The sequence below is a fragment of the Folsomia candida genome, unplaced genomic scaffold, assembly GCF_002217175.1.
Source record: "Folsomia candida strain VU population unplaced genomic scaffold, ASM221717v1 Fcan01_Sc060, whole genome shotgun sequence".
In the NCBI taxonomy this organism is placed as follows: Eukaryota; Metazoa; Arthropoda; class Collembola; order Entomobryomorpha; family Isotomidae; genus Folsomia; species Folsomia candida.
This window is the reverse complement of record NW_019091252.1, coordinates 217,373-361,551: the sequence shown is the minus strand read 5'-3', so window position 1 is coordinate 361,551 and position 144,179 is coordinate 217,373. Positions and strand designations below refer to the sequence as shown.

General features: G+C 39.9%; 8 protein-coding genes across 19 annotated transcripts; 7 read left to right on the top strand and 1 right to left on the bottom strand.

Annotated features, from left to right (window-relative positions):
• The first annotated feature begins 34,016 nt into the window (after positions 1–34,016).
• On the top strand, positions 34,017–37,671 carry LOC110862515. 10 transcript variants are annotated; one of them, XM_035845634.1, is made up of 7 exons: positions 34,041–34,126; positions 35,182–35,185; positions 35,252–35,390; positions 35,462–35,676; positions 35,761–36,013; positions 36,110–36,232; positions 36,315–37,671. In XM_035845634.1, exons 1-7 carry the CDS (start codon positions 34,056–34,058, stop codon positions 36,335–36,337), a joined length of 828 nt encoding a protein of 275 aa, XP_035701527.1. In that variant the 5' UTR covers positions 34,041–34,055; the 3' UTR covers positions 36,338–37,671. The 10 variants fall into 10 exon arrangements, with proteins under 10 accessions (XP_021967399.2, XP_035701527.1, XP_035701523.1 ...); XM_022111707.2 differs by having other exon boundaries at positions 34,017–34,126; positions 36,110–37,671; XM_035845630.1 differs by having other exon boundaries at positions 34,072–34,398; positions 36,110–37,671.
• A 247-nt stretch (positions 37,672–37,918) lies between these two features.
• LOC110862514 (dnaJ homolog subfamily A member 1) lies at positions 37,919–41,504 on the top strand. Of its 3 annotated transcripts, none has more exons than XM_022111705.2 (8): positions 37,919–38,152; positions 38,509–38,692; positions 38,785–38,803; positions 39,074–39,173; positions 39,242–39,429; positions 39,528–39,870; positions 39,955–40,239; positions 40,332–41,504. In XM_022111705.2, the coding sequence occupies exons 2-8, from the start codon at positions 38,561–38,563 to the stop codon at positions 40,471–40,473; spliced, it is 1,209 nt and encodes a 402-aa protein (XP_021967397.1). In that variant the 5' UTR covers positions 37,919–38,152; positions 38,509–38,560; the 3' UTR covers positions 40,474–41,504. The 3 variants fall into 3 exon arrangements, with proteins under 3 accessions (XP_021967397.1, XP_021967396.1, XP_021967398.1); XM_022111704.2 differs by lacking the exon at positions 37,919–38,152 and adding an exon at positions 38,159–38,323; XM_022111706.2 differs by lacking the exon at positions 37,919–38,152 and adding an exon at positions 38,159–38,327.
• A 2,121-nt stretch (positions 41,505–43,625) lies between these two features.
• LOC110862513 (mucin-12) lies at positions 43,626–74,695 on the top strand. Its single transcript, XM_035845623.1, has 6 exons — positions 43,626–44,364; positions 44,458–47,482; positions 56,018–56,141; positions 57,606–57,807; positions 70,503–70,747; positions 70,827–74,695. Exons 2-6 carry the CDS (start codon positions 44,643–44,645, stop codon positions 73,626–73,628), a joined length of 6,213 nt encoding a protein of 2,070 aa, XP_035701516.1. The 5' UTR covers positions 43,626–44,364; positions 44,458–44,642; the 3' UTR covers positions 73,629–74,695.
• Positions 60,909–65,132, top strand: LOC118433588 (protein ANTAGONIST OF LIKE HETEROCHROMATIN PROTEIN 1-like). Its single transcript, XM_035845624.1, has 2 exons — positions 60,909–62,566; positions 62,631–65,132. Exons 1-2 carry the CDS (start codon positions 62,111–62,113, stop codon positions 63,357–63,359), a joined length of 1,185 nt encoding a protein of 394 aa, XP_035701517.1. The 5' UTR covers positions 60,909–62,110; the 3' UTR covers positions 63,360–65,132.
• A 5,128-nt stretch (positions 74,696–79,823) lies between the features above and the next one.
• LOC118433591 lies at positions 79,824–100,998 on the top strand. Its single transcript, XM_035845651.1, has 11 exons — positions 79,824–81,077; positions 90,751–90,894; positions 96,822–96,882; positions 96,953–97,050; positions 97,123–97,182; positions 97,296–97,364; positions 97,670–97,723; positions 98,784–98,900; positions 98,973–99,274; positions 99,627–99,783; positions 99,965–100,998. The coding sequence occupies exons 1-10, from the start codon at positions 81,008–81,010 to the stop codon at positions 99,663–99,665; spliced, it is 1,014 nt and encodes a 337-aa protein (XP_035701544.1). The 5' UTR covers positions 79,824–81,007; the 3' UTR covers positions 99,666–99,783; positions 99,965–100,998.
• A 59-nt stretch (positions 100,999–101,057) lies between these two features.
• Positions 101,058–104,482, top strand: LOC110862525 (meiosis-specific nuclear structural protein 1). Its single transcript, XM_035845650.1, has 8 exons — positions 101,058–101,478; positions 101,788–101,894; positions 102,173–102,296; positions 102,369–102,598; positions 103,247–103,363; positions 103,458–103,584; positions 103,662–104,050; positions 104,127–104,482. Exons 1-8 carry the CDS (start codon positions 101,200–101,202, stop codon positions 104,362–104,364), a joined length of 1,611 nt encoding a protein of 536 aa, XP_035701543.1. The 5' UTR covers positions 101,058–101,199; the 3' UTR covers positions 104,365–104,482.
• Positions 104,384–107,405, bottom strand: LOC110862524. The gene is made up of 7 exons (XM_022111725.2): positions 107,024–107,405; positions 106,535–106,770; positions 106,254–106,467; positions 106,045–106,186; positions 105,606–105,914; positions 105,455–105,529; positions 104,384–105,346 (listed from the first exon to the last, which is right to left on the bottom strand). Exons 1-7 carry the CDS (start codon positions 107,101–107,103, stop codon positions 105,281–105,283), a joined length of 1,122 nt encoding a protein of 373 aa, XP_021967417.1. The 5' UTR covers positions 107,104–107,405; the 3' UTR covers positions 104,384–105,280.
• Positions 107,406–131,652: 24,247 nt separating this feature from the next.
• On the top strand, positions 131,653–137,498 carry LOC110862523 (homeobox protein Hox-A1a-like). Its single transcript, XM_035845653.1, has 6 exons — positions 131,653–134,012; positions 134,099–134,133; positions 134,252–134,298; positions 136,523–136,719; positions 136,924–136,972; positions 137,049–137,498. The coding sequence occupies exons 1-6, from the start codon at positions 132,891–132,893 to the stop codon at positions 137,132–137,134; spliced, it is 1,536 nt and encodes a 511-aa protein (XP_035701546.1). The 5' UTR covers positions 131,653–132,890; the 3' UTR covers positions 137,135–137,498.
• Positions 137,499–144,179: the final 6,681 nt, after the last annotated feature.

Here is a 144,179-nt window from a genome sequence, read left to right as displayed (position 1 = left end):
ACCTTGGAACACGTGTTCCGGGTCGTGTTCCTCGATGTTCCTCATGTGTTCCTCGGTGTTCCTCATGTGTTCCTCAAGGAACAAGCTTGGAACACCTTGGAACACGTGTTCCGGGTCGTGTTCCTCGATGTTCCTCATGTGTTCCTCGGTGTTCCTCATGTGTTCCTCAAGGAACAAGCTTGGAACACCTTGGAACACGTGTTCCGGGTCGTGTTCCTCGATGTTCCTCATGTGTTCCTCGGTGTTCCTCATGTGTTCCTCAAGGAACAAGCTTGGAACACCTTGGAACACGTGTTCCGGGTCGTGTTCCTCGATGTTCCTCATGTGTTCCTCGGTGTTCCTCATGTGTTCCTCAAGGAACAAGCTTGGAACACCTTGGAACACGTGTTCCGGGTCGTGTTCCTCGATGTTCCTCATGTGTTCCTCGGTGTTCCTCATGTGTTCCTCAAGGAACAAGCTTGGAACACCTTGGAACACGTGTTCCGGGTCGTGTTCCTCGATGTTCCTCATGTGTTCCTCGGTGTTCCTCATGTGTTCCTCAAGGAACAAGCTTGGAACACCTTGGAACACGTGTTCCGGGTCGTGTTCCTCGATGTTCCTCATGTGTTCCTCGGTGTTCCTCATGTGTTCCTCAAGGAACAAGCTTGGAACACCTTGGAACACGTGTTCCGGGTCGTGTTCCTCGATGTTCCTCATGTGTTCCTCGGTGTTCCTCATGTGTTCCTCAAGGAACAAGCTTGGAACACCTTGGAACACGTGTTCCGGGTCGTGTTCCTCGATGTTCCTCATGTGTTCCTCGGTGTTCCTCATGTGTTCCTCAAGGAACAAGCTTGGAACACCTTGGAACACGTGTTCCGGGTCGTGTTCCTCGATGTTCCTCATGTGTTCCTCGGTGTTCCTCATGTGTTCCTCAAGGAACAAGCTTGGAACACCTTGGAACACGTGTTCCGGGTCGTGTTCCTCGATGTTCCTCATGTGTTCCTCGGTGTTCCTCATGTGTTCCTCAAGGAACAAGCTTGGAACACCTTGGAACACGTGTTCCGGGTCGTGTTCCTCGATGTTCCTCATGTGTTCCTCGGTGTTCCTCATGTGTTCCTCAAGGAACAAGCTTGGAACACCTTGGAACACGTGTTCCGGGTCGTGTTCCTCGATGTTCCTCATGTGTTCCTCGGTGTTCCTCATGTGTTCCTCAAGGAACAAGCTTGGAACACCTTGGAACACGTGTTCCGGGTCGTGTTCCTCGATGTTCCTCATGTGTTCCTCGGTGTTCCTCATGTGTTCCTCAAGGAACAAGCTTGGAACACCTTGGAACACGTGTTCCGGGTCGTGTTCCTCGTGTTCCTCATGTGTTCCTCAAGGAACAAGCTTGGAACACCTTGGAACACGTGTTCCGGGTCGTGTTCCTCGATGTTCCTCATGTGTTCCTCGGTGTTCCTCATGTGTTCCTCAAGGAACAAGCTTGGAACACCTTGGAACACGTGTTCCGGGTCGTGTTCCTCGATGTTCCTCATGTGTTCCTCGGTGTTCCTCATGTGTTCCTCAAGGAACAAGCTTGGAACACCTTGGAACACGTGTTCCGGGTCGTGTTCCTCGATGTTCCTCATGTGTTCCTCGGTGTTCCTCATGTGTTCCTCAAGGAACAAGCTTGGAACACCTTGGAACACGTGTTCCGGGTCGTGTTCCTCGATGTTCCTCATGTGTTCCTCGGTGTTCCTCATGTGTTCCTCAAGGAACAAGCTTGGAACACCTTGGAACACGTGTTCCGGGTCGTGTTCCTCGATGTTCCTCATGTGTTCCTCGGTGTTCCTCATGTGTTCCTCAAGGAACAAGCTTGGAACACCTTGGAACACGTGTTCCGGGTCGTGTTCCTCGATGTTCCTCATGTGTTCCTCGGTGTTCCTCATGTGTTCCTCAAGGAACAAGCTTGGAACACCTTGGAACACGTGTTCCGGGTCGTGTTCCTCGATGTTCCTCATGTGTTCCTCGGTGTTCCTCATGTGTTCCTCAAGGAACAAGCTTGGAACACCTTGGAACACGTGTTCCGGGTCGTGTTCCTCGATGTTCCTCATGTGTTCCTCGGTGTTCCTCATGTGTTCCTCAAGGAACAAGCTTGGAACACCTTGGAACACGTGTTCCGGGTCGTGTTCCTCGATGTTCCTCATGTGTTCCTCGGTGTTCCTCATGTGTTCCTCAAGGAACAAGCTTGGAACACCTTGGAACACGTGTTCCGGGTCGTGTTCCTCGATGTTCCTCATGTGTTCCTCGGTGTTCCTCATGTGTTCCTCAAGGAACAAGCTTGGAACACCTTGGAACACGTGTTCCGGGTCGTGTTCCTCGTGTTCCTCATGTGTTCCTCGTGTTCCTCATGTGTTCCTCAAGGAACAAGCTTGGAACACCTTGGAACACGTGTTCCGGGTCGTGTTCCTCGATGTTCCTCATGTGTTCCTCGGTGTTCCTCATGTGTTCCTCAAGGAACAAGCTTGGAACACCTTGGAACACGTGTTCCGGGTCGTGTTCCTCGATGTTCCTCATGTGTTCCTCGGTGTTCCTCATGTGTTCCTCAAGGAACAAGCTTGGAACACCTTGGAACACGTGTTCCGGGTCGTGTTCCTCGATGTTCCTCATGTGTTCCTCGGTGTTCCTCATGTGTTCCTCAAGGAACAAGCTTGGAACACCTTGGAACACGTGTTCCGGGTCGTGTTCCTCGATGTTCCTCATGTGTTCCTCGGTGTTCCTCATGTGTTCCTCAAGGAACAAGCTTGGAACACCTTGGAACACGTGTTCCGGGTCGTGTTCCTCGATGTTCCTCATGTGTTCCTCGTGTTCCTCATGTGTTCCTCAAGGAACAAGCTTGGAACACCTTGGAACACGTGTTCCGGGTCGTGTTCCTCGATGTTCCTCATGTGTTCCTCAAGGAACAAGCTTGGAACACCTTGGAACACGTGTTCCGGGTCGTGTTCCTCGATGTTCCTCATGTGTTCCTCGGTGTTCCTCATGTGTTCCTCAAGGAACAAGCTTGGAACACCTTGGAACACGTGTTCCGGGTCGTGTTCCTCGATGTTCCTCATGTGTTCCTCGGTGTTCCTCATGTGTTCCTCAAGGAACAAGCTTGGAACACCTTGGAACACGTGTTCCGGGTCGTGTTCCTCGATGTTCCTCATGTGTTCCTCGGTGTTCCTCATGTGTTCCTCAAGGAACAAGCTTGGAACACCTTGGAACACGTGTTCCGGGTCGTGTTCCTCGATGTTCCTCATGTGTTCCTCGGTGTTCCTCATGTGTTCCTCAAGGAACAAGCTTGGAACACCTTGGAACACGTGTTCCGGGTCGTGTTCCTCGATGTTCCTCATGTGTTCCTCGGTGTTCCTCATGTGTTCCTCAAGGAACAAGCTTGGAACACCTTGGAACACGTGTTCCGGGTCGTGTTCCTCGATGTTCCTCATGTGTTCCTCGGTGTTCCTCATGTGTTCCTCAAGGAACAAGCTTGGAACACCTTGGAACACGTGTTCCGGGTCGTGTTCCTCGATGTTCCTCATGTGTTCCTCGGTGTTCCTCATGTGTTCCTCAAGGAACAAGCTTGGAACACCTTGGAACACGTGTTCCGGGTCGTGTTCCTCGATGTTCCTCATGTGTTCCTCGGTGTTCCTCATGTGTTCCTCAAGGAACAAGCTTGGAACACCTTGGAACACGTGTTCCGGGTCGTGTTCCTCGATGTTCCTCATGTGTTCCTCGGTGTTCCTCATGTGTTCCTCAAGGAACAAGCTTGGAACACCTTGGAACACGTGTTCCGGGTCGTGTTCCTCGATGTTCCTCATGTGTTCCTCGGTGTTCCTCATGTGTTCCTCAAGGAACAAGCTTGGAACACCTTGGAACACGTGTTCCGGGTCGTGTTCCTCGATGTTCCTCATGTGTTCCTCGGTGTTCCTCATGTGTTCCTCAAGGAACAAGCTTGGAACACCTTGGAACACGTGTTCCGGGTCGTGTTCCTCGATGTTCCTCATGTGTTCCTCGGTGTTCCTCATGTGTTCCTCAAGGAACAAGCTTGGAACACCTTGGAACACGTGTTCCGGGTCGTGTTCCTCGATGTTCCTCATGTGTTCCTCGGTGTTCCTCATGTGTTCCTCAAGGAACAAGCTTGGAACACCTTGGAACACGTGTTCCGGGTCGTGTTCCTCGATGTTCCTCATGTGTTCCTCGGTGTTCCTCATGTGTTCCTCAAGGAACAAGCTTGGAACACCTTGGAACACGTGTTCCGGGTCGTGTTCCTCGATGTTCCTCATGTGTTCCTCGGTGTTCCTCATGTGTTCCTCAAGGAACAAGCTTGGAACACCTTGGAACACGTGTTCCGGGTCGTGTTCCTCGATGTTCCTCATGTGTTCCTCGGTGTTCCTCATGTGTTCCTCAAGGAACAAGCTTGGAACACCTTGGAACACGTGTTCCGGGTCGTGTTCCTCGATGTTCCTCATGTGTTCCTCGGTGTTCCTCATGTGTTCCTCAAGGAACAAGCTTGGAACACCTTGGAACACGTGTTCCGGGTCGTGTTCCTCGATGTTCCTCATGTGTTCCTCGGTGTTCCTCATGTGTTCCTCAAGGAACAAGCTTGGAACACCTTGGAACACGTGTTCCGGGTCGTGTTCCTCGATGTTCCTCATGTGTTCCTCGGTGTTCCTCATGTGTTCCTCAAGGAACAAGCTTGGAACACCTTGGAACACGTGTTCCGGGTCGTGTTCCTCGATGTTCCTCATGTGTTCCTCGGTGTTCCTCATGTGTTCCTCAAGGAACAAGCTTGGAACACCTTGGAACACGTGTTCCGGGTCGTGTTCCTCGATGTTCCTCATGTGTTCCTCGGTGTTCCTCATGTGTTCCTCAAGGAACAAGCTTGGAACACCTTGGAACACGTGTTCCGGGTCGTGTTCCTCGATGTTCCTCATGTGTTCCTCGGTGTTCCTCATGTGTTCCTCAAGGAACAAGCTTGGAACACCTTGGAACACGTGTTCCGGGTCGTGTTCCTCGATGTTCCTCATGTGTTCCTCGGTGTTCCTCATGTGTTCCTCAAGGAACAAGCTTGGAACACCTTGGAACACGTGTTCCGGGTCGTGTTCCTCGATGTTCCTCATGTGTTCCTCAAGGAACAAGCTTGGAACACCTTGGAACACGTGTTCCGGTCGTGTTCCTCATGTGTTCCTCAAGGAACAAGCTTGGAACACCTTGGAACACGTGTTCCGGGTCGTGTTCCTCGATGTTCCTCATGTGTTCCGTGTTCCTCAAGGAACAAGCTTGGAACACCTTGGAACACGTGTTCCGGGTCGTGTTCCTCGATGTTCCTCATGTGTTCCTCGGTGTTCCTCATGTGTTCCTCAAGGAACAAGCTTGGAACACCTTGGAACACGTGTTCCGGGTCGTGTTCCTCGATGTTCCTCATGTGTTCCTCGGTGTTCCTCATGTGTTCCTCAAGGAACAAGCTTGGAACACCTTGGAACACGTGTTCCGGGTCGTGTTCCTCGATGTTCCTCATGTGTTCCTCGGTGTTCCTCATGTGTTCCTCAAGGAACAAGCTTGGAACACCTTGGAACACGTGTTCCGGGTCGTGTTCCTCGATGTTCCTCATGTGTTCCTCGGTGTTCCTCATGTGTTCCTCAAGGAACAAGCTTGGAACACCTTGGAACACGTGTTCCGGGTCGTGTTCCTCGATGTTCCTCATGTGTTCCTCGGTGTTCCTCATGTGTTCCTCAAGGAACAAGCTTGGAACACCTTGGAACACGTGTTCCGGGTCGTGTTCCTCGATGTTCCTCATGTGTTCCTCGGTGTTCCTCATGTGTTCCTCAAGGAACAAGCTTGGAACACCTTGGAACACGTGTTCCGGGTCGTGTTCCTCGATGTTCCTCATGTGTTCCTCGGTGTTCCTCATGTGTTCCTCAAGGAACAAGCTTGGAACACCTTGGAACACGTGTTCCGGGTCGTGTTCCTCGATGTTCCTCATGTGTTCCTCGGTGTTCCTCATGTGTTCCTCAAGGAACAAGCTTGGAACACCTTGGAACACGTGTTCCGGGTCGTGTTCCTCGATGTTCCTCATGTGTTCCTCGGTGTTCCTCATGTGTTCCTCAAGGAACAAGCTTGGAACACCTTGGAACACGTGTTCCGGGTCGTGTTCCTCGATGTTCCTCGGTGTTCCTCATGTGTTCCTCAAGGAACAAGCTTGGAACACCTTGGAACACGTGTTCCGGGTCGTGTTCCTCGATGTTCCTCATGTGTTCCTCGGTGTTCCTCATGTGTTCCTCAAGGAACAAGCTTGGAACACCTTGGAACACGTGTTCCGGGTCGTGTTCCTCGATGTTCCTCATGTGTTCCTCGGTGTTCCTCATGTGTTCCTCAAGGAACAAGCTTGGAACACCTTGGAACACGTGTTCCGGGTCGTGTTCCTCGATGTTCCTCATGTGTTCCTCGGTGTTCCTCATGTGTTCCTCAAGGAACAAGCTTGGAACACCTTGGAACACGTGTTCCGGGTCGTGTTCCTCGATGTTCCTCATGTGTTCCTCGGTGTTCCTCATGTGTTCCTCAAGGAACAAGCTTGGAACACCTTGGAACACGTGTTCCGGGTCGTGTTCCTCGATGTTCCTCATGTGTTCCTCGGTGTTCCTCATGTGTTCCTCAAGGAACAAGCTTGGAACACCTTGGAACACGTGTTCCGGGTCGTGTTCCTCGATGTTCCTCATGTGTTCCTCGGTGTTCCTCATGTGTTCCTCAAGGAACAAGCTTGGAACACCTTGGAACACGTGTTCCGGGTCGTGTTCCTCGATGTTCCTCATGTGTTCCTCGGTGTTCCTCATGTGTTCCTCAAGGAACAAGCTTGGAACACCTTGGAACACGTGTTCCGGGTCGTGTTCCTCGATGTTCCTCATGTGTTCCTCGGTGTTCCTCATGTGTTCCTCAAGGAACAAGCTTGGAACACCTTGGAACACGTGTTCCGGGTCGTGTTCCTCGATGTTCCTCATGTGTTCCTCGGTGTTCCTCATGTGTTCCTCAAGGAACAAGCTTGGAACACCTTGGAACACGTGTTCCGGGTCGTGTTCCTCGATGTTCCTCATGTGTTCCTCGGTGTTCCTCATGTGTTCCTCAAGGAACAAGCTTGGAACACCTTGGAACACGTGTTCCGGGTCGTGTTCCTCGATGTTCCTCATGTGTTCCTCGGTGTTCCTCATGTGTTCCTCAAGGAACAAGCTTGGAACACCTTGGAACACGTGTTCCGGGTCGTGTTCCTCGATGTTCCTCATGTGTTCCTCGGTGTTCCTCATGTGTTCCTCAAGGAACAAGCTTGGAACACCTTGGAACACGTGTTCCGGGTCGTGTTCCTCGATGTTCCTCATGTGTTCCTCGGTGTTCCTCATGTGTTCCTCAAGGAACAAGCTTGGAACACCTTGGAACACGTGTTCCGGGTCGTGTTCCTCGATGTTCCTCATGTGTTCCTCGGTGTTCCTCATGTGTTCCTCAAGGAACAAGCTTGGAACACCTTGGAACACGTGTTCCGGGTCGTGTTCCTCGATGTTCCTCATGTGTTCCTCGGTGTTCCTCATGTGTTCCTCAAGGAACAAGCTTGGAACACCTTGGAACACGTGTTCCGGGTCGTGTTCCTCGATGTTCCTCATGTGTTCCTCGGTGTTCCTCATGTGTTCCTCAAGGAACAAGCTTGGAACACCTTGGAACACGTGTTCCGGGTCGTGTTCCTCGATGTTCCTCATGTGTTCCTCGGTGTTCCTCATGTGTTCCTCAAGGAACAAGCTTGGAACACCTTGGAACACGTGTTCCGGGTCGTGTTCCTCGATGTTCCTCATGTGTTCCTCGGTGTTCCTCATGTGTTCCTCAAGGAACAAGCTTGGAACACCTTGGAACACGTGTTCCGGGTCGTGTTCCTCGATGTTCCTCATGTGTTCCTCGGTGTTCCTCATGTGTTCCTCAAGGAACAAGCTTGGAACACCTTGGAACACGTGTTCCGGGTCGTGTTCCTCGATGTTCCTCATGTGTTCCTCGGTGTTCCTCATGTGTTCCTCAAGGAACAAGCTTGGAACACCTTGGAACACGTGTTCCGGGTCGTGTTCCTCGATGTTCCTCATGTGTTCCTCGGTGTTCCTCATGTGTTCCTCAAGGAACAAGCTTGGAACACCTTGGAACACGTGTTCCGGGTCGTGTTCCTCGATGTTCCTCATGTGTTCCTCGGTGTTCCTCATGTGTTCCTCAAGGAACAAGCTTGGAACACCTTGGAACACGTGTTCCGGGTCGTGTTCCTCGATGTTCCTCATGTGTTCCTCGGTGTTCCTCATGTGTTCCTCAAGGAACAAGCTTGGAACACCTTGGAACACGTGTTCCGGGTCGTGTTCCTCGATGTTCCTCATGTGTTCCTCGGTGTTCCTCATGTGTTCCTCAAGGAACAAGCTTGGAACACCTTGGAACACGTGTTCCGGGTCGTGTTCCTCGATGTTCCTCATGTGTTCCTCGGTGTTCCTCATGTGTTCCTCAAGGAACAAGCTTGGAACACCTTGGAACACGTGTTCCGGGTCGTGTTCCTCGATGTTCCTCATGTGTTCCTCGGTGTTCCTCATGTGTTCCTCAAGGAACAAGCTTGGAACACCTTGGAACACGTGTTCCGGGTCGTGTTCCTCGATGTTCCTCATGTGTTCCTCGGTGTTCCTCATGTGTTCCTCAAGGAACAAGCTTGGAACACCTTGGAACACGTGTTCCGGGTCGTGTTCCTCGATGTTCCTCATGTGTTCCTCGGTGTTCCTCATGTGTTCCTCAAGGAACAAGCTTGGAACACCTTGGAACACGTGTTCCGGGTCGTGTTCCTCGATGTTCCTCATGTGTTCCTCGGTGTTCCTCATGTGTTCCTCAAGGAACAAGCTTGGAACACCTTGGAACACGTGTTCCGGGTCGTGTTCCTCGATGTTCCTCATGTGTTCCTCGGTGTTCCTCATGTGTTCCTCAAGGAACAAGCTTGGAACACCTTGGAACACGTGTTCCGGGTCGTGTTCCTCGATGTTCCTCATGTGTTCCTCGGTGTTCCTCATGTGTTCCTCAAGGAACAAGCTTGGAACACCTTGGAACACGTGTTCCGGGTCGTGTTCCTCGATGTTCCTCATGTGTTCCTCGTGTTCCTCATGTGTTCCTCAAGGAACAAGCTTGGAACACCTTGGAACACGTGTTCCGGGTCGTGTTCCTCGATGTTCCTCATGTGTTCCTCGGTGTTCCTCATGTGTTCCTCAAGGAACAAGCTTGGAACACCTTGGAACACGTGTTCCGGGTCGTGTTCCTCGATGTTCCTCATGTGTTCCTCGGTGTTCCTCATGTGTTCCTCAAGGAACAAGCTTGGAACACCTTGGAACACGTGTTCCGGGTCGTGTTCCTCGATGTTCCTCATGTGTTCCTCGGTGTTCCTCATGTGTTCCTCAAGGAACAAGCTTGGAACACCTTGGAACACGTGTTCCGGGTCGTGTTCCTCGATGTTCCTCATGTGTTCCTCGGTGTTCCTCATGTGTTCCTCAAGGAACAAGCTTGGAACACCTTGGAACACGTGTTCCGGGTCGTGTTCCTCGATGTTCCTCATGTGTTCCTCGGTGTTCCTCATGTGTTCCTCAAGGAACAAGCTTGGAACACCTTGGAACACGTGTTCCGGGTCGTGTTCCTCATGTGTTCCTCGGTGTTCCTCATGTGTTCCTCAAGGAACAAGCTTGGAACACCTTGGAACACGTGTTCCGGGTCGTGTTCCTCGATGTTCCTCATGTGTTCCTCGGTGTTCCTCATGTGTTCCTCAAGGAACAAGCTTGGAACACCTTGGAACACGTGTTCCGGGTCGTGTTCCTCGATGTTCCTCATGTGTTCCTCGGTGTTCCTCATGTGTTCCTCAAGGAACAAGCTTGGAACACCTTGGAACACGTGTTCCGGGTCGTGTTCCTCGATGTTCCTCATGTGTTCCTCGGTGTTCCTCATGTGTTCCTCAAGGAACAAGCTTGGAACACCTTGGAACACGTGTTCCGGGTCGTGTTCCTCGATGTTCCTCATGTGTTCCTCGGTGTTCCTCATGTGTTCCTCAAGGAACAAGCTTGGAACACCTTGGAACACGTGTTCCGGGTCGTGTTCCTCGATGTTCCTCATGTGTTCCTCGGTGTTCCTCATGTGTTCCTCAAGGAACAAGCTTGGAACACCTTGGAACACGTGTTCCGGGTCGTGTTCCTCGATGTTCCTCATGTGTTCCTCGGTGTTCCTCATGTGTTCCTCAAGGAACAAGCTTGGAACACCTTGGAACACGTGTTCCGGGTCGTGTTCCTCGATGTTCCTCATGTGTTCCTCGGTGTTCCTCATGTGTTCCTCAAGGAACAAGCTTGGAACACCTTGGAACACGTGTTCCGGGTCGTGTTCCTCGATGTTCCTCATGTGTTCCTCGGTGTTCCTCATGTGTTCCTCAAGGAACAAGCTTGGAACACCTTGGAACACGTGTTCCGGGTCGTGTTCCTCGATGTTCCTCATGTGTTCCTCGGTGTTCCTCATGTGTTCCTCAAGGAACAAGCTTGGAACACCTTGGAACACGTGTTCCGGGTCGTGTTCCTCGATGTTCCTCATGTGTTCCTCGGTGTTCCTCATGTGTTCCTCAAGGAACAAGCTTGGAACACCTTGGAACACGTGTTCCGGGTCGTGTTCCTCGATGTTCCTCATGTGTTCCTCGGTGTTCCTCATGTGTTCCTCAAGGAACAAGCTTGGAACACCTTGGAACACGTGTTCCGGGTCGTGTTCCTCGATGTTCCTCATGTGTTCCTCGGTGTTCCTCATGTGTTCCTCAAGGAACAAGCTTGGAACACCTTGGAACACGTGTTCCGGGTCGTGTTCCTCGATGTTCCTCATGTGTTCCTCGGTGTTCCTCATGTGTTCCTCAAGGAACAAGCTTGGAACACCTTGGAACACGTGTTCCGGGTCGTGTTCCTCGATGTTCCTCATGTGTTCCTCGGTGTTCCTCATGTGTTCCTCAAGGAACAAGCTTGGAACACCTTGGAACACGTGTTCCGGGTCGTGTTCCTCGATGTTCCTCATGTGTTCCTCGGTGTTCCTCATGTGTTCCTCAAGGAACAAGCTTGGAACACCTTGGAACACGTGTTCCGGGTCGTGTTCCTCGATGTTCCTCATGTGTTCCTCGGTGTTCCTCATGTGTTCCTCAAGGAACAAGCTTGGAACACCTTGGAACACGTGTTCCGGGTCGTGTTCCTCGATGTTCCTCATGTGTTCCTCGGTGTTCCTCATGTGTTCCTCAAGGAACAAGCTTGGAACACCTTGGAACACGTGTTCCGGGTCGTGTTCCTCGATGTTCCTCATGTGTTCCTCGGTGTTCCTCATGTGTTCCTCAAGGAACAAGCTTGGAACACCTTGGAACACGTGTTCCGGGTCGTGTTCCTCGATGTTCCTCATGTGTTCCTCGGTGTTCCTCATGTGTTCCTCAAGGAACAAGCTTGGAACACCTTGGAACACGTGTTCCGGGTCGTGTTCCTCGATGTTCCTCATGTGTTCCTCGGTGTTCCTCATGTGTTCCTCAAGGAACAAGCTTGGAACACCTTGGAACACGTGTTCCGGGTCGTGTTCCTCGATGTTCCTCATGTGTTCCTCGGTGTTCCTCATGTGTTCCTCAAGGAACAAGCTTGGAACACCTTGGAACACGTGTTCCGGGTCGTGTTCCTCGATGTTCCTCATGTGTTCCTCGGTGTTCCTCATGTGTTCCTCAAGGAACAAGCTTGGAACACCTTGGAACACGTGTTCCGGGTCGTGTTCCTCGATGTTCCTCATGTGTTCCTCGGTGTTCCTCATGTGTTCCTCAAGGAACAAGCTTGGAACACCTTGGAACACGTGTTCCGGGTCGTGTTCCTCGATGTTCCTCATGTGTTCCTCGGTGTTCCTCATGTGTTCCTCAAGGAACAAGCTTGGAACACCTTGGAACACGTGTTCCGGGTCGTGTTCCTCGATGTTCCTCATGTGTTCCTCGGTGTTCCTCATGTGTTCCTCAAGGAACAAGCTTGGAACACCTTGGAACACGTGTTCCGGGTCGTGTTCCTCGATGTTCCTCATGTGTTCCTCCGTGTTCCTCAAGGAACAAGCTTGGAACACCTTGGAACACGTGTTCCGGGTCGTGTTCCTCGATGTTCCTCATGTGTTCCTCGGTGTTCCTCATGTGTTCCTCAAGGAACAAGCTTGGAACACCTTGGAACACGTGTTCCGGGTCGTGTTCCTCGATGTTCCTCATGTGTTCCTCGGTGTTCCTCATGTGTTCCTCAAGGAACAAGCTTGGAACACCTTGGAACACGTGTTCCGGGTCGTGTTCCTCGATGTTCCTCATGTGTTCCTCGGTGTTCCTCATGTGTTCCTCAAGGAACAAGCTTGGAACACCTTGGAACACGTGTTCCGGGTCGTGTTCCTCGATGTTCCTCATGTGTTCCTCGGTGTTCCTCATGTGTTCCTCAAGGAACAAGCTTGGAACACCTTGGAACACGTGTTCCGGGTCGTGTTCCTCGATGTTCCTCATGTGTTCCTCGGTGTTCCTCATGTGTTCCTCAAGGAACAAGCTTGGAACACCTTGGAACACGTGTTCCGGGTCGTGTTCCTCGATGTTCCTCATGTGTTCCTCATGTGTTCCTCAAGGAACAAGCTTGGAACACCTTGGAGCACGTGTTCCGGGTCGTGTTCCTCGATGTTCCTCATGTGTTCCTCGGTGTTCCTCATGTGTTCCTCAAGGAACAAGCTTGGAACACCTTGGAACACGTGTTCCGGGTCGTGTTCCTCGATGTTCCTCATGTGTTCCTCGGTGTTCCTCATGTGTTCCTCAAGGAACAAGCTTGGAACACCTTGGAACACGTGTTCCGGGTCGTGTTCCTCGATGTTCCTCATGTGTTCCTCGGTGTTCCTCATGTGTTCCTCAAGGAACAAGCTTGGAACACCTTGGAACACGTGTTCCGGGTCGTGTTCCTCGATGTTCCTCATGTGTTCCTCGGTGTTCCTCATGTGTTCCTCAAGGAACAAGCTTGGAACACCTTGGAACACGTGTTCCGGGTCGTGTTCCTCGATGTTCCTCATGTGTTCCTCGGTGTTCCTCATGTGTTCCTCAAGGAACAAGCTTGGAACACCTTGGAACACGTGTTCCGGGTCGTGTTCCTCGATGTTCCTCATGTGTTCCTCGGTGTTCCTCATGTGTTCCTCAAGGAACAAGCTTGGAACACCTTGGAACACGTGTTCCGGGTCGTGTTCCTCGATGTTCCTCATGTGTTCCTCGGTGTTCCTCATGTGTTCCTCAAGGAACAAGCTTGGAACACCTTGGAACACGTGTTCCGGGTCGTGTTCCTCGATGTTCCTCATGTGTTCCTCGGTGTTCCTCATGTGTTCCTCAAGGAACAAGCTTGGAACACCTTGGAACACGTGTTCCGGGTCGTGTTCCTCGATGTTCCTCATGTGTTCCTCGGTGTTCCTCATGTGTTCCTCAAGGAACAAGCTTGGAACACCTTGGAACACGTGTTCCGGGTCGTGTTCCTCGATGTTCCTCATGTGTTCCTCGGTGTTCCTCATGTGTTCCTCAAGGAACAAGCTTGGAACACCTTGGAACACGTGTTCCGGGTCGTGTTCCTCGATGTTCCTCATGTGTTCCTCGGTGTTCCTCATGTGTTCCTCAAGGAACAAGCTTGGAACACCTTGGAACACGTGTTCCGGGTCGTGTTCCTCGATGTTCCTCATGTGTTCCTCGGTGTTCCTCATGTGTTCCTCAAGGAACAAGCTTGGAACACCTTGGAACACGTGTTCCGGGTCGTGTTCCTCGATGTTCCTCATGTGTTCCTCGGTGTTCCTCATGTGTTCCTCAAGGAACAAGCTTGGAACACCTTGGAACACGTGTTCCGGGTCGTGTTCCTCGATGTTCCTCATGTGTTCCTCGGTGTTCCTCATGTGTTCCTCAAGGAACAAGCTTGGAACACCTTGGAACACGTGTTCCGGGTCGTGTTCCTCGATGTTCCTCATGTGTTCCTCGGTGTTCCTCATGTGTTCCTCAAGGAACAAGCTTGGAACACCTTGGAACACGTGTTCCGGGTCGTGTTCCTCGATGTTCCTCATGTGTTCCTCGGTGTTCCTCATGTGTTCCTCAAGGAACAAGCTTGGAACACCTTGGAACACGTGTTCCGGGTCGTGTTCCTCGATGTTCCTCATGTGTTCCTCGGTGTTCCTCATGTGTTCCTCAAGGAACAAGCTTGGAACACCTTGGAACACGTGTTCCGGGTCGTGTTCCTCGATGTTCCTCATGTGTTCCTCGGTGTTCCTCATGTGTTCCTCAAGGAACAAGCTTGGAACACCTTGGAACACGTGTTCCGGGTCGTGTTCCTCGATGTTCCTCATGTGTTCCTCGGTGTTCCTCATGTGTTCCTCAAGGAACAAGCTTGGAACACCTTGGAACACGTGTTCCGGGTCGTGTTCCTCGATGTTCCTCATGTGTTCCTCGGTGTTCCTCATGTGTTCCTCAAGGAACAAGCTTGGAACACCTTGGAACACGTGTTCCGGGTCGTGTTCCTCGATGTTCCTCATGTGTTCCTCGGTGTTCCTCATGTGTTCCTCAAGGAACAAGCTTGGAACACCTTGGAACACGTGTTCCGGGTCGTGTTCCTCGATGTTCCTCATGTGTTCCTCGGTGTTCCTCATGTGTTCCTCAAGGAACAAGCTTGGAACACCTTGGAACACGTGTTCCGGGTCGTGTTCCTCGATGTTCCTCATGTGTTCCTCGGTGTTCCTCATGTGTTCCTCAAGGAACAAGCTTGGAACACCTTGGAACACGTGTTCCGGGTCGTGTTCCTCGATGTTCCTCATGTGTTCCTCGGTGTTCCTCATGTGTTCCTCAAGGAACAAGCTTGGAACACCTTGGAACACGTGTTCCGGGTCGTGTTCCTCGATGTTCCTCATGTGTTCCTCGGTGTTCCTCATGTGTTCCTCAAGGAACAAGCTTGGAACACCTTGGAACACGTGTTCCGGGTCGTGTTCCTCGATGTTCCTCATGTGTTCCTCGGTGTTCCTCATGTGTTCCTCAAGGAACAAGCTTGGAACACCTTGGAACACGTGTTCCGGGTCGTGTTCCTCGATGTTCCTCATGTGTTCCTCGGTGTTCCTCATGTGTTCCTCAAGGAACAAGCTTGGAACACCTTGGAACACGTGTTCCGGGTCGTGTTCCTCGATGTTCCTCATGTGTTCCTCGGTGTTCCTCATGTGTTCCTCAAGGAACAAGCTTGGAACACCTTGGAACACGTGTTCCGGGTCGTGTTCCTCGATGTTCCTCATGTGTTCCTCGGTGTTCCTCATGTGTTCCTCAAGGAACAAGCTTGGAACACCTTGGAACACGTGTTCCGGGTCGTGTTCCTCGATGTTCCTCATGTGTTCCTCGGTGTTCCTCATGTGTTCCTCAAGGAACAAGCTTGGAACACCTTGGAACACGTGTTCCGGGTCGTGTTCCTCGATGTTCCTCATGTGTTCCTCGGTGTTCCTCATGTGTTCCTCAAGGAACAAGCTTGGAACACCTTGGAACACGTGTTCCGGGTCGTGTTCCTCGATGTTCCTCATGTGTTCCTCGGTGTTCCTCATGTGTTCCTCAAGGAACAAGCTTGGAACACCTTGGAACACGTGTTCCGGGTCGTGTTCCTCGATGTTCCTCATGTGTTCCTCGGTGTTCCTCATGTGTTCCTCAAGGAACAAGCTTGGAACACCTTGGAACACGTGTTCCGGGTCGTGTTCCTCGATGTTCCTCATGTGTTCCTCGGTGTTCCTCATGTGTTCCTCAAGGAACAAGCTTGGAACACCTTGGAACACGTGTTCCGGGTCGTGTTCCTCGATGTTCCTCATGTGTTCCTCGGTGTTCCTCATGTGTTCCTCAAGGAACAAGCTTGGAACACCTTGGAACACGTGTTCCGGGTCGTGTTCCTCGATGTTCCTCATGTGTTCCTCGGTGTTCCTCATGTGTTCCTCAAGGAACAAGCTTGGAACACCTTGGAACACGTGTTCCGGGTCGTGTTCCTCGATGTTCCTCATGTGTTCCTCGGTGTTCCTCATGTGTTCCTCAAGGAACAAGCTTGGAACACCTTGGAACACGTGTTCCGGGTCGTGTTCCTCGATGTTCCTCATGTGTTCCTCGGTGTTCCTCATGTGTTCCTCAAGGAACAAGCTTGGAACACCTTGGAACACGTGTTCCGGGTCGTGTTCCTCGATGTTCCTCATGTGTTCCTCGGTGTTCCTCATGTGTTCCTCAAGGAACAAGCTTGGAACACCTTGGAACACGTGTTCCGGGTCGTGTTCCTCGATGTTCCTCATGTGTTCCTCGGTGTTCCTCATGTGTTCCTCAAGGAACAAGCTTGGAACACCTTGGAACACGTGTTCCGGGTCGTGTTCCTCGATGTTCCTCATGTGTTCCTCGGTGTTCCTCATGTGTTCCTCAAGGAACAAGCTTGGAACACCTTGGAACACGTGTTCCGGGTCGTGTTCCTCGATGTTCCTCATGTGTTCCTCGGTGTTCCTCATGTGTTCCTCAAGGAACAAGCTTGGAACACCTTGGAACACGTGTTCCGGGTCGTGTTCCTCGATGTTCCTCATGTGTTCCTCGGTGTTCCTCATGTGTTCCTCAAGGAACAAGCTTGGAACACCTTGGAACACGTGTTCCTCGGTGTTCCTCATGTGTTCCTCAAGGAACAAGCTTGGAACACCTTGGAACACGTGTTCCTCGGTGTTCCTCATGTGTTCCTCAAGGAACAAGCTTGGAACACCTTGGAACACGTGTTCCTCGGTGTTCCTCATGTGTTCCTCAAGGAACAAGCTTGGAACACCTTGGAGCACGTGTTCCGGGTCGTGTTCCTCGATGTTCCTCATGTGTTGCTCGGTGTTCCTCATGTGTTCCTCAAGGAACAAGCTTGGAACACCTTGGAGCACGTGTTCCGGGTCGTGTTCCTCGATGTTCCTCATGTGTTCCTCGGTGTTTCTCAAGTGTTCCTCAAGGAACAAGCTTGGAACACCTTGGAACACGTGTTCCGGTTCGTGTTCCTCGATGTTCCTCATGTGTTCCTCGGTGTTGCTCATGTGTTCCTCAAGGAACAAGCTTGGAACACCTTGGAACACGTGTTCCTCGATGTTCCTCATGTGTTCCTCGGTGTTCCTCATGTGTTCCTCAAGGAGCAAGCTTAGAACATCTTGGAACCCCTTATATTGTTTTTCAAGTTGAGAGTAAGGTTTGTGTTTTTTGGTGTCGGCTAGTTTTGCTGCTGTGCCAGCATGTCTAAGTGTGTGAGTGAGATAAGAGGAGGCAAAAGTGTCATGTAAAGTCCCATATTAGTGAGCGTCCCTGTTTGTAAAGTATTAGTGTTAGACCATCCGGTCTTTTTCCATCTGTCCTACAACACCCTAATGGTTCCTAATGCTTGGAATATCTGCAGAGATTAAGGCTCTCTTAATAATTTCATTGGCTTGGGTATGTCTAGAGTGCCTACCAGCACTTTTTGGGCCTTTTAAGATGGCCTTATAGATTTGCCAAGATATCTGTCTGTCCGTCCGTCTGTGCGTCCGTCTGTGCGCACGATAACTCTCTTTAAACACAAGCTATCGACTTGAAATTTTACATACTTCTTCTTCGGGCAAAACGTAAGGTTGAGTTCGGAGATGGGCATGATCGGTCAAGTGGTTGACCGGTGGGGGTCATTGGAGTGCGTGGGGTATTGTGCACCAAAATTTCAAAATTGTCGTAGAAAGATGAAATTTGGTACAGAGGTTGATAATGGTTTCTAATGAAAGAATTGAAAGTAAGATTTCAAAAATTTTCATCTGGAGGGATCCTAGGGGGTGACCCATACCGATTTTTAAAACTCATTCAATCGAGTTGAAATTTGGTTTGGGGGTGGCTAATGGCTACTAACGGAAGAGTATGAATTGAAATTAGACACATTTTCATCTGGACAGACCCTATGGGGTGACCCATACCTATTTTTCAAAATGGTCATATAGAGGTGAAATTTGGCATGGAAGTTACTTATTGGTCCAAATTGAAGAATATGAATTGAAATTTGACAAATTTTTATCTGGAGTGACCCTATGGGGTGACCCATACCTATTTTTGAAATTCATTAAATCAAGCCGAAAATTGGTAGAGATGTTGGTGATGGATCCTAATTGAACAATATGAATTAAAATAGGAACAATTTTCATCTGGAGGACCTATTGGGTGACCCACACGGATTTATTAAATCATCGTATCAAGTGGAAATTTGCAACATATGTTGTTAATTGATACTAATTATAAGAATATCCCCAACTTGGCCTGACTTGGCTATATCAAGTCTTCCCTGTAGGTTTAAATTGTTTAACGTCCATTTACGATAAAATTTCATGCTAAAGAAATGAGAATGCGACGCCTTCTGAATCACAGACGCGAGCGGCGAAACAGCATAAAACTAGCGATAATTCGAACATGGAGGAGGATTGACTCCATGGCACTACTCATCATACGGGACCAGCGGAAAGGACACCTTTACGGATCGGACATTTAAACATTAACTCATGAAGATATAAAATTTTTAATTTATCAGACTTCTTGCATGTTAATAATGTTGATATATTTTGCATGACTGAAACTAAACTTGATCAAAATGTACAAATAATCTCCATTCCAGGTTATGCAATTATGAGACGAGATAGAACAGGAGGTGGTTTGGCCGTGCTATATAGGAATTGGTATAAGTTCAAGATAATGCAACTTTCGGATATGGACCTTGACAACTCAAAAATAGAGATACTGACTATAAAAGTCCAAATTGGTAACGTAAAATCCTTTATAGTTCCATGCCTTTATCGCCCCAAGTTTATACTAACAAATAATGACATTGACAAATTTGAAAGTATTTTTCATGCACACCTGAAGACAGGGTTATACTTTTACATATGTGGTGATTACAATATACACCTTGAGGATACACAAAAATCTCACATTAAAAAATTTAATAACGTAATGAACAGACTTTGCCTGCTGGAACTAATACAAACTCCAAAGAGAGGAAAGGCGCGACTAGACCTTATCATATCGAACGACGATAAGAATGTTATTGGTGCCAATGTGAATCAACCATTTCTATCTGACCACGAATCCACAATAATAGATAGGTTAGTAACTCGGGTACCAAAGAGCCAAAGGGTTATACAATTTAGGTCTTATCGTAAAATGGATAATAGGGGGTTGGCTGAGCAAGTTATTGAGATGGACTTGAAAGGATTACCTTGTTAACAGTGGACGATGCATGTAAGACTTTTACATACAAACACATACAACTTTTTGACAAATTCGCACCTATTTTGACCAAGTCTATTAGGGAAACGTCAAGACCTCGTTATATGTCAGATGACACCAAATTACTTACTATAAGCAGAAATAAGTTGTATGAACACCATAAAAAGTTTCCAACACATCTGACCAAGACTCGACTAAAAATACTGAATGCGCAGATAAACAAAATGTTTAAGCTTGACTGTAGGCGCAAAGTAGATGCGGATATTAACAAGAATGGGGTATGGAAAAGCAAAAAACAACTATTCATGAGGAGTCAAATTAATAATGTGATGACTTTTGATGACTCAATGACTTTTATGCAGGTGTCTCAAATGAGGACTTTGATTGCGTGCACCCTAACAAACCATCTGGACTTCATTATGACGCACAATTTAAATTTACAAAAATTAATACGCACGACTTAATACGTATATACAACAAACTGAAAACCAGAACGAGGACGGCGCATAATAGTACAGGCCTTGCACCGATTATGATTAATTATACGATAAGGTGTCCAAGCATAAGCAATGCTATTACTAAACTTGTGAACAGGTCATTAACGCAAGAGGAATTTCCGAACTGTCTGAAAACTGGGTCTATTACACCATTGCCGAAAATTGATTCACCAATTGAACAAGCGCATTATCGCCCTGTAGCTGTGCAACCCTTCTTGTCTCTAGTTATTGAAAAAGTGGTTCACTCACAGATTGTGAAACACTTTGATGACAACAATATGTTATATAGAGGGCAGTTTGGGTTCAGAAACAGGCACTCATGTGAAACAGCAATGATAGCTGTAACGGAATTCATATACGAACAGTTGAACAAGGGTAATATATGCATATTAGCAGCATTGGACCTGTCGCGTGCATTTGACGTTATTGTGAAGGAAATACTTTTTGAAAAGTTACAGTGGTATGGTGTGAATCCTAAGTGGTTTCGATCATATCTCAGTTATAGGGCGCAAGTTGTAAAGGGTCCCGACGGGAAGATATCAGGGGTACGTTACACGGTGCGTGGATGTCCCCAGGGTAGCGTTTTAGGAAGTTTTGTATTTTGTGTCTACATTAATCACCTCCCACATGTAGTACAACATTGTCTCATGATTTTATTTGCGGACGACAGTCAGCTCTGCATTAGTGGCAGCCCCAATAACCTGAATGAGATTATTGACAAACTGACGACTAATTTCACTGCTGTGGTGGACTGGATGGAGCGTAACAGCATGAAACTAAATTTGGGAAAGAGTCAATTAATTGTATTTGGTAGTGCCGCAAATCTTAGTAAAATAGGTCAGATTAGCATTGACATTGATGGGGCTAAAATAGTGAGCCAGGACCACATCAAAAGTCTGGGAATCCCTATGGACTCCAAGATGTCATGGTATAATCATATCAATGCTTTGTCCCGAAAGTTCCATTTTGTAGCACGGTCAATCTACCCTCTAAAACCTCTAATGACACAGAGGAACCTCATATTAATTGTTAATGAATGTTTAATTTCACTTATAAATTATATGATTACAATATGGGGGTCCTCATGTGCAAAAAACTTACATATAATAGAGAAAGGTGTGCGTCATGTTGCAAGGTTCATATTTGGTCGGAAAAGTTATGAACCTATATGTAACAAGATGCAAAATGAGCTAAAATGGATGTTACGTAAACGAAATTATTATTACAAATCTATATGTTTTTTATATTCACTGCAAAATAACGAAATTCCGTTTGTTAGTTTGTGGCTTATGAAATGTGTTGAGTTTTGTTTCTTGAGTTTGATGATGTCGAATAAGTTTATTAAAACGAGCACAGAGGATTTAATTTGAATTGAGCAGTCATAAAGGTTTTAATTGTCAGAAAATATTACTTAGTTTACAATTTTGGAATTTAGTTTAGATTTAAAAATGATTTTGAATTTAGGATAGCAAGAATAAGAAGTGGCTCGAATGGGTGACTGACTGAGAGTGAGTAAGTTGCTGAGAATACGGAAGAATAAGTAGCTGTTTGAGTGGAATGACCTTGAGCATTTACATATTAGGATATGAGTTTTAGTTACGATACAATTGCATGGAAAGAATCATATGAAATATTATACAAGCTACTTAACACCGTTCTTCGAAGGTTTCATTAAAAAATGCATGACTTTTTACAGATATCCAATAAGATCTGCCCTTAATCTGAGAGGTAACTTCTGTCCAGAAAACAAAATCGGCGAGAGAAGTATACATTTTCACCCTTTTAGTGCATGGAATACTCTCCCGATAGATATAAGAAATTGTACGGATAAGAAGACTTACAGCTAAACTAAGAAATCACATTTTAACTAAAGGCACGAATACATTTTAATTATACTTGTTGTACATAATTGCAAAACCTATATATGACACTAAACTATAAGTTCCTGATTATATTTTTATCATCTAAATTATTCAATTATTTGACAAATTTACACTAAACTTATGTGCTATGAAGTACAAATATGTCACGCATAACGAGCTTTGTAAAGAAGCAAGCTTGATTAATAAATAATAATAAGTGCAACCTACCGCTATTGGTCTAATACCACCTGATTTCTTTTTAAGAGCTGTGAGACTTGTACCATAAATGAAAGGACAAATATCTAAAGGAACTTTTCCTGCTAACATAAAATTGCAAAATTTTGTCATAGATTCTAACAATTGAGTTCCTACGTCACCAGTATGTTGTGAAACTAAATCCTTCAGAATTTGTGGTCGTAATGCATCTAAACCCCCTGCTGAACCACTAGGAAATGAGAATATTGCTGAGATAACCTGTTCTATCGTTGTAAAAGGTGGAATGTTAGGCTCAACTAAAACAGTAAAATTATCTAAAGGTTGTGGTGGGTGCTTTTCTACAAGTGTTTCCAGAGTTTCTGAAGAATTTGGGGCGATAATATCATCTAAAGTTAAAAGCCGAATTGCACCACGAATATTTCCTTCGGATACTTTAGATATAACTTTTGGCCCAATGTCCTTGATGGTGCTACCTAGTTTATCATGGGCTGAATTTTTGGAAGAGAGAGTAATGAGATAATCCTGATATGTATTTTTGTCCAAAGATTCAAAGATGGATAAGTTGTTTCGGATTTTGCTATTAAGGCTTTGACCATTCTTAATATTAGCCTTCGATTCGCATTGCAATGTAATATATGGAAAGGTCAAAAGAAGATTCCATGCCTCTGGAGTGTTTTCACTTATACATTTATCTACGGCAGATTTCAGAACTTTGGCTACAGGGATCCTACACGCCTTTGGACATTGTTTAAGAGTAGGACAATTTTGCCAAAGGGATGAAATGATAGTTTGGAAATCAAAAACCGAGTCAGCACTGATCTAAACTGAATCCCTACGTAATGATACTTCGAAGCGCCATGAAGTTCTGTCCTAAGTCGTTTGGTATTAATGTTTGAAAATGAATTTTTTATCAATTTACCCATTTCTGCATCACTAAAGGGTTTAAAAATGCCTAAGGAGTCCCGTCTATAAGCGTCGTGTAATATAGCTTTCTCAATGACCCCCCCGGGTACTATGTGGTTATTTAGCCAGTCTACCGTAAGTGTCATGCATATGTCCTTGTTAGTAAGAAAATTTGAAAGTGGTGTAGTTAATGTGGAAATTGGTTGTGATGCACGTGGATTTATAAAAGGGATTGACTGTGTCAGTTGAATATGTGTGCCTAGTTGATTTGCTGGCGACGGTGTGTTTGAGTTTACTTGGGGGCCTGTTTGTGTATCTATTTGGGCACAGTTTGCGCAGAACCAGTCATCATCAGGAATTGCAAAAGAAGACAAGAGGTGTGATACCAAAATAAACACGTAGAACATTGAATCCACTCATCTGTTCCAGTAGATGATGGTCCTGGGCAGCCCGACACCGGACAAAAATGGTCATAGGAAACGGGATTCAAACCCTCGGTGGCATGGGGGAGGATGTGGGAGGAGGACGTTTTCTTAGTCCTGTCCTTTTCTTTTGCCTCTTCTTCTTCTTTCCTGGTCCAGGATGTGGTAGTATAGGCGCTGATGGTGGTGGTGGGGCGGCCAGAGGCGACGATGGTGGTGGTGGGGTTGGCAGAGGGGATGGAGGTGGTGGGGCGGCCAGAGGTGACGATAATGGTGGTAGTGGAGGGGATGATGGCGATGGGGGAGGCCTCACATATTTCCATATCTGCAGAGATGTGAAGAGTGGCATCGTTGTTGAGATCGGTCACGAGTACAATGTTGCAGATGAGAAACTTGTGCTTTGATTTAAATTAGCAGCATTTATTTTAGTGACTCCCTAGCAAACTTGATCAAACTGCTCGATTCCAAATTCCAATCCAACAGACTCTCAGTATTCCTTGTGCTTTGATTTCAAGGTTGCTTGACAACTTTAGTAAAAACTTCAATTTTCGAAAACCCTGGTACCTTTTGGAACCAGTGTGCGCAGGCCATACATAAGCCACCTCGCTCAACCACTTTTTCTCTTTAGGGCTACTCAAAAACTGCTCCAAAACGTAAACAAAGTAAAATCGTGCGATCGACTTGTAAATTAAAATTTAAGCATCTAGTGACCTTAAAAGTTAATTCTATATAATTTTTATCGCCATGACCTTTATCGACACCATGTAACCTAACCTGGCTAAAATTGCGCGATCGACTTGAAATTCAAAATTTAAGCGTTTTGTGTCGTCAAAAGTGTATTTCTATTTTATGTTTATCGCCGTGACCCTTTTTCGACCTAATTCATAAACTGAACTTCTCAGTTTGCAACTTTACTCTATGAATTAGGTCGAAAAAGGGTCACGGCGATAAACATAAAAGAGAAATACATTTTTGAAGTCACAAAACGCTTAAATTTTGAATTTCAAGTCGATCACGCAATTTTAGCCAGGTTAGGTCACATGGTGTCGAAGAAGGTCATGGCGATAAAAATTATATAGAAATAAATTTTTAAGGTCACTAGATGCTTAAATTTTGATTTACAAGTCGATCGCACGATTTTACTTTGTTTACGTTTTGGATCAGCTTTTGAGTAGCCCTAAAGAGAAAAAGTGGTTGAGGGAGGTGGCTTATGCATGGCTAGTTGTTCTGCCTGAGTGTGCGTCGCGCAAACTGTCGCCCAGGAATAAACCACACAAAAATTGTCAACACTCACATTTCGTTCTCTCTATTCTCGAATTAATTTTTTAATCATGTATGTATTATGACAAATTGTCAAGCAATCTTCCACTCAAATTTAGTGAGGAGAAATGACCAAAATGTCTTTTCTCCTCACTGAAAGACTGCTGGAAGAAAATAAGAAAACTGCCTTCTCTAATTAAAAAAATGATTATCGAAGGGTTTTTACAAGCCTGTCGACAAAAAATTGAGGGAACATAAAACTTGATTTGTTAGGGAAGGAAGAAAATAATACGCGGTACGTGGGCCAAAAGGTTAAGTTGTCTTTGATAGTTTAACTTTAACACTTTATCATAATGCTAAAAAATAATTCTTCAGTTTGTAACTGGAGTTCAACATCACCATTTCTTTTCTTTCTTGTTTTAGGAACGACGACTGATTACTGAAATGTTGCTTGATAAGGATTTGAGCAGCCGGATTTGGTGCTATCCGGATCGTCCATTGATGATCAATAGGAAGTACTCGTACAAATTGCTTAATATGCACAGCCCGGACAATTTTTCAATCATCGTGGTGGATCAGACTTCACCGTGGTGATTCAAAGGCAGATTAAGGAGGCAATGAATCTTTATCTGAACAACATTGCCGGTTGTGCACCGGTTGTTCACCGGTTGACGTTGCTTGTCTGAAGGATAGGTACCTGTCAAATTTGAGGATAGGTATGATCATGAATGGGACCTTGCGACATGTCACAACACCAATAAGAAGCATTGTGCCAAATTTCCTGCAAATCTGATGTATAGGAAGTTAGCCCAGCCCAGCCCAGAATTTAAATTTTTTAATTTTTAAGCTTTCCCGCTGTCGCTGGGGATGATTTGACGACTGAAATGTGTTCCCTAACACTTCTAAATAATTCCCTAAAATTTTCAGCCAAATCGGTGGCGGGAAACTTTTGAAAAATACGAAAATGTCGTTTTTTGCCCCGCACCCTCGATTTTAATGAATTTTCATAATTTGTAAAGTGCGCGCGGGCGTGTTCTGATTGCTGAAATATCTTCAGGGATACTTGGAGAGTATTTCCTGAAAGTTTCAAGAAAATCGTACGTCGGGGACCCCTTCCAAAATGGACAAGTTTGCATTTTTCTCCTCTCCGCCCCAGTTTTCTCTTTTTTAATGAATTTTGACCATTTCAAAAGTGTGTGCGGGCGAGTTCTGATTTCTGAAGTATCTTCAGGGATACTTGGCGAGTATTTCATGAAAGTTTCAAGAAAATCGTACGTCGGGGACTCCTTCCAAAATAGACAAATGTCCTATTTTTATCCCCCCAAACCCTGCTTTCTCTTTTCTAATGAATTTTAACAATTTCAAAAGTGCGTGTGGCCGTGTTCGGATTTCTGAAATATCTTCAGGGATAACTGACGTGTATTTCCTCAAGGTTTCAAAAAAATCGTACGTCATGGACCCCTTCCAAAATCGACGAATGACATTTTTATCCTCTCTGTCCCAGCTTTCTCTTGTTTAATTTATTATGACAAAAACTATGCTAATAATTGTTTCCCATTTTTTGAAATAGTTACATCACGGGCAAATAACTTCAGAGCTAAGCCATATTTCTTTAAAAATGATGTTGTTAACGTAATTTATATAAATTTGTTCAAGCTGTAATATATAGTATTTTACGATTTTGGCAGTAATGTTATTTGAACCCTTTACCAACAGCAACGCAAAATTAAACAAGTGTTGCCCGAGTTGGAACTTGACAAGGTTCCCAATGGCAACGGTTCGTCATGTTTAGGCAATCTATTAATGCTCAACTCGGGTTTTTGACTTTACATATGCATGCACGTGTATGAAAAGTACATACGTAGTCCATTTACGTTGTCATGGAGACGGACTGACTTGGCTGTTTACCGTCTTGCTGTTATATTTATGGTAGATTTACATATAAACAGTCATCGTAGTATTATGCATGTTGTAATATTTCACCTACCGAATTGGCATTCTCTGGGTTCTGAGTGGTAAATTTTTTATTACCACGACATTTCTACACGGTAATGTTCGTTATTGTCCTGCGGATAGAGTCATACTGATAGGTAGTGCGGTGAGTAATGATTTATTGGTTCTTTTTTAACCTTTAGGATCCCAGTCCACGAATGTCATGGAATTTATTAAATTTTCACTTAAATCCCATGTACACGAGTGTCATGGAATTTGTAAAACATCCCACAAATCCCAAGTCCACGAATGTCATGGAATTTTGAAATTTGACCCTGTGTCCCAGATACATGAATATCATGGATACGCGACAAAATGCGTTGAATCCCGTATACACAAATACGTGTATTTTCAAAAAATTACAAATTTGGCGACCGTGGAAACATTGCATGAAATTGAAGGGTTTTGATATGGCGCCCGAGTTAGGGCTTATGGAATCGTGATGGTTGTCCGTCTGTCTGTCTGTCCGTGAACAGGCTAGAGCCAAAACGACTGACCCGATTCACATGAAATTTTTAGTATATGCAAATTGGACAAAGTTAGAAACGAGTTCGCAGATGGGGAAATTGGTCAAGTGGTTGACCGGTGGGGGTCGTCTGAGTGGATGGGGTACTATACACTAAAATTTCAAAATTGTCATAGAAAGCTGAAATTTGGTATAGAGCTTGCTAATGGCTTCTATTGAAAGAATATGAAGTAAAATTGCAAAATCTTACCGAGGGGACCCTATGTGTGACCCATGCCGGTTTTAAGACATTGTCGTAAAAATATAAAAATCGGCATAGGATACTGAATGGGTTCTCATGAAAGTATATGAAGTTCAAAGTGGTCAATGTGTAACCTTAGTGACTCTAGAGGGTGACCCATACTGGTTTTAAAAGTTGCTATTTTCAGCTGGAATTTGGGATAGGGGCTAAAAATGACTTCTGAATAGCAAATAAAACTTTGGAAGATTTGAAAATCGGTATGGGTCATCTCCTTCCTCCACCCCATATTGTCCCTCTGGTTAAATATTTTTAGATTTCCCCTCCGAGTCTTTCATTACACGCCATTAGCACTCAATGTGCTGAATTTCAGCTTTCTAGCGATATTTTCAAGTTTGGTGTCGATTCCACTCACCTATCTATATGACCTCACTCGACAGATTTGGCTCACTTGCGAACTCGATTATTTTTGGCACCTGCAAAATTTGAAGGCAAACCGTTTTGGGTGTATGGTATCGGTGGACCGAAAGACAGACATGGCAAATACATAAGGCCTCACTGGGATAAAAATTTCTGGTTCGGGCTATGCGAAGCTGTACTAATAGGTTTTTCACCACGGTAATAGTATATGTATATGGGAAGTAGTTTTTGTGGATTATCATTGCATGTGATAATACAAATATATTCCGTTGGTTTTTTCTTGAAAATAAAATTCGGGTCAGTGTGGTCGAAAAAGATTCAGCAGCTTGGGTGCGTGAGGCCAGATAGCTGACAATTATTTGGGCCTTAAAGGGCATTTAATTGAAGATTAATTAGGGACTTAGTGATACGATTTTTCGTGACAACAATTTTGAAATGGGATCCTAAAGGTTAATAGTGCGTTTAGGTGTGGGGCCTTACATTAGTCATGTGATCTATTGGGAAACTATGACCACTACCCCTTGTGTGTGACCTATGTGGAGGGGCCTAGACCCTTGGTTTCTCCACAGTACTCGGGAAGAGATATAATAACTATTTCTCGCACGTACAAGGATAACCACCCGGATATCCAAGCTCAAGATGGAAACACTTTTTACGTATTTTCCCAGCTTGCACGTTGATAATCACATCGCTGCTATTTTTTATAATTTTGAAAGTTGCTTGCCTATATGAATTACTTTGCCGTGCTTCAGAAATTATGCCTGCGTTTAACAGAATTAAAATACTTAATTAATTTACAACTTAGATAAATAGTTACATACATACATAGTTTATTATTATCAATAAAATTTTCTCATTTATTTAAGTATCATTTTGTCGTGTCAATTTTATTTGTTTAATATTCTGAATTTAATACATACACTATAAATACTATATAATATTTAGAATTCTTTCAGAATAACTGTAAATTAATAGAAGAATTTTGGCGAAGGAAACAAAATCACGGCAAGGATGCCTGAGCACTATGTATTTAATTTAGACAAAGCTGTAAAATTGAATACAAATAAAAAGTTTGTGACGATATCAAAAGATCCAATTTAAACTCTAAATTCTATTATTAAGTTTGGAGCATTTTAGAAGAAAATTCTTCAGTGTGACTAACTGAATTTAAAATGTAATTTACAAAATATAAAACTTCATGAAACGATTTTATAATGGCATAAATTAACAATATACATGTTCAATGTGTGAATAAAACGTTGACGTGAATAAAATGTTGTATAAAACTATTATCTGCATATGCACATATTCATATGTAATTTTTTTAAAGTGCAAAATCCTAAGTGAGCATTAATAGATTGCCTAAACATGACGAACCGTTGCCATTGGCAACCTTGTCAAGTTCCAACTCGGGCAACACTTGTTTAATTTTGCGTTGCTGTTGGTAAAGGGTCCAAATAACATTACTGCCAAAATCGTAAAATACTATATATTACAGCTTGAACAAATTTATATAAATTACGTTAACAACATCATTTTTAAAGAAATATGGCTTACCTCTTAAGTTATTTGCCCGTGATGTAACTATTTCAAAAAATGGGAAACAATTATTAGCATAGATTTTGTCATAATAAATTAAACAAGAGAAAGCTGGGACAGAGAGGATAAAAATGTCATTCGTCGATTTTGGAAGGGGTCCATGACGTACGATTTTTTTGAAACCTTGAGGAAATACACGTCAGTTATCCCTGAAGATATTTCAGAAATCCGAACACGGCCACACGCACTTTTGAAATTGTCAAAATTCATTAAAAAAGAGAAAGCTGAGACAGAGAGGATAAAAAATATAGAAACTTGTCAATTTTCAAAGGGGTCCCCGACGTACGATTTTTTTGAAACTTTGATGAAATACTCACCAAGTATCCCTGAAGATATTTCAGAAATCAGAACTCGCCCGCACGCACTTTTGAAATTGTTAAAATTCATTAGAAAAGAGAAAGCAGGGTTTGGGGGGATATAAATATAAACTTGTCAATTTTTGAATGGGTCCCCGACGTACGATTTTCTTGAAACTTACATAAAATACTCGCCAAGTATCCCTGAAGATACTTCAGAAATCCGAACACGCCCGCACGCACTTTTGAAATTGTTAAAATTCATCAAAGCTGAGAAAACTCGGACGGGAGGGATAAAAATAGACATTTGTCAATTTTGGAAGGGGTCCCCGACGTACGATTTTTTTGAAACTTTCAGGAAATACTCGCCAAGTATCCCTGAAGATATTTCAGAAATCAGAACTCGCCCGCACGCACTTTTGAAATTGTCAAAATTCATTAAAAAAGAGAAAACTGGGGCGGAGAGGAGAAAAATGCAAACTTGTCCAGTTTTGATGGGGTCCCCGACGTATGATTTTTTTGAAACTTTCAGGAAATACTCTCCAAGTATCCCTGAAGATATTTCAGCAATCAGAACACGCCCGCGCGCACTTTACAAATTATGAAAATTCATTAAAATCGAGGGTGCGGGGCAAAAAACGACATTTTCGTATTTTTCAAAAGTTTCCCGCCACCGATTTGGCTGAAAATTTTAGGGAATTATTTAGAAGTGTTAGGGAACACATTTCAGTCGTCAAATCATCCCCAGCGACAGCGGGAAAGCTTAAAAATTAAAAAATTTAAATTCTGGGCTGGGCTGAGCTAACTTCCTGTACATGCAAATCTGACGAGAAATTATGGCATGGCGACGAAGTTTGTCGAAAACAAGGTGGTGCCGGCGGGTGTGCCTTTGCGACATGTCCATAACAGCAAAAAGAAGTGCTGTGCCAAATTTCATGCAAATCGGACGAGGAATGGTGAAATTATGGCATGGCGACGAAGTTTGTCGAAAACAAGCTGGTGCCGGCGGGTGTGTCCTTGCGACATGTCGATATAACTAGGTAGGTAGGTGTGTGTTTATTCAAGATTGATGTAGCATTAGCTTTTACAATCATAATTCATTCATTTCATACAAAAACAGCATTCAGAGAGATATACATACATAATTTCATCCTATGCTACTCAAATCAAACAAATCTCTTAAAGTGTCTTTAGTTGTGGGCATTATCCACAAGTAGCACCCGGCATCCCAATACAGGCTAACTACACACCATGACAAACATGTATATGATAGGTTCATAATTAAATGATAATATGTATGCAGCAGTATGGGTGTAGAGGGAAAACCGGAGATGGTCTCGGAAAACCTCTACATGTATTGGGAATGTGGCCCAATACACCATTCGGCCCATTACTGCTGGACACCAGTTAGGAAAATGTATGGCAGTGATACATGGGCGGATTCCGTGGTGGTGGTGATATCCAAATGAGGGTGGCGTCTGCATGCGGAAGTAGACAGGTGAAGGTTGTTGGGCGGGGGCTGTCCACGGACCGCGGGATCTTGCCCACGTCCCCCATGGTAGCCGTAGCCGGGGCCGACGACACCCCCACTTGCCCCTTCCCCCATCACAATACAATCAGGTCATGGGACCCCCGTAGACCTGACCATGTCGCCCCCCGTCATGCACGACCCCCTCCGCCACTTTTCAAACAACCACTCCCCACGGTCACCACCCCGATATACCAAACAAAAACCTACCTGGGGAGTCCCTCCAAGGCGTAGATCCTCCTGTGCACTGGGTCCGGCGAATCCATCTTCGCCTGATGGCTCAGCTTGTCGTTGCTGGGACGGGTGTGGCAGGGGGTGTCACTAGGCACGCAGGTGGGGGGTGTGAGTGGACGAGGCTCACATGGCAAAAAGCCTTTAGGACACACTTTACTTGCCCTGGCACACCCGCGACCCAGATGGAAGAGGATCCAGATGCAGAGCGAGAGAGAGACACGTGGTGCACGGAGGAAGCCAAAGAGGAGACTTATGTCGATATAACTAAAAAGAAGTGTCGTGCCAAATTTCATGCAAATCGGACGAGGAATGGCCAAATTATGGCATGGCGACGAAGTTTGTAGAAAACAAGGTGGTGGTGGCGGGTGTGACCTTGCGACATGTCGATAACACCAAAAAGAAGGCTCTGTCAAAGTTTAATGGAAATCGGACGAGAAATGGCGAAGTTATGGCATGGCGACAAAATCTGGCGAAAACAAGGCGGTGGCGGCGGGTGGGACCTTGCGACATGTCGACCATACCAATTAGGAGCGTTGTGCAAATTTGATGCACATCGGACAAGGAATGGCGAAATTATGGCATGGCGACGAAGTTTGTAGAAAACAAGGTGGTGGTGGCGGGTGTGACCTTGCGACATGTCGATAACACCAAAAAGAAGGCTCTGTCAAAGTTTAATGGAAATCGGACGAGAAATGGCGAAGTTATGGCATGGCGACAAAATCTGTCGAAAACAAGGGGGTGGCGGCGGGTGGGACCTTGCGACATGTCGATAGCACCAAAAAGAAGTCTCTGTCGAAGTTTGATGGAAATCGGACGAGAAATGGCGAAGTTATGGCATGGCGACGAAGTTTGTCGAAAACAAGGAGGTGGCGGCGGGTGGGACCTTCCGACATGTCGACAACACCAATAAGAAGCATAGTGCCAAATTTCATGCAAATCGGCCGGGAAATGGCGAAATTATGGCATGGCGACGAAATTTGGCTAAAACAAGGAGGTGGCGGCGGGTGGGACCTTCCGACATGTCGACAACACCAATAAGAAGCATAGTGCCAAATTTCATGCAAATCGGACGAGAAATGGCGTAGTTATAGCATGGCGACAAAGGTTGTCGCCATGCCCTGCAGTTATAAGTGGGGAGCTGTTAGCCGCCCTTAAAAGGGCGTTTCCAGAGCACACGACGAGGACGTCGCTCCCTCGTGCTCCACGCGGGTCGGCCCCCACGGACGCCCGAATGCGTCCGCGGGGTTCTACCTCCACCGGCCGGGAAAGCCCTGCCCACGTCGCCGCCTCTGCAACCGCGTTCCCCGTGGGGGCCCGTCTGACCCTCGCCTTACGAGGTGGGAGCGCACCCGTAAATCGGCCCCCATTAAGGCTTCGAACTCGGGAACCCGGCCGGCCCCAAGGGGAGGTATCGCTAAAGAGCGGCGTCACCCAAGGGTTGGAGGTAGAGAGCCCCTCTCACTTGCCAAGCGCCACCCGCACTTTTGGCAAGCCCCGCCGGCTCCCCACCCGGTGAGCCTGCTTGGTGGGAGGAGCATTGGAGGGGGGACCTTCCCGTAAGGCTCTCCCCTTGCAGCGTTGCTCCCCCGGACCACCCCTCCAACGGGAAGAGAGTCGGGGCTGTGGGACAAACCACGGGTGGACCCGACTCCCCAGAGAGGCGGTCCGGGGGCGCAGCTGCAATGGGGAGCTCACCCAGGGACACATCCCCCACGAGCGCCTCCCGCAGACTGGCAAAAATTTCTGGTGCAGCTCCTTTTATACCCTCTGGAGGGCGGTGAAAGTTCTGCTATAAATAGCACCCAGTGCTATAGCCTATGTGTTAACATAGACTATAGCACCCAGTCATACTGGGTGCTATTAATAGCCTATGTATATTAATAGCACCTGAGATAAGCGGCCTCACATGTTCCGTGTTTACAATTGTTACAAATAATTCATCATTAATAATTAATTATTTCAACGTTGTTGAGGTTGGGTAAATGTCGATTCTATATTTGTATCAAACATTTTGTAACGGCCCACGGCGAGGCAAATGGTCCTAGACGTATATAATTTGCTGTTATATTTACCGAAAATTATAAATCGTGAGATGAACATTGACTTAGCATATTATTTTAGTACACGATGATAACAGCTTGTTTTTCCTTTTTAAGCAAGCCTCACCTAAGCTTTTTTTAAAGAATTTATTTATGAGGCTATCGAAGCAACTGTCGTAACCTTGTATTATGATAAATGATAAATTGTCAAGCAATCTTGCTTTGATTTAATTCCGCAAAACAAAATCGAGAAGAATAAAGTAAGTTATTTATTTACTCTTTAGATTTTTTTTTTATAAATAATTGGGTATTATTTATTATTAACATAAACATTGATAAACTATGAAATACACTTAGTTGGCTTGGGGAGTAGAGGAAAAACCCGATGTTGGTGGGTTGGGAAAACCTTTACTTGATCCGGATAGGCGTAAAGTAAAGTAAGTAAGTCATATTTTCCCATGGTGAGGAAAGTAGGGAGACTTTGTAAGTTCAGGGGTGAAAGTGGTGGATGAAAATGTTCTATTTTTTATGGCTTTAAGATACCTTAACGCATTCTCATAATTCATGAAAATTGTGATGAAGATTATTACGACTAATGACGAGTAGGCACGTAAGCACGGGTATGAATAATAACAAATGGCCAAAGATATGCACACCTTTTTTACAAAAGCATATTATATGGAACTCAAATGAATGAATATTATTGAATTTTTAAATTACTCTGAAGTTAAGTAATGTTGGAAGTTGGAACGTACGTTATGGCAAGTGACAATTGCTGGAATGAGAAATTGCCGAAATGGGAGGGAATTGCACGCGGGCTGGTGGCTGGACACTCGAGTTTCGCAATTCCGGTCATTTGTTATTTTTTTTTCATTTCACTTTTTATTTTTAGTTTGCTTTCTTTTCAAATTTCTGTAATTTTTTAAAGTGCTTAGTCCTTTTTACCAATTTTGAGTTAGTTGTTTATTTAGTAAATGGGGAGCGGGGCAGACAGAACACATGTAGAAAGTAGAAACGGTAGAATATTTATTTTTACGAAGGATGTACAAGAAATCTGAGGTCAAAGTTTGACCACAAAGTTTGACCGGGTCAAACACTTGTGGATCTCGAGTACCGACACTAAGTAATGTTATTTTTGAACTGAAAAAGTGGGGTGAGTTGCAGTTATGTTCTGACGATGGCTGGTGGCATGGTGGTGGTGGCAGGTGGCAGTGGCATGGTGGCATGTTTGTGCTATATTGGTATGGTTGGTGGCATGGGGTGGCACTTTGGTGGCATGGGGTGGCAGGGTCGCATGGGGTGGCAGTTTGGTGGCATGTTTTCAAAAATTCAAAATCTCCAATTTTTTCAAAATTTTTTGGTGGGGTATACTTCGTATTTATGCGAGCGGAGCGAGCAGGTTAGGTTAGGGGCGCGAGCCTAGATAAGCTGCAGAGGTTGATGTTTAGCCTTCTGGACCACTCGTTTTTCGCATTTTCGCAAATTTCTAGGACACACGGTACGCAAATTTCTAGGACACACGGTACGCAAATTTAACCTAACCTAACCTGCTCGCTTCGCTCGCTAAAAACGAACGATACCCCAATACGGAGAGTAGAATTTCGACGAAAAAAATTTTTTTCACTGAAAAATAAAAGTCTTAGAATGTTCTGATGAAAAAAAGAGTGGTCCAGAAGGCTAGAACCATACCTTCTAATCTAACCTCGCTTAAATACGAACATTATCTTACCAAAAAATTTTGAAAAAATTGGAGATTTTGAAAACATGCCACCAAACTGCCACCCCATGCCACCAACCATATCAATATAGTACAAACATGCCACCATGCCACTTCCACCTGCCACCACCACCATGCCACCAGCCATCGTCAGAACATAACTGCAACTCAACCAAAAAGTGAATTTAGACAGGTAAAGGTAACTTAACTATTGCTGGTAAATAAAGTTGACGATTAAAAAAAATGATTTTTGGAAAAGGACCCAAGGATCATCATGAAACCGGAGAATTGTGAATCCATCAAGGAGAATCTAGGTTCGACACAGTCTTCTGGTTACAACTCGAATACTTCGGATGAAGGGTTACAAATTATGTCCCCAAAAAATACCTCAAGATTGAGTATGTGGTCAAAAATAAATTACATAGGAATGGAATGTGATAATACTGACATACTGATTTGATTTTTTTAGAACTCGAGGATTCAGCTAATACTGCAGATGAAAAAGTAACAATGGAACAGATTGAAATAAACGAAAAACTAATTGGAAGCCCTGTTTTGGAACGAATCATCGAATCACAATATGAAATTGATACTGTTTTGTCATGTCGCGACGGTAAAGTTGGAGCACACCGAATTGTGTTAGCGTCAGCGTCGCCATTCCTAGAATGCTTGTTGGCAGACCATGTAAGTAGAAGATATTATGGATTATGGAGGGTTCACAAATGTTCATAATGTATGCGAACTAATCAGTTCTTTTATGTCGTGTAGGATTTGGGTGAATTGGCAACAATTGTACTTCCGGACATCCCTGTGAAAGTCATGACACTAATTCTACACTTCTGTTATAATGGCCAAGTTGTGTTTCCGCTAGAACTACAAAAGGAAATATATGATGACATGGAGTATCTGATGATTGGAACCGGGAAGGAACTTTACATAAAGAAAGTAATTACCCAACCACCATCTAATTCGAATCTTACTCTTCAAGCGAACCCTGCACAAGCCCTTGAGAAACTTGAAGGTACAATCCTAATTACATTTATGAATTTCTTTCTTCCTTTTAACTATGAATTAGCTATGACTGATAAAATGGAATTTATATTTATCCTCGTTTAAGAAAATACGGCTACTACCCCTCTCGTTCGTTTCCCATCACCAGATAGCGAAACAGAAATTGGAAGTGATTCAGAAACCGAATGTGAAACGGAAGTAGAAAAAGAAATCTCAATTTCAAATACAGGTTCATCAGTTTTTACAATTGGTCCAGACAGGAAAGATAGATTTTATCGTTGTATGTTTTGTGATTATAAAAATCAACTCAGGTCTAACCTGGTCATGCATATAAAAAATCAGCATAATAAGGAAACCAAATTGGAATTACCCACATCAGCAGACATGACAAGCTTATCCTTTTGTCCAGAGTGTAAAGTGCAACACCTGACCTTGTCAAATTGCGATGGCTGCTTGAAGAAACACCAAATGGCTCGATGCTACACATGCTTTGGAGTTTTCCTTTCTGACCAATTGATACCACATTATAAAGATGCTCACGGTATCAAGTCGAAGTATGGATTTGTCTCTCCGTGTCGCTGGTGTGATATCGCCATTGGCATAACTGACGATGGGAGCCTGCTTCGAAATCATGCAATAAATTCGCACACTGCAACGTTCGCTAGGGCGACAAAGAAAATTTCGTCTTCATCACCAGTGAAAAGACGGAAAGCACAGAAAAGTTCCACCTCCAACAGCAATACAAGAATGACTAGAGGTCTTTCAATGTCAACTTCTGTCAACCCTTCATCTTCAGTACTGCCATTTGTACGCATATTTCAACAAAATTTGTACAATTCTAATCGAGAATCTCAACAATATGCCACAGAGGTAAAAAAACGAAAGCATGATGAACACGGAAAACCACTACAAGTTGCAAAGAGAAGTAAAGGTCCTCCTACACAAAGGGAAGGGAAGATATTAAGGTCCACAACGAAGTATAATAAGGGCATATTAACCATCCATCCAAATTCAGCTACCAGAAAAATCCCAATTGATCAAGTACCAAAAGTCCATGTGCATCTTAATTTACAAGCCGATGATTCTGAAGAGGAAGTTGTGACCTGAAGTTTCAAGCCTCAGAGGCAATCAAATTAACGATGTCTTGGAGCAGAAGAATTTAAATTTAGAATACGAACATAACGATTGATTACAAAGCATAATTTTATATTGTTATATCATTAGCAAATCATACCTAACCTACGCCTGTACTCGTAATTGTAAACATATTGCTAAAAAATGGCTTTTGATTTACTTTTATAAAAGCGCTTTTATTAATTAGCTTTATTTGAGCCAAATCAACCATGATCTGTGTCAACAACCCGGTGGCCGGTACCTAGTAATCTCAAACTCAAAATTTTATAAATATAATGTTCGAGCTGGTCTTAAAAAGTGTAAATTAAAGTAACTGATTTTAATATATTGTCATTTTTCATCAAAACGTGCCCAAATCTTTCTTCCAGTGTGCTAAATTCTTCCAGATATATTCCCATAATTATAAAGAAGAGATATATTTATTTATTTAACATATTAGCATTTTTTTAACAAGTAAGTAGACGTTATAAATTATTGCATACAACGAATAATAATAAAAATATTGCAAAATGAAACTACCCCTCTTCATACAAATCCGCCTTTCTGTAAACTTGCACAATTTATTCCACTTATTACACGTTAATTAAGTAAGTAAACCTTTATTCTACTGTCAATAAATATTAAACTGGTTTCCAACCTTAATTTTACTTTTCCATAAAAGAATTAAAAAATTGCATGCATTTTTGCGAAAATCTCATGCTATTGGCTGCATGCGTTTGCGTGACGTCAGAGAAATAGAAGTTTCTCGAACCGAGGAGATGGAACAAAATGCCAGCCAAACTCAACTCAGCATTCGCCAGCCAGCAGCATCACTTCCCATGTGCATTGCCACTTCTTCCTTGCTCGCCAAAAGATTTTTGCAGAAAAATCCAGAAGATTGTTCTTCATTGTTCTTGTAGCCAGGGACACGAATTAGTAGCTAATACAGGACGACCCAGTGTACCGCTGGTGACGACGAGTTCTTCGAGAATCATCTGCTGAAGAAGGAAAGGAATCAGTAATTCTGCGCCGAGCTGTAAGTAAAGGTGGAGGATTAATTTTGGTGGCTATTTGATATTAAATTTAATTCAAAATACGGGAAATTAAATTGTTTCCGAGTTGTAAAGTGTGATCAATAGATAGACACGATTAACAGCATAGATTAGTAATTTTTTTGGACCGAGAAGGTAGAAGAAAGTATGAAATTGTAGGTAACAAATTTGAAATACGTTAAGAGTTAATTTTTTTGCTATCAATTTGGTCAATTTGAATTTGAGAATTGATTAACCTGAGAAAAACGATAGCAGATGAATACGTGGTTGATGGTGTGATGACTTGATGAATCATCTGCTGACGCAATAATTTTCATTTATTTTACCTTAACTCTTACAGTAATAATCTCTTTGGTGGTGACAAAAACGGTCAGGAAACTAGTACAAGTAACATGGTGAAGGAAACGCAGTACTACGACATTCTCGAAGTAAAACCGGGATGTACAACGGATGAGTTAAAGAAAGCCTATAGGAAACTTGCCCTCAAGTACCACCCAGACAAAAATCCCAATGAAGGGGAGCGAGTAAGTGGCAAAGATACTAGTAAAGTAAATCTAAATTTAAAAACATGATTATCAATTATTAATTACGGTATTTTGCAATTCTTTTACTTTAGTTCAAGTTGATCTCGCAAGGCAAGTGCAATAAGGATGGATTAAAACAATTGTTCAATTTTGAGGTGGCACTGGGGTGGAATTGATAGGAAAATTAGTTGCATATTCATGTTCCCTAAAACGTTAAAAATTCTTGATAAAATGTGTCTCTTGGTCAGTGACTTGATCTGCAGATTATAAATCGTCATCATATCAGTGACAACCCTTTGCCGACCTTAGACTTGAAGTTATTGTAAAAGATAACTTATAAGATTGCTAATAATCTCTCTCTCTCTTCTCTCTCTCTAAAAGCGTACGAAGTTTTGAGCGACCCCGATAAACGCCGCGTTTATGATGAAGGTGGCGAGGATGCTATCAAGGGTGGTGGTAACACCGGTCCTGGAGGATTCAGGTACTGAATTCATATTTTTGTTTTCAATTCGATGGAGAATTTACATTTTCAAATTGAAATATCACCAGCTCTCCTATGGACATATTCGACATGTTCTTTGGCGGCGGAGGTGGCTTTGGTGGGGGCAGAGGTCGTCGGCAAGAACGTAAAGCGAAAAACGTGGTTCATCAATTGTCTCTGCCCTTAGAAGACCTGTACAACGGCACGACTAGAAAACTCGCCGTCCACAAGAACGTTATATGTGAAAAATGTTCTGGTAAGAAAGGCTAATCCAAATATAATATAAAACTAGTAGATTGCAGATTACACATGATTACAATTTAATGAATGTTTCGTTTTGTTCGTGTTGTTCAGGTAGTGGCAGCAAGTCAGGAAAAGCTCCAGAGAAATGTCCAGGCTGTAAGGGCCAAGGGATGATCTTCCGTGTACAACAGCTTGGCCCAGGAATGATTCAACAAATCCAAACAGTGTGCCATGATTGTCAAGGTGCTGGAGAGCGTGTCAATCCTGCTGACCGTTGCAAAAACTGTCAAGGGAAGAAAATAATCAAAGATAAGAAAATCATCCAAATTCATGTCGACCGAGGCATGCAAGATGGAGAGAAAATAACTTTACACGGCGAAGGAGACCAAGAACCAGGAATTGCGCCTGGTGATATTATCATCGTTGTCGACGAAAAGCCTCACCCAGTGTTCAAGTAAGTTCAACCCAACATTTTTTGTTTCGCCAAAAATCAATTCTTATGAATGAATGTCTTATTTTTGTATTCTTATTCTAACAGACGTGCAAACCATGATTTGATCATGACCATTGATCTTGAGTTAGTTGAAGCTTTGTGCGGCTTCCAAAAGACAATTGAAACCCTTGACGGTCGACAATTGGTTATTACCATGATTCCAGGAGAAGTTATTAAACCTGGTGAAGTTAAATGTGTCATGAACGAAGGGATGCCAGTTTCTGGAGATTACACGCACAGAGGGAAACTCATTATCCAATTTAATGTCAACTTCCCCAAGGAAATTCCTCCAGAATTGGTAGCAACTCTAGAAAACTGTTTGCCTCCGAGGTATTTACATAATAAAAAGTGGTGTTATATAAGTATGCATTTTATTGTGCACCTTAACTGAAATATTAACAAACTTTCCTCATTTTATATAGAAATGAGTGCATCATTCCAGACGGCTCGGAGGAAGTCACCCTAATGGACTTTGACCCAAAGAATCATACTCGACGACGCCAATATGCGCACGAAGAGGATGACGAACCCCGTGGTCAAGGAGTTCAATGTCAGTCACATTAGAAAGTAATAATATCCACCTTGATTTCGCTCCTTTTGTCGTCTGGTCATCATTGAATATTAGTAGATCTTTACACTCAAAAATCTTATACTACTTCGTACTCACGTTTTCTCATTTACACTACACGACCCATCCTATACTCGTTCTCCTTCCGTCTCATTGTTAGATTCGCTTCCTCGTCCTAATCGGGATCATTTATTCGGTAATGTATGACAAGGTTCAAAGTTACTATTTGAAAATCCAAAAATAAACGATACATAAACTGCAGAATTGTGAGCAATTGAGTTAAATGTCAACTTTCTCATCTATGTATCTACATGACATGTTATTTATTATTATATTTCATCCTATATTTGAATATCACTTTTCAAGCAAAACATTTCAGTTAGTAATCATCCATAGATCAAAAAAAGTATCAATTTAACTATACCTCTACTAAAGACGAAGTATTAGTAAGCTTTGTTTTAGTCTTAGTTTAAAAAATTGTAAATGACGATAAAATATATATTATTGCCTCATTTTTTTGTGCGAGTGATGTGTGTCCGATTTTCAAAGAAATTATATATTACTTTTATTATTCGCTATGTATGTACTTATTCTTAGGGGTGCTTCTGTGATTTTGTTTTGTGTGGATTCTCCATAATAATTGTACTTGTAGGCATTGACATTAGTTATATGATTACTATGCACAAGTGCGATCATACATTTTACTTGTACCTTATGAATATATTTGTCGCTTGTAAAATATTGACCGTATTACAATTTTTTGTTACAATTACAGTTATTGAAATACTTATTGCAATACAAAGGCGTCTTAATAGAATTAGTCGACTATGATAAATAAGTAGAGTAAAATGTCAAAAATGATTTTGTGTTTGGAGAAATCACAACGCACAGCAGCAGCAGAATGATACACGTTCTCACTATTAAGTCTACCTATCTATGTACAATGATACAATAATAAGTGTAATTTTATGTACAACGCATTTATGCAGTAATAAAACGGGAGAAGTAATGTCCAATCTCAACTCGACTCACTGGGGAAACTTTATTTCAAAATATTCTGTACTTACAATTGAGGTCTCCGATTTTGACCAAACTAGTGTCAATGGCAAAAATTAATATGAAATTTTCAAAAGGCATGATCTGCCAGTGATATTTGGTTTGGCAGAGATATTTGCATGCACCCGACACCCGAAGAGAGGAAAACGGGGCCTAAAGTTGTCAAATGTTGCGCTTTCCAAATTTACTACACGTTTTCTCCTCTTTGAGCGCAAATGTCTCCGCTAAATTTTAGAATTCGCAGATAGTGCATTTTGCAAATTTCATATTCATTAAATTTGTGATCGATTTACGCTAAGTTGGTCAAAATTTGGAAACATACTCTGGGAGACCCCCAATGTTTGTAATTACAGTTATGTATGCAATTTAATGATATGCATCAACTTTCTTTTATTGCGTATTTGTCTCTCTATTTGTCCCAAGTTCCAATGACTTTGTAGAAAGCCTTCAAAAAGTGCAAACACCCGTGTCCAGTCCAGTCTGACTTGTGTTCCCGACAAACAAAAAATACGACGAAACCATAAAATGATTTACCCATGCATGCTTCCACAATTCATTCTGCCATTATGGCATTCACAACATATTTATCCACAAAATTTGAACGCACCTTGTTAATTTTAATACAAATTGAATCATTGACCATGTAAGTGCTCCATGCATGCATTCGTGTACATACATACATATGTATTCGTATCGTGTCATGTAAGCACTTTGGTGGAAGACATGTAGTCGTTGAGAAAGAAGAAATGTATTGAACAAATCCAATTATTTTCCTTAATGGTTGGGCTCGTCCGCGTCGGTGTCTCAAGTCCAGAATAAAAATAATATGCAGTCTTCTTTTACGTGATGGAATGGATTACAAAATCATACAGTATCGCATTACATGATTAAGAACGGAGTGAATTAGCCAACAAGGAGAAGTTTGTTACATATGTAGATATCTTACGTATTATACGCAGAGAGGAGAACAAGAAAGACTGGAATTCTGTTTGTGTGTGGGAATTGCATGCATGTCATGTTAACTTTTATAAATGATCAATTTTACCATCCAATCATCTAATAAGAAGATGATACCCATCCACTCCAAAGTCTCGTGAAACCGATTAAGTAGACATTGTATATTCTACTTTTGTAATGTCTCTGTAAAAATCTTGCTTGCTACTTTGTTGCCATTCCATTAAGCGAGAGAGATTCGCACGAGGTGGGAGGTGAGGTGAGGTGAGATTCACTCTCGGAGTATGCATATTCTATCCATCTTCTTGATATCATTATCTATATGCACAGATGAAGATAAGATTCACTGAAATCATATGCAAAAATTTTCATGGAAAAAGTTTGAAAATTTTGTGTGGGCATGACAAATATTTTAGGCTACCGAATGCATGAACTTTCCCCACTATGTACATACATACATGTACATAATATCTATGTATCAAAGTCATGTTATCACATTTGATCCTTCTTATTCGTTCGAGTGAGTAAGTCAGTTGTAAGTTCTTATGCGATTACTCGACTACATCATCACTTGATATGACTATATTACACCTTCTACATCCCAAGATTGTGTGTCTGTATTCGGTTCTTATTCTCTCTCAATTTTGTGTATCTGTCTCTGTATCCATCTGAAAAGCCAAGAACCGAACCGGTTTCACTTTTTACCAGCTTTTATCTCACCTCTCACTGTAATGTAACCAAGGAGCACGTCGAGCTCAAGACTTCCTCCAACTCGGCCAAGATGCATGTCCCCTTCCCCCAAAATGCTGGCATGCTGATGGAGAAATCCTCATATAGTGTCGCCTATTATTTGGACGTTATAGAGTGTGTTTTGTAAGCAAAAAGTATATGCGCACAGGCATCGTTTGGGGGAGAATTGGGCGAGAGGAGAAAGGTTTGAGGGGATCCAATCCAATGCAACTTTTACATGCCAAGCATAACATACCAACACTTAACCAAGTACAGCTTAAAAGATGTTGTTGTGGATGGAAGAAGAATCTTGGCATGATGATGTGCGCTATAATGTAATGCAATGCAATGTTATGTTATGTTGTGGCTATTTGCTTTTATTTGTATCACATCATATTATCCAATTCACTGGCGAGGAGGCAGTATGCGAGACGAGAGGAGTGAAGGTCGACTATAAAGAGAGAACAGAACAGAACCGAAATAACTAAAATGAGGTGGATTGAACTGTTGTAAAGAGTGTTTTATATATACGCGGAGAAGATATGTTTCATCAAGTGGTGGATGGTGATAGCAGAGGATTGCATACACATTTGTATATCATTCTTCCCAGCCAGTCAGTCTTGTTCCATTGCAGACCTCTTGTTGTTGGTGGATAAACAGCATCGTCGTCATATTGTTGTGGAGACCCTTTAAGACTGCTCTGCAAACAGTACTGGAAGGATCCCTTTTTCCACTCTCCCCGTTTGAAACCCATCTGCTCTTCCATGTAAAATGTGACCAGTGTTATGTTGTAGGCTGCCAGTTGGTAAAGGGCCGTCCGCGTGAGTGTACAGTACCACCAGCAGGAGTGCGTACAGAGCGAGTAAATGTGAGGGAGGGAGAGAGAGAGACTTATTGAGTACTTCAAAGTACACGTGCGTTTTCCATACATACGTTTTTCGTACGAGGGAAAAGGGATGGGACACTTTAAGACGTGGGTTGTAAGAAGAGGAGAAAGTTGGGGAATAAATGTTGGGCAGAAGAGAAAGCTAGATTTGTATTAAGTGGTTTAACACAAGGGAAATTTTGGTGAAAGGTTAAAATGAGAAAGTGTAATTATACGGGAAGAAAGGAGCTTTAAAAGAAGGAGAAAGTTATAGAGAAAGCAGGTAATATAAATATTTTGAGGGTTAAGATTTTTCGAAACGGCGTTAAAGTAATACTAATTTTATCTTTGGCACAATTCTCTTTTTGGTGTTTAGAGAGCGACACAAAACTTGGAAATGAAGACGACTTAATAGGAATTGGACATTACACGCATTTCGAATTTACCTACCATCTCAGCGAAACTGATCCCACTTTTTATCCGAAAGCTTTATAATTTTGAGATTAATGGCCCCAACTACTTCAATCTCGTCCGAATGTGATACCCAACAGGACCCACGAAATGAATCAAACGAGTCATCCGGGTATGTTGCAGCAGCCCCCAGGCGTGGCCGTGCAGCATACCGTCGTCAGCAACTACCTCCATCCACACCCACATCCAGGTGAGGACATGGAAATTTCCTCCTCCCATCAACACCACCAACAACAACTTCCCCCTCACCCGACATCCTGGGGGAAATGTGACCCTGATAATTCCTCGTCCTCGCCGTCTTCTAATTTTGGTGCTTCTACGACTCCTGGATATGGTGACTACCCGCAGCAGTGCTACTATCCCCCCAACAATTACCCCCACCATCACCAACAACATCACGACACGCCACGTCCCGATTCGACAGATTACCACCACACGCCTTCCGGATTTTACAACAACCATCAGCATCACAACCCGCATCACCAAGTGGACGAAGTGGGTGGGAGGGGAGATTGTCGAGGACAATATTATCCCAACCCTGCCGCCACTTCTGATCAATTTGTACCCTATGAACAGAGAAATAGTGGCAACAACACGACCCCCTCCTCCTCATGCGCTTTGGGAGGAGGTGGTGGTCACAATAATGCTGGAGCTGTTAATTTCTACGGCTATTATCAAAATAGTCACAATAACGGTCATTACGAAGGGTATTCTGGTGGGGAAGAGGGTGGAGAAAGTGGCTTCGTCCATAACAGAGGAATGGTTGGGACGCATCGTTACTTTGACCAAAATCATCACCACCAACAACACCACCCAGATGCCTACTTTCCCCCGTACGGACACAACCCGAGTAGTTCCAGATACCCGGTGTCTGCCTCTGTCCCCAATAATGCGAATTCAAATCCATCCCTCCCAAACAACCTGCCTCAGTACAACAATAGTCATCATCACCATCAGCATAATAATCATCACCATCCCGGCCATCACCACCACCCCCCGTTCAGAAGGAAGTCTATGGAGTCGTACGTTTCTGAAGGGTACACCAACACCAAGCTTGTCGTCGGTGCTGGTAGTAGTGCTCCTGGTTTTAATAACAATCAAGTCCAAACTTCCGGTTTTGTGGGAGGAGGAGGAAGCAGTTCACCTTCCCAACAGCAGCAACAAACTGCCTACTGTTCGCCAGCCCCATCCCCGTCTTCCTCCACCTCACCGGCCATGATGATCAAGAGGGAATGCTTATCCAACCCGCCTCCACCCACCCCACCGCCTCCAAGCACAAGCTGGGTGAGAAATTCGTCCAGCAACTCCAGTGCCAACTGTTCCAGTACGAGTGACCATTACAACCCGCATCACAACAACCTGTACCCCCACCAACAATCCGCCACCTATTCCGTCGACTTCCCCACCTTCAAGTCGTGTGCATTCGAACATAACAACGGTCCTGGAAGGGACGAGTGTGCTAATAGTGAAATGAAATTACAAAACAATTACGCCATGAAACCGGGTTCTGTGAAGCATCGGAGTTTGTCCATCCCTGCAGGGTTACCGTCTTCGTCAACCTCGTCCCTCCTATACGGCGGAGGACCAGGTCTTCATCATCACAATAATAGCAGTGACATTCAAATGGGTGGTGGTGAAAGCATGGAGAAGGTTGAAGACTCCTCGTTGTCATATCCGCTCTCATGTCATGGAGAAAGTGGGCTCCCTTCGTGCTCCTCGTATCATGAGGATCACGCCCAACAAAGTGATAATGAGCGCAACAATGCTTCCCCGTATCACACACAACAACAGCACCACTCCTCCTCGTCATCGTCTAATTCCTCCTCTTCGTCGTCCCAGTCTCCCTCGGGAGGAGGGAATGAAGACTTGTCGAATGGTGGACCCCCACCCCACCACATTATTCTCCAAGGTACTGACTCGACCACAGCAAACTGTGATGAAGATGAGGATGGAGAAGATGACGACGATGACGACAATGATGACACCAATCTTGACAACGAGGAAGGAGACGAAGACGACGAAGAGATGGAAACGTCCTCCCTCCTTCACGAATTCGACGTGGATGACATCCCCGAAAGCGATATGATTATTGCTGAAGACGATGAAGACGACGATGATCAAGATGTAGACAAAGCCTTTCCGGATGAAGATGACGATGAAGATTTGCCCGGACAAGGCGAAGACTCGGAAAGTAATCCAAATAACAATGTGATAAGTACTACCGGTAATGATAACAGTGGCGGCGGGGGCGAACTCGATGTGGACCCTCCACCACCCAGCAATTCAGCAGCTCCTGAAATTCACTCCAATTCGAATTCTAACACGTCCTTCACCTCTGCCCTCTTCTCCCTCAAGAGGTCGAACAGCATGTCGTACCCGTTCGGGGGAGGGAGTGGTGGGTCAAGTCGGAGCAGTTGTCAGCAAGATGACCAAAACCCGGCGAATACAACCACGACCTCGACGACGACTCATTGCGACTCTGGAATTTCAATGTCATTCTCATTCTCATTAAATAACAATAATAATACAAATTCGTCCTCTTCGAGTAGTCCGAGTCCGCACAAAATCTCGAAAAGGTCTTTAAGTGAGACGGACGTGGTGAACACGACGACAACGACGGCTCACTTCGCTCACTCGGTGGAAAGCAATTTGGCGACTGGAAGTGGGTGTGACGGTAGTGAAGCGTCCTGTAGTCCTCCAATAACAACGACGACCACGACGAGTGAAAGTACTGCAAGAACTACAAACAATTCGGTTACTTTTCATAGTTCTAGTGAACAAGAATCGAGTGCAGGTGAACCACCGCAGAGTGAGACAAGTACTAATATTCCCAAAAGTGGGGGTGGTGGCGGTGGTGGTGTGGTTGTGCCAAAAGGGTGGAAACGTGAGATTTATTTTGCCAAAGATGCTGTTACCGTGTTTTATATCAGGTAATGATTTTAAACTTCTTAATTAATTGGGTTTTTACCCGTTACATAAGCACATGCATACTTTCACTCGAAATAAATGAGTCATTATTCCGTATCATTCCCCGTAATTCGTCACCCTGCTAAATCAAACAAACAAACAATGCAAATAATGCATGCACATACTATCAGCACATCTTATCAATTTAACCGTTTCACAACTCGTTCACATTTCGCATTGCAATTTGCATGCATACAGAGTGTGCATTGTACTCATATTTAGATGGATATTAGAAGTCAATCCTAATTTCCACTCCCATTTCACGACACTCAATTCAAAGGGAGTACTAATAGATAGATAAATCGTATGCCTTGATATAATGGGTGGTTGTGGTGGTTTTATTTGTAAGTAAAATGTTAAGAAAAGATAAGCCATCACTTTGCAAAACTACCAACTACCGATTGGACTGGAATAGATGGATACATAGATCGTTATTTTATTGTGTCATGTGTGTGTCAATTATCTACCTGGTGGACGGACGGACGGCAGCAAGCAAGCAAGCCTGCCATGAATAATAGTTGATAGTCAAACTAACTAGTAAACCAAATAGATAAGAGAAACAAGGACATACAAACATACATATTCACGGTTGGCTGTTATGCATACGTATTAACGACGAGAGGGATTCGTGTCAGGATATTTCTCCCATTAAATATTTTGTCCCTAAACATAACATTTAGGGGAAAGTGGTGTTTCTCTCGCGAGCACACTTTCTCTCCTTCCTGTTTAGTTCTCGTATGTATCCTGCATAATATGGCGCAAACTGAACCTCGCTCATTTTCCATTTAGCTTCCTCATGCATAAATAATACGTTCCACACCTGGGACAATGAGACGTGGAAGACTTGACAAAAAGCAGGGTGCACCTTTTCCTCCTGCCAAGCCTTACCTGAGCCATTACTCATTTTCATTCGCACTGACGTAAACATGACACGAATTATTATTACGCGAATGAGTACCCACCACACGGCTGCTGGATAAGCTGGGGCTAAAGTACTCGACACACTTCTTCTTAATGGGGTGAGGGTGGATGTTTTAATATGGATTAATAAATTTATTTATTTCCCGTCGTCGTCGGTGCAAAAGGGTTGTGTAATGAGTGTCAACGCTGTTTGCTGGACTTGCTTGACATTACAAAATTGTTTTTAAATTGTTGGCAGGGCATGTTTTCTGTGCAAATTGGGTTTACTTTAACAGTTGGCACAGTTTGTAAATATAATTTTGATAGAATTATGCAGGGTTTTCCAAGCTAGGTATAAATAAGTCAGTCGACTTTCATTATCGGATATGACGCTGACAACGACAACAAAAAACAAGCACTATGCACTACGGCTTAACTAACTTCCCAATCTCCTTCGTATCATAATATTCATATTTCTGTCGAGTTTGGTGTGGTCATTAGCAGCCGAGTTGGGCATTGAAGGGGGAATGGATTCTGAAGAAAGAAAGAAATGCAATCCGATTCGACGGAAACGTTACTTTGACACGCCATTGTGTTCATACACTTGCTGATGTTTTACAGGGCTCACTTTGGGTTGCTAACACACACACCTTCGAGCATTAACAGGATTTTGGAAGGGAGTGCATTTTATTTTTTGAGGAAATTTATTATTACTCCCGTGCCGGGTGGGTCCGTGTCCGGTTTTGTGTATGTATGCTCGTACTACATACGACAGCGAGTGCCCTTTTGTAGATATGATTTGTTGATTTGCATAAAGGTAGTAAAAGTGTTGGGGGTTTCGTGCAATCGGACGTAATTTAAGGTTTCATTCAGCTACAATTTGGCCACATGGTTTATTGAATTTTTTTGGGGGATATTAATGGAGAAAGTGCTGTACGATTGTGATGATGGCCTTTGAACTAGATAAAAGTACAGCGTATAATGCATAATGTAATATGTGCTTCAATTTGTAATGAGACGATTTTTTGTGAAATAAATATTTCTCACGAAATTAAATGCGTATTTCCAGTAACAGGGCAATCCAATTAGTTAAACTGATTTAATGAAGTCTGTTCCTCTTGTATAACTTGTAATAGGATGCTTTTCTGCGAAATAAAATTGATATGTTTCCAGTAACAGGGCAATTAAACTTATTTAATGAAGTCTGATATAGAACTTTTAATTGGACATTTATACAAATTTGTTGCTATTTTCGGGTTACGCATACATATGTAAAGGTTGTATAGAATTTCATCTATAGCTCGAAATACATATATATTCCTCCAGGCGAAATTTATTTTGTGAAATAACCAGATAATTGCATACTATTGTCCATCATGATAAGAGAGAGTGAGGCATTATTGTGAGTGCACCTTTTATTTACTTTTTACCTTTCACCAAACTTTCACTTTGTTCCTTTTCTTTGCTTTGTTCTCTTTGCATTGTCTTCTTTGTAGCCATCCTTTCTTCACTAATTTGTTGTCATTCCCTTGGGTGGGTAGTTCCTCCTTTCCAGCTCCAGCCATTTTTGGCCCTCTCGTAAATATTGATTATCAATTTGTTATCAAAAAAGCTCCTCCTTTATCGTCTCGCTTGGCCGTAAACATTATTATCTTACAAACAATATTGAGTTCGTATATTTTTATTTATTAAAGGCAAGAATTGAAAATAATTTCATTTAATTACGGTGTTATTTTACGATTAGGACACTTGTCTAGACGATGTTGGTTATGTAATAATTGATAATTTATGTGTGCAACATAAAGTGAAAGCAGGCTATATTTTTTTGTATTTATACGATTACATCAGTCGGGTCTGTAATGTGACTTTTTGGTACATATAATATTTTCCCAGCTTCTCCTTGTATTATTTTTCCACAATAAAAATTTCTGCAGTTTTTTCCACATTTTTTTACCCATGTATTCATACTCACTCCCTCGCAGTCACACGGTTGAGTCCACTTGAAGTAGATTCAGGTTGTACATATGTACATACATATTTAGTTTATTTGGTGGAAGAAAGAAAGAAGGAACGGATAGAGATAATTACACCCTTGTTCGCCTTGTTTTGCGTTTGTTTGATGTTTTGATTTGGTGGAGCAGGGAGGAACATATCATAATGGAACCTTAATACGCACTCCCTCCTCGTCCTGGCAATATCTTACATTAATATCTTTCTTTCCTTCCTCCAGGTTTTGGTAACCTAACCGGAGTGAGTGATTTGAAAATTGATTATTTCCACCACACCACACAATACTAAATTCTTTCTGCTTCCCAAAGTGGACATGACTTGCATACTCATTTATGTTTCGCCTGCATTTTACCGACTTCTTATCCGGTTATTAAGTCAGTAAAGTAAGTGAGGGTGGATGGATGGATGGCTTTATGTTTGTGTGTTGTTTCGCCTTTTGGTCGGCCTGACGACTTGGTTCATTTTATTTTTGTAAATTTTATTTTGTTTTATGGCAAGTTTATACCAGTGTGAAGTTCTCTCATAATGTGTCATGAGTCGGTGGGTTTCAGAAACGGGAATTGTATTTTTTTAGAGCAGGTTGTATAATGTTGTTGTACCTGAAAAATTACGTATTTGGACTGTATGTATGTAGTTGGTGTTGTTGTTCTTAATTTTTATGAAGGAACGAGCTAATTAAAAATGACATATAACATGATGACTGTGTAGGTAATATACATAATTTCTAGTTTTATATCAATCTCATTTAATTCCACTCTGGTAATAGGCTAGTTTATATAGGCTGCATAATAACAATTAATTACGAGTAAAGTGACAGGGTAGCTTGCATGTGGTGGTGTTTGTATGTACGAATCTACAATAATAGTGACATGGGCAGGGTGAATATATAATAAATGATTAATTACACCTTTAATTGTGTATAATAAAGTTGGAAGGAATGGCTGGATTGAGTTGTTTGTAGATTAAGTGGCTTAGGTACGCACCACCTCATGCGCATATTTACGAGATATTTTTACATAATAAATCAACACTTTTATGCGTACATTTCAGTCAGATCTGACCATAATTGTGGCGTGGAAGATGACGACATCAGATTCTTTTTGGGTGTAGGTCGACTCATTATGTTTGCATTATGTGACAAAACTAAACCTTTCCTTGACAAAGTCGTCACATATTTTAATCGCACAGAAATGTGCAGCCCAGACTTGTTTATTGTTTGAAAGAATGGACAAAGAAGGCAACGCGTAAGTAGATATGAATCAAGAAGGAGACATTTTCATTAGAAAAAAGTTTGATAATCAGAGGACGGATATGTATTTATGAAAAATGGCTGAAATATTTATTTAACGAAGAAAACGCCAAAATGTGTACCAAAAGAACACATAAAATTATAAAATTTTTCGTCTCGTATCGTTGTAATATTAAAAAAAAATATACATATGTAGTATTGAAAAATATCAAACATATTGACGTATTTTCCAAATAATAGCGGAAATATTTATAAATATACTAATACTTTTGAAAACCTAGAAATATGTAACAATATGTCAAAATATTTTGAAATTTTAGTGATCCATTCGAGTTAGGGAACACACCCACAAAGTTTTACCGTCGGTCGTCATCAAATGAAAAAGTTGAAAGTATTCAAATACATATCCACCCTCTGCTGATAATAAAAAGCCACCCCTTTTTCTTTCCTCTTTCTTTAAGTGTTGATTAGTCGTGGTTCATTAGCTGCACACCGACTGCGACAAAATTATACTGCTCTCTTGTATTTTATTTAAGGGGAACTGATTTTATACGTCTTTTTAACTGGTAGTGAATCATAATAGTAATGATCGACGAATGAGCCTGAAGGAATTTGTGACTCTTTATGTAAAATAGTCCTCCTTCTCTCTTCCTGAAAAAGCGTTTTGTTTGAAACTCGGTAATAAAGTGACAGTGAGTCAGTCAGTCTCTGTTCTGTCATAAAACGGGGATGACGTAAACATGAAAGATCAAATGAAATGAACGTCAAGTAAAAGACATCAAAGGATGTTAAGCAACTAGGCGGAAGAAGAAGGGAAGATGAAATGAGGGGCATTGCACATCAGTTAATTTCACAGGAACGATGATGATGATGATGATGACGCTGGTAATAATGACGATAAAACAGCGAGACATCCTTCCTTCCTCTTTATTATGGAGATTCCATGCTAAATTTGGGATTAATTGAGCATTAAAAATTTAAACTGTTCAACTCCACCCTCAAAGTTACGAGTCAAAACTTTACAACCAAGTTACACATGATTGCATCTCTCTTTATCGAATCTTTGTTAGTATCGCGTTTGATCAAAGTTATTGCTTTTTCCGGACTACCTAATTTCGACTTGGCAATAATTTAGGAAATAATGTGTATAAAATGGAAAAGTAAGAGCCCGTTGTAAATAAATTGAATGATTGATACATGCTTACATCACACAGCAATAAAATAAAACCCTGGCCTCGGTGCGCATTCAATTCTGCGAGGCAAATTCCATTAACTCATCCATTGTGTAATCTTTCCGGGTTTAACTCTTGAACCGTAAATAAACAAAAAGTAATTTGAGCCAAGGCACGAGTTGGATTAAAAAGGAGGGGAGCGAGAAATCCGACGACGGTCTTAAATTGCGTCAAGTTTCTGCATTAGCATAACCCAGATTTAATTGGATTACGTAAAGAAAGGGATTCGAAGGGAAACGAATGGTGAGAAGTTCAACTCACTCTTTGCGCCTTCCAATTAAATGCCATGCAAATTTTAGACCTATTTTAGCACGGTATTAAATTTCTTGAAAATTATTACGTACTTTGAATCAACTTTATTCATCCCAGAAGAAAAGTGGTGGATGGAGAATATATAATTTAGGAATAAAGTTTATTAGAGTTTGTTGGATGGAGTTTGGCTTTGCTGGTACATTCATAATTGTGCAGGCATTGACTATTCGTTAAGGTCAAATATGTAAAATAAGTACATTCTTTTGTTCTTCTGAGAGGACTTGTTACGACGAGGACGACCAGTGGCCGCGGAAGCGTAGTGGGGACAGAGGGACAATGTCCCCACGGTTGTTCGATGTCCCCATGATCTGCACATGTTATATAAACCCCTCGCTCCCCTATCATAAAATGTTAATGTCCCCACGGCTTCCGCGGCCACTGACGAGGAAAGCAAAACTGGAGACTGCCTCGAGCAAAGATTACGCTTTAAAATTCAAGTGTATGCGCAACTTTGAATGGATGGCTTTGAGAGTGAGAGTTAAATTATCAAGTGTTCGATTTTGTCTTCTTTATTTTATGGCCTATTGTGCATTGCATAGCTTTGTGCACCTTGTAGATATTCACTCCTAATTCCTGTTATGTAAGGTTGTAACCTCATCTCTCGTCTAAAGTGGACTTTTTGACTTCGCCTACTTCAATCCACGTATAAAATAATGATGACGAGGAAATCGTGCTGGTGCTGTTCTGGGTAGCGTAATAACATTAATTTAATGCTCATTGTACACTTAATGTCCAGCAGGAGACCATTTTTGAGCTTGGGAATCATACATAAGCTTTAGTGATGTTGATGGAACAGTTTATCATAATGTTTTTTTTCTTATGAATACATTTATTTTGCGAATTTAACATTTGAAATGGAGCTTTCTTTGAAAAATTTAGCATGATTTAAATTTCGAATAAATATTATGACTGGTTAATAGCGTGTGTACGTAGTTGACGACGATGTTGGTTGTGTGAGATGGTGATCAAACTCGTTTCTTTCTCTCTCCAGCCAAACTTTATGTGGGAGACGGTGCCAAAGTATTAAATATTTTTTGCTGGCTAAATCGACTCGTCTTTTTAAACCGGGCTTATGTTCCGTCTTGACTCAAAGGTGAAAAAGGTTTCGTAGTTGTGGTGGTACTTGAATCTGTCATGTAGGAGGATTTTTTCACAAGAGACACGACGCAATTTAACCATCACACACATCACTTCGTACTCATCCACACCATCAAAAAAGCTAAACAACACTTTCTGGGAATGAAATTGAGAAACAGAACATGTGCACTTTTTTATTTAGATAATCTACTTATGAACTACTTGGTGGTGAATTTCTGCTTATTTTGATGCTTTGGTCAAGTGAAGTATTTACGAGTTAAAAATATTGAGTGCTATTCAGTTTATGAGATAATCTCGATCGGAAAACAGATCATGGAGATGATAAAGTTTGAATCAAGTCAAGCCTAATTTAGTCCATCTGTAATGCTTTGTTTGGCATTACGTACGTGCATAATCTGTCCACCCAAAAATGCACCATCGTACATCCATGCACTTTTAAATCTCCAAATTTAATTAGATTTTCTTGTTTGCATTTCAACCGCAATTTATCATCCGCTTCAAATAATAAGCCTTCTCCAAAATCGACAATGAGAAAAGAGAGAAATGTATGTACAATCAGTCAATGTTTGTATTGCATTTTGTTCGGAATGAATGCAACTGGTAGCTTTGATGAGATGTGATACACACTGCACAACAATACGTACAAACAGAAATACGGACGGGATAAGATCATCTTCTTCTTCTTGGTAGACCATCCCATCACCCAAGAAGATTCCAGATTAGAGATAAATGCGAGTAAAAAACATAATACGGTGGGTGGTCACTTCATCTTCAAAGAGCCCGTGGTTTGATCCTTCCTCCAAAAGTCTTACTTATTTTTAGTCGACGGGAATAAAACCATATTTCTTCTAAGTAATCTTCCCCACACAACTTTGGGATTTAAGAGAGAGATGACACTTTTTTAAACCTGGAATAAATCAGGTCGCAATTATTCATTCACGAAATTTATGCATGATGGGATTTATGCACCTTTTCATAGAACCCAAGCGTTCCTAATGATGCTTGTAATTCAATATTAAAGTGTCTCTTGCCTCCATGATCCAGCGTCATTGTCTTTATCGTCCGAATTGGTAGACGCCACGGACGGACGACTTGGTTACAAAAACCTTGAAACAAAGTCGTGAATGAATTTGTGGTTGGATTGGATTTACGTGGAAGGAATGTGGCTGCGGCTTTCATCTCATCGCATCATCGTCATCTCCTTAAGTTATTGTATCGGGCGAGCATATTTCATCTCGAGGAAATATTCGGGCTTATTATGTTATAAAACAAACGAAAAGGTTTCGTCCGTAATGATATCTGGTATACAATTCGAGATGGAGTGAAAATATGCATCATTTACATTCTGATTTAAAAATGTCTCGTGTATGTATTTATTTTTTACCACTCGAAAGAAATGTGTCCACAAAGTAAACTAACTAAATTCATTAATGACTCACGAACGAACCCCTGCAATTTAGGGAGATTAATGGGTTTGGACATTCGAGCATAATATAATTTGTCATTTTATTATTATTTCGAGCCCTGGTTCCTAAAACTACCTGAAGCAAGTTTTTTAAGTGACTAGCATAATCATGCTGGTTGGTTGGTACCTGTTGCTGAAATTGTTTGTGGTGGTGGTGGTGTGACTGTCACGGAATTTCGCAAATGAGCCAAAAAACCCTGTAGTCTAAAATGTCGTGTTTTATTTTTTGCAGTCCGAGTGAAACAAAGTTGAAGAGTTTGGACGAGTTGAAGAACTACATCTGCTCCGATGGGACATGCAAATGCGGACTCAGCTGCCCATTAAGACTCGATCATGCGTTCAGTTTTGATCCAAAGGTAACAATAATGATAAATTTAATGGAGACAGACATGCTACAAAATGGACAAGATAAATGCTTAAAAATTCGCAAATACTTAAACTAGTACAATAAAAATGCCAATAATACTTACATATGTACACCTGTTCTAAACCTAAGTACACATCAACATGGATAAGTAGACGTGTATCGTTGGTGGCTGTCAATATTCATCATTAAGTTTATTTAAATAGTCGCGAATCACTTTTGTCCAGTTTAATTAATCAAAGAAAACTTGTTGAAATGGAATATTGTTGTGGTAAGAGACGCCATAAAATAAGGAAACCGGCCGAGCCACTCGTAATAAAAAAGATTGATGGCTTTTGATCCAGCCGGTGCGTCCAGTCCACTTTCAGGCCAACAAATCTCAACAAATGAGATTCATGATGCGAAAAAATCCGTGTGGTTAATTTATTACAAAATTTGTCATAATTTAAGCTGAAAAACCAACTTATTTTATCAAACAAGTTGATTTTTGTGCAATATGGCAAATTGCAGACTCATGAAAATGATTATGAGTTTTATTTGTCGTATCGCGTATACCAGAGTTGAGTCGGTTTTCCAAATTTATGATAAAGTATCCGAATTTAGGATAAAGTATCCGAACTGAATGAAACATTCGGTTCGGGTTTGCATACTTTGTCAATCGAAAAACTCGGATTCGGTTTGGATGAATATTTTTTAACCAAAGTTTCGGAATTTTCGAATTCCATTCGAATGAATATTTGTCAGCCGAAAAATTCGGATTCGGTTCGGATGGATCAGAAAACGTGGTGAACCGACTCAACTCTGGCATTCAGACATGCCCAGCATAGGAGCAGAACTGCATAAAATTTATAAGTCTCAAGTCTGGTTTGTTAAACAAATAGGAAAAAATCCTGAAAGAAATGCAGGATAATAATTCATTGAAATTTCACATCATTTTAACTTTATCTCACTCACTTACCTATGTACATATTTTACGAGTGAGTGAGTATTATATAACTAGAGAGAAAAAAAACGTGGAAAAATCAACAAGTGACTTATGTTGTCGGACTGGAGAGTTGTTTAAACTTTTTGCTCATTCTCCATGCAATCAATGCACTTCGTATTGTTGAGAGTTTAAATTACTTTTGGTATGTTTTCTCATGCAAATTACAATGGAGATGAGATATGTGTGGAAAATTGAGAATGATTTATGAGATGTAGTACCACTAACAGGTTTGCTTTTGATTTAAATTTTTACATGCACATAGATTTAAAAAGTAGGGACGCGATTTATTTGTTTTATTTTAAAAATTTATCATTTTGTAACCACATTTTGAAAATTTGTAATGTGTATTAAGTGTAATTATAAAGTACTTTAGGCGTACGATAATTAACGAATTGGTCCAAATTGTAAAAAGTTTGATGAAGAATTGCGAAAATAATTTTCATAATATTTTTTGTTCTTACTTCTCCACAGGTGATAAGCGTATCTTGTGAGAAACGTCAAAAACGTACCAATTCTGAAGATGACTTAATGTACCTCACCGGCTTTAAGGAGCACACGGATGAAGAAGAAGTAGTCGAAGATGAACCCAAAACCACGTTGTGCAATCATTACAAAAGAAAAATCCCAAAATCTGAGGATTCACCTTTGATCTCTTCTACGAGAGAGGATTTAGGTAAGAAATTTTGCCTTTTTTTCTACCAAATCTGAACCTAAATTTTAAGGGATATTTAGAGAAGTGCGGTAAAAAAATAAGCGTATGCAAACATTTACTTTGCCTCTTCTGTTGAAGGGATCATTTTATGTAACATCTAATTTTTAGCACTTTAGCAGTTTTACGTACAAATAATTTTTCTCATTTTCTGCCCTCGATGATTTAAAAGATAAGAAAAATCGCATTTTTGAAGAAGTGGGGCAAAAAAATAAGCGTAGATAATATTAAATTTAATGTAATAATTTTTACCACTTTAGCCGTTTTACATATGCATGTATAAATATTTTGTTATCTTTCTCTGCTCTCAATGATTTCAAAGATAGTAAAAATCGCATTAGCAGGATAAACATAAATGATGAGCATATGGCAAGCGATTAATTTAATTTGTATCCTAAACACAACTCGTTCCACTTAAACATCCAGTTGCTCATCCTCTCCTCGTCTTCTTCCTTTCGCTTCATTTCCTCTTTGTTTTTACTATTTTTATTTACCTTTCCCGTTTTTTTGCTGGAACTAGAAACTAAATGGTATCATCATTTCGACGCAATTTCAATTTCCAACGTTTTTAAACGACATAATAATATTAACCCCATTTAAAATTTTCGGTGATCCCACCCAAAACTAAATTAGTAAGGTCAGGGCATATTTTACGAGCTAATTGGTGGCAGACGTCTCATTGTAAATGGTGGAGCATACATGCGTCATACATCAATTAGTATTTGCTTACATGGCTCAAGTCAAGTTTTAAAAACGTCGTAAAGTGAAGAATTAATGGAGAAGGAAGAAGAAGACGAGTCAGTCAAGTGGTATTCGTTGGGAGAAGGATATGCACATCATTTTGAAGAAAACGAGAACAGGACAAACTGTCATTACGTAATTTGTGCGAGAGATGAACCAAGAGATGCGATTTGCTTGGAAATGGATTCTTTTTCCTATTTCCTGCCCAAGTCAGAAACAGATCATAACATTTGTTTTTGTTTAAAAGTGACTCGACCCCTTTTTCTTCTCCTTCCTTATTAGTATTCAGTTACGTACTTGAGTTGAGACGAGGCAAAATGTGTTTTAGTTTCGTTTGATGTTACACAAGTCAATGGCCCATTTTTGCATTTAAACTACGCTTTTAAACCAACGAGCAGAGGGCATGTGCGACGTATGTAAGTAGCAAATTAAGGCGAGAACAAATTAGATTTTTGATGGGCATAATGGGGAGAGGATATTTTTGAAAATAATTTTGTTAATTTTGAAATTTTTTTTGTAAGAAAGTTAAACTAGGAAAATCTCTAGCTAAATCAATATTTAGCTTTGAGATTGATTATCAAGCCAAATAGATGGAAGGTGCAGGTTAGTTACACATATGTAGATAAGTACTTATGTACATACCCATGCACAATGGCTGATCAAATGATGACATTAACATGCAATTAACTGTTCATAATTTACGTGGACATATACACACAAGTCCAACCGCAACTTGTGTACATCATCCATCCTTTCATACCATTTCAACAAATCGGTTTTCACATGTTAAATTAAACCAAGTAATAATGTAACAAACACTTGAAAGAGAAGATTAATTTCTTCATCACCACTTTGAAATTTTGCATTTATTCACACTTCCAACTTTGTGAGCCTCATGAATTGAAAGAGTGTGCGATAAGTGCTGAATAATGCTGTTAAATAAATCAAGTTCAAACTCAAGCAAGTGAGCGAGTGAGCAAAAGCAATATTATTATTATGCAGTGATGTTATAATATAATGTGATGACTGTATGCACATACTTTTTTTCCCTGCCTTCAAATTGCCCAGAGAGGCCATCGATCTCTTCGTGTTGTTCAGAATAGAAGATCCCGTCGTCGTCGTGATGATGTAAATTTAAATATTTATAAGATTCATGAGCATTCATTCAACTCCATATTTACCACGACGGAGGATGGGATAGGAGGACAAAAAAAGCATAAAAAAGATGGTCAATCTCAATCACATAATTCTTAAAGCGTATAAATGTATCATTCCACTGTGTAAATAAGCACTGTCAAATGATGCAGAATTGGATGTGTCAAGATTATTTAAAGAGTCAGTCCCCTGCCATTTTTTGTAAGCACTTACTCCTCTCTCTAAACCCAATTTTAGCAAGGATTTCAAATTGAAAAGTGTGAAATATTGGTTAAAGACGGTCATAAAATAAAATATTATTATCATCATTCATCCCACCCACCAACCAACAAGCAACCAACCTACTCGGCTCCTCTCAACCCTTTTCTCTAGTGCGAGATTGAGATTTAAATTTAAATTCGAATCCACTCCGCGATGGTTGCGAGAGAGAGAGATGCGGGTTTCTTCAGGGTTTGAGAATGACAGGGAGGCATTTAGCATATTCATTCATCTCATCCTCCTCAGGAGTGTGTAGTGGATGCATTCCTTTATGCAGCTCTTCTTCCCTTCGTCGTCATAAAATAAAATAAACCGTTACAACGCATGTAACCAAGGGGTGAAAGGAGTGTGTCATACGTCAAAGTGAATATCAAATTGTTCGAAAATTTGTTAAGATTGACACTTCTGACGTGTTTTCGACGTTTGTGTCTTATTTGTGTCAAATTTAACAGTTGATAACCCTTATGTGACATATATATGACCTCTGAGGTCAAAATGGAGGTCACCATTGAATTCGACTTTGAAAACTAGTAAAAATGACGTGTCACATGTCAAAACTGACACGTGACACTTTTTCGTCACTTTTCGTCACTTTTCGTCACTGTGACGACGTCATCGTCACAGGTGACGTCCAAACGCAAAATGACATGAATTTTCGAATTCGTAATTGAAAAATAGTTATAAATGATGTGTCACATGTCAAAACTGACACGTGACACTTTTTCGTCACTTTTCGTCATTGTGACGACGTCATCGTCACGGGTGACGATGTCACAGTGTCCATCTTCGAACTCATCCTGTCCCTTGACGTTAGGAGTTTACGTTCAAAATTTCAAGTCTCTATGTCTTTCCGTTCAAAAGTTATCGGAGCTACGGACGGACAGACAGACAGACAGACAGACGGACGGACATAACGATCTTATAAAGGGCTTTCACCCCTTAATAAACTGCAAGCAAAGCAAGCATCCCCGACTTTGCTGGAAGGAAGGGTTGAAGTGATGGTGATGATGACGACAATCGGGGTGCCATAAGCACTTAGGTTTTGGGTCGGTCGGGTTTGTGAATATGATTATGAAACGAAATTGTTTTTGAGCTTTCCTGGTTTCGTGGGATGTGCAGGAAGTGGCCGGGACGGAAGACGGGGGGACATCTGAATTGTAGGATAAGGGGAGGGAAGAGTTTATATATCATGGGGACATAAAACAATCCTAGGGACATTGTCCCCACGCTTCCGCAGCCACTGTGCTTAGTTGTGCACAAGTCTTTATTAGAGTACACAAAAGCTGTAACAATGATAATAATAACGCCAACAACTTGAACTCTGGACGTAATATGGGAGAAAAGCAGGAACGGGTTTAGGTTATGTTATGTTCCGGTGTGACAGGGAAGTTTGATGGTTAATGTATTCAATTCTTTATTATCACACAATATCAGACAGACCTGCATTCGGGGTGAATCGCATTGGATGTGATGATGAGCACGGGACAAAGTTGAGGAAGGAAGAGGAGGAAATTTTCATGGAAGTGAATACGTACACACGAAGCATTTTGGATAGAATTTAGTCGACGGAGGAGGACGAGTCTTGTGTGTCATGTTATGGTGTGGTTGGTGACACTAATTGAACTTGACTCGCTTCCCCCGATATCCAATTTGGTTGGGAATTGTCAACATTTCCATCCTAATGGAAACACTCAACTTGTCACGGGTTGCTTGGTGGTGGTGCTGGAATGACGCGTTTCCTCCATCCCTCGCAAAGAACACGATTTAAAATTCTCCCAAAAATGGGGCTAAAACACGAGAATGACGACTTCCAGCAGGGATTTTTGGGATTTTAAACCATGAAATTAAATTGAATGCATGCAAATGATGTGATGTGACTCATTCAAGTGGATCGTTAGTTGGTTGGTGGATGTACACAATAAAATTTAATGCGCTTTTCACGGAAAAATACATACATAGAGATAAACATTGAGATGAACATTGCAATTCACGCACCCTTGGTAACTACGTAAACAGCGTAAAATCCGTAAACTTACGAACGTTTACAAACAGCTTCCCGTGAATTCACTTTTGTAATTATTTTCGTAAAAATTTATCTGATAATCGAAACAAAATGCCGATTATTTCCAGAAAACGGAAATTAATGGAAGAAATTTGTGAAGCTGCATTTATTGATATAATAAATAGTCCTACACAGGCAGATATCATTTTCGATAACGCGATAGATGATGTTCTGACCATTTCAACGTACCGTCTTTCTGTTCCACGATTATTTGTCCCGAAGTCAGATGATTGGTTCCGAAGAATCTTGCCAAACTACTCCGACCACTATTTCAAAAAATTTATGCGAGTCTCTCGAAAGGATTTCACTCTCATTCTGCGGATGATAGAAAACAGCAACGTCTTTAAGTCCAACAGTCGTCAACAACTAAAAGTCGACCAGCAACTCGCCATAACTTTTCATAAGTTAGGGCATGACGGAACCGGAAGCGGGGTATCTACTACGGCAGCGTTGTTTGGAGTTGGTGGGGGTGGTACCATATTGAAAGTGGTCACTCGAGTTCTAAAGGTACACAATAGACTTCACAAGTATGAAGTTGATAGGAGTGTCTAAAAAAATATGTATTTCTCAGGCAATTTTAGAATTAGAAAAAGATTGGATAAGATGGCCAGACGAAACCGAACGATTGGAAATTGCAAGGAATATGGTTGACCAACTTCCAAATTGTATTGGATATATTGACGGATCTCACATCAACCTTGAAGAAGCACCACTGGATGACCCCGAGTCATATTTTACGCGAAAGCAGCGGTACGCCATCCAACTGCAAGCCGTTTGTGACAACAATAAGATGATCAGGAGCATTTTTGTCGGATATCCGGGCTCGGTTCATGATGCTAGAGTTTTTGATAACTCAGAAATCGGGAAAAATCCAGAAAAATTTTTGGACAGAGGTCAGTGGATTGCCGGGGATTCAGCCTACAAAAATACGGACTACATGATAACACCGTTCAAAAATAATGCGTCAACTGGAACCACTGCGGAGAGACGGCGATTTAACAAGTATTTTTCGGGATTTCGTGTCAAGATAGAATGCTGCTTTGGAATTATTAAAGAAACTTTTGGGAGTTTAAAGGAATTGCGAATTCGTGTGGATAGGTCAAATGGACACACGCTGGCTTGTTCGTGGATCAGGGGGTGTATTATTTTGTACAACATTCTGAAGGACTCGTTTACTGAATCGGAGGAAATTAATATAGAAGTTGATGATGATGCCCAAGAAGGAAATCATGACCAAGGGGATGATTACAAACGCAACGCTTTATTTCAATTTGTTAATGGAAAACTCAACATGATGTGATTACCTCAGCATTTTAATAATTCAAAGCATTTTAATCATTAATAAACCTTAGATTTGTTCTGCTTTAATCTGTGCCAACTCCAATTTCAAACTGCATTCTTTATCGATTCGGTATCGCGATATTTCCATCTCATTTTGTAATTTCAATTCTTCCAAAGCTAATTTTCTCTCTTGCAATTTTTGTTCATCTTCATACTGCCTCAATTTCAGTTCATATTCCAAATTTTTTAGTCTTTTTTCTTCTTCCCATTTATCCCTGGCTAAAATTATCTCTTGCTTTTGAAGTTCAGTTCGAATTATGGACGCTTCAGCTAAAGCAGATATTCCGGAATCAGCGTGCTTTCGTTTTCCGAGGTCTTTTCTTGCTGAAGTAAGATTATTTGCGATCAATTTCCCTGGAGTTGATGGCTTCTGGGAGACAGTTTCAACATCCACATTAATTTCGGTTTCCGGTATTTCTTCATCTTCAGCATTCAGTTCATCATCTCGTCCAAAATCACTCCACGATTGTGCTTGAAGAGTTCCCGAGGAGGAATCGTGAAGATGTGGTGGGTCGAATGTAGCTTTTTCACCATAAATTTCATCGAGTTCGTCGAATAGTGGACACATATTGAGCAACGTCCCTGGGGAAAGCAAGAATGTCAAAGTATACATACATATGTATAGGAGCAAAAAATAGTTTAGTACTTTTAACAGATTGTTCCCCTTCTAATTCCAGCACGCCTTGACCAGTCCTATTTCGCCATTCCATTTGTAATGCAAGTATTTCTTGCTTTTATCCCATTAAAATTGCTAAACGTGTCTAGATTCTAGAAGTTACAAACTGACGATGAGATTATTGTTGTGTAAAAATCAAACATTTTTTTCCGATGATGTTTTTTTTTGTACGGGAAATATTTACAGCCTGAGGAAACAGGTCAAATCAAAATGTTTGATGTTTGATCCTTCCTTCGTGATGAACCAGTAATAACGATCCTCTCTCTGCCCAATTTATTTATGCATCCAGCAAAACCATTAACTAAACATTTACATACAAAAGCCATATGCATTTCATTCCATATTTTCAAACTGCTATATATTTCTCGCCATAAAAATATTTGGACTTTATTTCCACCCCTGTTTGAAACTTTGGGAGACAGTTTGTAAAATATTGTGGAATTCGTGTTCCAAACTCTGTGGCTGGCACTTACGCAAGAAGAAGAAGAAGAAAGAATGATGACACCAGGATTTATATAGAGTTGCAACTGCTCTTGCAACATTAAAATTGTAAAGTTGAAACCGTAAATGCATATTTAAATATATAAGCTGCTCGTGAAGAGGGGAAAGGTTAGCCAAGTGCAACTTTTAAGGTAAAAATAGCCACAACACCCAACATTCCCCGATTTGGAGGGTGGGTAACTTATCTTTTTCCTAATAAGGTGCACATGCACCACACATCAGACGCATTATACAACATGCATTCATGTTATTTTCTCCAAAATCTTCTCTGGAGAAGAGAGAGAAGATTTTTTTATGTTGTTGGTGCATCGTGTTAAAAGGATGATGTGATATGCATCGCGTGTTCTTATTCTCGTCATCATCGCCGAGAGAGAGTCCTCATCGACATGTCCTTATTTCAAAGGATTTACTTAGTTAGTTAGTAGACACACACACATTCTAAATTTAACGGGTGCAGCAGAAACAAAGTGAAACTTGGGAGCGATGCTTATCTCTTCTCTGCCCCCAAGTTCTGTTCTGGGGAAAATGCGTTGAATGTGTGAATTTCATGGAGCGGAACTCCCTCCTTTCTTCACAGGAGTAGATGCGAGAATATAAATATTTTTGGTGTGCTTAAAACCCAGTCGAGTCAGCACGACGACGACGAGTATCTGATTGTAGGATGGATGATGTTGAGTTGTTGAACCATTTCTCTAAAGTGTCGTCGTAAGTAAAGTTAGTTTGAGACAAGTTTTCGGTGTCAGATCTCGTTAGAGTTAGCGAGGAGGACATGGTGATGTTAATCCTTATCGGGTTTTCACTTGTCATTTATTAATTGATGCGAATTACTAACCACGTCTAATCAGTTGTTTTGGTAGCGTTGTTCCGTTCCTTTTTACCCTGCACTCTTAAAAAACTGGTATTAAATCAGGGCTGACCGGCACGGTAATAACGGACATTTACCGTTTGGTAACGTAAAAATTTACCACTCAGAACAAGCTACTACCAATTCGGTAGAAAGTTACTACCAAATCAATACAAGTACGGAGTATGTATGCGACTCTACCAGATTTTTACCAGAGTCCCGTTCTGCATGCGCGCACCTTGTCTGCCTAAAATTTCCAGAGTCCACAACAATAATTTATTTACAATTTATAACAATGATTTATTTCTGCGGCACGAAACATGACGAGGTCTCTCTCTCCTCTTTTTTAAGTGGCACAAAAGGTGTGTTGAATCATTCCCATCGCGTATAATCTCATGATTCGATATTATTACCGAGCTGCTGTTATTATCTGCTTCATTTCATTTCACTCGGTTGTGTGGATGGATACAAATTTCTAAAGCACTTTTCATGGAGGATGAGTCTGAATCATGTCGCTCGTCGTGGTGACTTTTTACTTTAATTGTATGTCTGTCGTATTGTGGTAGTTTTATGTTATTTTATTTTATTGGACATGCACAATACAGCATTTTCAAGTTTAATCTTCCAGTCGTGCATTAAATGACCAACTTCTTTTACGGGGGGAGACATGTGAAGTGAAAAGCATTTCTAGAGCCATGAATGGGAAATGTACAACTTATTTGGTTGGGCCCACTTTTTATTGCTTTATTGCTTCTGATAATCCTTTCTATAAAATGTCTTGGTCGTCGTAAGTACACACAATTTAAAGCCAACAACCATCTCGAGTACTTTTTATGCCTCGTCTCATTCCATATGTATGTACATACGCTAAAGACGTTATTAGACACAAATGCGGTTATAAATATATTCCCCTGATGATGATTCAGTTACATTTTATTGATAACAACAACCCGCATGATCTAAAATCACGTTCTCCGTCCTCCAGAAAAAGAAAAAAAACTACTCCGTTTTTAAGCCGGTGTACATTTCCAGGCACAAAGGAACCCAGTGTGTGTACCTTAATTTGAATTAGCGTTTCACTTATTGGCGTTTATCCTCTCGGGAGCAGGAGCAGTATGCAGATACGAATGTATTGATCACCCATTAGTCAGACAGATGTGGCTGGATGAGGAATAAAAGTCATATTTTATTCCATGCTCCGCAGCAGAGAGAGATTTTATTTCCAATTTTGTTGTGTTCGTCGGCGTCTTGGAAGGCAAGTTTTGTCGAGTTCCATGAAAATGAGACGACGAGTCTTTTATGGAAATAGTTTAGGTTGCGTGATGAAAAAACAGTGTGGTTAAATTACTTGACGCAGGCATGCCCTTATTTGTAAAGGAGAAGACCGACCTCAAGACCCATTTTTGAACCTGCCTGGAATAATATGCTGCCATGTATGTGTAGTACTTACCTTGAAGAAATATTCCCAACAGGAATTATATGCATGTACCTTTTTAATAAAAAAGTATCTCTAAACTACCACTAACAGTGGAGGTCTCCCAACGTATGCTCTCAGATTTTGATTTTAAACCAGTGTCGATTGATGGGAAATTTAATTCATATGAAATTTGAAAAAGACCCGATCTGCCAATGCTCATGTTTGGCAGAGATATGTATTTGCATCCGAAGGAGAGAAAATTCGCACTAAAGTTGACAAATTTTGCACTTACCAAATTTACTGCATATTTTCTCCTCTTTCTATACAAATACATATGTCTTCCAAACCTGAGCATTTGGGGATCATATCTTTTGCAAATTTCATACGAATTAAGTTTATGATCGACTGACACTGATTTAGTCACAATCTGTGAGCATTCCTTGGGAGACCCCCATTCTAAGCATGTCAGGTTGAGTTATCGTGAAATCCTGCAAAAACCAACGAATTTCAATCCTATCATCAAAATTGATTTGTTTACTCATTACATTTCAAAGGTATCGTTGTACACATCCCCACATTCAACCATTCTAAAGTCATTTACAAAGTTTTCCAATTTTTTGTTACACCCATTTCATTCTCTCCAATTCTCTTAACAATGGTGTCATTCCTCCCGAAAATAAAGGGACACCAACCAACCATTCCTCTCCCTTTCAACAAACTTTCCTTCCTTCCTTCCTTCCTTCCTCACCAAGCCAGCAAGCAACAAAGCGAGTAAAAAGAGTGAATTTGTCTTGTACATAAACTCACCAGCGAAATACAAACAACTCAACTCAATTTCAATGAGATCTTTTTACTCTGGAAAAATAAATGACACCAGCGACGCAAAGTGAGTGCAAGGGAGCCAGAGTAAATAAATTTTCTCACACTCGAACCAATTCAGGCCAATTTGATCATGCAGGGATGGGAATAAGAAGAAGATAAAGGAGACGAACGAAGGGTCGACATCTCTCTCTCAACTTCTAAATAGTATTTGTTATTCAGCCTGAGAGAATACTACTTACTGCACTTTCGAATGTATCCTTTTCTCTATTTTTACCCCGTCCCCACAGAATAATTGAAGACAAATAAAAAATTATGAGGATGAGGGAAGGCTGCTGGTGAGAGAGAGAGAAGGGCAGTCGTGGCAATGGGTCTTCTTAATCCAGATAAAATGGAATAAAAGTGATATCTACAACACCACCAGTTGCTTATTGCTTGTTCGTAATAACATGTATCCCATCACATTACGTTGCACCATTACGTAACACCAGGTATAGGTTTTGGTTATCATCATGCTTCGTGTCACTCCGTGGGTTGATGATAATCCGTCCAGTGGTGGTGGGTACATAGATAGGTTGGTGGCAGGGATGTTGAACATCCGGTTGGTTTCATTAGTTGGTAGTAATAATGTCACTATGGAAGAAGGGCCCTTATTTACGCCGTGTGGGTAAGTAAGCAAGCTCTCGGGTGAGTAATAAACATGCTCACTTTTTTACCAAAGAAGTAGAATAAAGCAATGGGCTACATTACATTGTTCCACTCCTCTCCTGATGCCGTGTGTGATGTAAAGTGATGATCTAGCCATCATCCATCCATCCATCTGCCTCTCTCTAAAGGAGATAAAGAAGGGAAGAAGGTAGGTTCGGGTTCCGGTGTGGTTTGTCCATCAAAAAAGGGATGATTTCACGATGAACAAACGGATGCAGGCTGAATTTTTACCTGCAACAATTCTCTCTCTTGCATAATACTTACAACTTGTTTAGTTGGGCTAAACGGTTGTAGGATTTGATACAAATTGTGACCAATTCTTGTTTCATTTTCAAAAGTAAAACGCTAACATGATTGGTGGCAATTCTTCAATTAGAATTTGATGATACGTATATTTTACCCCATTAAAAATGGACTACGCGTGGAGGTGACAGAATGATGTGAAATAAATTGAGAAATTTGTACTCATCCATCCATCCATCCAGGATTTGCTTCTTTTCCACTTTGTTCCGCTTTTCTCCCAGATTGAGACGGAAACTTCAATTATTTTCTGGACAGATGCATCCTTGCTCCTCTCCTCGTGTTGTTATTACGACACGGTTAAACGATGCTGGATTGTCTTGTCAGTCAGTCGGGTTATAAAATGCGGTGATTACTAGTGTAAAAAAACAGCGTTGAAATGTGTACGCATGATATTGATCGTAAATACCAAGGTTTTGGGATAAAGATGAACATTATTGCTGTTACAATTTTACATGCAATTTGTTACACAAAAGTTTTTCTGGTTGTTCTTATTTTTATTTTCAATCGTATTTTTACACTACTCACCGAACCTGAAATGAAAAGTGATTGTATTCACACTCCTCAATCATAAACCACGAACCATTAACTAAATATGTAACAAATAGTAAATAAATATGCATCAGCCCGAAAAGCGTAAGGTGATGAAAGTCGTGCAGATGTTTCTTTATCATTATGAACTCATGATGATGATTGTGATTTCCTCTTAAATAGATCCAACCCACCTTTTGTCACATTATTTTATTTTAGCCGAGTCCACAATGAACAAGCAAAGCACCTTTTTATCCGTCTAAATGAACCCACCATTCTGGATGGATGTGGATGGATCTCTTTTACTTCTGGCCAGTTCAAAATTCAATTGGTTTGTTGCAACTATTGCAATCTGGAACGGTGTGTTACATAATAATGAATAGCCAGCCAGCCAGTTTAGAATGAATGATACCACTCGAACCTAAATAAAAATTAATTCGCTTCACTGCACCGGTTTATTGCGTTACTCTACAAAAATACAAATGCCGTCGGTATATAATCTGGTAGTCATTCATCCCTTTTCGACAGGAAGGAAGGAAGCTCTTACATACAGGGTGGTTAAAATGTCACGCTACAATGGAAAATTTTTCGATGGGAAAAATTTATAAATTTCCATTAGTTACCGAAATTTTGTCTCTAAAATTCAATGTTTTAAGAATTTTGTCATCAGTTTTCCATCAGTTTTGATAATAATTATAAAAATCTTAATCCAAAATCTTGTAACTAATGGGGATTTAGGGATTTTTCCCATTGAAAAATTTTCCATTGTTGCGTGACATTTAAACCACCCTGTATGTACATTTGGATGATGATGAACCGTATTTTTTTACACATCACGACACGACAGAGTCGTCTGCAATTTTAGTTTAACAACGAACAAAGTAGTGGAATTACTCTGAGAGAGAGAGATTTAGTTGTTGTGTTGCATACGTAATAAATAAATATGAATTGGTATGCATTGAGCAGAGGCATTTATTTGATGTAAAGTTTGTAAAGAGGGATTAACAAGGTTTGAGTATTTACTCGTTTGACATGGATAAGACCACACCCGACTCAACAATGGAAAGGTGGTGGATAAATGAGCTGTGCATAAATAAGAGCGTCCTAAATTGCATGAAAAGGAGTGAATGAAATGAAAATGATTCAGCAAAGTATTTATTTATCTCATTCGTGGTGTTTTATTCGTACGAGTAAAGAAGTAAGAAAGGAAATGATGAGTACAATTATTTGTTTGGGAGGATGTTATCAAAAGTCTGCAAGCTTAAACAAATTGGTTAATTAATTCTATTTCGCACTTTTTTTGCAGGAGATTGTCCCAACAATGGGAGTAAAAAACGGAGAATTAGTGAATCTTCGGACTTTTCTGTGTCATCGAATCCTGGACTTGGACCTGGAAATGCGACGCCCACTTATCAAACGACGTCATCAAGTAAGGGCTCCCCCACCCCGCCAACCCTTCAGTCTAGAAACACGTTTTCATCATCACGAGGCCTCCATGTCGCTGTCCCATGTTCTCAACAAAGTCCCGACACGACGACACAAACACCACAGGTACTTACATAAATTATCTAAAATTATAAAGCAAATGAGGCATTACATAAATTAACATGATGCTTATTTTCTCGTTTAGACGGAAATGTCCCCAGCTTCCTCGGTGGGATCGGAACGTTCCTTCACCACGACGAGTCGACCACTTCGATCTACTCCGACTCCACCGTCGTCATCCTCGTCTTCTTCGACCACACCGCTTGGAAAATCCAGTCCGCCCGGTGTCATGACAAGAAGTGCGGCCGCAGCGACGAAGAATGACAATTTAACCGCTTCGCCTAATACTACACCTCCGCCCACGAGTAATTCCCCCACCATCACAACTACTCCACCAACGACCACGACTACATCATCATCCACCAGAAAAGCATCTTCTAACCAGCCCCACATTAGTACAACGACAACGAGCCAAAAATGTGGTGGCAGAGAAAAGTCTCCTTGTCCCAATGTGGATGTGAGGTCACTTCCCACCGAAGGAAATCGTCCCCCGCAGCCAGGAAAGGAAACGGTGTCGAGTAATTCGCCCCCGCCCGTCGTAATTGTGCCATCATTGCCGCCATCAAGTACGACCACGACGACGATAATAACTCCTCCCACTCTGCCTCCCTTGGTGGACTTGTCTGGAAACCTGCTCGGACTTTCGTCCACCCCGACAACAACTATTTCAACATCATCATCACCTTCTTCTAGTCAGTATACGCTAACTCCGCTCAGCCTTGCGGATTGCACGAATAACACGACCATCACACCAGCCACGACCACCACGACGACGACAACTTGTAACCTGTCCACTTTACCAATGACGATGAATATGAGTCTCAACTCGAACGGTTGTGGTTTCACGTTGTCCCCCATTGTTCATTCTGGGACGGGGATGAGCATATTGAATTCTCCACTTACAATTCCAACCTTAGATCTCCAGAAATTAATCGGGGCTGACGGGACGCTCCAGCAACAGCACACGTTCCTCCCACAATTCCAACCACAAGTCCTCTTCTCGATCCCAAGTAATAATAACAACGCGACGAATAACACTGGTGGGCAGCAGCTCACCCAAATCCAGCCATTGGTCAATACCACGTCACTCAATGGTGCCACGGTCGTAATGGAGAAGGTCAGTTCGGGAGAGAAAGCTGCAGACTCATCAGCAGAGAAATCTCCGCTCCAATTAGTTCAGGATGTGGTGAATCGTGTCGATGAGAAGAAGAAGAAAGACGGAGAAGGAACGACAGAAGCAGATCCTTCCAAATCTGATTCAACATCCGATACCAAAAGTGATGATGGAGCGAGCAATAATGACGATAATGATGACGGTGATAAGAGCAAAAAGACGGGAGGAGAAGTCGTTAGCCCTGTAAATGACTCATCTTCCTTGGAGAAAAGTAGTACAAATCCATCAGATAAAGCAGCAGGCGGAGGAGAGGAAAGTCCTTCCACAGAGAAATCAACGAGTGATGGCACACCGACAGCGAAATCTGCTACAGACAAGATACTGCCCAAGCAGCCTGACTCTGTCACCACCCAACTACCACCCCAACAACAACACCAATTCATCCAACAGATCCCACAAACCGTCACGGTGTCCTCCACCCCGCAAATCTTTCTCCAACAGAGCGGTGGTCAACCCACATTTACCACGTCGTCAATCCCAACCAGCGATGCTTTCGGCCAAATGCGTTACCCAATTATTCAAACGATTCAACCATTCTTCTCCACGGGAGGCCAACTCATCTTCTCATCACCGAATCAGGCGCAACAAGGCCAAGGCAACACGACTGGGGATCCATCCTCCATCCTGCAACAAGGGCAGCAACAGCACCAGCCAAGCATTCAGCAGCAACCTCAGCAACAGTCTTTCATCTACCATCACCAAGATGCCCATCAAGCCCATCAACCCTTCTCCGCCATTCTGGGGGACGGTACAACCATGCCGTTCATGTTTGACCCGGCCGCGGGCACCTTTATTTCCCCCCTGACCTTGCAGTCCAACAATAATGCTACCACCCCAGGGGGGAAGAAGAAGAAGAAGCGTCTCTCCAAGAAACAGCAGCAGCAACAAGCCCACCTCCAACTCCAGCAGCAACTACTCATCCAACAAATCCAGGCTCAACAGCAAGCCCAGCAAGCTTTATCGGCCGCCTTCTCGTCTCCCTTGACCATTTTCCCGCAGTCCTTCCCCCTCAGCCTGCAACCTATGGGGATGAATATGAACATGAATATGAACATGCCCTTCTTCCAGCCTCAAACTATACTCACGCTGCCGAACCTTATTCTCAATCCGGCCGATGGGACGCTGTTCCTCCAGCCAAGTGCTCCCGTCGCCACGCAGCAGCAAGCCACCACACTTGGCCAGCAGCAACAGCAGCAAGGAAACGTTCAGCTCCAGCAAGGGCAGCTTATCGGTGGTGGTTTAAATCGTTCCAGCCTTCCAACGAATCCGCTCATTGCGCCGAAAAAGGACGAAACTGGGTCATCATCATTATCAAAACCTGGCTCCGAGTCGGGATCTTCGGACGATCTGCGGAGGAATAATCCAACTCCGGACTCGAGCACGGGGGACATTGGGGCAGCGGGTGGGGTGACACAACTCGGGATATTGGCCGGGTGTGGGGGAAGTAGTGGGAGTAATTCCTCCTCCACAACAACGACGCCAATCCCCAGTCCGATAATTAGCGTGGGTGGTGGCGGCGGCAATGGTGGTGGTGGCTTAATTCCTTTGGGACCAGGACATCAAACGACGACGACAACTACCGTGCTTCCGGTGGTGAAGAAAGCCTCAATCAGCAAGTCTAGAGCTGTCAGTAGTAGTTCCACGGTTAAGAGGATTTTCCACCAGAAACAAATCCTACCAAAAATTGATTCTACTACACCATCGAATGATTAGTAGATTAAAAATACCTTCCAATAATAAGTTTCTCTCAATTGGAAGGAATTGAGCAGGAATCCAAGAAAATAGTTATAAATAGGACGAAATTGAGTTAATTTCGACTGGAAACCTTACATTTGTTGGTAATGCATACATGTAACATGCGAAAGTTGAGTTTTACAAAAGATCTGGGTGCTATATATTCATTACATTTACATTTATAAAACTGGATCGTCGTGTATGCATTATAAAATTACTAATTTACATAAACACTAAGCTACTCGTACGCATATTAACAAAACTAATGATATTATTACGACAACAGTATGAATACAACCAACCAAACACAAGTCCGAATAACATTCAATATTACTGCGTAGCTTTTTGAAATCCTGGTGCATTTATCCTTTTCGTCACATTTTTATTTTGTATTTTAAAAAAAAGATCTGTTTTTAAATCAAAGTTTTGTTGGAAATCTCACACATAAATAACGACTGAGAAAAAGGGATAGGAATTTCCACATTCACTATATTTTCAACAAATTATGACTAATTTTTATAACGAGAAGACAGTTTTCTTTTTAACTTATATCCCAAAATGTAGTTTGTCTGTTCTCATTTATTTCAAACTATTTGTAGCAATTGAGACCTCCCAGCGTATGGTCTCAGATTTTGACCAAATTAGTGTCACACGGATGATAACAAATTTAATTAGTATGAAATTTGCAAATTGTACGATCTGCCAAAACCTGAGAATTGGCAGATAGTTTCTTTTGCAAATTTCACATTTATTAAATTTGTGATCGATTGACACTAACTTAATCAAAATCAGAGATCACACGCTGAGAGACCTCCATTGTACGTAGGTAAATTATGAAACCCTTGTGATAGCAGTTTAACATTTGTTATTTTATTATACTTGATTTTAAGTCGTTGACCGGTGTTGAAAAATTTAATTTTAACCCTTTACCGTGTATGATTGACGACAAGAAAACGCATTAAATCGGGGACACTATAAGTATGTTGTGGTCATGACGCGGGAGGAGAAATTCAGGTGTTTTTAATAAAACTCGAAAAACTGAAAAATCAAAAATTTAACATTGAGTTGTATAGGGAAATATCCAAATTTTTGGGAAGAAAATCTTCAAATTTAGCATTGTGTTGGCATAGGAGAAATCCCTCAAAATTGAAACAAATTTTAGGTCGGGGAGAGAAAATGGTGAAAATCAATGACCTCCTATAAACGACAATTGTCTTCCTTCCGCGCCATGACCACGATTTTTCAGGACGACTTTTGTCGTACTCCCGAATTAAACCATTTCTTATAAAACGACAATTGTCGTCGTTACAGTTTAAAGGGTTAATAGCTTTATTGTTACGTAATTTTATTCAGTTTAGATACTTACAGATTTTTAACCTCTTGAGTTAAGTATGGTTACGGAAAGAACATAGTACACGGTAAAGAAACCAAAAATTTAAGGGTATTGCTAACTATTTAATTGTTTAGATCGACTACGTAGTATTATAATTACGAATAGATCGTAGTAAATGTTGCACGACTTGTAAATGCTAAAATTGCAAAAAACTTATAAATAAATACCTGCAAAAAGTGTCCATACTAAAATATGTACATGTCATTTTATTCATAAGGACGAATTTTTGTGCTATGATTATAATATTTAAGGCTTACTTAATGCACGTCCTATTGTTGGATATTTACATAAGTAATGTACTGACTGCTACTACTGTGTTTTGGGTATTGATTGTTGTAAATATTGTACAATTAAATATGTCTGTTTAATCATCTGTTTCTATAAATGTTGTAACTTTACCTGTGTCAAGATAAAAATAGTTAATTCTAATTACGTAATCTTATCACATTAATATCATGTAAATGGTATTGAGTAATAATAAAAGCGTTTTCAAGTCGAATCCAAATTGAAGTCGTCCAAAAACTTTGTACTGTTAAACATTTCATCAACATACATACGAACCAAGTATAAATATATTTAGCAATAAATGAGTAGTGGTGAGGAGGATTTATAAAGAAATTATTTTGGACGGAAGTTGAAGTTACGTAAGCAAAACCTACAGTGCAGACTCCATATAGCCCGAGTCAGGGACAGAGTCCCTGACTCCTCCAGGGTCACTCTGGTTAAAATTTGCTCACTTTTAGCTTCATATCCTTTCGTGAGAAGCCATTAGGTATCACCGTGCCGGATTTAATGTTTTAAAGTAATTTCTAAAAATCGGTATGGGTCACCCCACAGGGTCGCTCCAGATAAGAATTTTACCAATTGCATGTCATATTCTTCTATTAAGACCCATTAGCAATCTATCTACCAAATTTCAGCCAGGTATGACGATTTTGAAAAATCGGTATGGGTAACCCCGTAGTCCCTCAAGATGAAAATTTTTCCAACTTGAAGTCATTTTTATCTATTAGGAGCCATTAGCAACCTCTGTACCAGATTTCAGCTTTCTACGACAACTTTGAAATTTTGGTGCACGAGACCCCACCCACTCCGATGACCCCCACCGGTCAACCACTTGACCGATTTTGCCCATCTTCGAACTCGTTTCCTAACTTTGTCCAATATGCATATGGTAAAAATTTCAAGTCAATCGGTTCAGCCGTTTTGGCTCTATCGTGCCGGACAGACGGACGGACGGACGGACGGACATGACGGTTCCATAAGCCCTGACTCGGGCTAAAAAGTTGGTAAAGCTGAGAAAGAGAAAGTTTCCAGACTGTTGAAAATTTAATACGATTCAGCTTCACTGGGAGGTCGGGTCTAGAATGGACGACTAATTAGCAGGTATACAAAGTTGATTCCATGTGAATGAAACCCGGTGCGGTATTAATAAATGACAAGATGATGATTTTCATGGAAAATGTAAATTTTTCCTGTAAAACAGCGTCTAATTAATACAACTCATTTCCAAATATAATTTAATAATCCTGTCGAATAATCGGATGACAAACTCGGTATGCGTGATCGGATTTAACGCTTGATAAATCAAAGAGGATCAAATCAACAAAAGGGAAAATGTGTGTATTTAGAAATAAAGCGATCTTTAAGCTGGAAGAATAATTCGCTAATTAATGGGTACACAGAGAGATTACAAAGGGATCGAGTCTTGCCTGTAGCTTTCATTGACAAAAGAAATTGTTTATGACGGCATGAAATGTCCTAAGCGGTCGGAGCGAGGTATGCATTTGAGCGATACACGTATGAATATGTCAGTCTATTCAATGTGACTTTGATTTAGACTTTGGAATTTGTGTTTATTCTAAGGTAAAAAATAAATGCGTCGAGCCAACAATTACCAATTGTCACTAGTTGTGTAAATATGTGTAAAATTGAGCCAATAATTGTGTAAATAATAATGATCCTTGTCATTGTTGAGTGCAAACTTCAAATCTGACGTAGCCCTAGTCTGTCACTTTCTCCAAGAAATTGAACAGTTTGAGTTATCCCACATTCATAAACTTTCCAATACGTTTAGCATGTGAAATGTCAAGTTTCCCTCACAGAATTAAAAGAAAATTGGTATTTGTCACCTTGTTCGATCCCTCTAGAAAACAATGGAATCAATCAAACTGACTTGAATTGCAACTTTCTAGTTTAATTTCCTACCAGAATTTATAAGCTATGCTGAAACCAAGCACACGTATGTCGGTCTTGCCCATCCTCAGCCAAATAAAAGAAGATGCGTACGTTTTTACGACCAAGTTCGTCAACTTCGTCGGGCTAGTTTGGTATGTCACAGACGAGCAGTCCGACAGACACGAGGGTTCTGTAAGCCTTTGTCTCTCACCAAAATTTCCATCCATCCCAAGTTCCGTGGTGCACAATTGAAGCACGAGTTGCCCATTAGCCGCTCTCTCTCTCGTCTCTTCCTTATTGTTAGTGGGACACGGCGAGAGAGAAAGTTCTGGTGAAAGTCAAGGTAGCCTGGAATTGGAGTTTTTCACAAGCAACAGCGTTTTGGAGGGATGCTTCTACACCAACAACTAACTGACGGACGAGCATACGATCGATTCCCCAGAGCAAATAAGACTACTTCTTCTGCCATCATAACTACCACGACCACTACTCCTTCTTCTAGTCAAACTAATAAAGCAACTCGTCAACCAAGCCGTGTGTTCCAGGACGTTTCACTCATCCTCCATCCGTTCAGTTCTTCTCGCTATTATTGGCACATTGTGAAGCAGAAGAAAACTGAAAATCTATCCTTATTCAGTAGTAAATGGAATAAGACGACTTGGCGAATATGGCTGCACCTGCCGAACGCGAAAAGGGCAAGCTCAACTGGTTAAGTCTCCAATAAAAAATGAATGGTTATGAATTGGCGAGTCCCATACTAAAGGATGCCTTCATACATGCACGATAAATTAACATGTGACATGTGACTTTAACCTGGAGATATGCATGGCCTTAAAAATTGGTTGGTTTCCAATAATTGGTGCGAGTGCCCGACTTTCTCCAGGAATGACACTATCCATGCTTTCTCCTCGGCGAGTGTGGTGATTTCCTTATCTTTGCAATTACGATGAGATAGCTTCCATTTTATGGCTGTATTTGCAGTTATATTGTTCCCATTTTCAGGCAGTATGTTATTGGGAGTGTGGAGGAGTGGGTGCAGTAGTGACTTTTTTTACGGCACTATTTACAAGATAAATATTTTGTCCGTGCAACCAAATTCTCGTCAGTCGGTGTGGACGGGAGGTTGAAAATAGTAGAGAGAAAGTCTGTGAGAGACTATGAAATAATGGAGGTCTCCCAGCGTATGCTCTCCGGTTTTGACCAAACTAGTGTCAATCTCACAAATTTAGGTAGTGTGAAATTTGCGAAAGACACGATCACCCAATGTGAGGGTTTTCAAAAATAAATATTTGTATCTAAAGAGGAGAAAATGCGCCTTAAAGTTGGCAAATTTTACTAGACTTTCTTAATTTACTTCACGCTTTCTCCTCTTTGGATGCAAATATCTCTGCCAAACCTGAGCATTGGCAGATCGTGTCTTTTGCAAATTTCATATTAATTAAAATTATCTTCGATTGACACTAGGTTGGTCAAAATCGGAGAGCATACGCTGGGAGACCTCCATTCTGAGTAAGGTATTGAAGAAAGGTTCAAAATAAGAATGGTATACAAAACCTCGTCATCTCTTGTGTTGCATGTTTCATCAAAATTGTTATTCGAATAGTGAACGCAAGACTACTGCTTCACTTAATTCTGGTCCTCGCCTTTGTGCTGGTGCTGGAAGAGTAATAGCATAAAGTAAACTTTGAGACGAAATTGGTCCCTTTAGTTAGTTAGTTCTCATCTCATTTCAACACGGAGAAATCAGCAAGCAAGCAATTTGTAGTTTCTCTCTCTATATTTTGCGGATGGTTGATTTCGTACTCTTGTTTCGTGTCTAATCTCATCTCGTCAGCAGCCGGATGGATGGCTTCTGCTCCCTCGTCCTGGTCGTCTGCTAGTCTTCCAGACTACAAAACTCGTGATAACCAGAAGAAGAAGCAGCAGCAGGAGGAGGACGAGAGGGGCAGAGGCATTGTGTTGAAATGGCAAAGACTGGAAAATCTCACTCAATGCATATGTAATCTCGGTGTTCGAGTGCCTTGTATGGGCAGACGACTGATAAATAGAAACTGTTAGATCAGTGAATGTAGCATGCTAAAATCTATTGGCCAGTGTTTCTGCTGTTAAAAAACATCTGCACGAAATAAGTGCACAAAAATATTTTCAAACTTTTAATAACAATCACTTAAAAGTCAGAAAAGTGTATAAATTTCTTGAAAATATGAAAATCCCGACATACATAAATTGCATTTCAATCATTTTTGTTCATTTTCTGCACTTTCACTTCGGACATTTTGTATTTTGTATCCATCATGCATTCATAAAAATAATATTGCACAAAAAAAACACTGCTACTTGCCGACGTCAAGTGTCTTAATTCAGTGGAAGTTAGTGTAGAAAATAATACAGAAATTAGAATTTTTCCCTTTTTATAATTTTTCTTTCTTCTTTTTATAATTTTATGATTAAAAAATTTGAAAAAAATCCTGTCTGACCTGAATCCCATTATTGACCCAAGTTTTTTCCCTCTCCATCACGTCACCAGCCAAGCGAAACATTTTGAAATGAGAAGAAGAAGACGACGAAAGCAAGGAGCGGAAGAATAGAGTGCGGGAGAAAGCAACTCGTGCTGGTGGGATCTCATGCAGTACCAGCGTCCGTGTTTTGGCCCACAGACATCATTCACCTCACTCGCACTCAGTTCATTCCCAGCTTTCACTGGAGAAAGTCGGACGCACTTTTTCAACGCTGCTCACTCAAGCACTTGTTGGCATTGAGAGAGGATTTGGAAGTAAATGAAAAATTGAAGTTGCGGTTTGGTGGTGGTTTTTTCATCCTGAAGTCTAAGTTTAGAACTAAATGTGCACTTTTTCAGAAAGATGTTTGTTTATAAACTTCATACACAAATTTCGTAGTAACACTAAAATCTTAAAGATTAGAGGCTCGTTTTAATGATATTGAACTTTTTCATATGAACATCAGTTCTATTTGTAGCTGAAGGAGAATGAATTAGCAAACTTGTCTGGTGGGAGGTGTATAAGTGGTGCAGAAACTTGTGTAAATTTATCTTTGTCTCGTCTCATCGAATCTATTTCTTCCTTCCTTCCTCCATCCATCCAACCATCCATTTGGCATCATTTTCTCCCTACAGTTGGATGGAGAGGAGGAATAAGTGCTTCTCATCGTGAACAAAGATTTGCTGAAGAGTTAGACAAAACTTGTTGTGTGTCGTGTTTCGTTCCACTTTTTGAATTGTTTGTTCACTCGATTCATCATTAGTCAAACTAAGAGTGAGAAGATATAAATAAGTGGTTCGATTGTTCTCTAACTATTGATTGGCAGGAATCATAACATTGGCAAAAGTGACAAAATATCCATGCTACATAATTTTCACACCCTCAACTTTGAAAACCAATTATTTAGTTGGTAAAACATATGTAAATAAAGTCATATAAACTTTGTACCGGAAAAACACGATCTGTTTCTTATGTAAAGAGATATTTGTCGTCCTTGTTGTCTGAAGTCTCATCTGCATTCACAACTTCACCTTTCACCCGTTGACTAATACACTTCCTTTCGCTCCTCTTTACATGACTTCCTTCACGAAATAGGTGAAATATCGACCAGTCCAGCAACTGTACCAGTGACGTGATAAAGATTTATAACTATTGCCCCCAAAAAAAGAAACGTGTGTAAAGATTAAAATTCAACACATTTAGACAAAGTAGGGAAGAAATCAGTAACGATTTTATCCGTTTTCGCTCTGAAAGTATCAGTGATTTGTATACGTGCTCAGAATTGAATCATGGCTCCGATATCGACGCTGGTTTTATGGATCCTTCTCATCTCACAAGTGGGGACGGGATTCTCGAAAAGTAAGACGATATACACACAATACACTTTTTGTAAAGTATGCCTTACTTATTTATTAACTTTCTCTTTTGAAACACGAGTTGATTTGAATTTTAAAAGTAAACGAGATTTGATCTCGATATTGCTCGCTCAGTGATCCATGCAAGTAACACAATTCTTCCACTTTCTCCATTATGGATTCAGAGAAAGTGAGAAGAAAGAGAGTACCAATTTCCATTACGGATGGAAAGGTGGGTGACGTTGCTTTGCCGTTTTTTTCTGTTTGCTTCCTTTCTTCCCTTCCTTATTCATCGTGTAAGGGTTCATTCTTCCATAAAGCTACGTAGCTCTACCTGCAGTAGGAAAAGTGCATGCATGAAGTTCCAGGTGAAGAGTTTCCTGTATGTAAGTCGTCGTTGTTGTTGTTGTTGGTGCTGAATTCATCTCTTGTGAGGCTGCTGTTGGTACGAGTATTCTGTTGAAATCAGTGAAAGAAGAAGGTGCAAGGACTGAGAATATGGAGTTTATTTTATCGATTGAAGTCGGATCTTTGTGCAGAGAGAGAGAGAGGTGAATTGTGGAATCTTTTGACATGAAGGTGGAGTATGTTTGTATGTGTTTACCTGGATGGAGGACTTGTGAGTCCCGCATGGCATCTTGTCAAAGTAGGAAAGGATGAGATGAGTCGGGATGATGTTGATGATATCGATACATATGTGTCGTGTATGTGTACATGCACTTCTGGAAAACTGGTATTTAATCAGTACTTACTACTTACCGGAGTACATATGTGACTCTACCGCCACGGTAATACATAACGGACATTACCGTTTAGTAATGTTGTGGTAATGAAAAATTTACCACTCAGAAACAAACTATTACTAATCCGGTAGAAAGTTATTACCAAGTCAATACCAGTATGGAGTACATGATATGTGACTCTACCTGATTTTGAGCAGTGCACACATAATATGTAAGTACCTAGGAAGGAAGGAGTGTAATTTTGTAGTTACATACATGGTGGCAGCTTAATTTGGGTTGGGTGGCATTTTTGTATGCGAGGAGAGACGTTATTTGACTTCATTTCATTAGGAGAAAGATAATCCTATCAATTTTCTGACAAGAGTTAAATGAAATATGAAACCGAATCTGTACAAATTAAGGTTTACAACTAAGCAGATTAGGGCACGGGAACTAATTTTTGTCGTAAATAATGTGGAGAAAATGTGGGCATATAATTTAGCTTGGTGCTTACTTGATGTGATTGGAATCCGGACTTGTTGAATAATCGATCGCTTCCTACATAGCTTCCTTCCCTCGTGCGTTTGGGGAGGAGAAAGTCCGTGTAAGTCAGCCGAGTTGACAAAAGTATTCGGATGAAGTGTGTGGTTTGGCTTGGTTGGACTTTTATCTAGGACTTCTATCTGGAAGTTGGCACATTTCAGCGTGCAGTGAGGACGAGTGGATCGTATGGAAATGACAGCAAGAATAAATTGGACAAAATTCGTTTGGTGAACGAGATGTGGTTCGTGTTAGATGGGTGGATTTAGATTTGCATTTTAACAGAATGTTGGTTGGCATTGAATTCGGGGAACCTTTTTCATTTCGGGGTGAGGATCGGTTCTTTTAAAATGGAAATTTGTCGTAATTTAGAAAGTATTAGGGCTGAGGTGGATACCTGGGAACGTGAATAGTATGAATGCGATTGGTTGTATGATCCCGTCCTTTGAGATGGCTAGTTTTAGTTCCATATTGGACAAATTAATCACTTTTTCACTTTCGCCGAAGTAAGAAATTGTGGAAAATACTTGGACAGCCTCGTGCCCAGGATGACATTTATTTGCTAAAAATCCAATTTCAAAAGTGCAGCGTGCTCGTACGTCTGAAGATTTCCGATAAGGTCATCACTTGTTTATTGCATCCGTTTTATGACGGTGATTACATGCAGGACGATCCAATAAATGTTATTTCATGTCTTCCTTCTGCCCATTGTCTTGGCCTACTTTCTAAATCACTGTGCTTTCTAGAAGCTTGTTTTCTTCGAATTAATATACTAACCTCTCTCCTCAGCGGATAATCTTATGAACGACCTGCATCGTAACTTGACAGCCTCGCTTGGATTGTTCCATCATGTTGAAGTTGAACCTTAATGAAATTAAGATTCCGAGAATTTTCTCCCCCTTGGCACATTTTCTTCATAATCGTGATCCTTTCCTGAGCAATAAATATATTTTACAACCTTACGTAAACATTATTCAATTTAATTACATCACAGGAAAATTTCTCGACCAGAAACCATTTTCTTTACTTTACCTCGCGGGATAAAAGCAGTCGTACATAGAAAGGGCTTAAACAGTTTAGCACTTTAGCGGACCGAAAGAAAAACACTTTATCCCCTTACATGTTTTATTTACTTACTAATCTTTCAGCCGGGCTGAATTTAATGATGTCTTATACAGCGTCAGATTATTTTCACTTTGTGTTGAAAGTTGAAACCAAGAGGTAGAAAAGGACCCATTAATAGAAAGTGTAGCTTAAAACCGCAAAGAATTTGATACGTAGGCACGACTCGTAAAAAGTCCCACCGCAACAATGTCTCGTTGGGTGAAAACCTTCAAATTCTTGGGGTTCGTACTAAACACTGCCTCGTGAGTATTTAGTTGCATTGTCAACCCCACCCACCCATTGACAACGTCGAGAGAGATAAAACTTCATCAAAAGCACAGATCCGTCCATGCCTGGAGCACGAGGCAGGAAGGATGCGAATTGTTTGCACGCCTTACATAACTAACAATCCAATCCATCAGTATCCCACCGGGATTTGGACGATGTATGGAAAAGAACAAGTTTCATACTTCAAATTTTGCGAATTCATACGTTTGTAGCATCGCAGCGAAATTGAATGGATATCTGTGATTGTATCCATTATGATAAATATTTTCTAAAATAGGTGTAGCTTCAGACTGGAAATGGTCCATGGGAAAATGTGTAGTCCTGTGCAGTCACTTGTATTTACTAATGTTTTATACGTATTTATTTTTAGAAATGACAGTAAAATGTAGATCTTGATCATAAATGATGACTATTTTCAAGGGCTTAAGTTAACTAGGTACATATGTACATAACTCTAAACTGATAATGGAGGTCTTCACGCGTATGCTCTCCGATTTTGATGTCAGTCGATCACAATTTTAATTAATGTGACATTTTCAAAAGACACGATCTCCTAATGCTCACGTTTGGCAGAGATATTTGCATCCAATGAGGAGAAAGCGCGTCCTAAAGTTGACAAATTTTAGACTTTCTTTTATTTTTTTTTATTTTTTTTAGACTTACTTTACTGCGCGTTTTCTCCTCTTCGGATTAAAATATCTCTGCTAAACGTGAGCATTGGGAGATCGGATCTTTTGAAAATTTGATACGAATTAAATTTGTGATCGATCGACACTGGTTTAGTCAAAATCTGTGAGCATACGCTGTGAGACCTCCATTGTGAGTTGTGCCACCGTGTCACCCAGTCATACCATCAAGATCCTGCCGGGTTAATCCCCTTTGAGCTAAATTTACCACCGGTGGTTGGTTACCAATTGAAAATAAATTGTGGACATTGACATTGAATGAATCTATATTTGGCCACCTTGACATTTCATGCTCTTCATTCGTGTTGTTAAATAAAGTCACTTGATCTATTCCATTAGGCATCGCGGTACCATAATAACTTTTGAGCAGGTCTTGAAATAGTTGTCTGTCTGTATCTACGAAATCCCATCTCCCCACCCACGCGAATAAAGTAAATAATTTGTAAAGAATTTCGCCCCACTCAATCCCAGCATTGAACAAGTCTGACCTTTTTCTCCTTTTCGTAATTGTGTGCATACATATCTCACCAATAAACGAGGAGTAAGCCTATATTCCAGGCACGATTACGGGGACAAACCAGTAAAGCATAAGCAGCTTAAGCCATTCTTCTCTCTTCTTTGCATCAACTCCATCCATCCAGGTAGACCTGGGCCCGACGCCGATGAGAGAAAGCAAGTCGTCGTGAGTGAAGTGGTGAAATTCGACCTGTCACAAACAACTCGCAATCCGAGGTTTCACTTACTTTACTTTTATTTTAGTTCTTCTTTTGAGATTAATTCTGGATGGTGGCAGTTATTTGCGTGGGCAGAAGGACCCCACTTTTTACTTCCTCTCAAGTCGACGTTGCGAAACGGGTTAAAAAAAGTGGACAGGTGGGTGACAAAAAGTGAGTGGCATCATGTACGAACGATATAGACATCCCGGAGCAATGGCCGCGGAAGGTGTGGGGACATCTGGGGACATTAGCTTTGTATGATAGGGGTTTATATAACCAGTAACCAGGACATTGAACAACCGTGGGGACATTGCCCCTCTGCCCCCACGCTTCCGCGGTCACTGTCCGGAAAACAAGTCAGACCACACTACTGTCAAACATGGTAGGAGTAATTTCAGCTATTTATTAAACGTCAGATAGCTTCAGATAACTCATACATCTTGCCTTTTGATGCAATAAATTTTTCCATTTTTTATTTAATTAAATGATGAACCCAGCAGGGAAAGGTGGAGGTTTGGAATGATTAGAAAAAAATGTGCTCGTGGGGACGTGGGTGAGTGAAGGGTAGTGTTCTCAATGGTCCGGTTCGGTCCGGTCCAGTGCAGGATCAGGACCGGACCGAAGACCGATAAGCTTGGACCGAAACCGGACCGATATTTTTTGACAGGACCGGGACCGGACCGAGTCTTATCGGTCGGTCCCGGTCGGACCGATAAGATTTCGCTTTCAATATTAGACAAACCTTACGGATTTTACAAGTTACTTCCGAACACGTTAGTTGCTTCACAGAAAAATTTAAGTTTACATTTAATTTTCAAAATTTATTTTAACGTCGTAAAATTCGAAGTTCTTATTAGAATTTTATTTTTTTGATAGATTTAAAGATAGTGACAAGTTTTCACAAGTACAGATTATGAGGGTCACCAAATTTTCAGTAGTGTGCCATTACTAGTGTCTCACCTACTGTCTTTTATCTGATTGAGTAAAAGAAATTTTGTTATTCCCTGCGGCGCAATATAAAATTTAGTGACCCACATGAACTTTTTGAACCTGACCATTGAATAAATACTCTTTACGTTAAACGATGACTAAAAATGGGACAAATTTTAAAACGATTTGTGAAAAATTTGGAAATTTACAGAGATTAATCTCAGAATGAATCGCACGCTAAGTTAAATCTAAGCTTACATCTGTTACAAATATTGGTTGGCGAATCTACCATAAATTTTGGTAAATAAATAACAATTATCCCCAACCTTGCAAAAAAAATTAGATAGATGAAAGTGGTCGGCATGTGTGCGACCGACAAGAGTGAAAGCAAGTAAACAACGTCATAAACTGTAGCAAACGCAATGTAGCAGTAGGGTGAAACATTTGAGAAAGGGCAAGCTGGCTTGGCTTATTTCATACTTATTTCTGTTAATTTTAACGTTTCAAAGATGAAGTACACACATTTGCGTACTGCATAAAACTAAAAAAAAATTCTAAAAAATCTGAGTATTTGTTTGGCAATTTTGTGGCAAATTAGATGGTTAATAGTCGATTGTTTAAAATCATCCCAAATTATGGAATTTTCTCTATACCGGTACTTGGAAACTGGTTGAAATAAACATACCGTCTTTTGTAGGAAATCATGAAGATTTTCATTGGTTGCTATTCGGTGTAATTAAAAAATCAACATCGTACCCAAGGAAATTTTACACAAAAATCATTGATACGAAAGAGGTTAATAAGCTAATTCAAAAGCCAGATATAATAGATATATGTGGTCATAAAATTAAAGCGCTATGTTGTAGCCGTTTCACATTTTCTCCAAAAGTTATCGTCCGAAGGTTATCGGTCCGGTCCTAAACAGTCAGGACCGAGACCGGACCGAAATTTTTTATCGGTCCTGGTCCGATCTAAGCCCAGGACCAGGACCGGACCGAACCGGAGTTATCGGTCCGGTCCGGTCCGTGGACCGGACCATTGAGAACACTAGTGAAGGGGAAACGTATGCGACGCGATTTTTTTAAGTTTCGCTATGTCTCTCGTGTCATACACAATTTGGTGACGAAGATGGAGTGAATTTAGATCCGGGGATCGTCTTCCTTGTACCTCTGGCATTTTACTTACGTGAGGTGGGTGAAATTCCCGGAAAAAGAGAGCTAAATATGATCAGAAAGATGTATGTGGGTTTATCCCCTTCAGAAAAAAAGAGATGGGTTTCCAGAAATTATTTCCATTTCACTTAACTCAATTCCATCTCGTGGTTGATTTCACTTTTCAAGTTATTAGTAGTTAAATAGTGATACACGTTCCATTACAAAAATTCACGGGTGGGTGGTTGACTCACCTTACGGTGGTCGTCAGTCCCTGTCACTTTCACCTCGACCTCAACTTCCAGCCCACCCGACAATAACTTTCACTTCATGTTGAGGAGAACTAATTTCCTCGAGTTGGAGGAATTTCAACTAATTTCTATTTCTACCTAACTTGTCGGTTACACACCTGCTTTCACATCTCCTCCTCCGATATTGATTGACAGAACAGCCAACAACATCCGGTCTTGTTCACAACGTTCTGAACAAGTTATTACTTTTAGCTTGATTATTCCTATTGCTCATGGACGGAAATTTCTCGTAAATAAATTTGGGATGGGAGGATAGGAAATTACAATATTTTACACATCAAAGAATTCTTTAAAATCTGAACTTGCTCTCGGATCGAGTTTATTTGACTGCGCGAATTAAAATTCTTAGAAATTTTGATCAATCCGAAAGAGGAAATCAGTTCAGCCCCAGCCCAGCTAGAAAGAAAGGGTAAGCATGAAAATAAAGGATGTGGGACTCGGAGCACAGAAATATTAATATTAATAATAATGCCACCGGCACCCATTAATTCTGCCTGCTCATCCATTTGGAGGACAATACATAGACTTTCTATGCATTTACGTGTGTAGCGGTTTTAATATAATTCATACACGCAAAGCGAATGCAAACCTTCAGTTGGTTTGGTTTGATAAAGCTTTCGGATTGATTACAATGTACTTAATTCAAGGATGGGATGGAATATTGTGGCTGAACGTAAATATGTATTTCTGTCCCACTGTGATTATTAATCTGTGTGGTTACTGTACTGAGATTTATGCAGGGAAAGGGCTTTATTAATCTCAAGTTGTAATACAAATTATTGATTGTATACGAAAATATTTTATCATCAAGAAGTACGTTAGTAATTCTTGAAATATTGGTATAAATTGCACTAATTATTGATTTTAATGTGTCGATTACTTTCAAATCATACTCTAACAAATGCCCCGGCATGATTTGTTTGTGAATTTTTGTGTCATACTTTCTCCGAGCGTGTTTACGTAATTCGTTCATTACGCATTTGCAAACTTGAAGTCTTGATCTAGACAAATGTTCGTCTCAATTCCAAAGTTATGTGACCTTCTGCGTTACCGTTTCCGCGTAAGGTTCCCTCCAGACTAAACAAACCAGAACATGCACGTCATAACAGTCAGGGTACGTACGTACGTAAGTAGTTGGAATAATTAGTAGAATTTATACCCTGCATGCTGTTATATCTACGTGCTGCGTATGAATGTGGTTACGTAAGCTTGGTTGACATCGTGTAGCTGGGCATATCCATATCTGCGAAAGAGAGAAGCAGGTCGGGATGGTTAGCCTCCGTCTGGTGAAATAATGTGCTTGCTCTCGAGAGAAAGTAAAGAGTGGAGACGAGGATGCTTATGCGAGTTATTTGCTTTATAAAACTCCACTACCACCAACAACATTGTTTGCACAAGATGAGAACTACGGAGCCAAACCACTTAATACTACTACTACGACGTGTGTATGGAAGCATACGTGGTGCGCCTATGTATAAATAGGTAGCCCTAATTGAAGCAGACTGCACGAGCAGCATCTATAAATGTGTGTACTTTTGCGACCACTAATGAAATTTTAGGGTGAAAGTGGAAGTCTGTTATTTTTCCGAAAATACCTGGAAAATTTAAAAGGCTTTATTTGAGGAGGTAAATAAGGACGAAAATACATTCACAGTCGTGTTTATTCCAACTTCATTTCATTCAATTGTACAATAATGGGACCAAATTAAGTTCGTCGTTTTGACACGGATTTAACCTTGCCTTCTGGAACGACGCCTACGCACAATCTGTTTGATTTGGCGTTGAGTTAAAAACATGTTGCCGACAAAAATAGGTGCGATTTCTTGGTAATGTTGTTGGTTAGTTGGAGCCAGAGTTATGAGGTTTCTTGTTTTTCTATTTTTTGGTTATTATTACGTTCAGCTAGAAAAATAAATCATGAACTTGGGGTAAATTGGGAATAAATTAGTTTTTATGGAACAAGTTTGTGATCTTGAATAGGTGTAAAAATAGGCCTGGTGGTGTTAAAAGGCAGAGTTTCCTCTTTCATTCCTAACTCAATTTTGACTACATGCGAGTAAGTAGATTGGCTCAGCAAATCGTATTGATTTTCTTTTCTTTGATAGAAACTTATTGAGTTTGAAATGGTGAAGAGTAACATGATTTGCTCACTTGGTAGGAAAAGTTGGAGGACTTGAAAGCTGGCCAACGACCGGGGTCCATCAATAACTGTAGCCTTGGAAAATTTCTAGATTTTCTTGAAGGATACAGTTGATGGACCCTGCTGGCCATGAAATGCAATGTAACAACGAACTTATGAGTAAGGATCATTAAACTTATTTTACATAGTAGATAACCAGCGATAGACTAAATATGTCACGTGTCATTTATTAGGATTTCTTAGACTTCTTTGCATATGTATGTAGGTGCATACGACTTTGTCCCTTCGTGTGGTTGTCAACACTCTGGAACATTTAAAATTTGCCTAATATATACACCTGGAGTGAAAGCTGAGGGTAGGTTCCCTTTCGGAGGGTGAGGTCAAAGGTCAAATCTAGTCAAAACCCTTCACCAATGAATTCCATCACCGATGGTTTTTCTCCTTTCTTTATACATTTTAGTGGAACAAGGTTATTTAATTTAGATGAACTTAAATATTTTTAAAGCCTCAGAAATTTGCACGAACTTTCTCCCCATAATGGCACAATTTCTGCAAGAAACGTTTCGAAAGGTGTCTCTCGTTCACCTGATTTATCCATACTTCCAACCGTTCGAGATATACGTACGTAGGTGCGTACTCATCATGGTAAAAGGATTATATTGAACTTTAATTGAAAATGAATGAGTTCCAAGTAAAGAGCATATTTTAGCTTTCACTCGGTTTCAATAAATTCCATTTGATTCCGCCTCTTGCTTAAACCTTGGTGAAGACATGATCAAGTGAGCGAGTGAGCAGGGAGTGAAAGTTAATTGACTTTACATCCCATACTCGCTACCACCGCACCACTCGACGTTTCAGAGTGGACTGGATTCCATGCAAAGTACGTAAGTGAATGAAATAGGAGAACAACAAGAATGAACATCCGGGTCAGAGTGAAAGTAATTAAAAGAGCTAATTGCTTTTCATGCTAGCTGAACAACTGATACTCGTCGTAGCGAAATTTGTTTTGGTTTCTTTTTCGCCATATGCACTAAGTTTGAATGAAGCCGTAGATTTTGCAAATTTTTAAGAAACTAACAATATTTTCAGAAGGTGCCAAACTGGGGGAGTCATGTGATCGTGGCGACTGCGTTGGCGAGTACGTATTTTGCAACAGGACGACGAGAAAATGTCAATGCGAGGCGAACCACCCGTTCCAAGTTAACACGGACAAGGGGACCATTTGTGCTAAAGGTGAGCAGCTAAATTAATTAACTTATTATTCACGTTTAAAAACTAGCAAAATGTGCATAAAATAGTACAACATCACTTTTTTTAATGTAACGCTAATAATGTCAACATAACAGTGACCACGACCACGGAAAGGTTCAGAGTTATCTTGGGGCTAGAATTGCAATGACTTCCCACACAGATGCAGATGGACATGGTTTTACTGGCCTTGTACGGCTTGCATCCAACGTGGTTGTAAATATGTCGCTCTCGATAATTCTTTACGCAGCGTCGCTCCGTGGGCTTATCATTGCCCAGAATGGTTACACACCCTGTTTTTAAATTATGGAATAATGCCAAGTTGTTGTGTATAAAAGTTATTTTTTTACGTACGGTCAATGTCAGCCGTCCAGCATTTCTCGGTCATCGTGTTGTTCCTCTTTCAAGGGTTTGTCCGTGCAAAAGTCTCGCAATCCGGGCCAGATTCTTTGCACCTAATTTACATGTACAAGTTTTTATTGTGATGCGGTTATTAATTCGTGAAAATACGTAATAATTTATTGAGGTTTAAATACAAGTAGCAGAACATTTTGCCACGAATCCCCCAAGGCTTCTTCCCGTTATGATCATGACCACCACCATGATGGCCGCCGTCGTATTGATAATCTGTGAATTTATGACGTACATATTTATGCAATCAAAGTTTGGCCAAATTATGTACTCGTTTTTCATACCATTTTCATCTTCATCGCTCTGAACTGCAATGACGCAACTTGTCAGAATAAAAATAATAACGGCAACTGACGGAGGTTTGTATTTCATTTTTCAGATTTAAGACACAAGTCATTAGCCTAAAATTCTTGACGTTAATTAATTGAAATAGAAATTCATAAGCAGCAAGAAGTCAGGTACATATATTTTGTAAATATGCGATATGGATGAGATGGACATTTTTTTACCTGGCCACGCAGAATAAATAACCCGTGGAAAAACGTAATTCATATCATCTAGCAACCGTATGATGTAATGAGTGAGGAATAAATCTCAAGGAAAAATGATGGACTTCATGAAAAAACGTGTCAAACGAACATAAAAAAGTGGCGTTATACACTAAAATGCAAAATAGCACCAAATAAAGTTACGTAAATTCTGACATTGGACTTCACCGTCACGAGGTCAAAATATTGACGCTGTTGCTTTCGTGTTGAAATTTCCTTTAAAATGACATACTTTACAATGAAAATTAAGATTAAGTTTGTCTGAGCCTCTTATCGAACTCGACCGAGAACTAAAAATTAGAATGGCGAAAACGGCGTTTGGTTATTTTTGGCCCGTTCTGAACATATCCTGCTTACGGACGACGGACGGACAAAATGATCACAATCAGCGGCTGACGCCACTTAATAAATCTAATTTCACATCTGATGAGGAATCCGAGTTGAATTCCCATGTGGTTTCGGCTTTATGGATATGGTTTTGCCTTCACACCCACCACATTTATGTAGGATTAGTCCAAATTCTCTCAGAAATTCTTGACTTGGCAAACCTAATAAAGCATTAGTAAGCATGGTGCCCCGAATGTCCCAAATATCGCAGTGTGCAGTCTGGCATGAAATTAAATCCGTACTTAATTAATTATCGTTATGTTTTGATCTCATCACTTCGTGGTACATGTGACATGCCACGACAGTCAAAATGAGATGGCCATCCTCACAGAAACCGAATTTGTGCTCACTTCCGGATTCTGCTGCGGTTTCGTGTCAATGGGAATGAAAACTTTTAGAGAATCTTGGAAATTTTGAATGCAATAAATATGTTGTCGTGTTTTCCGGCATGTGGTGCTTTTTCAAAGTGCTTAAATACAACAATAGGGATCGAATTTGATTAAAACAATTATTTAATGACATGAACGCTGAGTTATATATTTCCTCGCTGTAAATACGAAAATTTATCACTGATGGAAAAATTTGCGAGTACCCATCTCTAAATTAACGCCTGCATAATGTATGCATATGTAGTAACTACTTGTCACCCGAGATTTTCTCTAAGATGTAAACTGATCTCGGTCAGGAAGACGGCATACGTAGCGTGCATACGAAGAAAGATGAGGACTCGTCTAGTCTGGAATTAGATTAGAGGATAAATTACGTTCACCACATCAACTCACTTACGTTACGTTACGTGATTCGTTCCGGTTAGTTTGGAAAAGGAGGGAAGCATATTGGGTGAAAGGAGCCAAGAAGAAGAGGAAAAACTGGAATGTCTCCCTGCGGAGAAGTATTTACGGATTACGGATTTATTAAATCTCCGCTTGATGGACTTGGACTCACACACTAACCAACGTTACGTCCTCTAAATAACTCCCCTACCTGAGAAGCATGCATGGTAGCAACATTCAACAATTTATAGCAGCATGCCCGAGTAAAAATTTGACCAGGCTTCCTGCAGAAATTCGGTCAGAATTTTCTGCAATAAAAGCAGAGCGATTTGTGCAGAAAACTCTGTATATACGGTTCTGCAAAATCAAAGGGATATAAATTTTCTGCAGAGCTATGTAAAAAAATATGCAGAATACGATATGCATCGAGCTTTTTCTGATTACTGCAGAATTCGACACAGTGATTTCCACCCGGGATCACGGCACACTTTTACCTCATGGCCGCACGTACATCCATAGTTCCTCCTAAGCATCGACTGTCAAGCTTTCTCCGTACAAATTGTTTCTCTTCCTTTATTGAGCAGGAGGCCGTAACGTTCCCTGGAGTGAAACAAAAACCGTGGTGGTTGTTGTTGTTGGTGGTCTTCCATTAAATTGCAACACTAACCGAACCACCTCTACAAAATATCCCATAGAAATAAATGAATTTTCCACTCTGGGGGAACTTTATTTCGCTCACCATTTCACAGGCTTGATTCTATTAGCGATATTGTTAGTTCTCCACATACGTTTGGTGCTGGATGGAGAGCATTTTTGGGAGACCAGTCAATATTTGGACAGGTGGGTTCAGATGTGCTTGGAGGATAATTAAGTCACAGACGGTGTAAAAATGTGAGCGTGTGTGTGGCGATTGTTAATGGCTTCTACTTTCTCTTTGGGGTGAAATGGTGACAGATTTTTAGGAGAGAAAGCGTTACTTGATCTGGTTTGGGGTGTACTTTCAGGTAGTAACGGGGAAAAGTGCGCTCTTGGGATTCCTGGTAATTGCGGTGACATTATTTAGAGTAAAAAAACCACACGTTGTGTTTTGTCGTAATTCGTCAATTCTGTTGTATAAAGATGTTTACTTACTTGATGCGAGATTGAATGCTAAAAGTTACCTTGAGTTTTATAAATAAATGTTATGAGAGTGAATGCCTGAGTTTTTTTTAGACCTCTAATAATAACCAAGGTTCGAATTAAGCTATTTCTGACTTCTGTGCAAAAAAAACTTTTTTTTTTACTTTTTGTGCAGATATCAAACTTAGGCATTTCTCTAATTAGTGAATTTATTAGAATCATTTTTGATAGGAGAAAGTTATGCACACGTAAAATGTTCCTAACTTGTGAAAACGGGTATATTTACTTAACTATTTAGGTTTCATCAAAGTGCAACTTCTGAATATGGAATATTCAGGCCCATCGATGAGAATTTTCGCCAAGGATGGTACATACATAGACTTAATGAATATACATAATAGCGAATATATTACATGTGTGCAGTCTTGTAAGAGAAATTTTGGCTAAAAATCCTTTGATGTAAGTACTTATTTATTCTCTGGAATGTTGTATTTACATTTTTTCCGTTTTTACCTTAATTTTAATCATCATCTCTGCTATCATGTTTCAATAATGGGGAAAAGAAGTTGGTGAGTCATATCTGGCTGGAATGGCTTCTTCTTTTTGATCCAGCTTTGACAAAAGATTCATAATGCCATTTGATGAGATGTGTATGCATGTAGAGAGCTAGGGAAATGATGAAACGTGTGACGTAAGTACGTTAAAAAGGCTCAGAATAAGACTTTTTCTTTCTTCTTTTTCGACTTTCTCATCTTTTCTTGGTCCTCATGCAACAAAAAATCAAAGTTGAGTTAATTTAATCTTTTCTCGGTTCACTTGATTGACTCGAATCGATGGAAGAAAGGGGAAAAATTGATGGTTGGAATAGGATCCTGGGCACCGGTGAGGGACAAAATATAGCAGTTGTCCAACTGACTTGCTTTATCGAGATCAACATGGAACATGGTTTTCACCGTGCAGTATTATATTTATTTCAGTCAGCGTGCAATGATGGATGGCTGGTAAATGACGACAAATATGAACAGAATATGTAGAAAGTGTTACGTGATTCTGCTTCAAAATCTAAAATTTTCTGCGTGGCACAAATCAGGATGCTTAAACTATGTATATATGTAACTAAAGTCATTAAACTAAAGTGCTTCATCAAGCTATAAAGTCCTTCGAAAGTCGAAAAATGCCACTTCTTAAAATATCTGTCCGGGGGAGACCCCAAGGGTGACCTCCACTGGTTTATTAGAAGTGAAGAAAGCCACGAAGAAATGACTGACGTAGTTTTAAACAATTAGAAAAATTGGTTCAATGTTTGGACCTAGGAAAATTTGAAGCCATACTTAACCAGACAATTAAAGGTTTTGTGGCTGCTTTGGGTTGAGTAACCTAAAGAGAATTGGTTTAAAAGCGTGACAGACAACTGTTTGCCTTTTATATTTGAGCAAAATCCCACAGGGAAACCTCTTATTTTCGAAAAAAAATCTAATGCTTTTCTCAATTTACACGGATTGGTCTGGTTACAAAATTGCTTATTGTATGGCTTCCAAGGACAATCCCTTGGGTATATTGAAGCACTTTGTAGACATTGAAGGTTATCTTCCACTTACGGAAACCTGATAATCTTAAAAGTTCTGAGAAACTAAGTAAATAAGTATCTGATTCGCTTTTAAATGAGGAGGAGGATACGTACATCACGTTTTTTAAGGATTAGGATAGACTTTCTCCTTGGGTGGGATGTTCATTTCTAATCCTTAATCTGCTGCTGATGGAAAGTAAAAGATGAGACTTTGAGCCCACTCTACAACTTTTGCTTGCTCCGATTTTTTTTAGGTTGAGTTGATAAGTACTTTGAGCATCATTTTATTATGTAAATGGTGGCCGATTTATGTACTCAGACTGCAAACATCTCAAATAACCAATCATCTCTAATAAAAATATGCATCTGTCTGGGTGTATGAATATGTATGATAATAGTTTATTAATAATAGGTGAACAGTATTTCAGTAATGTTGTAATAAAGTAAAGTAAAAATTGTTAATTATTCTGTTGGAAAGTTCGAAGCTTCTACGAGGAGGTTGGAGGGGATGATTGATGAAGTCAACGCTTATCAAACCTTCCCAGATAGAAAATAACAAATTAGTTACTTCCAACCTATTTAAACGAGAGGAACTTTTTTGACTGCATGAAAAATTATGAGCACAAATTATGAGTCATAATAGATATCCAAATACATATGATGTATTTTTGTGTCTTGGTCTTGGAACATTTCGCCCACTGAGCTCATTATTAATAGATAATTTAGTTAGAAACTTTGGAGTGTATGTATTAGATTTGCTGAAAATGGGAAAATAATTTGTTGCATCAATAAGCGTACTTCACTTGATAGGTTTATTGTAGATTATCATTTTGAAGCGTTTACTGAATCACATACTATCTGCTTAGTTTTTGAAACCACATTTCGTTAGATCCAAGCTAAACTGCGGGTGCCCACCACCTTCTCCTTGTGTACATCGTTTCTTCTTTTATTAGCCAATGAGAAGTACATAGTTTAGAGTGATCATTGTGTCGTCTTCTGTACTTGAACACATTTACCTAATCAATTTATCTGGACTAATTTTAAATTTTGTAATAAATTTATGTAGCTCTGTGCATACTTTAATTAAAGTAACTTTCTCCGTTTCAGCCGCAAAGCTGGGAGAAGGCTGCCTCAAAGCTGAAATGTGCCTTAGCCTCGATGAAAATAGGTGGGTGACACGTACAGCCAACATATTATTATGCATGGGTCAACAATGATGAGTAATATATTTCCACTAGTGACTGTATCCAAGAAGGGTTCACACCAACCTGTCAGTGCAAAAGCGACTATCACCAAATATACGACAAAACCCAATCCAAGGATCGATGTGTTCTAAGTACGTCTCTAATTTAATAAAGTCTTCGTTGCTACTTTCTCACTCTGATTGTCAACATGTTTTCCTCTTCAGAAGCGCAAATGATCAGCAGCGATTTGCTCACGCTGCTCATTGTGGGGACAGCCATGACAGGTATTTCCAAACCAAGCCTCAAAAAACCAACAATTACTTCCATGAAATTGTGCTCATGATATTTTTCATTTTTATATGAATCCGATTTTTGTACGAACAATTTTTTTATACAGGTTTTTGTGGTCTAACCTGTCTCGTTCTGCGAATCTTTGCAAGGGCACGATTCGGCCCTAGGCGAAATGGTAAGACGGAAAAAGACGATTTTAGACATACATAAGTACTATGATTACGCTCTTAGAAAACTGGTATTAAATCATTACTGACCGGAGTACATATGTGACGCTACCTGCACTGGCAATAACGGGCATTACCGTCCAGTAATGTTGTGCCAATGAAAAATTACCACGTATAAACAAACTACTACCAATCCGGTAGAAAGTTATTATCGAATCTATACCAGTATATATGACATTCTACCAGATTTTTAACAGTGTACGATTTACCATTATATAATCTTCCTACATAACAATGTCGTCTTACATCACAGGTCATTACGCCAACGCACAAGCCCCGCCGGCTGTCACCCTATCAGCCGAACAAGGTTAGTACGGAGGATAGTTGCAGGTTTTAAAGAGAAATTTGTATCCACTGACTGATTATACAGAATTTCTGGCTGTTGTGTTATCTATGTAACGTGGTGATTAATTTTCTTGTGATCTAATAACTTATTGTACTCAAATAGCGTGTGTTTAAGTTTAAACCAATGGACAACAAAGTACTGTAAATCCAACTCAATATCTTTTGTTTGTGAGAAGATTTTGTTTCATAACCGAGAATTATAACCGCTCATAACATTTCAGACTTCAAATCCACCAAATTGCATGAAATACCTTGTATTACGTTTGAACAGTATTTGATATTACTGTAAACCTCTCCTTTGTTATGCAACCAGAATTATATCCCTAATGACGAGATTTGCATGAGATTTGCAACCTATTTATGTTTTAAGCACACTCGTGAGCTAATTAATAGTTATTGTGCCGAGATTATGGAACCTTTGTCCGTTTGAGTTCCAGATATTTAAGACTTTATTACTCTACTCCTGATTAATTTCATACGTGATAGTTGTCACTTTATGTAGAATTTGTAGTGTGTATTTCGTAGTAAGTATGTGTATCTGTAGTTGTACTCATATCTAGTCGTGTTTTTGTAGTAGTTTAAAAACTTTTGCACTCAAAGCTCAATAACTCGAATGGTATCGGAATAATTTGTAGGATTTAATAATTCGACATTCGCTTTTGCACTGAATTAAGCTAAATAATATAGAAAGTATAAATACCCCTGCAAAAAAACTGAAGTTTGAGCTAGGTGGCAGTACGTATAAAATATGGTTGAAAACAGGGAAAAACTATCAACAAATTAAATGACAGTAATTTTGACATGGTGGACATTTTACTTTGTTCTCTCAAAACTCAAGACGCATTTTAGCAGGAACTATCCACTTAGGGAACGTTCATGAAATACGTAACGCATCGAAGGGGGAGGGATAGGCCAACTTGCGCCACATGTTAAAAAGGGGGGCGTAACACGCTACAAGGGGAAACGGAGGGGTAACAAAAATCTCCAACTTTGCTTTACGTATTTTGTGAACGTTCCTTTAGGTGACCATTTAGCCGAACCACGCTCACTTTCCCACTCGCGGAATTCATCACAACGTAGCTCTTTGGCTGAAATTCGACGCCAATCTGGCTCCCTTCTCGCCCCACCTACTCGTCCAGGTGGGTGGGACTACTAACTAATTTTACCATAACTCTAATTAAAACTATGTGTACTTATTAATAAATATCAAGACTCTCGTCGTGCATCCAACACGTCCATCCGATCTTCCAGCTCGAGTCGAAGTCAGCGAAGTTACTCCCTCAAAAACCCGGCAGGTCATCAAAACTATCAACACAATCAACAGCTCCACCCTTCCCTCCAACACCGACCTTCGGACCCTGAGTCCCGGTCACAGCTCAGTCTCGGTGGTGGTGGTGGTGGTGGGAGGGACAGCGTCAGCGGGGGCAGCGGAAGTGCAAACAGTGTCACTTTCAACCTTCCCCTCCCCTCGTCGTCGTCAGCAGCGTCCACGTCGCATAGTCCCACAACGAAGGCATGTCACAAATAAAATAAAAACAGAATTTACTTTTTAAAGTTTTTTATTTCTTTAAAAATTACGCAATTAGCACAAAATGTAAATTTTCCCTTTCACAATTTATAAATTTATATGTATGTATTTGTGTCGTGTCTCTCGAGGAGAGTCTTTGAGTGCAAAGTGCTTTCCGTATAAAAAATGTATTAGTATTGCTGCTTTCTCGGGTATTTATAATTTATATGTAGTGTTGCTTGCATTGTGTGTCGTGTATATAGCGTCATGAATCAAGACCGTAGTTTTTCGCATTTTATGTATGTACATGCCTAACTAGCTGGTTAAATGAAAATGTCTGCTGTCATTAAATTTTCAGGGTAAACGAAGTGGTTCTGCTGGGACACTTCCTGTCTGACTTAGTTAAGATAATGGAAGATTACGTAAACCTAAATAATAATCAAAGCAGCTTATACGTACATACTTACTTACTCGATCCTACTCTACTCTCCACCATCTCGCCGTAAATGCATATGGTAAGAAAATGTGAGGATTTTCGCAATGGTTCTTAGACAAATTCTGAAATTATTTAGATTTATTAGTTCATACATACATTTGCAAATCTCTTCGTTCGAGACGCCGTATTGCATTTTGGTTGGAGTGAGACGGAGAAAGTTAATAGAAAGCAAGCCAGCATTGATTCGTTTCTCTCTCTAGATTCGTGGCGTGGCAAGTGACAGGCTGACTTGCTTATTCACTCCAAACCAACTTTCACCACCACTACTGACACACATACTCAACCTACATGGAAACGTATGGAAGCTTACTTAAGTACGAAGAAGAATACGAATTTACTCAAGTCAGGTCCGGTGAAAGCCAAGCGACGACGACGACGACGAAAGAAGCCAAATCAGCAAATGGATAAGTATTTAGGTTGAAGAGAGACTTGTTGCCCTGCTTAACCATTAGACTACACATTAGAGATGAACATGAACCTTTGACATTTTCATGATGACGATGACAACAATGCACACAGAAGAAATATCAACAACAATCAATCATTATTTATTAATATGTAGGAACTATTATGGAGGAATATATATGTATAATAGTGTATGTATTATGTAGGATACGAGTACCTATCAATACGTGTAAGGAGAGTGGCCAAGTAGAAAACAAAATCAATCAGTAGGTGTATTTAGTGTAAAATAAGTATTAATATGATTTCATGGTGTGTGTAGTGGATTTGGTGTTGATTTAGATGCTAGAATATTTATGAAGCTACAAAGTTAAATGAAGGTTTATTGTCTACTTATCGATAATGTTCAAGTAGATATTTATGTACGAGACCATCCGTTTTATTTGGTGTCAACTATTATTCCTCTAAATACTTAAAATACGTAGGTAACTAAATGTCGTACTATATTGGATCCCAAAAGTTTCCAGATACAATATTCAGGCCAAATTTTGATGGGTATTTATCAAAATTGTTAAGATTTTTGTACAAATTACATACAAGAAATGTGAAGAATGTGTGTGTCAAAATGTTAAATATGATAAGGCACGTTGGGTCACCACACTTATCTTTATATGTATGTAGTGACTCAACGTGGCTTGAATAAAATATGAATTATGTATGTACATGTGTAACACTTATGTTCAAAATCTCATTACATTTTGGAAATATGAATAAATTGTTGTCTACATAATTTTCAGTTTCTAATGGAAATAAATGGAATGTTTAAAAAATATTTTCAATGTTAATTTCTATTTCTACGTCCAAAAACTTTCAAAAAGATACAAATCATTACCATCAAGGATCTTGAAATATTTTCCTATGAGCAGCAATGGCGAATAATCACGACTATGACTGCAGACCTGTAAGTTATTGTACCTAAAATTCCTCTTGTACACCGTATTAAATCAATGAGGATGTTCTTCCAATATACAAAATGTTTAATCGATCCCCTTCTCCCTCTCAGGGTGGAGGAGTTAAATATCGAGATGAGAATGTGGACGGGCTTGTGTACCCGGAATGCACGGTTGACGAGGATCTGGATCCTATGACCCTCTTGAAGCGAGAAATCATTCGGAAGCTGAAGGAGGAAAAGTTTTATGAGGACCTCAACAAACGACTCGACAAGTCTGAGTACCGCGTCAGGAAGGATCAACTTTTTACAAGGATGCAGATTGAGAAGAATGAGAAGGAGTATCAAGACTGTCTTTGCAAGGTATACATCTAGGTTTTCCTTACCCAGTGCTTCGTTCCTTGCGGGTTTCCTACCATTTCCTGCACTTCTAAACACGAAACGCAAGAAAGTGCAAGAAATAAGCGGCCCTTTCGGCTATAGCGTTCGGATTAGTTCGCATGCAGTTTCTTGCGCCTTGCATTTCTTGCAGGTCAAAATAAGTAGCTGCAAGAAACCACTTTCTTGCGGTTATCTTTTTGCAAGTGGTTACCCGAAACACTGTCCTGAGAATTATCTTGAATTTATCTTAAGTATACTCCCATATTCCTTATCCATACATATATCTTTCAGGTTGAGCGTGACAAACAAAGGAGACGGGAGCAAATCTGTCAAGAAGAGAGTTTTGCCAAAGCCCTCCGGGAGTTGAAGGATGAGGAAGTTCGTGAATCTGCATTCTCGTAAGTTTTCTAGAAACAAAATCCTCAGATTAGCAAACATTTTGACTCGAAAAACTCAAAGCGAAATGCATTTCATTCTTTATCCCGTGACATCTTTCCAACGAGATGAAAGGTTTTAGAAGAAATAAGCACATGTGTATGCTTCTATATTTAGTCCAACGCAATTACATATCTTTGAAAATATGGGGCACTCTTTTCATCCTTGTTGCTCTACTTAAATCCGGCAAATAATCAATATCAATATTGATCCTAAAAACTGTGATTTCGTTCTTTTTTAGCAAACAATTGTACGCTTGTGCTCCCGAAATCCGAGAGTTGGAACGCCAACTTCGTCGCGGGTACTGCGCCAAGACGCTGTTTGCTCAGCGAGTGGAAAATGAGGCGTTGAAATTGGAGGATAAGGTGAGTGAGTGGGTGGGAAGGATTGCCCTACATATTTTCATATTTTCCCGATATGAATATTTTTTTAATTAGAGGAAAGACCAAGAAACGTATCAACAACTGTTGGAAAAAATGGCGACAGAAGATGCCATCGCGGAGGAGAAACGACAACGGGATTGGATCAAGAAAAAGGAGTACTTCCAAGCTCTCACGAATCAGTTGGAGGACGCCACGTCGAAAAAGGCGCAGAAACAGGAGGAGTACGACAGAGATAAGTCCATGGTTGATGAGATCATTGCAACGATTGAGCAGGAAGAAATTCAGTAAGTACTTACAGTGGAGATCCCCCAGCGTATGCTCCCAGATTTTGAGTAAACTAGTGTCAATCGGTCACAAATTTAATGGTACCGAGAGCGGTGATGCTCTCATTTAATTATGCAATTTGAAAAGGATACGGTTTGTCAATGCTGAGGTTTGGCAGAGCTATCTGCATCCGAAGAGGATAAAATGCGTCTTAAAGTTGACAAATTTTATACTCTAGGTGATCAATTGACACTAATTTGGTCAAAATCTAAGAGCATATGTTGGGAGACCTCCCGGAAAATTTTCTATCGTAAATTATATGCTTCCCTGGACAATGATAATGATAAAGTTCATTACATGTACATTTCATGTAAAATATTGAAAGCATATTTACATAAGCATACTTCGTGGGTTTCAATTGAGATAATAGGCTTGAAAATAACGAATTTTTCTCATATTTAGACTGTAATCAATCATTCAATTTAGCCCTTATAGAATTGTTTGCTTGCATATATAATGATGCCCATAATCCTATTACTCGTTATTTGAATCGTGATAACGAAACCAATCGCCGCGTCATGTAATCCTGTCAACAAAGCAGAATTTTCTTTTGGTTAAAATCTCATTATTTTTAATTGACAATATCATTTTCTTCCTTCTTATTACAGAGATCTTGTCGAGAAGACGGAGAAAGTGAAGCTGTATCAAAAGGAGATTGGGCAATTCCTCCAGGCCAGAGATCTTCACAGAGAAAGGGAACGCCACAGAATAAAGGAAGAACAAGAGTAAGTACGCATCGACACAGCTATGTTTCCAAGAAATATTTAATAACTTATGAACTTGTGTATATAAAATCAAATAACTTCTTTTGCTTGTTAGCCAAATTCAGAGTTACGTCAAAAATAAGGAGATTCAAGTTGCGGAATACAAGAAAGCCAAAGCAGAGCAGGAGAAGGCACGAAATTCCATGGTGGCTAAAGCCATTGAACGCATTATGAAAGATCAGGTAAAACAGAAGAGGACAACTTTTTCACACAATTTTTAGACATTTTTAAAAAATTGGAATGATGTCTTCGTGACCAGTACCGCTTGGAAGAGATGGAAGAACTGCGACGAGAGTTGTACGAGGAAGAACTGGCAGCAGACGTTCGGCGACGAGAGGTGGAAGAACTTTCACGAAAAATGAAACAAATGGTCGAACTCAGAAACGCAGCAGCAGAAGCGAGGAAACTTCGAGAAGAGAAAATTCTTGCCGAGAAAAAAGAGGAAGAAGAGTACCGACAGCAATTGATGGGAAAGTTCTCTGAGGATGAACGCCTGGAGCAGATGGTCACCCAAAAACGTCGCCAGCGTGAAAGAGAGCATCGCAAAGTGGTCGAACAAATGATAATTGATCGCCGATGTCTTCGAGCCCAGGAGAGAGAAAGAGATCAGAAAATGTTGGACTGCTTCGACGAAGAGACGAAAAGACGGTGAGTAAGCTAAAAAGTTGACACTTGTTGAAGTACATTATGTGAAAAAAATAATCTTAATTTTTACCGTTTTAAGACAACTCATAATTGAGGACGAACGACTCAAGTTGCTCAAGAAACATGGGCCCAAACTGTTGGGATTTTTACCTCGTGGCGTCATCCAGAGTTGGGGGGAGTTGGAAAAATTGGGCGAACCCTTCATCAGCTATTACAAAAACCAGCCTTTGGCTCCCGACCCCACCACCATCGACACGGAACCTTGTGAAGAGGAAATCTTTAAAACGATGGAGCTGCCGAAATATGCCAAATATTGATGATATAACAGTTTGCAAATATAATATCGCAATATTTATTATCCATGTCAAAATAATTTGATAACTTGCGTAGGACATGTTAGCTTTCTAACTAATATTAAAGTATTTACATGATCAATATGTACATAATTTTATTTTTATGGGACGGATACAAATGTTGATATTGCATAAAAATATCTTGTAAATGATTGGAAAATTTTGCAAAACGGCAAACATTGTCCGTTACATAAGAAAGTATAAATATGTAGGCAGTCGACTCAGGTCTCAAACGTGTGTAAATTTACAAACCTAACGTAGTTATGTAAGTTATAAACTTGACGTGAAAACCCCCAGAGAGAAAGTAAATATCCATTTCCCCGCGCTCTATGACCTGTGTATTTCGACCTGGTTAGAAGATTTTTATAAAGCCTATTGTAAGTACGTAGGAACCAGACATGTCGGTTTTTGTTTCGAAGGATTTATGTTTCTTCATTCTTGGCCATCAATCCGACTTAATGGACCTATGTCTCGTCACAAATTATGCTAATTGTTAATGACATTTGTCGAGACGCTTTTTGGCAACTTTATTGCACTTTGCTTTTTTGGCCGTGAACGTTTTTTTCGAGACTTTGTTTAATTTTTTCTGTAGTCCTCATGTTATAATGCTGCACAGCAAACTTTTTGAAATTTTAAGTTCCAGGGCATTCACGGGACTTGACCCCAAACTCCGAAGGATTTGTAGTACTTAGTACTTACATATAAATAAATTACTTATCATAAACCCGAAACCCTTTGTTCTAGTTTTTAGGTGGTGCAAATCACCTGGGGACCTGGGGTGAAAATGAGGGGGCGCAAATGAGCCGGTAGATCTCTCCATATACCACTATTTTAGCAAATTCTCGAGATCGTTGGAATGATTGAATTCGTGAGAAAGAAGTTAGGTTTTTGGAAATTCGCCACCGTCCGACATCCTGGCAAAATTTAACAGCAACTGTGGATTTTTCTAAAAATCATATAACAGAAAATACAAATTACCTATTTGTAGTTTTTTTAATGCGTAAGATGAACAATTTAAAAACTCAATATGTATGTATAAGTAAACATGTTTTACCATGTCTTGCAAAAGATTGTTGCACCCAAAGCACCACCCCTTCTCACAAGGGTCCAGGTCTTTCTCCACATTTCGCTACATAAATTAGAAACAGTGTGTGGTTATTGGAACGTTAAAACAAAGACATTCGTTTATACTTATTTTCACCAACCTTGCAAAGAAAACAGGTCTCCCGTGGTGGCAGATTGTCAACGGTACAAGATCCTTTCAGTTTTAAACCAATCTTTGTTAAAACCGAGCCAGTGTCACAATGAATTTCTTCCAAATGGTTGATAAAATTCGAGACTTCAATTTGAAGGGACGGAGGGCCGATTTTCTTTTCACTATTTAAATTATTATCTTTCGGATCCAATAAATCTGAGTATTCATCAAACGTGGTTAAATAGTTTTGGAGTTCCTTATCATCAAAGTCAATGATCACACGATGGATGAAAAAATCATTCCACGTTGAGGTGAAGGCCTGCCAAATGACAAGGAAACACTTCAATATTCGTTTTTGGGCACACTAAATTTCAATATGAAGCCGTTCGTGGAATTGAAAATTGTAAAACAAACAATGTCTAATTTGCGAATAATAATAAATGACTCGCCATTTCCTCAGAGATTTGACCGCCTCGCCCCAAGCACATCATCTTGAATAATTTCCGGCTCAGGGACGACTTGGTGTCGTGAATTAAGATATGTTGTATCTTCACGCTCATCGTTTTGGCGCAGAAATGTGTAGCTATCATTCTGAAATTCAATCAAACGAACAAATATTAATTGTTAATAATTAATTTACAATCAAATGTAATATTACTCAGCAATTGAAGTAAAATCTTCTTTGGAGCTCTCAGACTTAAAATCCTCCAATATCGGCTTCAAATTTACTTTTTCACTTCTCGGAGCATGGCGATTTATTAATTGCTCGAGTTGTGAGGTACGCATCCTAATATCACCGTTACTGTCCACATTTTTACAGGCCTCCAAGGTAGCACGAAGATCCGCGACATCATCAACATGATAAATTTCGCCTACAACCAACCAAAATTAAAACAAGCCAAAGGTGAAGAAGAAACGAGAACAATTATTATTTCCTACCCGATGTCGACAACACAAAGTATTTGAATGGAAATGATAACCGCTTTCGGGCAGGATTAACAGAAGCACCCTTTGCTCCCAAACATAATGATAAATGTGCAGCGGAAGCCATCGATCCATCCCAGATTAATAGAGCCGGTACTGGGTCCTCAAATAATTCCCTGTTTATCGAATGTCCAGCAACTTCCATCAATCGCTTGTTGACCTTGGTCTCCATCTTATCCTTCAAGCAGAGTCTGTAAAGATAGAACCGTAATATTAATAAGAGAGTCATATTATGTATTATGAGTATCTGGATTTGGCTGGGTTCGAAAGAAAATTTCAAATCCCAGCTACAATAACCCAACATTAATACATAAAATTTTAAGTAGTATTAGAAATTGAAGGAGAACATGCTAATTAATTGCAATTTATTTAAGAAATCACGAGTCACGAGTCGGTGGCGACACTACCACTCACGACAGCTTTAAAACTTAAATGATCACTTACCGGCAGTAAATATTTCCCCCCATGTCCTGAAAAGCTGGAGAGTCTGACGTGCTCTCTCCACACCGGAAGCACAAAGCCATGACGGCAGAAATTGGTGTTAAGATTAAGATTACGATAATTTATTATTTCAAAACGAATAAATCGCAAAACTTGTGACTATTTTGCAAAAGCACATGGATTTCACAAATGCTCCTGCTGATGTTGGGAATTGGAATTTCGAGCTGAATGAAGTTTCATGTTGCCTCGTCGTTAGACAAAGGATTTAATCATAATCAAAAGTTCGGTCCATGCAAAATTGTTTGAGTCAAAATTGTATCAAACAACTGGTCTCGAACCTCCGTCATCCGTGTGGCTGTGGCTGGACTTTAATGGCGCTGTCGTTTCACTTAATGAGCGGAACAAGAGTCAGAATTAACAGATTGGATAACCGCACTGGGAAATTCCAGCACTAAAGTTTTCTAATAATGGATTTAACCAAATACAATCTATACAATAAGCAGATTATTGATTAGCATGAATTTAGTTTAGCCTCGCAGGTCTGCAGAAGGCAACATGAAACCAAATGGTACGAAAATCCTAAGAAAATTCTACTTATTCCCAGAACTTGGCTAATTTTTGGTTATTAAAAAGTCTTTTTAATGACAACGAGTAGCTTGTATTTGTATGTACACGCATATTCATGGCCACTTTGGCAACATTAACAAGGCATAATGCAATAGTACATTTTTTACTGATCTACTATACTTATTAAAATCAAGATGGACAAAAAGAAACTATCCCAAAGAAAGTATCAAGTAAAAATTGATCCGTCTTTCAATAATTGCAGTGTAGATGATTTTAGTATAGTTTCAAGTATATCGTACTCCTCCTCTATGTTTTGGTCCCTCATGGTTCATGCTCCTTTGTTCTTGAAACTTTCGTAAAGTCAATCGGATTAAAATCTGTTTACCACAAACCCTGTCACAATCACTGAAAAAGAACTCGACAATGGAAAAGGAAGCCGACATCCGACCTGACAAATTTTGAAATGTATCTATCAGTTCCTTATCTTGAAAATATTTTGAGGTAAAATGGAATTTTCTTCGTTAAAAGCATTCTTCATCGTATACAGAATTCAAATACACATTGTACATGGATGTGGTCACAAAGCAGTAATAAGAAGGGGCGTACAAGCAGGGAAACCGGAATGTCTGTCACTTTTGTGTCAGTCAGGGTCCTACAATTACAAAATCAAAAGTATCACCAGAACAATGTGGTTTCACTCATCCATCCGGAGAGACAAGTAATGACAGGTGACGAGCACTTTATGATGAGGGCACAAAGGATTTTGTCACTTGACTTTTGGTCGGTATGTACAACTTTGATGAATTCTAGTCCAGTGACACTTTTATGGCGTAAATGATGTCAAAATAAGTACAAGTTTAGATATCGGGAACAAGACAAGGCATTTCATAGCAATTATTACAGAAATATGCATGTACATATGTATGTTTTTAAGTACCGGTAGGTGATTGGATGTATTGAATAAATCTTAATTATTTTAATTATGGAGAATGTTTTTTGTAATTTCCAACTGCAACCTGCGATTATAATTTATTTGTAAACAAAATTAGCCCAAATTCATACGCTAATTGTATGTGCTATATAAATATTAATTTTTGTATTTTGATTTTTTGCATGCAATTAATAAACCATCTTCGCAATTATCAATAATTGTGAGAGGAATTATGTATGTGTGTAAGGCTGGAATTGCAATGCTGCTTTGAATTGATAACTGGTGGTAAATTAATCAAGAAGAAATTATGACAAGTAGGACACTTTCGATCAATTAAATATGCGATTTTTTCTTGTGCAAGTTTCAATTGTGGTGATAATTATTTTTGTAATACGACTGATTCATTACACAGCATTTAAATATATGTATTGCATCTTTTTACATTAAATCGAAGCATATTTTTGTAAAAATCAGCGTAAAAGAATTAAATTATGACTATAATTTTACTACATACTTCATGTTGCATTTTTTCCACTTTTTCCGAAATTATTAAGTATTCAGTATAGCCTAAAATTAAAATTCGCAAGTCCATAACGCGTAACCTTTCCAAATAAAATAGCACTTATTTCAATTAACAAGACAAACTGATGCTTAAATCTGGATTCACAATAAAGAAATTGAAAATACAGCGTGCATTCTTGACTTGATTTTTCTACTTCTATAGCCCCAGTCAAGGCTTATGGAATCAAAATTGCTACCTTAGGATTAGTCAAAATTGCTTCACAGATTGAGTTCAAATTTTCACATGTATAAAGTTGGGAATTAAATTCGAAGTTGAGCAATATTGGTTAATTGGTTTACCGGTGAAAGTCATGTAGGTTATTATCCACAAAATAGTGTTAGAAAGCCGAAATTTTTGCACACAATTGGTAATGCTTGAAATGAAAGCTTCTGATGTGAAATTGGGAAGATTTTCAATCAGAGTGACGCTAGAGGGTGACCCATACCGTATGTTTTAAACGGTTCCTATTTTCAGCTTCAACTTGGCATGGAGTCTAAAAATGACTTTTGCATAGGAAATACAATTTTGGAAGCTCGGGCAGTATTTGAAAGAATTGAACCCACTGGTCCTGGTAGGCAGGAATAGAAGAAGTGTCCCAAATAATATAAAATACATTAACAAACATTACGGGGGTGGTAATAATTCGGATAAAAATCGGACTCTGTCCCTGACTCGGGCTAATTGAAGTATGTAAGTTATACATACATTTCGTGCCTAATGCTAAGGTTTTAGTTTTAGCCGTATTTATTTTTACGAATTTCCTCCCTACTTAAGTTAATGAGGGCTCGTTTGTAAAGTTAACCTTGTAATTTACACGAATTACGTATTCTCAGACATATTTATCTATGTAGAATAATAAATATTAAGTTATAAAAAAAATGACCAAAAGACGGAATTTATAAAATTGCATCAGACCACACACATGACACATGTACATACAAAAAGAATATCGGAATTTCACCCGATTCCGATAAAAAAAAACCAGTCTACGAAAATATATTGGAACAAGTAATGTTTTTTTGTTCAAATAAGGATCCCGATTACTCAAGCCGTGTACTTTTCATGTTTATTACGAGCAAAGTGAAGCCAATCCAATTAGTTTGTAGCGTGATAATGTTTTCCTTTCTGCTCGTTTGTTAGTCTTATTTGAGGAGAGTCGCCTAAATAATGGAAACATGCAATTGGCCGCGTATGCAAGCTCGGATAGTAATAAAGTAAAGTGGTCTCGTTTGAAATTTCAAGATATCACGAAATTAATGGATTGTTACAAAATTCCTAAATCGAGATGAGTGCTTATTCATCATCACGGCATGTCATATCACATGGAGAAAAGTAATTGGTCGTTGACTTACTGCAGACATACAAAGTTTCGTCCATGTCATGTTGTAAGGATTACATACATATTAGATAGTTGGCCAGGCTTAAAAAGTTGTGTAATAAAAGCAACGAGTACACTGTATCAGTAAAAGCGAAATAAGAACATGGCTGGATGGATGGAGTAAGTAAAGCGTGTAACTTATCGTGTCTCATCTAAATATGCACCTTGTTACCTAATTGACTAACACCTTCCTTAAAAGTGATAATAATGGACAATAAATGCGTCCACTATAAGCAAATGCATGTCCTACTAAATACGATGGATAGAAATTTGAGCATGATTTTTTAAGAATTGGCTATATTTCATGTTAAACAAATCCTTATCCATCACATAGTGGCGAAACTGATGAACTCGGCGGGGTAAAAAGTTCACGAGTTTCGGTGGGAATTTTGAATTATTTGCAAAAAACTGCAAAACTCATCTGGAGTTGTTTATGTTTTTAGTGGTTTCCAGTGTGTGGTGGCAGCTTCCCACCACACATACTCTATGACGAGTTGAGACTAATCTCAAAAAGTAGTACAATTTTGACATCATTTTTCACTTTGCGGGTTTCAATGTACACGCATAAGTTTGAAATTTTCAGAATATAGCTGTCATTAGTTTTGCAACAAATTACCATTCATCGATAAGCAATTGTGATTGTAGTTTTATTTATATTAATCAATATTTGTGCAAATTTCGGTAATATTGAGATTATTGATTAATATAAATAAATCTACAATCACAATTGCTTATCGATGAATGGTAATTTGTTGCAAAACTATTAATAATTATATTGTGAAAATTTCAAATTTTTGCGTGCACTTTGAAACTCTCAAAGTGAAAAATACGGTCAGACTTCTGGACTCATGCGTAGTATAGAGAGGAAATGCAGAGCGAGAGCTCTTCTCGCTCAATAGAGCGAGGAGATAAAATATCACGCAGGCTTAAGTTGTTTTTCAGTTCTGGGTCCATTTTTGGTGCACATCCATCCAATTTGTGGATAACTGTGTCCCGGATTTTTGAATATTTCAAACCATGTCCTGTCTCTCGTAGGCTGTCAAGATTCTTATCTTAACGAAAAGGAATATCATGCATATTCGTTATTTCTTGCTTATTTACTAATCCAGATAACACCTTGTCTTAGAAGCGATGCGTATTATGTCAGTTTGAAAAAAAAGATAGTACACTCATATAAATAAATAATATTTAGATCTTGATCTCGGCTAGTATTTTTATTTTTTCCACAATATTTCTCGTCTTTTTTACAAAAATTTGATTTCTCCTGTTATTTGTCTTCGTTAAGGAGTCATCATTTTGAACTCGGCAACTAACAAACTTGTTCTTTCACCCTGCCCGCGTATGTATGCATTGCTATCTCCTGATTTCATGATGATAGCAAAACAAATGGTCATCATCATATCGTCAATCTAAAAAAATCCACCATCTTGATTGTTGATTGCTGATTGAGGTAAATTATTACACCTCCTCACTCACGGACAGTTGAGAAGACTCGCCTTAAACAATCCGCAGCCAGAGAACAGTTTACAATTTAGAATTTAGCCATAATTTCTTCCCTTCAAAATCAAACGGTGACTGGATGCAAGGAAGATGATGATGATTACCCTAATTTTCATCATAATTGATAGAATCAACAATCAAGAGAGTCGAGAGATGGATGAGTTTATATGTTTTTTCTTGCTTACGGGTATGTGCACATCCATAGCTTCATTAGTGCAGAGGGGAGACTTTTCACTAATCAGAATAAATTAGTGGGTATCCTACATAATGCGCTTCTAGCGAGTGTGTACATGCGTTAATTTGTGTATTACTTTTATTCATAGTCCCTTCTTGTATGTACATATTCGACTAATTGTAAATACGTACTAGGTTATAGTACTTGATTATTTACTTGATTTTTCTCGTGTCTTGTAAATTTAGTACTTCTGTCTGGCGAAAGTGGAGTACATGAAAAATCAAGAAATGAGCAAAATTCTGTTCCTTTTTTGTACAATTTATTAAATCGTAAACTTCACATGGTCATATTTTACACGAGGAACAAGAGCCAAGAAAAATAAGGAAAGAAAGAACTTCATCATCAAGTTTTCATCTACTTGTGTGTACATATGCATCCGGCCATTATGATGTTATGCTACTTCTCTCATCAACAAGGCATTGTTCCATTCTTTTTTTCTTCCTACTAATATATCCACCACGGAGATGTTGATGTTAATGTTACTGTCGAGTGACTCGCCTTCATGTTGGTTGGTCATTATTATCCTGTCAGCAAATACAATTCACGATCCAATATGCGATACTGCCCACGGTAATTGCTTTCTTAGTCGGAGTTCACTGAGCAGCTAATCAACTATACTCTCTCGGGACATGAAATTCACAAAAAAAAAACGAAAAAGACGTGTGCAAATATTTCGTAGGGAAAATTCTGGACAAAGTCTTGATAAGTAATTTTTGTGGGGGAAGAGAGTTAAAATTAGTTAAAAAGTTAAGAAAATTCGAAAATATGGACGTACCAAAGGACGAGGATTATATTATTGCTTTATATACGCGGCTCTATCATCCTGAAACATCTACACCTTCCAATTTTATTTTATTGCTTGTTAGTTTAAAGTTTGTGCATGACTTTATGTATAAATTGTGGCTGTCCGTGTCCAACGAAATGTTTATTGCTGGATGAAGAAAAGTCATTAAATTAAAGGGATAGAAAAAGTTGGGGGAAATATTTTAATTAACTTTGCATATTTAAGAAGAGCGAATAACTGGTATCGTATTGGAGACTGTTTGTTACGTGTATTTAGATATGTAGACGGGAAAACATGTAATATAACAAATGTAGTTAATATGGTTTATTCGTGATGATGTGATGATAGGCATTTGTTATTAAGTAATGGAATGAAAACAAATTCTCGTTTTTTTTGCTGTTGTCCGTGCAGCGTTTGAACACTTAATAGGGAATAATTTGTTGGATGAGTTTGATAAAAAGATGATGGTCTCTGGTAATTGTTTAAAAATTGAATTAAAATGAAATCGTAAGTTGGTATATGAAATTCGTATTTCCGAAAATTCATTAATGTTGGCCCTACAAGGCACATATTTATTTGGAAACAGGAATGAAGGGACATTTGCCGAAGGGTTGTGCGCTAGTGGAGAGCAGGACCCGTCTCAAAATGGTGTCCCTTTTCAGTCCCTTCAACCTTGAGGTAGCCAAACACGGGAGAAGGAGGGGCAGTTGGAGTCCAATCCAACCTGGAAAGATTCGACTATTGCACGTCTCTCATGCTCAGCCGTAGAAAAATAATAATGGGCTTTTAAATATTTTCCTAACTGCTGAAAATTACTAATACATAAGTATATTTACAAATAAAAATATAAAACTTGAATTTGAATTTTATTTCGAGTTGATTTTTTTTAATTTCTGAAGTTATCAGCAAATAATTTATTACATTTTTACCGTTGCTAAATTCTCCACTTTGATTATAAGGACCCCTCACTCACCTCGAAATAAAGTCCACACAAGACAAATCTTCATTACTAAATAATACTCGGAGAGGGCGAAATTGAATACACAGCGTTCGTTCCACAGAAAATGGGAGGACGACGAATAAAAGGATTTTTATATATAAAGCCCTTCGCCCTAAACTCTGCTACGGATGTGTTTTGTTGTCTACCTTTTAGTTTCGGTTGTCCAGTTGCAAAGTAATAATAACGTAATCATGTTCTCCCATCACGACACCCAAGTCTCTCTCTTCGAGATTCAGCCCTGGTCGTCCTCGGCGTCGACGTGAATACGAAATATTACACGGAAAATGAATGCCCAGCAAAAAGGACCACACACGAGGAGACTATAATAAAGAAGAAAGTAGTAAATTCATCTCTCAGTGTTGCTATCTCGTACGTACGTTTTATGCTATCCGATCTCTCTGATGATGATTCTCTCATAAATCCTGTGGGTGAAGGGTGCCTGCCCGTGGGGAGTCTGAAGAAGAAGGACCTTAGTTCAGTCCCATCTTGAATTGAAATCTAAATCCTGCCAGAGTTGGATACATAGTTGGACTTCGTAATGTGCATAAAACAAGGAGCATGGCAATTGTTTGGTAAGATTTTTACTTTGAGGTCTGCATGTAGCTATGTACTTGGATTGAATGAATAATATGTACGTATATACGTAATAATAAACTGGGTGGTGTGTGTTTGTGGAAGACGAAGATGATGAAGAAGAGATAGAGAAGATTTCGTAATTTAAGTGAGAGACAGACGTATATATCTTCTTCTCATGATGGGTGGATCCAAATGGGAGAAGATTCTGATAGGAATTTCTTAATTGTTGTACTGGACATACACTTCTATTCCAGTCCGATTTCATGGTGGAAAAAGCCTTTAGAATTTTTTGAAAATTTTCTGACGGGAATTTGTATATAGTTATTAAATAATATGTAAAGGATTTCAACTTATAAACGGTCAAAAAGTCATTTAAGATTTGAATGGAAATATTTATTACAAATCTGAAACACTTCCACCCACTCTCGACTCGAATATATTTTTCACCTGAGGAAAAAGAAGATGAGTTTCTGAGAAGAATCTCGGGTAGATTTCAAAGCGCCTCCCCTTCAATCACCCAAAAGTCATAACAAAACCAAACATTTCGAAAAGGCAAAGATCAAGTAAAATTGTGAAAAAAGTCGAGTCACCATACGAACACAAAGGTGAATTTCCTCTCTCTCTCGAGTCAGTCACACGGGGTGGGTGCAGCTCGAATGGACCAAGGCCTATGTATGTAGCAAGGAGATTACAGGGAAAATGTGTAACCGCGATAATAATAATGATCATGGCTTCGTGAGCAGGTCTTGTCGTTGGAGCCCTTAATGATGCTCTTCTCTGTCCGATCATCCCTACTTTCTTATCTGGACGAACCCATCGCACCACGCCAAGCAGGCCAGCAGGAAGGACAGATGACTCCAATTTTGACAATGGGCTACACAACAATCCATAATCTGTGGTAAATTACCACCTATTACGAGCTACAAAGTGGTACCAGTCACAAAAGCTGGGTTGGTGGTGGTGGTGGTGGTTAGAGTGCTCAGGGTCCTCTGGTCTATCGGACTTGCCGTGGAGATGCCACCCAGACCTAAAAGGGCCGACCAACAACGGTGCGGTGGTAAAATGTTATGTCATGTTGACGTCCTGGATGACAATGGACACACGTAAATCAATGCGCGTTGGACATTATCCGACTGGAAAAGTTGTCCTGCCTGATGGGAAATTTATATTTTAGGGTGGCGACTTTTTCACCCATAAAGTACGTATTTATTTAGTAGGTCAAAGTAGAGTTGGCGTAAAAATACACTTCTTTTGCCAACTACCTGAACTTTTATAAAATTGGCTTCCTCATAAATAACTCGGCCAGTTAAAATCGCATTTTAAGTTTTATTATTTCACTCTGGTCGTTCAGAAATTTTCCCAAATTGACTTTTCTCAGAACGAAGATAAGTTCATCTCTTGCACACAAATTACTATGAGTACCCGTTAACCCCACTCGATTTTAGGGTCAAATATGTAAAAAAACTTCAAGCTATGAGGAAATGAGTACATAACAAACGTCGCAACAATGGTGTAACCCTGCTTCACCCAAGAATTACCACCCTTGGGTCGTCATCTCATTCTTCATCTCGAAATATTGAATCACACTGTCACAAAAGTCAGTGAGTGGTCTCTGAATATTTTTCTTAACCACGCCACGCCATACTAAGTAACGATTTTCCAATAATCATTACCACCGCAGTGCAGCGATCAAAATTTCATAAAATTTCAAATTCTTATAAAAAAATAGTTCTCTTCGTTATAAAATTATTTCTAGTTTCCTATCCCATTACGTACACACATTTGCTAAATGGAGAAAGGGGAAAAGGGCCACGTGTTTTTTATGGTGAGAATTTTATTTCGGACCCAGCAATCGGGTGCCAGACGGTGTCTTCCTTTGTGGTTTTAGTCGTTTAGTACTTTTTTGGTTTAGGAAGAGGAGGAGGATGGATGTGGGATTGCATGTGCATGTTCACACCAGAATAAACCAAACCACACAACATGACGTGACACCAAGTAGAACACAAATTACATGCGAACGAAATGGTTGCAATATGTACACCGTAAAATGGGGGCGAGCATGTTTCACCCGAAAATACATCAAGATATTGAATAAGTGGACACTGGGATGGGTTATACGTGACACGTTGGTATCCAGCCTAAGAAAGTGCGAGTGGTTGGGTATTATCCGGCCAGGCGGGTGATTTAGGAGAGAGAAATCTCCGAAAATTGACACTCTTTTTATTACACAGACAAATTTATTTGCCTCATCCGCAGCTTGTTCTTTTTGAAACCAGTCCTTCCCTCTTACCACTTCTGATCTCACTCAGAAAGATGAATGAATCCAACATGTCGCGCAAAATGTCGTAATTCACACCGGTCGGTGGTCGGTCTTTGTCCAAAAAAACTTTAACAAAAATGAAATACTACTACGTTACAGCGGGTGAGAAAATGGAAATTTCGGAGGAAAAAGTCCTCAGTGGTGGGTAGTCGTCGCGTTTATTGAGCAGTTGTGACCGTGTGTGTGCTGTAATGATGATGACACTGCTTGTGGAAATAGATCTGTAGGAAAAAGAAGATTACTCGGTGGATGAGACGATTTCCTCTGATTCACATTTTTAGGAAAACCGAATGATCAGCAAGTTCTGGTGATTTCTGCGCTGCGAAGATTACAGCAAACCAAACCAAATTCCCGGAATGTAACAGATTGTTGCGATGATGGAGAAGAAGAATAAGTGAGAGGACGGGATGGAGAAGACGAGGATTTTGTGGTCGGTAGTTTGGATGATTTTTAGTCATTTTGGTTCTATTACGAGAGGAAAAAAAGCGCTGATTTATCAGAAATCTAGGAAGAAATGAAATGCTGGGTTTTATGAAAACATTTAAATGCTAACTAAATTTTATGATGAAGAATAAAAAAATGTCGGAAAAAGACGAAATCATGTCCATCCATGACAGAATAATTTACGTGATGAGGGAGACAGCAAATTAAGGACGACATTCCAACATCCAACTCCAGTTTAATTTAATCAATTATTATGTGCAAGCGAATCTTCTAAGAGAAGACAAACTAATGAAGAAAAGTTTACCCCAATCCCAACTCCATTTTGTCCTCGTCCAGCCAGAAAGACGTGAAAAGTTTTAATGTAATTTCTTCATTCGAATAAAATAAATAAATGACTTTATGGAATTTCTTAATTGGAAAGTTTAAATCGAGGTAAAATATGCAAGCAGAATAGAAATTGTTAAAATTTGTAGAAAGTTCTATTTGTAGAAAGTTCTGATTTTTAAGGTTTCCTTCCTTCCGTATTAGATAATTTAACGTGAATCCTGCCTTTACTACATATGTAAACGGAAAAGATCAATTCGTAGAGTTGAGCATCACTTCGTCGTCGGAGGTCCCACAATTAGGAAGGATTTAAACTGTAAACATCCCCATTTTGCGTGTAAAGAATAAAGAAAGTGAAATATGTAAAACCAACAAGGCGACAAGCAATGACAAAAAGAAGTACAAAATGCAGCCGAAGGAGGAGGATGACATTTAAACGAAAAGTCAGTCGTCAACAACTGAACCTCACCTGAACAGATTCCTTTTCAACAATGCACCATTATTAGTGCGGGACGAGGATAATATTATGACTTTTTGGCGTTGGTCGTCGGCAGGTCTTCTTATCTTCTTATCCGGGGTGTCGGTCCATCCAGTGTTATTATCATGCTTCTCAAAAGTCATGAGTGGTGGTGTCTCCTGGGAAAAAATGTTTCAGTCGGTTCGACTGAACCTGAATTCTTTTTAAACCGTATTTATTTAGAAGAGACACTTCGAGAATATTGCTCACCTGTGTGTGTGTCATATAACGGGAGGGTATTCATTTCCAGGATTTTATGGGTTTATTGGTACAGTGTATGAGATATAGGCTGTAAACTCATCATGAAGAAAATTATGGTTCTAAATTTCAATTGTCTAAATATATTGTGGAACAATAACCCTTTGAGTTAGAGCATCAATGTTACAATACTTTTTACAATGGATGTTTCCCATCATATGCTCTCCGATTTTGACCAAGCTAGTGTCAATCGATAACAAATTTAAGTAATATGAAATTTTAAAATTATGCGATCTCTCAATGCTCAGGTTTGACAGAGATATTTGCATTGAAAGAGGAGAAAATGCACCTTAAAATTGACAAATTTACTGCGCATTTTCTATTTATCGAGTGCAAATATCTCCGCTAAACGTGCTCATTGGGAGATAGTATAATCTCGCAAATTTCATACTAATTAAACTTGTGATCGATTGACACTAGTTTGGTCAAAATCTGAGAGCATACACTGGGAGACCTCCATTGTAAGAGGTGAAGCAATAAATAAAACTAATGTTTTAACATTCTTGCAAAAGTTTGGCATAAGGTTTACCGTTGAACGATATTTTTTTTGCATTTAGACTGAATTTATGCTTCTAGATACGACTGTGTTTAAATTGCCACCCCAAAAGTCGACGTTGGGTCTCCTCTCATCCCATCTAAATATCTGAAAGATATTTACCTCTAAACAGTTCCAAATATTTACAAAACAAGCAACACCATTTCATTCTTTTTCTTCCCTTCACCTGAAAAGGAAGGAACCCTGCGGACGGTAAGTGGGCAGGGCTCTCTCATCCCCAACTTTGGCAATGGGTGCATAGATGTGCAACTATTTAGAAGCAAAATATCCCCGTCTGTCAGTTATCCCTTCACCTCCCTCCATATATCACTTCACAACAAGTCAGCGTCGTCGTCGTCGTCGTGGTCGCATCCCTTTGTTCGTCCACAGCAAAGAGTCACAATGAGAGCCAAACCACAATGGTCCATCATCATCGCTAACTAACTAACCAGCGAACCAGGGACAGAACATTTTGGAAACAAGGACCCCACATTTCCAAGCGTCAATTCCTACTGTTTCCAGAGGTTGTAAACACCATAAAACCACAATAAACCAAAAGTCATCTCTGCTCAGGAAACCATTAGAGTTACAAACTTGGCAAAGCACTGGTGCTTTAAAAATGAACTGCTGCTGGAGCTACACAAATTTGGATGGATGAAACAAATCCTGGTAGAATTTTCCAGTTGAAAATGTCCCACATTTTTTGTGGTTTGTGCATTTATTCTCTTCTCCAACCACACGAAATGAAATGAAATACCAACATTTTAAAGTACAAAAGATTTCCAAACTTTGACCGTATTGTCAGCAAGCAATGTCACCTGGGATAATTTACAACCCGACCGACAACAGGATGACACGACACCTAAATAAAATAAAACGCCGTCTCAAAAGACACAACGGCTATACTTATCCCTCATTTTTTCTACCTGTCTCCCACCTCACCTTTACTTTATACCCGCAATATAACCATTTCAGACTAATCCGTATGCATTTATTGGTGCCCACTAAATACTAATAATGATTATATTGGAGGCAGTTAATGGCAGGTTAAAGGTAAATGCAATCCATAATTAGTTTAGCTTCTGGCTTGGATTTTATGATTCCGAGTATTTATCATTTAAACCATTTTATGCCTTTATTATTATGCCATTCACTTTCTTTGAGGAAGATAATGTGCAATAATCCGTGGAGTTTAGGTTAGTGTTGGATTCCTCTCTGGAGACTCATCAATATCAATTCATCTGCTCACCTTGGTTTTATTTCGGTCGTATACTAATCATCATTATTTATTTTGAAGTATTGGAATTTGGAACATTGTACTGTGCAGGAGAGTTTATTGCATGGTTTGGTTTGCCGTGTGGGAAGGAACTTTGTCTTCTTCTTGTGTTGTTTATTTGTATCCAGTTTTCTGTGTGGTTTACGGCGTGATTACCTACCACGCCACGGACGTTATTGATATTTATTGACGAGCTGTTTCCTTTATGGAAGGAATCCTGATTTTTTTGGTTGTTGGTTTTTGGTGAGAATTGGAGAAACTTGGATATTCTCACGGGTTATATAAGGAAGTAAGTGAAACGGTAAAGGTATATATTTCCGTCTCGTCGTGAAGAATTGTGACGTCGGGATTTTGTCGCAGGAGGATGAGGTGGTTGGTTATCTTAACGAACGCATCTTAAAATTAGTCAAGTATATCGAATCAGAAAATCGAATCAGAGAAATGTCAATCATATCGAGTGTACATGTCATGTCGTCTGTCACAACAATATTCACGCATCTCTGGAGCAGAATGACTTATTTAATCCCCTCATAGAAAAGTCTGCTTGTCAAAAATATCCCAAAAATTGGCCATCAATTCACTATGCAGGGTACGAACTTTATTTCATTCTGACCAAATAATGTATGTAGCAGGCATTTCTCTGAATTCGTGTTGGAACCGATTAAATGGTAAGCCAACCCCTTCCCCAGCAAAAATTAACTCATTGCTCGCATGATTATGATGATGATCCTATCTCACTCAACGCATTATTTGGAACAAGTCAAGTGCTTATTTATTTTATTTTCCTCCCTAAATCCCCCAATGGATTAATCGTTTGAAATTGAATTGAGCCAACTGCGGATGAACCAACAGATCGGACGAAATGTTCATCTCATGGCTGCAATAATCCTTCCTCCATTGTAATAATAGCGAGTAGAGTACTTAATAATGTGGTTAATCAAGGAGACCTATTATTACTCGGACGGAATGGCCACATATTTTCTTCACTGGGCATAATATCAACCAAAAGCCATATAAACATGTGAGCCATTGCCCTGCCAAATGTCCAGTTAATGGCTGCGTAATTGTGGTGGTTAAGTAAGATCGAAGAAGGGAAGATGTCTGCTGGCTGGAATAAAATACTTAATTTGCTTTAATTGCATACTTTTCATCATGGATCGTCTCGCTCTTGAGTTTGATTGATACGTGTGGGATGAAGAGAGGACCGTATTTTGCGTAAGAAGATCTCTATTTTAATTGGTTTTACGAAACCCATTAAAGCCAATTAAGTAAGATTAACATGGTAAAAAATATTCAAATTTCAGAAAATAAATATAAAAAATATTTTCTAAATGACTAAAACTAGGAGCGTAAATAAGGATACGCATGCAGGACCAGCATCTTCATTCATGCGACCACATCTTACTTATATTGACCACATCTACTTTTTAGCCAATCCCAAATCCAACCCTCTTTACTCAGATAGCGATGAAGATGGATGATGATCATCATAAATTATTGTCCACCATTTTCTCCCCTGGTGAAGAAGAAGAAGAAACCCATCCAAACTGGTTGCACCGTTTCGGAAAACTTTTTTAAAGGAGAACATTCAAGTTTAAATTAGTAAATATTACTATTCAAGTTGGGAAAAGAACTTTTTAGGATGACCGTCCACTCCTTTATCTGATTCGTTAATAGTGATAATTCTCCCAGAAAAGTCGCTTTTTAGTACAACTTTGCGTACTTATTTACTTTTTCCTCCATTCCTTCCGTCCAGCAATTTATTTCCCAGACTGGATCAGAATCCATTATTCAGAGAGGAATGAAAATCTTCCCTGTCCATGACAAGGAGACATAAAATTCCCTGTAAATTATTTCGTTGTTCGAAACCAGCAGCAGAAACAGCGTCGTCTTTGGTATGGAAAAAAAGAATGAAGAATTTCTAGGAAGGATGAAGTTAGATGTTAATGTCTTTTCTTCTTTGGAGGAGAACTAACCCCACTAAAAACATAGCAATCTCCTCCATGGGTAAGTAATGGAGGAGAAGTTAACGTGGATGAATAAGCACCCAAAACTCCAACAGAGTCTCAGAATTTAGTTTTCGTAATTTTTTTTACCAGCCAGGCCAGCAATGAAGGTAAATGATGATGATGACTGAGGCATATCAATTTCCTTCTCTTCTGGGCCGTCGCCCCGGGACAAGGTAACCACGCCATCATCCAATCCAATCTTCTCTCATCGGTTGCAGCAGCAACTTCAACATGAACATCACTATTTTATCCGAGCCTTCTTCCTTCGTATGTGGGTCTGGTTGGTCAAGGAAAAAATTCTAGGAGACGGGCTGCATTTCTTAATTGCCTGGTTCTTCTCGATCTGAGGGAGAGAGCAACCTCATTAAGTAATCTTTCCACATGGACGCCTCTAAAAAATTCCAGAGATTTGTTGCTCATAATGCGGATACGTAGCTACGAAGGAAGATGTGATGGTTATGTAGTCGTGGCTGTAATGGAGTCCTTTTCTTCCTGGTGGGAAGAAAGCTGAAAGTCAAAATGTACGGCTTGATATGAGAAGATAACATTAAAGTGATTTTTAAACTACGTACAGCTACAAAAAAAGAAGATTGTTCTCCAGGCGGTCTGTAGGCAACAACAATTTGAAAAAGGCAGCCATCATGCGAGTGAGTACTTATGTAAGTGGTGGATTTCTGGATCTATAGATTTGTGTGTAGGATTTTTCGTAAAGGTTTAAATGGGCATAGAAAATTTGTTCTGTAATTTGTAGAAAATTTATAAATGAAGTAAATTCGATAGCACTTTATTTAAAATATCGAATTTCGATAATAGAGGAAAAATGTGTTTTATAAAACCAATTTTAATCGAAAATATTAATCGATGCTGAATTTTTAAATTGCAATTGTAAAAATACATATGAAAACGGCAGGGCATGAAACTCTTACTCCGTTCGATTGAAATATCTCATCCCAACTTTTGAAAAACATCTGCTTTGTCCACTCTCTAGAATCTCATCGACCATGTAACCATCCTTTAACAAAGAAATTTTTGGTTTTTACCGAATTGGTAAAAAATTTCCCAATAGCAGCACTACCACTTCCATAAATCTTGCCCAGTAAGTCCACCATGGCAAGAATTTGGTCATTTACCAAACCAGATTTATGTACTTATCGTTACATTACAGGTAAAGCAAGGGAGCTCATCATGCAACAAAAATCACCAGCAGGAGCAGAATTGTTATTTTCTTTCCTAGGTACAATCGAGGTCTCCCAGCGTATGCTCTCAGATTTTGGCAAAATTAGTGTCAATCGATCACAGTTTTAATTAATGTGACATTATCGAAAGGCACGATCTGCTAATGTTCAGGTTTAGTGGAGATATTTGCATCCGAAGAGGAGAAAGCGCATAGTAAATTTAGAAGGTGTAAAATTTTTCAACTTTTAAAGCGTACTTTCTCCTCTTCGGATGCAAATATCTCCACCAAACCTGCGCATTGAGAGATAGTGCCGTTCGTAAATGTGATATTGATTAAATTTGTGCTCGATTGACACTGGTTTACTCCAAATCGGAAAGCAAACGCTGGGAGACCTCCATTATTAGTTCAGCTTCATTGCTGGATAAAAGCTGGAATGGAAATTAGAGTCTTTTTTTCTCCTGGAATAATCGGGGTGGTTGAATATATAGGAGAAGAAGAAGAGTTAATTTACTACCTTCTAACCAACATGTCATGCCAGCGTCCAGTCCAGCTCGGCCATTTTGTTTCATTTCATTATATTTCATTTTCATTTCTCCATCACTCCAGGCTTCCACGTATGCAATCGTAATCACGGACAAGGGCTGACTTTGACTGGTTTATTTTATTTTATGTTATGCTCTTTAGTTAGTCATTCGCCATGTAGAGAGGAGAAAATGTGTATGCATGTAAGCAACTAAAAATCCACCCTCCTCACCTCGGGCGATCGAATAAAATAGAAATTAATTCATTTTCTGATTTTGTGAGGGACTAGCTGTCACTATTTTCCTGGCGAAACATTTCATTCATCTCTTGTGTGCTGTAAAATTATAATAAAGTTGAATTATTACTTGTACCCAATCATGTAAGGTTGCACCTTGGACAAAAATAATGATACGTTCGAATAATTGGTGGTTATTGAACAAGTTATTTCTTATTTTGGGAGATTTTTCTACTGAAATTTTAAGTTACAGGAAATATTTTAGTTATACTACTACATTTATAAACAATTAATATCGTACAGTTATAAATCAATTAATTTTCATTAAGGAAAGTCTGAATCTTAAGAAAATTATTAATATTTCTTCAAATTCAAATTTTTCATTTACGTCGCTGTAAACCTGCATTTTTTCCAAATATGTTTTTTCATAATTCCTGAATAATTTTAACCCGCTAATGAATAATGATAATGAACTGTCTTCACAAAACAAAGAAGAAACCCCATCAAGGCAAACAAACCTTTTTTTTAGTAGTACATATTGTACCACCACCCACTCTCCATTTAGCCAAAACTCTCTTCTTCTTCCAAAGCAAATGGCTCGTAAAATAAATTCATCTCCACATTTCCAATAATTTTCCACCCTTTCCAAATGTGGTGTTTATGATGGCGTTGGTTAGCCATCTGGCTGGACTCTCATCAATTCTGCGTCCAGCCACCACCAAGCACGGCTCTAACTAAAACAGATAGACGCTGCTTTTTGGTCCAGCTCTCTGGGGAAATGGAACTGGGTCATTAATGACGTTCCCCTCCCAGAAAAGTGCATTACTTCCTATTTTTTTCTCTCTCCTCCTCAGTTAATGTTTAGGCTTAGTTAGCCGCACTGATAATGAGGATGGAAGAAGGACTATACACAAGCTGGAGGACAGTAATAAATGTGGGGTGGTCCCGTGCAAAAAAAAAAGATTTCATAATTTTTTGCCTATACCACGATTTTTCATGAGTTTGTTTATTAGACAGGGAAGGATCCACCCAAACATTAGACATTACATTATTGGATCTATGCACACAACACAGCACACACTTTCCAGATGAAAGAGTCAGAAATCCTCCATTATTTCAGCCAGATTCGTTACCATTATTCCTCTTACATACTTGCTTATTATTTTATGGGTCTCTGGCAAACAAGGAAAAACGAAGGGATCGTCATTATCATTATTTCTCCCATCCTTCAATCTCTTCCCATCCCACATGGCTAAAGTTGCTTCATTAAAACATTAAAATTGTGGCTGCATTGTGAGGAGGGTTGCACATTGTGTTGGCTGCTAGATAGGCCTAGATTTGTGTAGAATTACATATGTAAACTGGAGCGACGTTACAATAAGTGTTTACAGTCCGATTAGATTAAAAATGTCATAAAAGTGGATATTAGTTCAGAAATATGGCTAAATTTCTGTAGAACAAGTACGCAAACTGGAGCGGCGTTAAAATAATGTTGACACTACTTTTAGATTATTGGGTAGAAATGTCATGAAAATGACTTGAGTGAATGAGTTCAAAAACATGACTTAAACTTGTGCTTTCCTCTGAGAAGGATGACACAACTTTACCTTTATTCCGTTGCGTTTAATCTATTTTTTTCAATTACTGAGAATCCTCATCCCCACCATTTTCCAGGTAGTTGTACATACATACAGCTCCATCAACCTAACAAATGATCCGGTAATGTTTAGCATGTGTTTTACGCATTGTGAATTGTAGACTACATGCATGCGTAGCATCAGTATATGTAATGTAGGTAATAGTTGTTGGTTGGTACACAGGTGGGATATTGTTGATTGGTTTATTTGGTGGTGAACAGGATGCTCCGAATTAGAGGGAATAACCAGGCATGAAGCACAAACTACTTTGTAATCCTACTTTTGTGCTTCTTCCTTCATGGGGTAGATTCTGCTCCAATTTTCTTACACCTTTATTACCACGATGGGGGAAACAAATTGCAGACATCATTACGAGACGTACAACGTAGAATTGTACGTGTAAAGTACATATTCTGGACAATGTAATGTTTGAATTCAATAATTTACTACTAATTTTTCAACCCATTTCCAGGTACATATCTCGTTTTTAAAGACGCGGACGCGAGAAATATTATGTTTTCCAGTCTACCAAGATTTTGTGATTTTGTATTTTTTTCCATCATCCATAATCCGCCAAGCATTGAAACTGTGAATTTGTGAATGGGGTTGAAAATTGGTGAAGTAGATTAATGTGTGAATGACACCGTGCTAGATAATGTTCGCTCTTATCACACCGAGCAAAACACACCCGTTTCCCATCATTATTATTATCCTCCAGCTCCCTTGTTTCTCAGTAATTACGTGATTTTTCCCCATCCTGTCACACTTTCGAGAAAAATTGTTTCCACCGTCAAGCAAGGGGAGAGCGATGGTAGATGAGTGAATCGTCATTGTAGACAAAAAATATCACACCATTTTTACTGCATTTCGGAAATATTCTTCAAATAAGGTGAAAATAACCGAAAAAAATCCACCAATAATAAAAGGATTTAGCACATCCAGAATATCAGAAATAGAACAAGGCTACCAAATTGCGTCACAATTTGTCTAGGTTTTTAGGAAATTGGGATAATTGAAAAATTCGTCATTATTTTTATTTTTACTAAAAATAAAATAAAACGTTGTGTTTATATAACTGCTAAAAATTGGTATTTGTCTGCCACAGATACATAAATTCAATAATCATTATGATGGTCCGACCAGACCAACAAACAGAAAACGGTATAAGCCAATCAATTGGTTTGGTTCGACTTATTTATGTGCCCCATTAGATAAATGATGATGCTGACTGGTGAATTTTTTACCAGGTTGAAATAATATCCTTGATAAATAGAGGAAAAATATTTTACTTTTAAGGGAAATTGGCCCGAAACAAAATCGATTTTGATCTTCATTTCAACAACAAAATTTGGAGAGGCAAACACAATAAATAACTACGAACGAACGAACCAACGACCAAGCAAAGCAACAAGATTACAATTATTATTATTACCTTGCTCACATTACACATTACTTTATTAGCGAGGAGGGAATGCCTTATAGCAAAAAATAATAAAGTCCAATGTATTTATCGTAACTACTATAAACTCTGCGCATTTTTTATTGCTGACACGATAACCAGAATTATTACGAAAGTACTGCCCCGAAAGTAAAAAAAATATATGTAAACGTACCGAATATGATATGCTGATGAAAGGGTTGAGTTTTGGCCACTACGAATGCGGGCTGGATTTTAGATTGAATTTTTATTACAAGTCGTCCACGTTTTTGCCCCAACTTTTATTTTATCCGATAATATCTAAATATCCATCGGCCATGCATGGCTGGCATGTCATTACGAATATTTAGGACTGGTCGAGGAGATCCACGGGATTACGGGTATACAGATATTCATAACTTTTTGGCGTATGTATGTACATAATATTTACGTATGTGTATTTAATCGGGTCGTTTTTCTATTAAGGGTTTTGTTTCCCTTAATTTTGAGAAAAGAGAAGATTACTGCATAATCGCTGGAGAAATGTGGAGGCAGAGTTTGTGTAATTTATCGCCCATATTTTTTATCAGCTTTGCCAAAGTCGAATGCAAATCGTAAAATCCCCACCTGTCCACAGGACACGAAACCCTGTCAAATTTTCAAATGAAGTCAAGCGAGAAATGACTCAATGCAGCGATATGAAAAAGTGGAAAGGATAGACTTTTGCATTAACAACGCGTGTAATTACTTTTACCTTTTGGCTCAACTTTATTATTATATTCGCTTGAACCTGCCGGCCGTGATTTTCGAGTGCATACTTATTAAAGTAGTACTTGTGTTAACTTTATTTTTATTGCGGCTCCAGTCCAAAAACTTGGCAAGTGAGCACGTTCATTCTGGTCACATTATTATTGCACGAGAGAAGCAAATAGGTACAAGTTAACTGGGGAAAAGTTAAATCTTTATTGCTCCTCGGGACAGAAGATTGATGGTGCATAGGCAGGCAGGCAGGCATAAATAACGCTGAAATGATATACAACATAGACTGTTGCATAGTTCAAATATGGGGTTGCCAAAAAATTAAATATTTCCGGAGTTTTAGATAATTCTTAATGCATCTCGATCGAACCACGCGAAACTCGAGTTTCAAAGTTTTGGAAAAATCCTCTAAACCAAAACAATCAAGTTCCCTTCACTTTCGTCGAGCTGAATTTTTTACTTTAAAAAATGTACCTAGCTCATAATGCACTTTACGTCTAAATCTAAATTTTAACGACTTTTCCCCCATTATTTATCCACTTCCATTCCACCTACAGCTTAACAAACTAATGTCTATCTTACTACTTACATCCCTCACTAATCTTTCTCTCTCTGAAAATGTAAATCCAGCACATCATTTTAAACGCATAACAAAACAAAAGTCTGGCCAAGTAAGAAGAGAGGGAGAGAGAAAGAGGACAATAAGCCATAAAATTACTGTTGCTCTCTCGCTCTCGAAAAAAAAATCTGTAATTTATTTATCTCAGGCGCAGAGAAGAACATTTTAGACCAACCAACCAGGCAGCAAGAAGACAGCCATGATGATTCTTCCTACTTTTTTTCTACTCATCATCATGTAGTTTGTAATAGCTCTCCAGACCTTAGGAGTTGCTGCTTCATCCAGCCAATCTTCTCTCCTCGAGAGAATTTCTCCCCCGGGCGAATAACAAAATCTTGTTAATGATGGAGATGAAGAAGAAGACGACGACGAGAGATGTTCAACGCAGTCATCGCATCTTCTTAGTATCTCGGCATGCATGCATAGCAAATCGAAGGATTGGACCACCTTTATGTGTAGTGGATTTGCTCCATGTTTTAATGTCTTCATGGGAAGAATGGGACGAAATTGTGTGAAAAAGTTGAAATCGGTAGAATCATCCTCGTCTCGTCTCAATCTGCTCACTTTTCATACAATTCAATTGGATTGGATCCATTCGAAATTCCAGGTTTGCTTTGTTAATAAGCACATCATAATTTATTAGAGGGACAGATGAGGATTATTATTTGTCCTCTTAGAGATAGAAAGTGAATAGGGTTTTGGATGAGCCAAAAGATGAATGCGCAATAACGGATGCCGGTTAGTTTAGCTGTTACACAAGTACAGTGCATTAGTTCTGCATCTGCCATCATGTCACGTAGAAATGTATCGAACAGATCAAGAGAGAACTTTGGACAACCTATAACAATTTAGTCGTATCCGTCCAGCACATTTGTACTGGTAGGAAATTCTGCTTATAAATTCTGCTTAAATATATATGACTGACTTTTACGAAACACAATTTAAAAAGCTTTTTTTATATACATTACAATTTTAAAAGTTACAATTTTTTCCATTAAGTAGATTTCATTCAGCAATAATAGCACCACGATTATGGCATGGTTGACCAAATTGAAATTGAATTCTCACCAGCAACATTTCATTCTCATTGTTGTTCTCGGCTCGAAATATAACAGCATAGAGAGAAAAAAAACACCGAAATGAAATGTGCATCATGTTCCCTTCCCAGATAAACCCTGACTTTGATGGTTCGCTTTTATGTGTACAGCTTGGTTTCCTCGCATTCAACGCATGGAACGAAGGTATTTAGAAAGGAGGAAGGTTGTGTAATAACAAAACAGGGATAATAACAGACAAGACTAACAACATGTACATACGCACACAAAAGGATGGACCCGACCGACCAGATTTTCATTACAGCTCAGCTCATCTCATCCCGATGGTCAAAAGCAGGGGTTAAAGAATTGAATAAAATTCCAGCCAGCTAACATTTATTTAACAAACACATCACATTCATGCAACTCAATAGATTTAGATATTTTGTGGGCTGTGTGAGATATAAAGATAAAGATAATTCAAAAGATGGTGTGGAACGGGGAGGCACAAAAAAATTTAAATCTTTCTCCTCTTTATTATTCAAAGGGGTAGTGGTGGTCCCAGATATTATTTATGTATTGCTTATTGCTTCTTCCACCAATGTGGGTAGTAGTGTAATGATCCCCGTGTCAGTCGTATTAGAAGAATGGACGGATGATTTAATGACTAACAGTCAACACTCGTACAAAGACAGAGACAAAAGAAGCATGTGCAGACACAACTGACTGGGATTCATTTCTGGAGAGATAAATACGCATCTCTAGCATTTGCATGTACATAAAGTCTAAAAATAATCCGGCATCAAGAAGCCAGCTGAATGGGTGTCACACTAAATGTGACATTGTAATAAGATGACACCATTGAGGAGATGCAGATGCAGATGCTCAGTAGTTCCTCGACACAATGAGTCGCATCGCATCATCATCACCATGAAATGAATGAATAAATAGGAAAGAGCTGCATGAAAAAGTTTGCCAACTTTTTTTCTCCCGAGAAGAAGAGCCAGTTGCAATTGTGATGTGTTATTCTGGCAGCAAATAATTTAATTTAATTTAATGAAGACTTGTCAAGTATATAGCTCAATAAGAGAGAGAGAGGACAAGAAGAGTAGTATGTGTGTAAGGAGTCGCTTAAGGAGAAGAAGTGGAGGTGGAGATAAGCTTAATCCGTACAAATCCTTTAAGCCGTGATGATATAATGATTTTATACAAACTGCTTCTCTCCATTGTGGCGCATATATCGTGTCGAATCTGGTAGACGTTGCTATACCGCGACAACTTCTCTGCTGGAGCAAACGCCCAACAACTCGCCTTGTGTCGGCGGACCGGATTGGAGGCTGGCGAACGTGCAGGGCGTTCAAAGAGAGGATACTGCTCCACCCCTCGAACCGCTTTTTGTCCGGAGAATCCCCTCCAGATGAAGAAGTGGAGTTTGAGAGCGTTTATAAATTGGGTGATTTCGACGTCGAAAGTGGAAATAGAAAGTAGAAATGATTTTTTTTACAAATTTTTTTACAAAATTTAAAATAACAGTTGCAAATTTTAACTGGTTAACTTTTTATTTTTCATTTTGCATACGCAAATTTAAGCTAAAATTGCGCATGCAAAATAAATGTAAGGGATCCAGATAGATTTTACCATTCGGTGTGACCGCATTACAAAAACAACGCTGTTCTTACACGCTCCTGAAACGTCACTCTTTTTGAAATCGTAACCCCCATCTAAACCTGCGACTAACTGAGCATGCACTTTATTCATCCAGCGTCCAGTTTCGTGTTGGAGTTGGTTTGGGCTTAAAACCACGGTCATGACACAAAGTAGTGGTGGAGTATTGTACATATGTAAAAGCTAGGTAAAGTTTTTACTAGAGAAGGCTTCCCTACAGCAAATGAAGAGATGTGACAGCCCTCAACTAAAGCAAGCAGCTATTGTACTTACTCTGGCTTAAAAAGTTGCACATACCGACGTACATATACTAATATAGATAGAGCCCGTTTTCATAACATCATGGCTTTACATACTCCACTCCTGTCAATTTCATATCATCCATCGGCGTGGCGAATCTTACTGACATTTTACCAACACCAACCAGTCTGAACCCCTTTCCTACGTACGTACGTAGCACATAGTAAATGCAAAGGGACACATATCCGTCCATACCCACGAAGCAATATAGAGCGAGCAGAGAGTTAAAGGAAGACGACTTACTCAAAGAAGCTTTCTTTGCTTTGTTTGGATTTTGGAGAGGATTGGCTTTGGGTGGATATTTAGACGTATTTAGACGTCAAACATCAAATCGCTGGTGGTCAGAGGACAGGCAGGCAGGGCAGGACACGGACACCAACCACCATCCCCACAATCTCGCTCTCTCCCTTCTTCTCTGAGGTGACCATATCATATGATACGACGACACGCAAGAAGGTTTGTATATCACCTGCTGCTGCCTACCTATCGCCCAATATTGGTTGGTCACATTGGGTGAATCTTCTTCTTCTCCCCGTATTGGGAAGAAAGTCACTCAAGAAAAGTTAAGAACCCTTCAAAAAGATCACATCTTACTCAGACCCACTTCAGTTCGAGTTTGCACTTACGACGACTCCTGCTCCTCAGAGCGAGAGGAAAGGTGACAAGTTGAGACGACTCTCAATTTACATAAGTACACAGACACAAATTCTCAGTTTTTTACCTGATCTCATTTTTTTCAACAAGATACAAAAAAAGAATTGCAAGTGCAAAAAGAAAAACAAAGAAAAATTAGCAAAGTGACAAATGTTGAACAGATTCATTAAGAAGAATTTCCCTTTGTGCGAGTGAGTAAGTGATATACGCTTTGAATGCGAGTGAAGATAGATTGACATGACACCTCACTTTATCACTATTATTCCATCCACTACCACCACCACGATCATCGACATAGGAAACTGCAGCCACCGTAAAAGACCATGTGCATGAAAAAGTAAGCGATTTATAAAATAAATTAACTCACCAGCAACATCCATAACCCAACCGCGTGTATCGTATCCAAATAAGAACTCCATTGTTGGGAAAAAAGGGCCAACAACAAATCCAACCCAACTGTCAATCATCCCGCATTGTTGGGAGGACGACCGGCTTTTCTCCTTTTAAAACCCACTCGTTGCACACACACATGAGCATTTTTTATCAAACTTGAATACGGTCAACGGAAGAAGAAGTCGTCGTAGGTTATCACCCTGCCCCAAGTCCTCCTCCTCCTCCGTGACAAGTACTGTATTATGCACATAGACTATTTAAAAAGGGTGGAAAAGATGCTGGCTCTCCCTGTAGAACGGTTAGTTGGCAATTCTTCTTCTTCTTGTAACAACAGTCTCTCTACGACGACGGCGTCCTCCTCGAGACGAATGTCACTTTCCCCCGACTCGTCCAACTCGCAAGGCTCAATCTCCAGCACTGTGAGTGAGACGGGTGGTGAAAGTGGAAAATGCTACTGTCCCAAAATAATCTCACCACCTCCCGCAGAATCCTCACGTCACATGAATAAAAATAAAAATAATAATAATGAAGACGATCAAGTCCGCATAAAGGTCGAGTCCCCTGAAGACGACTTGGGTCGACCCTGTCACAATAATAGGTTTCCAATTAACAATAGGAAATCCGGGGAGGATAAGGATGTAAATCACTCGCATAATCATAGCCGTACTGCATTCATGCCAATAAGGCCATCTGCTCAGAACAGTGATAATAATGGTCATCAGAGTCACAAAAGGAGTAAGGACCACCGGCACGATGAATTAACCGATGATGACGACGATAATGACAATAGCGATGATGATGAAGGGGGGGACATTGATGTTGATGGGGATGACGACAACAAATCGAATCATAATAAAATCAGCCCTGCCACCACCACCACCACGACCACGAATACGGCAACGATGTGTGGTGGCTCATCGTTCTCATCATCAGGAACCAATTCCTCACCCTGTTTCAACTTCAGACCCTTCGCAGTCTCAAACTTTGGGCTTAATCTGTCCAGCAATGTGAAGAATGGAAAAAGTGAGACGGCAGCAGCATCGCTTAAATTCTCGATTGAAGACATACTTCGACCCGACTTTGGTCTCACCAAGTTTCAACTCTTGGCCCAACATCATCACCAGCAGCAGCAGCAAATAAAAAGGGCGAGGATTGGACCCCTGCTGCCAAGTCCGGGGAGCAGTGGGGGTGGTGGAAGCAGCGTCAGTGGGCGAGTGGCGAAGGGGGGCTCGTCCTCCGTGTCGTCGACGGAAGGACATCGCCCCTACAAACCTGGTCCGGGAAGTGTCATTTATCACTCTGAGGACTCGAATGGGTCCTGCAGCAGCAGTCGGAGAGAACCCGAAGTTGTGGACGATACAAAGGTGAGTTTAATTTTCTTGGATTTGTTTCTTCAGAAATTTGTAAATCATAAATAGTAAAGTTAACTAATTAATGATTAATTTTCTAGGTCAACCCACCCGTTCCTGAAGGTCCATTATTGTGGTAAGTTAAAAAATTGGGAAATATTTGCAATAATTAGTAAAATAATTAGTAAAATTAGTGCCTTTTTGAAGATTAAATTCTGGAAATATTTTTTTAATGCATGCAATTTTTTCCACAGGCCGGCCTGGGTCTACTGCACGAGATACTCTGATAGACCTTCTTCAGGTGAGAGAGATTTATGATTGTGCATTTTATTAGTTCGGGAAAAGATTCTCACGTTGAAACTTTACGATGGGTAGGTAAATAGTAGGCTCATAAGAAGGTAGGATCGGGTCACAATAGGTGCATATACCCGGCCACACTTGACTCGCATAATACTTATCACCTTGTTTTGTCAATACTAAGCCCATTTATCATTCGCGTCATCATTCATTGGTAGCGTTGTCCATAACGTACCGATTTGTGGTGGTAGTTGTTGTTTTTATAACAATAATAAAATCCATTGCATTAAAAAATCCCTTCGTTACAGGGATGTAATAATAATAGTATTGCATTCCATAAATATGTATGCACATTAGTGATGCCAGTCAAAGCTTTCTGTCACAGCTTGGTAATATATTTTCCTATGTAAATTGCAAGTTGAAATTTTACACGTAGATGATTTTATTTGCACGAAAATATTTGTAATCTGGACGAAATAGATTCCTCACAGTCCAAAATATGTATGCATTAAGTCATAAATTCTAAAGTAGTGGTGACTCTGTAAAAAAATATTCTACGACAGGGATCGAATTTTGGAATATGTGCATACGTATTCAAATTTAGTAATAGGTTCCCCATATGCCTGACCTCATCACGACCTGCAAATGTCACTTTAGACACTTTTAATTGACATTTGACTCTTGCTACAAAAATCTACACGACTGACTCCGCTCAACCTTGCCTATCACCAGTCTCAAACAAAATACCTCACTCTTAATTAAACTGGCAGAACGGCTACGGTCAATCATCCACCCATGTCCAATTCACAGCATTATTGCAACAACCTGCATGCACACATCAAGCTAGTAAACACATAAATAATTCAATTTTACAAGTACGGATATTTAAATTGGTTGGAAAAACCTAATCAAATTTTATCGAGGAGTCATTTGCAGTAGGATTTTATAATACTTTATTTATTCACGAGATCCATTTCATTTTAATTTTAACCCTTAACGAAATAATAATACAAACCTGTCTTTCTTGACTTGTTGAGCATTTTCCTGAATGATTGAGTGGAGTGGATGATTGACTCAAGTGTCCACCACTTACTCCTCTTTCTTCGTGGGCAATTCAACCCTAATCGATTTTTGATTGTGTTATAAATTAAATTGTAAATAAGGCAATAAAACCTTATCTGCATCGCCATTCACCTCGCCAACACTTTCAACCTCTTGATACGATGGTGTGAAGCAGTTAAGTGTAAGGTACACGAGGAGTGCGCAGTGATGAGATTTATATTAAATGAGGTAATTGATCTCGACTGATGGCACCAGTGATGGCACTACTCTTCATAAGTGCATATTGGTAGATTGTAATATAAAATCAAGAATTCTTTTAACTCATGTGGAAAAAAGGATCGTAAAAGTTTTATTACACAGATTACGCTCAAGTAAGTACAGTGCTACTAAATGTATGGAGAGATTGTGCTTCATTTAGTGATCAGCTCTCCTCGTGGGTGAGAACTGTATGAGATAATCGCATGTGTCGAGATTTTAATCAAGTCACATATGTCAAAAATAAGTGATCTTAAGTTGTCAAATTATTCAGAAAGGAGTAATCAAGTCATAGATCTTAATGCAAACTCAATTTTCCTACCGACTTAAATCCGAATATTTGAATTAAATAGGGATTCATGCTCCATTTTGCTTGCTTATCTCGACATGACAGAGAGTCACCCTCTTGCTTGTCCCACGTGGATTATTATGGATTATGGGATAATCCGTTAAGAGAGTTTTGACACCGAGCTTGGTGCTTGGGAGAAGAAGCGCATGCACTTTTGTCATGTTACATACTCACTCAGATTTAAGTGGGTGATTAAGGATTTGAGGATGATCACCAGGGTGGGTTTCATTTTTCTAACGTGTTAAATCAACTCGTCTCATCTCGACAAGTGTAATCCACAATTGTGTAACTTGTTGTTGGACATATTAGCAAAGTGGGTGGATGGCTGTGTGTGAATGGATGAACGGATGGATGAAGGATTGAGGGAGTGGGTGGGTTTGACAGAGATGATATTTTCTCATGAAACTACTTAACGCGTCGTTATTTATATTGGAGTGGGTGTCTCACTCAAATAGGAATTAGCTTAAGAATCATTTCAGTCCTTTGTGGAATGGATAATTTAAAGAGATCCATTTTCTCGGCAATTGAAAATAAGAAAAAAAATTATATTTTTTATTGACAGGTCCCAGATCTCGCCGCATACGGAAATCTCCACGTGAAATCCCGGAAGAAAAGCGGCCGAGGACAGCTTTCACTGGAGAACAGTTGTCCAAATTGAAGAAAGAATTTGACGAAAATCGCTACCTTACGGAAAAAAGGAGGCAAGATCTCGCTCGCGACTTGAAGCTGCATGAAAACCAGATCAAAATTTGGTTTCAGGTGAGAATAAATGTTTAATTATTGCTAATTTAAGTTAATTATTCCGACAACTATCTTTTAAGCCACTCCTATTCTTTGTATCATTATTTAATTATTGTTGAGCTAATTATTCTAAAAACTATTTTCATATCTTCCAAACCTAAGCTCGTTTCATCTCACTTTTTTTAGTACCATTGCTATAATTTTGTTTTTAAATTTTTCCAGAATAAGCGTGCAAAGCTGAAAAAGTCCACAGGTACCAAGAATGGTTTAGGTTAGTTTTACTATCTTTTTATACCATAAATACTTACATAGAGAGCAAGGGTTACATATCGAAATATATTTTTTAGCCATGCAACTAATGGCCCAAGGACTGTACAACCACTCCACCGTTCCTGTTGACGAAGATGACGAAATGATGATGGAAATGATGTAATTTATTATGTACATACAGCCGTAGTAGTAAAAAAAGAGTAGTAGTGTCCCTACCCTAAAATAGCCCTCGTCTCGAGTAGTACAGAAGACAGTATAAAACGCAGCCAACCTCCTCTCAGTCATACTAAATACATATTTATAATCATTATTGTTCACTCGTGTGCAAATTTATTTTTTACTTTTCAACATTTTACTTATTCGTCGATAAGAAGAAGGTCGTCTCGTGATGAAGAAGAAGAATAAGCTCTCAGAAATCAATCAATAATGCCAAAAATCGAGTACCGTTGTTGTCCGTTTGTGTTGCATGCTACAAATAAATGTTTAAATACTTATGAAAAAATACAGAAATAGTTTGGATAAGATCACTCTCACCCAGTCACTCGCTCACTCACAACTCACCCATAAATAAATAAATGAATTGCATTAAATTCAATTAAAATAAATTAAATTAAGGCATCATCAATCACTACACGAAACCAGCACCTACCAACTGTTGCCCTTTTTGTTTAAGCACCCCTTAAATAACACGACAAGTGACAAAATCAGAAAACAACGACACCAAAAACTAACCCCGATATCATCTCACTCTTTCAGATTTCAATCAATCTGAGGGAATTTTGATTAAAATAAATATTTTTCCTTCGGGACATCATTTTGCTGCTGCTTCGAGTCGTATTATTTGTGTAGTGGGACAGAGGGAAAAATTCATTAATGAAGCAATTTACTGGGATCAAATTCCATCCGGTGGAAAGAACATTGGTTGCAAGTTAGTTGTTAACATTCCTGATGCTGGATTGGATTTGATATGAAATGAAGAGGGGCATAACGTAACGTGGTTGGGGTCAGAGGCTGGAGGGACATTTGCTACTTTATTAATGAGGAGACAGATTTCACACAGACGAGTCAAATAAATGAGACATTTATTCATTGAGGGGACACGTAAATACGTAAACTTGGTCTCATTCCTGTTTCGTTGCAGTTTCTCATTTTTCATGAGTTTATTTAATTCACTTCTGGATTCACGGGTTGACAATTTATTAGAAAGCTTATATAATTCCAAGGTTTGATTAAATTTCAGTTTGGATTGACACCTAGTTAATAACGTGGTTCTAAATTAGACTAAAGTAAACCGACGCTGAATAATGAGTGATGCTTTGTGCATTTTGTTTGACGCAGTTTTACTTCATGAATGCGTTTAAGACTAATGTGTAATAAGCAATAATAACGAATAAATAGTTAACTTTATTCCCATATTGCCCCGACTGTGTGTAACTGTACATTACATAAATAGTAACTATATCAAGTTTTGTAAGTTACAATGATCATATAAAAAAACTACGACAAAGTATAATCACAGCAATAATCTAATATACATAATTATATCGGATCCAAAATATTCCAAACCATAAATACACACACTCTTAAAAATAGTCTTACCCTTCACCCTTTTGAAAAGTAAATGCACTCTCAATTCTAAATTAATTTGGATTACACGGAAGTTTTAGCGGAAAACGGGAAAACTTTTTATTTTGTCGATATTTCGAATTCTATCTGCTATTCATTTATCAAAATATGCGTAGAAAAAAGCGAAAAATTGTCGCAAAACTAAATCTAACGGTAACAGAGTGAAATTCACTCTGGATTTAGTATACTTTATTTAATATAGAATTACGAATGCATTTACTTACCAAAAGGCAAACATTATTTTTAAGAGTGCATGCAACCCAACTTTAAAAAATATGGATTTTATGCATAGAGAAAGTTGCAAAGATATAACCAAAACAAATTAATAAAGAGTTAAATGATGTAATACTTATTTCGCTGTCTAGGTTTATTCCGGAACAAAGGTTTCATGTGACTGTTGAATTTGAGAATTGTTCTCGTTTTTTTGAAGATTTCTTTGAACTCATATTTATTTTGTGTGTATAGCAAATGGGCCAAAACCACAAGGGAATCCATTAAAATCGGCAAAAACAAAGACGATTTTTGGTCCAACTCTGTAGCTTGCACAATCAAATCACGTCACATCGGCGGTCCGGCGAACAGAGAGCTGTTTTCTGATTGCTTGACCATCATCGATTACATAGTTTGTTGTCGGTCACTTATTAAAAAAGGCATAAAAATCCTAATCCTTTCTATCATTCCTTCACCACCGAGAGTTAACGAGACGAGGATTTTTTAACTATTTGTGAGAAATTCCGGCTCAATTATTGGATTTCCGTCCAAGCTAACAAGGTAAACATCTAACATTCACCAATCCAATCCAATTCACTCGGTGTGCATACGTAAAATGTTGTGGTGAATACGTTTAGCAGTGAGTGAGTAAGCATCATCCAATCGAAATCAGCGTCATGTGAGACTCTTTTTTCATCGATACATGCATATTTTGTGGGTTGCTTTAACAGACCACCGCCACTACCTTGTTAACTTTTTTTATTAACTTGTGAGAAAAACTGAACAATGATGCCTTCGCATCTTAACAATTTTGAAATAAAATTTTGATCAAAATGTATGCTTAAAAAATATTTAAAAAAATATTGCAAGATATAATTTCGCCACAATTTAAGCTTAATTTTGAATGACTTATGACTTGACTTAACTTGTGAGAAAACCTATGCGCTCACATCTTTACAATTTTGAAATAAAATTCTGAATCAAAATATGTGCTAAAAAAATATTTCGACATGTATATAATTTTGGCACAATTTAACCTCAATTATGAATGATCTTCCTCTCTCACGAACTATTTTTAACCCAATTTCGCAAATTCATCTCACCCTGAATGTTATTCTCATCAAGTAGATGTTAATTTGAGAAGAGGAGTGGAGGAAAGGCGAAATTCTCTCATTACGGAACGGACTTGCACAACACGACCCGAGTGAGAAAAAGGTATCAAATTATCACCAAAGTGTTACTTGAACGTGCTGCTGGCCTGGCAGCCGACGGATGCGCGGATGCATTACATTACATTCAGGGCATAGGCATTGCAGTAATAATGATAAGAAGAAGAAGAGACAGTAAATTGTGATTCTTCCTCTTCTTCTGGTAATAATATTATTGACTCGCTCCCTCGCACTCGCACGTTATAAAAGTGAATGAAGAGTTAAGTGGCTGGCTGAGGCTGCTCCTTTAAACCATGTTTTGTCTGTGATGATGTAGGCTTATCCTTACGAGTTTGGTGGGCAATGAGTGAGTTAACTTGAGGCTGGACCACACACGAAGGCAGTTTTCCTAGATCATCATCATCGCATCCAAGCCGACACTCATTTGTCAGTGGGTTCTTCTAACTTCTACTGTGTCACACTAATAATTTCGATAACGGACTACGATCCCCTCGTTTTTGGCAACTTTATTTAACCCCATGTGCTAGGAGTACATTTTTATTGATTTATTAACAACGGACGGAGAGGATGAAATGAAATGAGCTGGGTGCCCCTGGAATTTTTGATACTTTAATGCCGTAATTTTCACCGGAATCGTGTCTGTTATGTTTAATTGGTTCTTTAGGATGGAATGAGATACGTTTTAGCTTGACAGGTGGGAAGGCAAGACCACACGGGCGGATTAGATTAGATTATTTGCAAAGATGCCTTATCTACATATGCAAATTCGTGCCGTAGGATCGCATAATCGTACTTGTTTAATAGTAAGGAAATGTTGCATAGGCAATAATAATATCGGGTAAGTTTTCGCTACCTTTAACTCATTACTGAATTGAGTACAATTTCTTCCTACAGGTTTTTTTTGCTAAGCTGTTACTATTTGTTTCAATTTGTGCAATATATAATCACCGCTCCCCACAAAGCAGTAACTGGCTGGTCACTGCGTATATCAATCAATTAGTCGAGTAAATTATCTGATTGTCAAACAACTTTTTTGAATGGAAATGTTAAATTTTTTATGATTGGATTTATGTAGGATGACTTTTGCACGACGAATTAAAGTTGCAAATTGATTTAAATGAATGAAAAACAACATCATCATTACTTTTAGCACATAATAATTTGTACAACAGGCTCGTGTGGTCAGTGTATGTATGCATAGTGATCCGTGCAGCATTGATTTTATTCGTCAGATAATGAAACAAAGGCTGGTGTGTCATGTGGGATAAGGAGTGTGACTAATGAGCTGAGACAACGTCGTATGGAATTACATTCTTAAGAAATAGTTAAGAGAATGCAGTAATTAAGGGAAGGGTGACGAGTTAATAAAATATACTAATCACATTATATTTATTATTGAGATATGTAATGTTAGCAGGGGTGGGCAAAATACTTTGTCAAAATATAGTATTTTGAACTCGGTTCTTCCCAGGGTTTGGATTTACAGGGCTGTTACACCCACAAAAAGACGAAAATCTGCGGAGAAGACAGCAGTCAGTTTCGAAAATATTCCATGTTTTGCGAAGAAATAAACTTAATTTATCGCTGTCAAAATGCATGGTTTTCACAATTGTTAAAAATAAAGTACATATTTTGACAGCAATAAAAAGTTAATTTCTTCACGAAACCCGTATTTTCGTATGCCTTCTGTCTTATCCATGTAAATTCTCGCCTTTTTGTGGGTGCAACAGCCCTGGAAATCCAAACCACGGGAATAACCGACCTCAAAATAGTAGATTTTGACAGAATATTTTGCCCACCTCTGAAAATTATCACACTGCTCGTGACACCAGGATGAGACACGTTTATCGAATTTATGGCAATATTTGTTTATGTGTGTACATACATCTCAAATAAATCTAAAAATGGAAACAAATTCAATTTGCATACTTTAATAAAGTTTACTTATTTGGTGGAGCGTGTTTGCTAAATATGTACGTATGGAGTGTGTTATGTCCAAAATGTCTGTTGGGCGAATTTGCACTGAAAAATACACCCCCACGAATAATAATAATAATAGACTTGCAACTTTGCAAGCAAATTCTCGAAACAAAGTTAATCTTATCCGAAAGTTGGAGTGGTTTTATTTTATCCTTTTACTTACATTAAACAATAATTACTCGTTGTGCCACTTGCATTGTATAACAAAACACCCACCACGTACCTCCACCACCACGTAATGCTTTAATCAATCACACCATCGACACTCCGGAGTGGAGAAGCCTATCATTATTTTCGCACGAAAGAACCTAACCAACCAACTACGAATACAATGCATAATACGTAATCCGAGTTCTTTAACTAAAACTACAGACCTTTATTAAGTAAAGAAGGAGAAGAAAAAACGAACGAAGGAGTGGGTGCGTTAGTAAGCCTACCACTGCTACTGGTTAAGTTAGACGTTTAATTAATTGGTTTGGACAGGTAACAAGAAAAGTTAATCGAGATAAGTTTCTGTGGGTATATGAATGGTAAAAGTTTTATCGAATTTATGTATGCATCCAACCATAAAATTGAGATATGAGGCATACACACTTATGAAATTGTAGCGTTTTTATTCTTATGAAGTTTCATTTTATTGTATGTTCCCGAGTAAAAATTTGAACGGAGTTTCCTGCAGAAATTTGGCCCAATTTTCTACAGAAAAACTTTACGCAGAGCAATTTTTGCAGAAAAGTATGCAGAAATATGCACACACAGTTCTGCAGAATGCAGAATAAAACAAATTTTCTGCATAAAATTATATATAAAAAATTATTCAGAATACAATATGCATCGAGCTTTTGTCCATTACTTTACTGCAGAATTCGACACAGTGATTTCTCCTCGGTCGGGTACTCTAAATCTGCAAATCTAACCAATCCCATTCTTCTCTAGCAAACTTCAATTCTTGAAAAAGTTATTATTCCTTAGCTCGCCTGAAGCATACGTATGATTTCTTTCTCAATTGAAATAATGCTACCAGGATAAAATCACGACTCACACCAACCGAATTACGCTTACCTTTTCACTTATCTTTTACCTTCATCATCATCACGGTTGCATGTAGATAATGACTAACTCTACACTTTTCTGGATGGATTTGCCTCAGCTCCCGTTTACATACATACAATTTACTTGGTTTTGGGTGGTTACACCAAGAAATGCCTCAAATTAAGGAATTGAGTAAGTGACAGGGTACACACATATCTAGGATTGTTGTGTGTGGGATGATGATTGTCTGGCTGGCTGGCCGTGTGTAATACTTTCGTCCAGAATTCCCATCCGGCTTGTTTAATTTAATTTTCGTCTTATTGCTTAATATGATCAGACAGCCAGCAAATGTATGCACTTACCAGCACCAGGGCATGATTTAGTCGTGGGCTGAAATGAAAATTGAAATATATTCCTAGTTTGAATGCCTTAATTGAAAATTTAAATAATTGGAGGATGTCATGCCATGAGAATGATGGTGGCCTTCAGCGTACTATTTATTCACTTATTCTGCTGCTGCTACCTTATCACCATTAGCTTGGGCATGGATGCGTGTATGAAGAATTATAGTGCAGAATTGAGAACTATGTAGGGAAAAAAAAGAACATTATGCTTATTATTTGTGGGTTTAATGGGTTTATATAAATTTAGAAAACTGCCGCAGTAAACAATGTGTGTTCCCGTCATCGCGTAATTTTGCAAGTACATAAATAATTTTGTGAAATCATGAATAAATCAGGAATACATAATTTGTGTAATCAAAACGATTTCTTGATGTGATTTCTTCCACGTAATGAATAGTTTCGGAGTAGGTCACCCCTTCCGGCGCTAATAGGACAAGAAATATCTACGTAATGAACTTGTCCTTTAGCCTTTTTTGTGATTATGTATGCAAGTAGACAAATTGGATCAAAATCATGATCCTTAATTTGCAACCATTATTTGCATATTTACATACAATGCAAAAGTTTCTCTCATAGTTTGTAAATCAGTAGGACCCAGAGAAACCCTTTTGTAGCTTACGTAAGAATTTGACTAAATTAGAAAAAAATCAGGCACGATTTAAGTGACAGATGACAGGGCGAACCCAATATTAAACAGCAATTAGTTTTCCCATTGACTTCAAAAGAAGAGAGTTCGAAATCCATCTCTTTCTCTACGTAATCTTCTGGCGTATTGTGCAGAGCATGC

Coding starts and splice junctions, on each gene's coding strand:
- LOC110862515 (XM_022111707.2), top strand. CDS start 34,056: ATGAGAAATTGCCGAAATGGGAGGGAATTGCACGCGGGCTGGTGGCTG. Junction 35,391..35,461: donor AAAAAATACCTCAAGATTGA/GTATGTGGTCAA, acceptor TGATTTTTTTAG/AACTCGAGGATTCAGCTAAT. Junction 36,014..36,109: donor AGCCCTTGAGAAACTTGAAG/GTACAATCCTAA, acceptor TCCTCGTTTAAG/AAAATACGGCTACTACCCCT.
- LOC110862514 (XM_022111704.2), top strand. Junction 39,174..39,241: donor ACCGGTCCTGGAGGATTCAG/GTACTGAATTCA, acceptor AAATATCACCAG/CTCTCCTATGGACATATTCG. Junction 39,871..39,954: donor AAGCCTCACCCAGTGTTCAA/GTAAGTTCAACC, acceptor TTATTCTAACAG/ACGTGCAAACCATGATTTGA.
- LOC110862513 (XM_035845623.1), top strand. CDS start 44,643: ATGAATCAAACGAGTCATCCGGGTATGTTGCAGCAGCCCCCAGGCGTG. Junction 47,483..56,017: donor GTTACCGTGTTTTATATCAG/GTAATGATTTTA, acceptor TATTTTTTGCAG/TCCGAGTGAAACAAAGTTGA. Junction 70,748..70,826: donor CGACGACACAAACACCACAG/GTACTTACATAA, acceptor TTTCTCGTTTAG/ACGGAAATGTCCCCAGCTTC.
- LOC118433588 (XM_035845624.1), top strand. CDS start 62,111: ATGCCGATTATTTCCAGAAAACGGAAATTAATGGAAGAAATTTGTGAA. Junction 62,567..62,630: donor TGGTCACTCGAGTTCTAAAG/GTACACAATAGA, acceptor TGTATTTCTCAG/GCAATTTTAGAATTAGAAAA.
- LOC118433591 (XM_035845651.1), top strand. CDS start 81,008: ATGGCTCCGATATCGACGCTGGTTTTATGGATCCTTCTCATCTCACAA. Junction 97,365..97,669: donor ATTCGGCCCTAGGCGAAATG/GTAAGACGGAAA, acceptor CTTACATCACAG/GTCATTACGCCAACGCACAA. Junction 98,901..98,972: donor CGCCCCACCTACTCGTCCAG/GTGGGTGGGACT, acceptor ATAAATATCAAG/ACTCTCGTCGTGCATCCAAC.
- LOC110862525 (XM_035845650.1), top strand. CDS start 101,200: ATGTTTAATCGATCCCCTTCTCCCTCTCAGGGTGGAGGAGTTAAATAT. Junction 102,599..103,246: donor ATTGAGCAGGAAGAAATTCA/GTAAGTACTTAC, acceptor TTCTTATTACAG/AGATCTTGTCGAGAAGACGG. Junction 104,051..104,126: donor GACGAAGAGACGAAAAGACG/GTGAGTAAGCTA, acceptor TACCGTTTTAAG/ACAACTCATAATTGAGGACG.
- LOC110862524 (XM_022111725.2), bottom strand. CDS start 107,103: ATGGCTTTGTGCTTCCGGTGTGGAGAGAGCACGTCAGACTCTCCAGCT. Junction 106,468..106,534: donor CTTTGTGTTGTCGACATCGG/GTAGGAAATAAT, acceptor GGTTGGTTGTAG/GCGAAATTTATCATGTTGAT. Junction 105,347..105,454: donor ACAATCTTTTGCAAGACATG/GTAAAACATGTT, acceptor TATGATTTTTAG/AAAAATCCACAGTTGCTGTT.
- LOC110862523 (XM_035845653.1), top strand. CDS start 132,891: ATGCACATAGACTATTTAAAAAGGGTGGAAAAGATGCTGGCTCTCCCT. Junction 134,013..134,098: donor AAGTTGTGGACGATACAAAG/GTGAGTTTAATT, acceptor TTAATTTTCTAG/GTCAACCCACCCGTTCCTGA. Junction 136,973..137,048: donor AGGTACCAAGAATGGTTTAG/GTTAGTTTTACT, acceptor TATATTTTTTAG/CCATGCAACTAATGGCCCAA.